General features: G+C 33.5%; 9 protein-coding genes and 1 long non-coding RNA gene across 12 annotated transcripts; 2 read left to right on the forward strand and 8 right to left on the reverse strand.

Annotated features, from left to right (window-relative positions):
• Window positions 1-10911: 10911 nt before the first annotated feature.
• On the reverse strand, window positions 10912-18145 carry LOC105326838 (uncharacterized). The gene is made up of 5 exons (XM_011427016.4): window positions 17852-18145; window positions 14334-15156; window positions 12898-13016; window positions 11593-11689; window positions 10912-11471 (listed from the first exon to the last, which is right to left on the reverse strand). Exons 1-5 carry the CDS (start codon window positions 18065-18067, stop codon window positions 11266-11268), a joined length of 1461 nt encoding a protein of 486 aa, XP_011425318.4. The 5' UTR covers window positions 18068-18145; the 3' UTR covers window positions 10912-11265.
• Window positions 18146-21131: 2986 nt separating this feature from the next.
• LOC105326839 (polyphosphoinositide phosphatase) lies at window positions 21132-47242 on the reverse strand. Of its 2 annotated transcripts, XM_034475595.2 has the most exons (24): window positions 47158-47242; window positions 45604-45702; window positions 44406-44529; window positions 43085-43241; window positions 40758-40808; window positions 40339-40409; window positions 40086-40220; window positions 39391-39491; window positions 35605-35767; window positions 35164-35261; window positions 34932-35065; window positions 34599-34715; window positions 34319-34454; window positions 33925-33983; window positions 33093-33259; window positions 31996-32137; window positions 30376-30434; window positions 29809-29947; window positions 29268-29348; window positions 28306-28359; window positions 23817-23967; window positions 23061-23167; window positions 22003-22089; window positions 21132-21516 (listed from the first exon to the last, which is right to left on the reverse strand). In XM_034475595.2, exons 1-24 carry the CDS (start codon window positions 47212-47214, stop codon window positions 21342-21344), a joined length of 2664 nt encoding a protein of 887 aa, XP_034331486.2. In that variant the 5' UTR covers window positions 47215-47242; the 3' UTR covers window positions 21132-21341. The 2 variants fall into 2 exon arrangements, with proteins under 2 accessions (XP_034331486.2, XP_034331487.2); XM_034475596.2 differs by lacking the exon at window positions 28306-28359.
• Window positions 47243-49015: 1773 nt separating this feature from the next.
• On the forward strand, window positions 49016-50292 carry LOC105326826 (dynein light chain Tctex-type 4). Its single transcript, XM_034475598.2, has 2 exons — window positions 49016-49083; window positions 49458-50292. Exons 1-2 carry the CDS (start codon window positions 49033-49035, stop codon window positions 50214-50216), a joined length of 810 nt encoding a protein of 269 aa, XP_034331489.2. The 5' UTR covers window positions 49016-49032; the 3' UTR covers window positions 50217-50292.
• A 1319-nt stretch (window positions 50293-51611) lies between these two features.
• On the reverse strand, window positions 51612-79098 carry LOC105326827 (metabotropic glutamate receptor 1). The gene is made up of 8 exons (XM_011427001.4): window positions 77896-79098; window positions 61344-61593; window positions 59989-60221; window positions 59387-59636; window positions 58873-59062; window positions 57017-57140; window positions 54317-55208; window positions 51612-53657 (listed from the first exon to the last, which is right to left on the reverse strand). The coding sequence occupies exons 1-8, from the start codon at window positions 78551-78553 to the stop codon at window positions 52418-52420; spliced, it is 3837 nt and encodes a 1278-aa protein (XP_011425303.4). The 5' UTR covers window positions 78554-79098; the 3' UTR covers window positions 51612-52417.
• An 8992-nt stretch (window positions 79099-88090) lies between these two features.
• Window positions 88091-92578, reverse strand: LOC105326829 (perlucin). Its single transcript, XM_034475599.2, has 5 exons — window positions 92420-92578; window positions 90696-90823; window positions 90499-90595; window positions 88411-88618; window positions 88091-88194 (listed from the first exon to the last, which is right to left on the reverse strand). Exons 1-5 carry the CDS (start codon window positions 92454-92456, stop codon window positions 88161-88163), a joined length of 504 nt encoding a protein of 167 aa, XP_034331490.2. The 5' UTR covers window positions 92457-92578; the 3' UTR covers window positions 88091-88160.
• A 1132-nt stretch (window positions 92579-93710) lies between these two features.
• LOC105326828 (perlucin-like protein) lies at window positions 93711-96402 on the reverse strand. Of its 2 annotated transcripts, none has more exons than XM_011427002.4 (5): window positions 96249-96402; window positions 95776-95903; window positions 95531-95627; window positions 95141-95348; window positions 93711-93817 (listed from the first exon to the last, which is right to left on the reverse strand). In XM_011427002.4, the coding sequence occupies exons 1-5, from the start codon at window positions 96283-96285 to the stop codon at window positions 93784-93786; spliced, it is 504 nt and encodes a 167-aa protein (XP_011425304.3). In that variant the 5' UTR covers window positions 96286-96402; the 3' UTR covers window positions 93711-93783. The 2 variants fall into 2 exon arrangements, with proteins under 2 accessions (XP_011425304.3, XP_011425305.3); XM_011427003.4 differs by lacking the exon at window positions 93711-93817 and adding an exon at window positions 94119-94224.
• A 2103-nt stretch (window positions 96403-98505) lies between these two features.
• LOC105326831 (perlucin) lies at window positions 98506-104744 on the reverse strand. The gene is made up of 5 exons (XM_066072413.1): window positions 104723-104744; window positions 103860-103978; window positions 99737-99833; window positions 98780-98987; window positions 98506-98599 (listed from the first exon to the last, which is right to left on the reverse strand). The coding sequence occupies exons 1-5, from the start codon at window positions 104742-104744 to the stop codon at window positions 98548-98550; spliced, it is 498 nt and encodes a 165-aa protein (XP_065928485.1). The 3' UTR covers window positions 98506-98547.
• A 2852-nt stretch (window positions 104745-107596) lies between these two features.
• On the reverse strand, window positions 107597-108733 carry LOC117690852 (uncharacterized). Its single transcript, XR_010709734.1, has 3 exons — window positions 108561-108733; window positions 108025-108263; window positions 107597-107763 (listed from the first exon to the last, which is right to left on the reverse strand). It is a non-coding gene; the product is annotated as an uncharacterized lncRNA (long non-coding RNA).
• Window positions 108734-122006: 13273 nt separating this feature from the next.
• LOC117681238 (uncharacterized) lies at window positions 122007-127493 on the forward strand. The gene has a single exon (XM_034444740.2). It carries the CDS (start codon window positions 123143-123145, stop codon window positions 124745-124747), a length of 1605 nt encoding a protein of 534 aa, XP_034300631.2. The 5' UTR covers window positions 122007-123142; the 3' UTR covers window positions 124748-127493.
• Window positions 127494-128569: 1076 nt separating this feature from the next.
• LOC105326833 (perlucin-like protein) lies at window positions 128570-130703 on the reverse strand. The gene is made up of 5 exons (XM_011427011.4): window positions 130563-130703; window positions 130032-130141; window positions 129396-129489; window positions 128918-129158; window positions 128570-128773 (listed from the first exon to the last, which is right to left on the reverse strand). The coding sequence occupies exons 1-5, from the start codon at window positions 130585-130587 to the stop codon at window positions 128740-128742; spliced, it is 504 nt and encodes a 167-aa protein (XP_011425313.3). The 5' UTR covers window positions 130588-130703; the 3' UTR covers window positions 128570-128739.
• Window positions 130704-143352: the final 12649 nt, after the last annotated feature.

Here is a 143352-nt window from a genome sequence, read left to right on the forward strand (position 1 = left end):
TAACTTTTAATTAAGGTGCCTCTCTACACCTTGAAATAGTTTTTCAAATCAGCAAAAAATTATTTGATTATGATAGAAACATGATGGATAAGAAGTAAATATGTCAAATAGGCGAAATAATGTGAATTTTAGATAAAAAAAATTATATTTTCAAAAATTTCATTCAGTAAACATAAAACAAAAGCCCCAGGTGAATTCGAACTCATGACCTGCGGTTCACAAGCCTGATATTTTAACCACTGAGCTATGACGATATACATCTGCAATTGACTGATACAAACAATTTAACAAAACATTTAAATCGCCATTTTGTGACGTATTGTCTTAAAAAGTATAAGTCTCGGTGTAGTGAAGTATATTAAAAGGATCGACATTTTTAGGAATAAAAAGAAACTTCTTAAACCTCTACGAAGTCTAAATGCTGCCTAATTTTTAGCAAAACATTCCGGGGTCGGCGTCCGGACCTGTTTACGGTTTTGTTGCAGATCCTGTATCTAAGTTATTACTTGTTCTTTCTTTACCAAACTTGCAAGGTTGATGCATCTGGACCTACTTATGAACTTAAAAGACTTGGATGCTTGGGTCAGGTTATTGGGGCAGGTTGAAGTTTTTGGTGCAGGTGCCCTTTGATAGTCATTTCTAAGTTGCTACTGGTCCTGACATCACCAAACTTGCATGGATAGTGCGGTGTGTCTAATGATACTGATGCTTTTACAGGCTTGAATGCTGAATCTGAGCCAAGAGTTTCGGATGCTGAATGAGGTTAAGGTTTTTGGAGCTGGTTAAAGTTTTTGGAGCAGGTATACTCTGATGATTATATATTAGTTATTACTGGTCCTAACATCACCAAGCTTGTATGGATAATGCGTCTAATTATACTGATGCTTTTGACAGGTTTGAATGCTGAATATGAGCCATAAGTTTTGAATGCTGGATGAGGTTTAGTTTTTTGGAACATGTCACATGTTTAATAAATAAAAGTACTATTATAAATTTGCACGGTTGATTTACCTATAATTTAAGCCTGTCTCACACAGAACACGGTTGGGCACACGGTTCCAATACGGTATACTCGGTTATACACGGGTTGACTGGTACGAGTATTGAGCTCCAACCGTGCCTGGGGATGAGTTGGTACGATTTAGACTCGAATGTAGCACGTGTATGTACGAACAAAGCACGGATATACTCGGTCAAGCAAGGTTTGTCACGGTTTGAACACGATTTGCAAGCGATTTTCATACGATTGTTGTACGGTTCCAAGTACGGTCTAATACGGTCTGTTACGGCCTAGTACAATTAAACACGACTTTAACTCGATTAACTGGACATTTACAGGGTTTACATACGGTCCCACCGACTTTTGTTCGAGTTATGCTCGAATTATCACACATTTGTGTATGTTTTGATATAAATTGACTCGTTTTGATGGCTTGGCTTCATTAATTTTCGAATTTTCAACAGACAAGTTATAAAATTGGCAGATGACAGAACAAAGGAATTAGAAATCATGATAAGACTGATAGACATTGAGATTATTTTGGCCAGAAGGCGCAAGGGGAGTGAGCTCAACCGTGTCAATATCGTATATAAATCGTATGGAATCGTGTGAAACCGTTCTCAAGTCCTACATACAACACCCGGATTAACACTTCATGTGCGGTTGTATATACGGTCTCGTACGGTCTCACACGGTCTTGTACGATCGCTAATATGATCATACACGGACATGACACCCGTGCCAGTTTTTTAAAAGTTTAAAAAATCATACACGGCTTTCACGGATACACTCAAATGGCCCGAGTGTAAGTCGGATAAGGCCACGGTTGGTTCGGTTGTATGTACGGTTTACACGGGTGGCCAACCGTATAAGCCGTGTGTTCTGTGTGAGACAGGCTTGATCTCCATTATCAAGGATGCTAAAAAAATCCTACAGTACTCAAATTTGCTTGATGGATATTTTTGTTGTTAAATGATATAACACGTTTTCTATAATACAGTATTTTATGATATGATACACTATTGTTTTGTATTACACAATATCATATCATATAATATTATATTATATTATAAAAAAAAAAAAAGCTTGATTCTATGGGATATTGTATCAAACTTTTTGTATATCATGATTTTATACCATGTTATATATCATATTGTACAGTAAAACTTGTTGATTCCGAATGTTGTGCACTCCGGCATGTTGCCAATTCCGCCGAATCTATCCAGTCCCTTGACCCTTTCTTATCATTTTATGTTTAAAAAATATTGTGCAATCCGGATCTTGTCTATTATGTGAACCGACCGCTTATAATTAGTGTGAATTATCTCTTGTAATCCGGCCACTTATCAATCGGTCTTATGCAGTATATAGTTACTGCTCAATTATAGATCAATTTTCCTGTTGTTGCTATTGTTTTGAACAACTGTGAATAAATCAAATCTAGCAATTTATACCCGTTTACACCGTTAAGTCTTGTTATACCAAAATTGGATAAAAAGTGGGAGTTACATGTACGTTTTATAGTTCACTCCATTTCTAGGACGTGTTTATAGATACTGCGGGACTGCCGATAACGTTTGTATTACGCGTTGTATGGTTACACTTACAGAGATATATTTTATTCTGTCAAAATGCTCCACTCTTTATTCAATTCTCGTGTATTTTAATATATCGAGTGTTCCATGCGCCGTAACAGTTGTCGCTATTACGTAATCAGCCACCTGTTGACTTGTCGCGTGTTCAACGTTTGTTGAACAAATTCCAGTGAATCATGCAGTTGTCTCGTGTTGGACCTCTCATTTTAATTGGGTGTTTGAAATTTTATCAATAACGATGATTTGATTAAAAAGTATTTCCATTTTACGTATCCCGTTATGCAATTATTGCTTTTCTATATAAAATATGAAAATCGGCATCGCAATCACAATCAAGTAGGGGTATTAATATATTTTAGAAGAATTAAAAATTTGGCAAAGACCCACTGCATTTAATACTAGAATTTATTTTCAACAATGTCCTCCATACCTGATGTTGTCTAATCCGGCCGAATTTTTCAGAACCACCCTTCACCGGATTAGACAAGTTTTATTTATATTATGATACAGTATTGTATGATATTATATTGTATATATAATATAGTATTGTATCGCATGATATTGTAATATAAATTGTATCATATGATACAATATTGTATTATATATTATATCATAAGATTCAATTTTGCATAATATGATATTATATTATAAAATGTATCATTACATCAAATAAAGTATATGATACGGTAAAAAAAATATTGTATCATATGATATGCTATTATATGATACTGTGTAATATAATAAATAATTTTATAACATGATATTGTATCATATGACATTGTGTTTAATGATAAGATACATTGTTGTGTCATATAACATGTATATTGTATCATATGATACAATGTCATATTATGTATCATATATGAAACAATTTTATTCAAAACATTTCAATACATAATACAATACTTTTATTAATATCATGTTATCATTTGATACAAGATAATATCATATGTTACAATAATGTGATGTATTATGTGATATGATATTATATAATTTTATATTATGATATTGTATAATATAATGAAATACAATGATATATAACTCGATATAATACCTGATTATATTTCATGATACAATATCATATCTTGATACAATTTTATACCTAACAATATCATATTGTTTCATAATATATTACACAAGTTGCTGTTCTTTAAAAAAGGACTGCAATACGTGGACCATATGCATGTGTTTCCAACGAAAAGGTGAAAGCCGTCTGATTATCAGAGATTTCTTCGACTCTAGCCTCCTCCTTTATAGCCACTAAATTTGTATCTTGTATTACGTATGTGTATAGCCCTGACTTTTATCTCAGAATTTAAAGGGTTCACACTTTTAATAAAGATTGCATGTATAATATCGGGCATTCGACGAAATCTACTATTTGAGCACACATTACGCTTCGCACTACATGCACTTTGTTAACTATGCGGTGACAGCTTTGTGTAAATTAATTCCATATTTTGATGCATTTTTCTTGAGATTTAAACAGTGACATAATTATATCAATCATCTATTATAAACAGTCACATAAATATTCAATTATACTTAAATGCGTAAAATATTTTAATCGGGAAGTACTCTAGCCTCGCCTACTATAAAAGTAAAATTAAGCTTCATGTGTATTCGGAAAACAACAAAACTTTGCAAATTATGCTATTTGATGCATGTTGTAGTTTCGGCATAACATTAACTTATTTCATAACTCTGACCGTTTATATTACATGCTGATTATTTCTTTAAAATGAATTCTTTGTTTATACATGTATACTCACTAACTGTCTACCGACAACTTTACAATTACAGCGCCTTTGAACCATATGTGCATATGGCATGGAATACCGATCCCGATTCAGATAAACGTGTGCTAGCCGGGTTCTCTGAGCTCCCCATTACCGTGATTACGCACAGGAGACAGGCTAGCTCATGCGCAGGCTGAATTTTCTCATAGCATCCGGTTAAACCTCGCTTATATATTTTCTGCGTGGACCTAGCTCAGGGTCCACGCAATGAATTAATTGTATCATATATCATATGACACAATTTTGTATAGTATCATAGGATGCAATATCGTTTTCCAATTACTATATTGATTAAAATTGTATATTACAATAAAGTATGAAATTAATGTTTAATTATCAAACAATTTTTAACATATGATATTGTCTCAAACAACACTACAGTATCTATGAATATCAAAGATCATAAACACTACAGTATCCATGAATATCAAAGATCATTAACTCTGATCTGATTTTTATAGAATAATTATGATAAAGGTGGTTTTATAAAGGTGATGACCCGTCTTGGTGAGCTTTGTAATCTGTGATTACCTATGTTTTAAACTATATAATTTCTAGCCTTATATAATATATAGACATTACAACTGGTCTTCTTGACAAACGTCCTTTACTAATTTTCAATATGTTTAAGGAGGCCGATTTGGGTTTTTTTGCGGAAAAACTACAATAGCATAACTCTTTATTTTTTAACCATATGTAATTTAATATAACTCTAGTTTAAATGCGAAGGTTCATGAAAATCGACCGTCTGGTTCTTTTTAGGGACCATCTCAAAATAGAGGTACATTTACTATAGGAATATATAGGAAACTGTCATTTTCCGCACATCAAAGCAGTTTTAAAAAATACTACAATATCTTTTTTTCTCAAATTGTTATATATGATAAGTAATATCATTTCCTACCTTATATGTAAAAAACACAAAATTCTACCGTCTGGTTTTTAGTGGGGGCCATCTCAAAATATTAACATGCACCAAATTTTGCTATATATTTGGATCATCACGAATGATGATTGGTATAATGCATTCATTCAAAAAATGAGGAAAATATCTTCGAGGATAGTATCATTCTGTAAATAAAATTTCAACAGCGTACAATTGTTACTTTTTCTTTTATGTTATTTCTTATAACGTACTCCTACAAAGCTTCATTTTATCATAACGTCATAAAAGCGCAATGGCAATGCTCCCCTACCGCACAACGTAAAAATCGTGTTAAAAATAAAAAATTCCTTTAAAAATCTAAATATCTTTATTTGTATTTTGATTATTGTGTTCAATTTTATAAATGATATCAAAAAATATTCATAAGAAGTATAAAACAACTGTATTATATTAGAATGCGCAAAAACATGCGCAATGCAAACTAAAGTGGGCCTCCTAAAATCTTGATAACTAGTAGAGGACAATTATATTAAAACACTCTATAAGCTTCATTGCTAAGTCAATCCAATGCTCGCCATGTGAGAACCGTTATAGAACAAAGAACATTACATTATCCACCCCCTTTCCCAAACAATATGTAAAAATATTCCTTAATGTCACACAATACATGTACTAAACAAAAGTCTATTCATAGACCATGTGGTTTATTTGGTAATTTCCTAAATGACTTTTAATGGTACGATCAATACCTGGGTATTAACTATTTTCGAATCGCCATTTTGACTCTAACCAATGGTCTGTAACTTCCTGTGTGCCAATTGTACCAACCGAGACCATTAAAATCGTTTAAAGTAAACTTGACTAGTCCGCAATCATTATTCCACCAAGGTGAACCATACTTGAGGGCGCAGTTTATAGCTGAAAGGTCATTGTCAACATCTTTTGTAGAAAATTTCCGTCCGTTGTGGATACTTAATGCATCATCTGTTTGATTAAAAGAAATAATGTAAAAAATTAACTTTATGATAAAAATGTTGGGCAATTTTCAGTAAAGATTGAAAGGATGTTAATAAGAAAATATCCTTTGTAATTGTTGAAAGGATAATGATATGTATAAAAGTAAATTATGTTAAAATATTATAAACTTGATCATTATATATACGCCATGTATATTGAGAAACTAAGTTTTTCAATAAAAAAAGAACAAGAAATACTTGTCGCAAAATAACTTTTAAATATCGATCTCTTACTTAAAAATCATTGCTTACATGTACCTTTTGACTATTCAAGGTAGTGTACACAGAATTGTTAATGTTAAAAAAAAACTCGAGCCCTAAATCGTTGCAATTTGCTTTCAAAAGCTTAAAAACTGTCAGATAATTATTGTATACCTTGTAGTTTCTTCATTTACACATTGACTTACATCCCGCAGTTCCAGAATATCCCGATACAGTAAGTCTATACCCTGACGATGCGTCCCCGACATGGAATGTACTGTATTGGGCATATCCATAATACCCAACAATGTCTTCCATTTCTACCCTCATAACGCTCCATCCAGCTGCACTGAATTTGTTAATATGCTTCAACCCTGTTAAAGGTATATATGCCGTTTGAAATGAAAATTTTAAAATAAAGACATGTTTGGGGGTTTTCCAATGGGTTACAAAAGTTAATATACACTTTATGCAAATTTGAAATCAAGTTGAAATCAAACACATTTAAAAGTATTGAATATAAATTCTAATTACAGAAAACGCCCAACTTTGAAATATTCATAAGAACGTGATGTGACAAGCTAATTTCAGAACGTACACAGGATGTCGACGCGAAAACGCGATCGGTCAGTGGCAGTGGATAACGCGCTCAAAGAGAAAAAAGAAGAAGAAAGAAACAGTTTGACAGAGAACGTTTTAAAATGAGAATCTATATCGGAGAACACTTTGAGCGGTGGACACGTGTTAGAAACTTCATGGGCCTACCCGGCTTCTTGCTGTAGACAAATGGGTCACACAGCGATGGGCTTTCTTTGTTCGATAAGATATCTACTCACAAAGGAAAAGAAGTTCTTGTGTATGGTACGATATACATTGTGTATTGATATATTGAACATTATACATAATTATACATTGAATATGATAAAACTTGTAAAGCTATCACTCGAATACTTAAAAACTGTAAATTGTATATGTTTTGAGTCGAGGGGCGCCAGAAGGGATGATTTTGATCTATTTCATAATTTATATATGTTGTCAAATGTAAGAAAAAAATTGTCAATTGCAACGATTGTCATCGATACGCAACCATCCTCATAAAATGCAGATGACAATATCTGATAAGTTTTTCTGTTAACAGCGCACAAACCTGTTTATATGAATTCAAACAACTATAAAGACACCTATCGTATTACTTCGTTTTGCATGCTGCTTTTCTGAATTACTATTCCCGTGCACATGCGCAAATCCACCTCAAACGTTAATCCTTTTTTAATATGCATATGCAAATCGCCGTTATTTATTTTCAAACTATGGCTAGTACCACGTCAATATTTATCAAAAAATTTCAAAATTTTCTATAAACTTCTTTTTTATACATCTTGTCATGCGGACAAAATTTGGGTCTTATGTCCAACTTTGCAACAAAAAAGGCTCACAGTATAACGTTATCTTTATATATTTCATTAGTAAAGAATGAAAAAAACTCCGAGATTTGTTACTTTTATCCCTCATATTTCATAGGAAAATAGTTGTCTAAAACATGATTTTTCACCGTGTTTACCAAACATTTAGCCCCGGTACACCCTATGAAACAAAGATATTGTTATTAAGCATCATTTAAAGAATTTATATTTTAAATATCATAAACCTGTAGGTGCCTTTCATTTACTAGACCTTGACCTTAATGCTCTTTTTGGCGATTCATGTGGGTATCAAAGGAATCCTTTATTGTTATTTATATATACATCACGGGCACTGGAAGTTATTGTAAATATATTGTAGGTGCAGGTGCATGTATGAAAAAAGGGTAGCAGGGCACTTAATCTTCTTTTAAGGCAAAATCGGGTGTGACGAATTCTTGGCGTTCCTCAAACAAAATGTCGTGATGAATCGTTCTAATGTACTTTACTTACAATAGATGTTTAGATTCGCTCTGCTGCAATGCTGTTTCGCCGGAGAAAAACGTGTTTTTATAGTACAGAATGATTTCTTTTTGACGTCATCGTGTCAATAACTGCCGTCAGGTGAGCAGACAAATTGAATAACGCGAGTTAGCCCGTTATGATAATATACATGTAATGCTTATATTTACATTTCCTAACTGATGAAATCAATTATTTACTTAAATAAATCAATACATATTGCAGATAACGGAGGGAGTAAATTTGTAACAACAAGAACAGCTGTTTACAACACCGGTTTAAACTGGTTATCACAAAGACTGTTGAGCTGAGATCGATGAGCATGAAAATATAATCCATGAAAAATAACTCTTGAAATTTTGCTTATAACAAAAAACTTTTTTGTTGAATAATTGTTCAATATTGTGTTTTGTCAACATGTATGAAATTTTTTTTAAACGATAACATGTATAGAAATCACTGTTTGGGAACTACTTATGTAAATTACATGTAAATTCATACGCAGTGATTAGTTGTTGCATTTAGAGGCATTTAAAGTTCACAGAGTTAATAGAAAAACACAGTAGAATGTAATTATACAGATTAAGATTTTTTTTCAAAACTAAAAACTCATATTAAACAAAAAAAAAACTAGCTGTACGTTGTAATTATCCATAAGATTTTGAAAACAATAAGGGCTCTTTAGTTCTCTATATAAAAAACACATCTAAACAAGAATTACTTACGCGCATACTCATTTTTTACTAGTTTCTTAGTCACGAAAAAAACCGAGCTCGCCGAATAGAGATGATTGAATTGGACGTCAATAAATGCACTTAATAAGAGTAAAGTTTTAGTCAAGCTCTGTTAGAGTTTGTTGTTCTGAGGATGAAAATGTTTTAAAAATCACTTTCTGATTGGTCCAAAAGACCAAAATTACTACCGACATAATAAATGGTATTCAATATGCATTTACATGTATAATCTAAAACGTCCACTTCATTAATTATATATACTAGTATACATTAAATTATATACCTTGCCAAAAATCACCATCAAGATTTCCAAAACCGTTTTCATAACTTGTCCAAACATTGTTGAAAAGCACATCACCTTTAATGCGGCGGAAAATGACCTCAAAATCCACACAAAAAAGATTTGTTATTTGTCGAAAGAATAAAAACAGATTTTGCTCTTGTTATTTCGATTAACATATTCATTTTAGATGTCTTTGATTTGAGGTGCATATTTAAATGCACATATAATATTATAAAAACATTGAAATTAGGAGAAAATCGTGATTAAAATTGTTTACCATCCAATTGTAACCGTCATTCATTTCACAATAGACCTGAAGTGGATTCCCGTCAGCGGTTATTTCATAAATCCCACTCTCGGTTGTCAGAGATCCAACACAATCACAATCGGAACATCCTTTGTAATATATTCTTGTGTGAATAATGATATATGCTTAACATACGGAGTATGAGAATGTTTATGGTAAATATCAAATTATCTTGTTATTAGCGTTTTGAACTTTTATAAAAAAAAATCACTTTATTTCTATGTTTATACATTTACAACATACTGATGTCGTAGTTTAGACCAGAACTTTGTTTCTGAAAAGTTATGTGCAAAACTCTGATTAGGTACTATGAAGACTGATCTGTCAGTCTAAAGTCACAAAACGAAAGCAGTCAACAATAGCTTTACTTGATATCATGAGAGTATTAAAACTTATTGATTTTCGTTAATCCCGTTTAAGGTGGTATAAGAGATCAAAAACATGAATATGAATGAAGTTACATCATATGTATACTCCATACTAACCGTTTTGAAGTATACCGGCAGATTAAAGGTATCAGGTTAGAGCTATTAGAGGTACATCCAAAAATGAAAGTGTCACATACCTTTAAAAAAAACACAAAAACATGACTTCTCAAAAACTTACCTGATGTTTCAACTATCAACGGTTTCCGGATCATCATTCTTATTTTACTGAGCTGTTTGTAACTTCCGGTATACCAGTTATACCAGCCAAGGTCATTGAAATTATTCCTTGTAAACATCATTCGTGAACAATCATTATTCCACCAGGGCTCGCCGTAGTAACTAGCGCAGTTTATTGAAGATGAGAGATCATTATCACGATCTTTTGTGGAAAATTTCATATTGTTATGGTAGATAAAAGCGTCATCTGAAACCCATAAAACAATAATACAAGTATTCACATTGAACATGGTAAAAATCAGCAGCCATCTTGAAATTGAGCTAGCCTCCAAAAACGGAGGTTGCCTAGACCTGTTGAATTCGATTACATTTAATGTGTGTAAATAATAATAATTCTCAATATGTGTAAACAATACATGTGATTGAGGGTCCCCAACACCTTTGGAAAAAGTTCTGCATATAAATTCTGCATATATTGTATACTTATAGCGATTGATACATGTACATGTATCTAGCATGTGTTCGACTTAAAAATACATGACTGTAATAAAAAAGTAATTTTTTGAGAAAAAATCAACTTTTGAAATATAATCGCTGTATATTCATGAAAAAAAGTCCTTGCAGTATTCGAACTCGGGACCTGGGGGTCAGTAGATTGAAGCTAAACCCATTGTGCTATACAGAGATGTAATCCAACTTTTGGCGATAAAAGCTCTTCCATAATGGGTTAAAATCCCCATGGTGTGACTCACTATCATAGTATGCTTAAGTCACAAAGCGTCGAGGCTCCCTAAGACAAACTTAAGTCACATCTACCGTCCGCCTAAGTTTTAGGTAAATTGTCCTAGCTAAGCACTCTTCTAGTTACGGACATAAGTACTTCCCTTTATGTTCTGAGCCCCTAGAGTCAAACGTTTTTAATCTCCCCTGGACATAAAATTGAAAAAGAACTTGCATCCAGAGTTTCCAGCGTACTGAGACACAATGAGCTTGTAGTTTGAAGACGGACTCCCGACCAGGAAGGTGCTGTACTGAGCGAAACCAGTCTGGCCGTTTATATCCTCCATCTCTACCCTCATAACGCTCTGTCCCGACGACGTAAAATGATGTATATTGTCCAAACCTAATTACATATAAATAAGGAATGCTTTTCTTTGACAGAAAATCGTACAAATTATTCATTATTATAATATTAGTATAAAAAAAACTTGATACATGTACTAGAATTTAATGGAATACATTACCTAACCAGAAGTCACCGTCCAGATTTCCAAATCCATTTGTGTAGCTCGTCCATACATTATTGAAGAGGACATTGCCAACAGTTCGTCGAAATACTACCTACATCGTAAACAGATTAAAAAAATACATATAATTTACTGTTTAAAAGAAAGATTGTTGCCGACGTCTCATTTTGTATATACACATGTACAGGTAAATATCAATATCTCGAACAGGGGATATTTCAAATACCCCGCTTATGTCGAAGTCTACCGCCGGTCCCGACCGTTTTCTCTATATAAATGATTATAACCAGATTCGATATATCAGGAGTTTTTCAAATTCCTGATATATCGAATCTGGTTATCTAGAATATCTCGTTTATGTCTAAGTATTTTGAAATACCAAAGCCCTAGTTTTACCTGGGTTTTTTTTCGAAGTCGAGCCATTTTTCAGGTCAGCTAAACATGATTTGTGTCATTACTTCACACATTTCTTCCTGCGGCAGTTTTCACACCTTTCAAAACTAGTGGTACCTCAAACTGCGCAGTGTAAGTTAATTTGGATGGAAGCTTCGGTGTTTAATTAAGTTAGTACCTCTTCATAAAATTCAGATTATAACACAGCCACAATTACCGATAATGTGTTGAATAAAACACTGTACACGGAGAATCGATCTAACTGCCATATTCATTTAAAAACGATTAATCACGGAACTAAGTTCACTTGTTTATCATGTATGCTCCAATAACAATGAAACATGATTGAGATACAAATATTTGAAAGAAAACTTAATTAAGTTTAACAGAAACAATTCATGCATTGTATTATTATTGTGTGATATGTATTATAATTATTTTTATAAATACATATTCTAGAAATGAATACAAACATGATATGACTATCGGCAGAGCTTAAAGATGGAATGACGAAATTGATCAATATAGTCAGTTCCATATCCGTACTATAAAATTCATTTCAGAAGTTGTATTATGTGAGTTCACATTCATCAGTCTGAACATTCACTGTCTGAGTGTTTGATTGCCCTGGTTTAAGACTACTTGCAGTCATATTGTGGTTATATGTAAAAAATTAATTTATAAAAGTATGCCTATTCACGAAAATAAAGTTTGATTTATTATGCCATAGTGAAATTTAACTGTTAAGAAATTAAGATTGTTATTGATTTGTTTAATAACACTTTAATTTTAACAGAAGCATACAGCGGTTAGAGATATATAATATACAATGTATTTCAGAAATGATGTAGCTATACATAAAAATTTTCTCGGTATAACCTCAAATTATCTTTAAAAAAAAAGAATTACCGTCCACTGAAAGCCATACTTCATTTCGCAATAGACACTGGTTAGCTGTCCGTCGACTGTTATCTCATAGACTCCACTCAGAGACGTTGTTATGCCGATGCATTCACAATCTGAACAAACTAAAGTAACAGAACACAATGCATATATATATAAAAATAGTTAAGCTCGGATCAAAATAAAAAGAGATAGCAAAGTTTGATGATAATGAACACTTGTTCGGTTTGTACTTGACTGTCTACGACATTTGTCGGATTTTTAACGACCAGAGAAGGCGAAGCAAATTCAAGCCTTCTATGGACGTTAACAACGATAAAAGAGTCGCCTTTGTAAAAAGAGTTATATCTCTATACATTTATCTTTGTTTCGGTAATATAAAATAGACATGTTAAATCATTTGCACGAGTTTTTCGCGAAAGTAATTTTTCAACAGCAAAAAATTACTCAAAACGGTAACGACAATTTTTACCTTCATACGTTTTATGCTAAGGGTTATTGCAAAACATTTACATTCACCAAGTACTAGTATAATTCCCTTTATTTCTAACGGAAATTGATTGTACATTCGCTCTGTAGAAACTGACAGGGCTAAAATATTGGGCAAAATTTTCATCGACCTGAGAATATTAATCACAGACTGTACAAAATAATCCTGATAATATCAGACTTAAATTCCCATAGAAGACGTGCTGGTTGTTTCTTTTCTTTTAACATACAAATGTACATTAAGAATCATTTTTTCTTACTTTTTACGACTAATTTATTAATGTGTGTGTGTGTGTGTGTGTGTGTGTGTGTGTGTGTGTATATATATATATATATATATATATATATATATATATATATATATATATATATATATATATATATATACACACACACACACACAATAAAATGTTATCTTAGATCGTTTATGCATGTTATGAAAGTAGCGATCATTGCAGAAAAAACGCAGGTTGTGTATTTTTTCTGCAATGTCGCCACCTTCCTGCATGAATCACATAGGAAAGCATTCCATTGTTCAATTATAAAGTAGAAAATAAATACTCAAATCTATGTAAAATCAACAATATGCAATCATTATTTTATAAGTTTAAGGCAGATCTAATGGTTAATTTGTTGGCCACGCAGCCTCCTAAAAATGTAATTTCTTCAATGTTATGGCGAGTTTTGAATAAATGAATCGTTCAATTTTATCATTGACATGTCAATGTATTGAGTTTAATTTAAATGCTTGTAAACATTTGCATAATATGATCATATGTTCGTGAAAGATTTGCAAATTAAATCTTTTCTTGGAGACAAACAGTTATAATTCCTACAAGCATTTCTGTTACTGTTTACAAAATGCGAGTAACTATAAAAGTTTTACGGATTTGGCATTTGAAAATAGGCAACATTTACAAAAAAATAAAATAAAAATTAAAGTGTATAATCACCACGTTCAGTGGACGTGACCAAAGCCCCTTTTGTTGACGAAAAACCCATGAGAGTTGTAGCAAATTCAGTTCCCAGAGTAGCTGTTTCTGTCACAAGATCTTGAGTTGTTTTATTGACAGCGCTTGGAAAGGTCAAAGCATCAGAATATATTGTTTCAGCCACAGTACCTAAGGATGTTGTTTCAGTCACAGTGTCTTGAGATGCTGTTTCTGTCACTGTTTCTTGAGATGCTGTTTCAGTCACTGTTTCTAGAGATAGTGTTTCAGTTGCATTACCTGGAGATGTTTCGGTCACAGTATATCTAGAAGTTGTTTCATTAAGAATATTTGGATAAGTCGTTCCAGGTTCAGTGTTTAGAGGTGTTGTTTCCGTCACAGTTTCTGGAAAGGTTGTTTCATTCAAAATATCTGAAGATGATGTTTCATTTACAGTGTCTGGAGATGTTGTTTCAATTACAGTGTTCGGAGAATTTTTTTCAGTCACATTATGTGGAGATAATGTATCAGTATCTGGAAAGGTAATTCCTTTCACGGTATCTGAAAACGTTGTTTTATTTACAGTATCTGGAGAGGTCGTTTCAGTTACAGTTTCTGTAAAGGTTGGTTCAGTGACAGTTTCTGGAGTGGTGGTTTCATTCACTATTACTGAAGGAGTTGTTCCAGTCACAGTATCTTGAGGTGCTGTTTCATTCACAGTTTCTGTAGAGGTTATTTCAGTAACAAAAGGTGTTTCATAGCCAGTAACTGGGGTGGTTTTTGACGAACTTTCTGCAATACTTGACATTTGCATAGTGCTCGTAGTAACAGTTGCTGTACCTGTTTTCTGAAAACAAATTTTAGAAAAACTATTATTATAAAACACCTACTTACTCTATATGAGGACTATACCGATTTACATGTTTCATGAACTAAAACATCTTCGATTAATCGGACTTAAAGATTTAAATTCACGATCCTGATTAAAAATTTAAAAAAAAAAATCAGACATGAAAGACAAAGGAAATTGAAATGTGTCATTAAACAGTTCTGATTATAAAACCACTAAAACAGCCCAGAAACTGTTAACTGTTGTTGGGATAGAGGAGCATATTTAATAAAAGCGGTGTATATTTAGTAGGTTTTCTTTTTATTGATAGTAAAATATATTGCGATAGTTTTGCCCGTAAAAAATGAATTAAAATTTTATCTCTAAAAAATTGATATCAGTAACAAAACCCACTAAAATGGTTACAGAAAATTCTACATTTTCTGTAATGGCCGCCATATAATTATGTTTTGGCTGCCAGATATTTAGTGGTGGCTGCCAGATATTTAGTGGTGGCGGCCAGATGTTTAGTGGTGGCTGCCAGATATTTAGTGGTGGCTGCCAGATATTTAGTGGTGGCGGCCAGATGTTTAGTGGTGGCTGCCAGATATTTAGTGGTGGCTGCCAGATATTTAGTGGTGGCGGCCAGATGTTTTAAAAAGGTGCTTAGCGTTGAACATTTTTTTTTCACGTGACACTGTAACGTTTATTTAAAAATTAAATACAGGTAATGAAAACTCATTCAATTTGTCGATTGCAATGTTTATAATTCAAGCATGATCAGAGAAATACCGCCGGACATTTAATGTGGTGTTTATGTTACATCAAAAGTTTAAAATCGAATATTTCTAAACTTATCTATAATAATCTTAGATTTAAGTTTAGAAATATAATTCGATTTTAAACTTTTAATGTAACCGGTTGTCAATTTAAAATTTACAAGCTGCTATGAGAACTTGTTTATTTTTTTCTCTCAGATTAATTACGCAATTTAGTTTGTAAAAAAAGGAAATAACCAAACAAACAAACGGAGATGCTTTCATTTGACAAAAATGTTATTTTTCTTGACACTAGTCTTTGATATCTTCTTTACTTAATCTCCAGGCAAATTAAATAATTGTTGGACAATAGAAGAATGAAATTATTGTAACAGCTAGATGTGTGAATGTTTATTTTTCTGGCATGTCATTAACATATCTTTGTCATCGAAAAAAAAACCAATGCCTGTCAAAAAATAAGTGTAAGGGAGAATGGTTTAAGATCTGGAAGAGAACGGTTGGGCTAACTGTGCTGGAATCCCGCACGTTAGCATAGAGTGTTATGTTGGACTAACTGCTGGAACCCCGAACGTTAGTGGAATGTGTGTGATATCGGGCAAACTGTGCTGGATTACCGCACGTTAGTGTCGATTTTGTGTACAGAATTACGGTATATCGGACTGTCCGTGCTAGAATCTCCGCACGTTATTAAGTTGTTATCTTGGAACTCCGAGAATCGGTTTTCATTGGAATACCATGTACCGTTATATTATCAACTGAAATACAACTTGTTGAACTTTTGTTTCGTTTTGGAGTTTTTATTCAGCGTAAACTTGAGCGAGTGTAACGAATTGAGCTTTCCTCCTGAATTCACCATATGGATTTTAAGAACTTTTACATTACGATTTACAGTTTACGATACAAATCAAGTACAAGATACGTTCGTGAAAGTTGGGTAGTATTTTTAGTAGAAAGCCGAATGGCATGCTACCGGGCTTACCACAACTTCACGTTAAACTACACGAAAAGAACTTCACGGAAAATTCGCGATTACAAATTTACCTTAAATTTCATTGGTGTTTACACAGTATTTTACATTAATGTGTTATTATTGCAGATAAATGTGTAAAATTTACAGATTCAAGTGTAAATTCTACACTTTAAAGTGTAAATTTTACAGATAAAAGGGTGAATTTTAAAAATAAGGTAAGAATTTTACATACATGTATTAAAATGTTGTAAAATTTACACTTAAAAATGTGAATTTTACAGATAAAAGTGAAAATTTTACACTTTAAAGTGCAAATGTTGCTGAATTAAGTGTAGAAAATAAAAGAAATATCAAGTGCATATATGACACTATTACGCTTCCATAGAATAAAGCTTGATATAATTTTTCAAAAATTGACAAAACCGGTAGACTGATTTGACATTGAACAAAAACTGGCTAACTTGCGCACTTTTTTGAATTAATTGTCAAAAAATAATAACACAAGAGCACCAAAGAAGTAAGAAAAGTGAGATTTTTCATTCCCTTTGAAAAGGTTTAGTATAATTTTCTTTTCAGGGTTATTATTTGTTAGTAAAAATTCATGTATACAATAATTACATGCAAGATTCAATTTTAACTACATTGTATCCATTTATAAAACGGTTTCTCTAATAAAAGTTATTACAATCATAGATGATATGCATTATTGTGACAACCTTGACAAAAGATGTTTTTTCCCCTTGTTATCATGATTTAAAATCTATCATTCTATCACTAAAATAAACACAAATGAATATAAAAATATTTCGATGACTAGGACAGAAATATACAGTTGGAACGGGGTACATGTATTACAATGGCATTATAAATGTCGGATTTGCTTATTTCCATTCTCATTTTGAATTACGAACCTTTCGGTAGACCCGAAGACGCTAGCAATTGTTTAAATCATTTCACTACGTACCATGAAGATCTGAGAGGACGACAGTGGTTGTTCTATTGCAAAGAACTGGCCTTTCAAAAGTGAACAGCTGGAAGAGTTGAAATCTATTCGAGTTCCACTGCAGTCGAGTTCCCTCAAACATTCTGAGCAGCAGTGGAGTTTAATATGTCCTCTCTTATAAACAGCAGATTTCAAAATCGTAATTTCCCCAACCAATTCACCTCCAACAAAAACCATATGGCCTTTGTTTATAAATTTGTCATTCTCTTCACACGTTGGAAAACCGAAAAAGGTTACTATCAATATCAGAGAGCTGATACGAATCATTGTGATTGCCTTACGAGCTTTACTTTCAATGCTGTTTTGACTTCACAATTTCATTTGATCTTGAATACTGTTTTATATAAATACTCGTTAGTGGAACAATGATTGACAAAAAAAAACCCAAAAAAAACCAGACGCCGAGTGTTTCGCGCCATGGCTTACAATGGAAATCATCAATTTTTTATGCTACATATTCATTATTTTTAATTTGTTGTACATTTTCAAAAGTTAAAAGAAAAGTTGAGAAATACAGCCAAGATACGCAAACAATTATGAAATTAATGAGACAAGCGGGAAAAGCAATTAAATTTTTAAACAAAAGCTTTACTGGTCAAGACAAAGTTACTAATTTTCCCTCACTATTTGAACAACCTCAATGATAAATCAGAAATTTCAATAAAATAACGCTATGTAGATCGTTAAACGCAAGATTTATTGCTAATCAATCACTTATAATGATCAGCTTAAAAAAAAATTAAGCAGAAAAATGATGGCCTTCCTAATATCCAACAGCGGGATACCAAAACACCAAGACTGCATATATAGATTTCAGTTTTAGAAAATATAACTACAAGAAATGGTAAAAGTACTTAAAGTATTTGGGTTCGATGCAATATATACTCTTGTCTACTATGTACAAGTTATTCACTGGCCACTATGCTTGTTTTTCAATTCTCTCTCTCTCTCTCTCTCTCTCTCTCTCTCTCTATTTGATAATTATTATTTGCATAATATTTCAATGATATTGAACGTATACAATTAAAAATGATGCGTTTATCAATTGACGCATAACAAATCTGTCCGTTGTTTCCAATTAATATCTACGATTTACTACCAATCTGTCATGGTGTAAAATGTATGAAATGAAAAAAAACCCTCTAGCGTAGGCAAACAAACATAATCCAAAGTATCTACCCGATGGATAACTCCCCCTGCACTTTTTTCTATGACGTTAATTAGTCAACCCGCGTTCTGGGGCACCCCGATCTGAATTTTTTTCTTAAAAACTAAAATCGCTTTAAATTACTCCATTTTATGTAATCTATTAAATTTTTTGTGTAAAAAATAGATGACCGATCCAAGGTATCTGCACGCGATACATAATAAACTCGTCCTATACTTTTCGTCGTCAATTAGTAAATCCACGTTCTTGGTTACCTCGTTCTGAAAGTTCTATCCCATTCTCTTACCAGAGATCGTGCTTTGCAAGTGTTCTTTCCCATGTATCCATCAAAACTAAAATCGCTCATTCACGAAACGAATTGGCTCATTTCATTTGTTCAAAATTTGTCAAATCTTAACTTCTATGTATACTCTAAATAAGTTACCAATAAAAATATTCGATCTTTACATAATCATTGAATATCATTTCATTGCAAGTATATATTTTGATGCAAACTACCGCGAACTTGGATCCGCCAAAGCGTGTCTACCACCTTACTCTCATTTTTGCTATTTCGGGCTTGTTTATCGAAAATGAACGTAAGTATTAGATTAATTCCAAATTAATTCCAAGATTATCAGTTAAAATTCAATTATAGCTTACAGACATCATCTCACACGTGTTGAAATACCTTAGGTGTAAGCAGTTACTCTGGTGCATGCATTTTGTAGTTATTTGCAAAATGTCTTAATTTATAAGTATGAATTAGCCAAAAAGGACTACTAGTAAGTGGAAAGTGTGTGTATTCTCTTAAAAACAGGACTTTTCTTTGATCTGATATTCTCGTGACACTTGATCTACTATATTCAAGGTCACTGCATACCCTTTGATCAAAGGCATCATGTGGGTGATGTATGAGCCAGATTGGAGCAAAGAAAGAGAAATCCAAACAAGGATTTTTCATATCACTCTGCTAAGACCTTCACAATTGACTTTGAAAATTGGTTCAAGGTCACTACACACTCGTTATTCATAAGCTCTGTTTATGTGAAGTATGAGCAAAATAGGGCTAATTGGAAAGCATATATGCTCTGAAATTTTTTTTGCTTGGTTCGATATGACCTTGATCCTTAACTTACAAACTTTATTCAAGGTCACTGAACACCCTTTGACTATAGACACTCTGTGAGTGAAGTACGAGCTAGATTGAACCAAGGGGAGAGAAGACACACGCTCCAGACAAGATTTTATTTAAAATTCTGCTATGACCTTAACCTTGGACCAACAAACAATATTTAATATCACTGCACACCCTTAACCCAAAGGCTCTCTGTGGGTGAAGTAGGAACGAGATTAGGCCAAGGGGAGAGAAGATATGCACCAGACAAACATTCTCGGATGGACAGTCTGAACACTATAGGGTGCCCGCATAGCGGAACCCTAATTATTCATATATAAAGAAAACATGTGCAACCCATAGACTTGTTTCAGTTTAAATTGTGGAAGATGAAGTGGGATGTGGGGTCCGTGCCCGGAGTGGCTGCGATTGGAAATGTTTTTGGAAAAAAGAATTCGAAGCAGGCAATGTTTTCGGTTCAAAACCCATTGGTATTTTCGTACATTCTATTTTTTAACTCTGTATTTCGTTTGTAGGCGTTATAAGTTACAATAGTAATAAAGAGCGAAAATTATTTTTATATTCACATTTTACACATTTTCGGTGCTTCTAAGGAGATTCGGGAGATGTGTTAAAATAAAATCTTCCTAAAAAATCTTCAAAATTTTTATCTGTTTTTTGTTTAATGTATTCAATTTTATAAATGATATCGAAAAAATTTCATTATAAGTACATGTATATATATACACTGCTTTTTACTAGAATGCGCAAAAACCGTGCACAATGAAAACTAAAGTCGGCCTCCTTAAATCAATACATACACCATACAGTCATAAAATCTAGATTTATTTTGTAATGTTAACTTTCCGCTGTTCCAGTGTGTCAAGCAAATGCAGCTCACGGAGACTTATATCTAATTGTTTTAAACCAATATCAGTCCTCACAAAATGACAGAAAAAGCAGATGAAATAAATATATATTGTAAAGAATTTTTTATTTCAACAGAGGTACATGTAAACATTAACATATATTAACATAATTTGCATAAATGCAAACTTTATATATTGCACTAAGTTGTATTGAAATAATAATACATAACATAACATAACAAAAACTGTCATATTCGTATTGTTTTCACTCAATTCTGGATTGTAGAGTGCAATGTCTATCTTTAAACAGAGCATGTCCTAATAAAACTTGTTAAGGTATTTATTGTAGAACTGGGCCTCCTTCTTACTTGGTTCTATGGGGCCACGGTGACCCACGGAGACATAATGGTGGTAGATATCCTGGTCCTGTTTATTGACGGGGGGAGGTTCCACTCCATAGCTACTGCCTAGCTTAAACACACTCTTTGGAAACCTATAAATCAAACATATAAGTCAATATACATGGTCATTACTTTCTGTTTTAAATGTTGGTGCAATGAGAACTTTTTTAAAAATTAAATGGTGGTTATCACTCATAGGATTATTTTTGATATTATACTGTGATTTCTTATCAAACATGACATCATGACTAACATTAGGCAGTTGATTGACGTAGAATGAAAAAGTAAGAAAAAAAATAATTCTGTTGAAGAGTGTGGAGTTGTAAATGTGAAGTTTAATGTGAAGTTTAATGCCATTTATTTTTTTCAACAAAAAACGTAGTAAAACAAGTGATAAGAAGAATCTCTCATGGTTTGCTATAATATATGATTGTTATCCGACTTGTCACGTTTTTTTTTCTATCCCCTCGCTAAGGCTCAGGGATAGAAAACACACGACAAGTTGGAAGAAAATTCATATACCATTGCAAACCATAAAAGATCCTATATTTCGTTCTCTACAACCTTGTAATACTTACACCAGATTCTCAATAATTTTGCCCCGTGTTACTGCTTTATCTTCTTTTCTTGGAGGGGTTTGACAAACATCACTTATACGCACATACCTGTTTAAAAAGAAATCAATAAGTTCAAACTTGCATTTTAGATCATAAGCAAATATTTTTTTTCAATTAATGTTTAGGTTGACAACCTAATATAACAATACGAAACCAACAGCTAATTTTTAAGTCAAGCATTTTTACTATTATTACATGATTAGGCAGTATTTGCAGTAACTGTTATATTCACAAACTAGACATCATTGAGATGGTGACCATTTCAAAGGGCCCTGCTTAAATAATGGAAATTAGGATGAAACGCAATTCAGAAGACTTGCTTAACCTATGAATCAGAAATTTTTCAATTTGCATAGACCTTTCATTCAAACTCATCGCAAACCACTTACATGAAGGCATTTGTTTGGTTTAATCTGAGCAAGATTGAGCTACAGGGAAAGAATTTATGATTTAAAACTGGATTTTAAAGATATCAGTTATGACCATATTTGACCTAAATATATGGTTCATGGTCACTACAAACCCTTTATTTAAATGCTCTGTTAATGTGAACTATGCCCCAGATAGGGCTAAATAGAGAAAATATATACGGTAATCTTGAAAGAAATTTTTTTTAATGTAACCCAAAATGACCTTGACCCTTGACCTAGAAATTTGTTCAAGGTTACTGCACACCCTTTATCCAAAGGCACTCTCTGGGTAAAGTATGAATTAAATTGGGCCAATGAGAGAGAAACAAGTGACAAGTTGTCTCGGATGGACAGATGGACAGAAGTATGGACAGTTAGAGAGACTAATCACTATACTATAGGGCAACCGCTGAGCAGGGCCCTTATTTAAATAAGAAATTTTCAATAGTATAAAAATGTGCAAACAAGCATCTGCTGTAAACAAGTTTTGGTTTAATGTTAAAATTGTTCCTTACGTTGAACTTAGTGGCAGTTGAGAAGCCTTCATAGCTCATCAGTTATTGCAAAATAGTAATCACAGTACTAGTTTTGAGTGAAATCATGATATACCTTTCATACATCCATGTGTCTTTGTGATTTGGGGAGTACTTGTGAAGCCCTGGCCCATTCATATGACTGACACCACCTTTGTGTTGACTCACACTCCAGTCTTTATCCTATGGAACACAGAGATATGGAGACAGCTAATAATATGCTTGTAAAACTATCATTTGAACATTGAACCAGCTTGTCTTTGCAAAATGACTTAAAATTAGGTTGGATATGTGAGCTATGAATTTTATCTTATGTTAAATGGTTTTAAGAAATTGATCAGCTAGACCATTACAAAAATTTTGAATTTTATATAAACAACAGCTAAAAATTAAATGTATCTAAGGACTAAAAGATGACATTTAAAAGGAAGTTGACATCCAATTTGAAATCCCACCATAAGGCATTCTAAACAAAGAGTGTTAAATTTCAAGCATCTGCTATGAATAGTTGATGAATTATTTTTGATGAAATTGATGTCTGATTAGTACACAAAAATGACCCCCCCCCCCCCCCCCCCCCTATGGCTTTCCCAAATAAAGATGCGTTATTATATCAAGCAACTCTATTTCATAATTTCCAAGAAAAATACAACAGAAAGAATCCTTTGATATGGACAGGCAGAGGAGCACACAAGAAAACAACAGTATATCCCCCTCTCCTTTGGAGCGGGGGCATAATAACAGTGATGCTTAATAACAGTGTAAGTCATGGATTTTGTATTTAAGTTTTAATTAACTCTAACATCATCACTGTCAATTTTCAAAGTTTTACCTTTGATTTGACCATGCTAGTTGAATCCTCTGATGTGTCCGATACACTTGTTCCATCCACATCTGAACTTTCACTTTCACTCTCACTAGAGCATGTAGATGTCTGAGATGATGTTGAGTCCTTTCCCGAGATATTGGGATTTGTCTCTTGGCTGAAAAAAAAATCTGACACATTTAAAGGTTGTAATTTTTAGTCTTGTTATAGAGAATTTTAATTTTTTTCACATATCATCAGTATAATTGAGAAAACTCCACATGGGTTAATGCTGCTTTGATCACTTTAACAACTTTGGTTAAAAGATGAGTGATTGTTAGTCACAGTGTGATGGAGGCAAAGGTATAGCAAACAAGAGGCCCATGGGGCCACATCGCTCACCTGAGCTACAGTGACTTTATATGGGTGTTCAAAGGATATTGTGCCATATGGTCCCTCTGTAGAATAACAAAAAATAAATACTGTTTTAGTGGTGTCGTTATTATTTATTTGTGTCTGAAAAACTATAAAAATTTATGTAGATGTTATATATATAATTCATCGTACCGGGAGGGGTGTCCAAGAAAGTAGTTGCAGCATATCATCTTTTTAAATTTTTTGTACAAGTATTGCAGCATATCATCCTTTTAAATTTTTTGTACAAGTATTGAAAGCTGAAATGGTCCAATTTTTTTACTCTTACAATATCAAATAATTTTCCATACAAATCAATTATCTTAGAAAGTTATTAATAGACTTTTGTCAATTTACACAAGCAGAATTGGTATCCTTTCAAAGCTAGATATATTCAAAGTAAAAAAAATAATTTATCTATGGGCATCCAAAAAAAAACATAACAAGCTGCTACATGTGAATGTTTAGAAAGTGAAACCATTTGGTTTCGTCCTTCCGAATAATGGGTTTATTGTAAACAAAGCAAACTTTAGAATATTAGTGAACAAAATGTACATAAGTTTATTTTTGATTTGCAAAAACATCATAACCTTTTAATGATATATAGCGATGTCAAAATCCTAAGGCCAGCATTTTTTTAAATTTCGGTTTACAAACTGGCCGACCCAATTTTTTAAAAATTGAAATAAAAATAAAAGGTCCTGTACTAGCTTATAATTTTATTTTTTCCTCCGACCTGAAATTTTCTTTCTGGTAAAAATAAAAATAAATGTTGATAGAGTCACCTAGAAGTCTAAATTATATTGTTGTTAATGTATTGATTAAACAGACCGACTTCTTTTCGATCAAGTCACGGGCACTAGAAGTTACCAAAAAAACTTATAGGACCTACTCCTGTTTGCTTTCGCCCAACCCTACAGTTGAAGACCCTATTAAATTTTGTGATCGGCAAATTCGCCAGAATTTCCTCAAGAAAGAGAAGTTGAAATCTTTTTCTGAGTTCACAATTCCGTAAATTAACCTCATTAGCAACTGGCAAGATAAGTTACTTAAATTTAAAAGACATTTTTACTGCAAAATAAAAACTAAAATAATCATAATTTAATTGTTTGGAAATAGATCCTCTACTTAACAGTTGTAAGTGGGTCATAAGGTTGGACTAATAACCCTAAACACACTGAAGTAAATAGAAGGATTTTATTTGTCATTAACCCAACATGATAAGAAAAATTTCCTTTATTAAAGGTATAATTACATTAAATAAATTAAATTTTACATTAAATTAGATCACCTTTTTAAAATTTTTAAAAATTGTTCAATTTTTTAGTGAAATTTATTGACATGCTTCTAATCCAATTTATTTTTCCGCAACAATATTTTAAAATTAATCAGAAGTTTGGAATTTGTGAATAGCATTGTAAACTTAATCAAATAAATGATTTCTCAAACTTTCCCCTATTTTTCTGCAAGGGAGAAGTGAAAACTCCCTTAAATTTCTTGGCCTTAATGTAAAATATGTGCTTGTATTAAAAAAAAAAAACCTTTTTATACATGCATATACGCTATGTTAAGTTTATGTGATAATGCAAATTTGAAACAAAACTAGCACTTAATTTTTGCAATTTATATTTTCCTTTTCATAAGGATGATTTATGCTAATTCATGTTGAATTTGACTCTTCCCATTAGGATGCTTTGTGCCAAATTGGGCTGAAATTGGCCGAGCAGTTTTAGAGTAGAAGATAAAAATGTAAAAAGTTTACAGATGGACAGACAGACCGATGGACGGGCAGATTGGATCAGAAGAGCTCACTTGAGCTTTCAGCTCAGGTGAGCAAAAAAGGTAGCAATCATCAAGGAAACTGGTTGATCTTTAAAATTTCAGTGTATCCTGATCAGTGCTATTCAACCCTTTCCACTTCCAATATGCATGTTTACAGAGTACATGTATAAGAGGAACAGTAGCAGGATTTTAGGACAATAGGGTTAAAACAAGGTGACTGCTTCATGCATCTCGAAGGCAAATGCACAGCAGAGCCTGATTGATCACACATACCCCGGGTGAATACATGGCCACCCTGAGCTCTGTCTCTTTGACATGCACTAAACCAATGACCTTGACATACATGTATAAACATGCATGCAATTTTAGAGAGCTACAAAAAATGATCTACTCTAGGTTAAGAATACAAAATTAATGGATTAACATAAAATGAAATTTAACATATTAAGTAAATACATGACCTTTATCTTCATCATAACCTTTGCTGCGTTGTTCCCATGGTTAAAATTCATTGTTCTGATTATTTGATTTTGACCTCTATTAAAGACTTTAGATGGGGTAATGTTTCTTTGAGGCATGTTATGATCAACCTTTGTACCATGTAGAGATGATGTTCTTTCACAACAAACCAATTTGCCAAAAAAATGTCAGATGGACCCATCACTCTATATTTCAGGAGTTTGTGATGGGCAAACTACATGTAATTGATAATTTTTATCTATTCAGTTCAAAATTGCTTTGGTTCTGCAAATTTTGCAAACTTAAGGTAAAAACTCAGAGAGCATGTTCTGTGGACTTTGAAGTTAGACTGAAATTTGGCTGAGGACAAATAGAACTCACAATACCACTGAGATGAACAGTCCAAGATATACAGGTACTTGTTTCATAGAATAGACAATAAAAAATGATCATATGTTTCCTGTAATTCATGTAACAAAGTTAGCAATGCTGTTGCTGGGGCACTATCATCTATGTCTTTAGTGGCTATTGATAAACATTTACAATTAATCTTTATTAATTGATCTCAACATACAGTAATAACCATGCATCAAGGTCTATTGTCTAATGATATAAACATGATAAGCACTTAAAATGAATGTATAGTAAAACTTGTTATAGCAAAGTCCTAGGGACCAAAGGATTTACTTTGTTATATCTGTAATTCGTTATATCCGTATAAAGAATTCGTAATAATAAGAAAAGCGAATTCACTATATACAGGTTTTCTTTCACTTGACTACAATTTTTGCTGATTGAGTCTTAAAATGAAAATTCATTCTTGTGATACCTATAATAATCAGATTATGAATTGAAGATTTTGTGAAAATAAATTAATCCAAACTATTATATCAAATGGTAGTGCAGACTTTTTAATCTGTTAAGAAATTCATTATAAAAGTTTTAAATTTCATTATTATTCACCTCTACGGGATTCAAAATCAGTTTGCTATATCCGTAAATTCATTATTATATCGGAATTCATTATAACCATGATACTTTACAAAGATTTGTTAAGAAGTTTTCTGGGGATTCAAAAAAACTTTGCTATATACGAGATTTCACTATATCCATGTTCGTACTAAACAAGTTTTACTGTACATGTATATATAGGACTAATATACATAATTATGCATATATGTAAAAATATAAGTTATTATGTATTACATGTATATCAAATTAGAATTAATCAAGTACATGGTGCTTTCAGACCACAAGGATTATGTTTTGCATAAATTATCTAATCAATCACATCATTGATTACATCAGTAATGGGAGTTTTGGATTATTTTAGCTGTAAAATATTATGGCATAAAGAATGAAATATTCATAATTTTATGATTAATTTTATAAACTTGTTATATAATCATCTATTGTCATTTTCCTGATTATTTCAAACCAAATTTGGTTAAACAATAAAGTCACAAAAGTGGCAGAGTGCAACATAGTACCTATTTGTTATGTGATGGTTTACTGTACAAAGATGAAGGGCTCAGGTGGTTCAATTTCGAGCAGATAGAGGTTTATTATTTCATGAATATGCGTGGAATATAATGCTATATGCAGTAATGGTCTATTTTGAAAATTATCAATTATGGATTAAGGTTATTATGTATGACATGTATATCAAAGCAACATAATATTGTGATTTGTTATGACATATCACATAAATTTTTCTCTTAGTTCTATTTGCAGCCATTCAATCTAGCTGCAAGTGCAAGTTTCTGAATTATTATTTGGTTAATTAAGCTGCATGACTGTGAACTTTACTAAGCAGGTTTTCCAGTAAATGTGCATAAAATCAAACAGTAATAACCCATACCTCTGAGTCATGAACAGCATAGTTCTACTACTAACACGACGGTACATGACTGATCTATAAATAGGTTGTAAGAAATAATCCCCGTTTTAAAATCTTATCAAGGTAAATACTTTTAGACAATCAATATTCAGTAAAAGTTTGATGACTTTATTAGCCTGATCTTTTTTCACACAAGTTTCTGATTATATAATGCATTCTACATGTTTTAATTATAATTATGGCATGTATATTCATATATTAACCCCAATTATCACAAGTCATGTTTGTATAAATCTGTATGTACATGTAATATTTGTGGATTACATGGGCTTGATATCATAAAGATTTTTTGAATCGTCTACCATAAGAAAGCTTGACCACTACAAACTAGCTATGAAAAACTGTTTTGGAAAAGTCATCATTTTAAATACAAAATTGTGGCAAATGAGCAAGTGAAAAAATATCAATGTGGCGACCATTAAAAACGTAATAGAAAAAAACTATCTTACTTTTAAACTAAAAAGAAATATTTCTGGGCTGACAAAAAAGTGGTAAATATGAGTATATCCTAGGATGGTGGGAAATACTGGTATTTCCAGGGAAATACTGTAAATTTGTATTTCCCAGTAATTTTTAGATTTTAAAATCTGCGAGGGTTGCTTCTCGCGATTTTACGCGGAAATTAATTCCTCGCCTTTAATTAGGAATATACAGTATTTCCCGGCCAGCCCTGTTTTTAACGTCTGGTGCCTGTGGTCTGATCCTTATTACATGTACACGTAGAATTGAGCATTCAACTTACTGACAGGTAACCTTGAATTTTTAGTTTCAATGGAATCATAGATATGTGACACAACATTATATCAGTCAGTGCTAATAAGTGACATTAATGGAAGCTTTCATAAATCTTTGGTCGCAAAACAACAAAGAGTGCATTTCATTCCAAAACAGAAAAGCTATACAAACTCAAAAGGAGATTGTACCTGTTAACATCCTTGTTGGACTCTGAAGGAACTCTCAGGGTGAAGGGACTGTCAATCTTGGCCGTTTTAGGTTTGTAATCCCTGGAGAAAAGTTTTAAAATGATATCAAGTTAATGAAATCTATGAAAAAATCTGTGATAAACACAAAAGTCCTAGAATTTAACCAAATCTGTAACAAGTTTGTAAACTTAAGACACGCTGTACAGTCTTGGGATTATCTTAATATATGCTCATACTATTAGTTAAAAGTTGATAGGGTTTGACTTATTTGAACGTTTTAAGAGTCAGGGAGAGTTGGGTGTTATAACAGGATCCTGACTCTGTACTTCCAGTCAGCTCTAGAATGAGGTACTTACTGAGTTTAGAGAACTTTAGGTATTTTACAAGGATTGATAACCTACTTCTACAATTCATATTACCATTTTGTATCTTGCAGGGTGAGAAACTTACTGAGATTACAAAACTTAGATTAATTCACAAGGATTGATAAACAAATCCAACTTATTAAAACATCTAGCATTGGCAAGGATGAGGTACTTACCTGACGGAGTGAGACATGGTGTAGGAGAAGAGTTCATGGATGGAGGTCATTTCACTTGATCTGTAGTACTCATCATAGCTATCCAAACACTCCTCTCTGCCCTTCATTGGAACAACGCTGCTGTCTGACTTCTTCTTTTCTGAGTAAAAATGCTAACAAGTGTTTAAGGTCTTCTTATTCAGATAGGTCAACTCGTTTTTATTCAATATTGCATTCAAGCTGTTTTACCAAACAAAAGAAACAAATATGTTTTCTGAGATAAAAGTATTTCAAAAATAGATTGCAAACAAGATGTGTAGCCCTTCACTTGTGCATTAAGGCTGTCCAAAGTTCATTCTATGTTTAACTTCAGCTGTAAAATACAAAACCTTTGAGGGAAGGTAATAAGTAGTTCTAATTAATTCAATTTTGAACAAATACTGCAAGTATTCAAGTACCATGTAGACCAGCAAAAAGTAAAATCAAACTGGAGAAAATGATATAAAAAACATATGGTTTATATTATCTCCTTAACCAACCCTCACAGGTTACATTAAACACTGAATTAAATGTAACACAAATTTCTACCTTCTTCATATGGCAGGGGCAGAGATCTGTATACAGGAACCTCCCACCACTGGCTGCAACTAAATACAGGGATAGGAATTAATGCTGAGTTCTGAGCTTTCGTCTCAAAAAGTAAATACCGTTACAGTATTATTATAAAGTCTCATGACTGTACAGTACATACTTGTGTAACATGCACCCACCAAAATGTTGAAAAAAACCCCACTGCCATATCTGTGTATATTATGCATCGTAAAAATGAAGAAATGGAATGAAAGATTAATATTTACAGTAAAACTCGGTTATAGCGAAGTCTAAGGGTCCAATGGAATTACTTTGTTATATCCGTAATTTGTTATATCCGTATTACGAATTGGTACATGTATAATATCTATAGCGAATTCACTATATACATGTTTTCATTAACCAGACAATAAATTTCGCTGAGGCTTAAAATAAAAAGTCATTACTTTGATACCTTTAATAATCAGATTGTGAATTGAAAAAATTATATGAAAAAAAATTCATTCAAACTATTTTATTAATTGGTAGTGCATACTTTTTTAAACTGGGACTCAAAATCAGTTCGCTACATACGTAAATTCGTTATATCCGAATTCGTTATAACCGTAAAAATTTGCAAAGATTTGTTAAGATTTTCACCGGGGAGTCCAAAAAAGTTCGATAAATTCGAAAATTCGCTATATCCGTGTTCGTACTAAACGAGTTTTACTGTAAATACAATCATGGTAATTTAACTCAAATCAGCTATTTTTTCTCACACATTCTGCAGACATATAATGCATATGATATTATGATATAATTTCATATTTAATATTCCAGATATAACAGAAGTGCTAATTTTCTTTTGGAGAATTGATTGAGAGATTGGGGAGAGGAGAGAAAGAAAAAAAGTGTCCAGTAAGAACTGGATTCCAAATGTTCCATGTCCAATGAGTATCAAAAATCTCATTTTCACCATTTATTATAAAAAAAAAAATAAGAAAATTCTGTCTTTCAAAGAAGAGGTTTAAAGATGACACTTCATAAGAAACACTTTACTGTGTAAATATATTATTTCAACCAAAGAAAAATTATATTTAGGATATCTTTGCTTTTATCCAGCAAATGTTAAAATTTTCTAGGAATGATTGAACCCAATCACAAACCCACAGCGTATGTTCTATGGTTTCCTGTTCTCTGTGACAAAAAATACACATTTTGGAGTTTACTTTTTTAATTCAATTTGAATAAAATGAGTTTCTTGCTCAAATTTTGTTAATAATTCTGTATTGGAACCATTGAAACTTACAGTTTTTTGTTATTGTGAAAGGTAGTTTATGGATTATTTTCCACTTCATGTCCTATATAATTATCTAATAATTCGTTCCCCCTTGTTTTTACCCGTCGTCCCAGACTCTGAGGTATTTCTGTTTAAAATAATTTATATCTGATGTAAAAGCCTTCGGGCTTGCAGTCTACCTGCAGCCGTGAAGGCTGCTAATATCAATATGTGCACAAAGGTTACAAAACAGTTACTATTGTCTATAGCAAATATCTTCTTTAACCAAGAGTGTCTTACATGCAGATGATGTATCATAACTGATGCTTCTAGCATTCAATATTAACACAACCAAGTACCTAAATCGGAGATGTTCTAACACAGCCCTGACATTTCTGTTGTGGAGGTAGAAGTCTGTGGGCAGTTCCCAGATGTTAGGTTTTCCCTCTGCCGGCAAAAACAGACCAAGGAAGATGTTTGTAGCTATTTGTTTTTCCAGATCTGGAAGTTCACATTTTAAATTTTCAAACCACATACAAATTTTCAAAGCTATACAACATACTGTAAACATAGTTCATTTGGCTGTGTCTTCTATTTAGTGTTTTTGGCGGATTGCGGCTTCCGCTAAATCAAGTACATTGCTAAATGCCATGTATATAATTATGTATAAAAATAGTCACATTCAGGAATACGCTTACTAAAATCCACGCCAAATTGTTCAAAAACTATTTTCCTCCAATTCTTCTTCACACCAAATATAATACATTTACAACATGTACAGCACTAGAAACATGTCTATATTAATCACATGAATAATTTAAACTACCACATGTAATTTTTTATTTGTAAACAGCGAGTTGAGAACTAGTGATGATTAATATCCATTAGCATTAAGTATTTTATTCAATTCGAGAAGTGCATTTTATCCACATTCAATAAATATATGCAATCAGAAGCTGTTAAGAAAAATTGAATAAATGATTTAAAGTAAGTTGAATTTAGTTGAATAAATTCAACTCAGTGGGACAATCTGTCATAAAATTACATTCTTTTTGTACTACATCACGATTATGTACATAACATGTTCTTCGTATTTTGTGCATTTGTCACCTCTCTGGTTAATTTTGCAAACCACCAGATGCATATTATACAAATAAAATAAATTACTGTGGTTTCATCAATATTCGTTGAATACCAATTTTCGTGGATTTTGTTGTTAAGTTGATCCATGAAATTAAATGTTCATTGAAGTTCAATTACAACTGACATTTTGTATTGATAGGATCATTGGCCACGAAATTACGTATCCTTGAAACTGTGGTTTTCAGAAAATCTACGAAAATTGGTACCAACGAAAATTAATGAAACCACAGTATATACTTTTTATTTTGAAATTCATAGAAAAATTACCATAGAAATATTTAACTTCCATTCATTTTTTACTTTTGTGCAATACCTGAGAAAGTGTTGCTATAGTATCGAGACAGTGTGTGCATTATGTCAATGGAATGTGCAGTCCAGGGGGCAATTTTTCTGTAGCCTTCAATTCTGTGTACGAGTTGAGAGCCTCCATATTGTAATGCAATAGTGTCTCCATGTGCCTCATACAAGTGTTCAAGCATTCTAGAAAGATTATCAGGTATGTAAGTTGCTACACTGTAACAGACTGAGTACAGTCCCTCAAAAATGCTCTCTCACTATTTTGTTTCTGCTCACTGTGGATTAATGGTTTAAAAAAAATTTGTGCTTACTGTAAGTTTCGAGTTCACATTCATGCTTTGTGTTTACTCATTGTTTAACAAATAGCATTTACAAGTTACCAAATTGTAGATTACCAATCATAATTTAATTTGAATTGTTTACTAACCACACTCAAGTTTACAATATGAACAATACTAGCTAAACACATGATAGGAACATTCGGCAAACCCATTAATGTGGCTTTTTCCGTGGCCTACCGTTACATCAAAAGACTGACAACCAGAGAGTGTTGAGTGATATGACAAGGAAACAAGCCTTGTGCCTCATGTTGATGCCCAAGTCAATCATTCATAATTATCCAATCACAGAAGATCAAACTGTATAAAAGTCTAGTTAATTTTACAACAATTAACATTCATTATGATTTCAACCAAAAATCTAACGTTCACTGATCATCTATTAATCAAAACAAATTTTTATAAACAAAATCTAATATTCACTGAATAACAGATCCTTGAAAATTTGAGCTAAGATATGCATGTATATTTTGTATGAAAAAAAAGTGTACAAAAATATCAATGTCATACTTGAGACAGTCTGTGTCAAACTCCAGGTCAGGACTGGAAATCACCCCAAGGGCAAACAGCTGTTAACAAGAAAATAAGATGCAGATTCAAATCATCTACAACAATACTTTAGATCTAGAATTGCCTTTAACAATAATATAATTAAGGATGCCAACACCAAAGGAGCAAGGAATGTTATCTTATGCTATAACAATTTACATCCACTAGGACTCCTGAACACACTTATTTTTCAATGAGAAGACACAATATAATTCATGTGAAATACATAATTCAGCTCATGTCTGGTCAATCAACTGACCATCAACTAACAAGTAGGAGGCAGTATGCCATAAAATAGAAATACAAAACTATACACATACTTGAACAAAGTCATAATGAAACCGATATTACATACCTGATGCCCCAGGGCACATCTGCCTATAGCAAACTGTGCAGTGTTGGTCCTGTCCAGACAGTCCACACAGTTTGTACGGACCACCCCTGTCTGTAAACACCCCCACTCAGTCTTATGACCCTGGAAGCCCTTATACCTACAAATTAAAGCAGTTATCTTCTTCTATTCTAATTTGCCAAAAAGACAAAATTCAAATACATGAACCATTGAAAAAAAGACTGGATTATCTTGAAGATATGTTTTTGATCATGAATTTACTTACTAGGGACTCTCTACTTACTCAGGTGCATCCCAGAATTCTTTGCTGATATGCCTTGGCATGTGGACATAGAAGCCTGTCTGTTTGACACACTTTTTAGCTATCTGAGACAACCTTACCAACACATTCTTTGTTTTGCTGAAAAAAAAGACAGTCACTGTAATCTATTGAATATTTCTTTGCTAAATTTTGCAGTGCATATCATCTCCAATAAAAAGAATTAAATCCCAAAAATTTGTTTATTAATGTTATCTTTTAAAATTACAGATAATGCATGTACCGGTACATATTTTGGACTGAAATGAAAATATTTACAAATATTAGCAGAAAAATATAGTTATATAGCTTTTGTACCTTTTACTGATATGTGCCATGTCAAAGCCCATGTATCTGATCCTGTGTTCCGGCGGTAAAAACTGATTGAGATAGGACACAGTAGCTTTATACTCATCAGTCAGTATACTCTCATGTCTCCTTCTCTCCCTCCTCTACAATTTTAAATTAATGTATGGTTGTAACAGTAAACATAAAGTAGTTGAAGTTGACTGTCAATGGTTTTTTGGTGGGATCATGTGACTGTAAATACCTTTACAAGGTTCAGTATGATGACCGGTGAGCCGTAGCGAGCCAGCACCTGGTTGAAGTGGAGACCAGCCGCCCCTGCGTAAGGATCGCTCTGGTCCACTAGATAAAATGACCAATTTGTAATTAATATGATGCTGTGTGTATTTAATATTCAGCAGTGACCATCATAATAAGGGTTACAGTATCTGTACAAAAACAGTTGTTATCTATGATATACCAAAATATTCAACCAGAGTATCCCAAATGAGAATAGCAAAGGAGCAAATTTCTTCACTAAAAAATGCTAAAAAAGAGGAACAAATTTTTATACAAACTCTATCAATTCACTTTAAATGAACCCTACCAACTTGTTAGTATCTCCATAGTTACAAGTCTGGGTTTTGAGTCTTTTAAATACAAATGTAAAATTTAATGTGAGCAATACAAAATTGTCTTTACATACACATAATGGGAGGCTTGGGGACCATCTTAGTGACATCTTGTGACCAGTACAAAGGAATGGAGCCCCTCATCTGGACGAAGGAAGTGACGCTGGTCCTCTCCAGAAAGGTGACCGAGCTGTCAATCACAATCTGCTCTGTCTCCACTTCATTGGCCACATGACCCTGTCAAAGAAAAGACAGACCATGCAATTTATCTCCAGTCCTATAGATACACATAATTATGAACCCTGTACTTACCTGGCATACATATTCGTTATCAGTTACTGGTGATTAAAAGGATGCAAAGACTATGATTTTTTCATTCAATATAATTATTCAATTTCTCATATTCAACACTTTTTTACCAATTGTCACACTCTCTTCAACACCTGTATCCAAAACAAAGGTAATCACAAATTACAAAGCTCATCGAGACAGGGCATCACCTTAATGAGACCACCTTTATCATATTACATATATATGAAAATCATAGTTACTGATCTTGGATATTCATGGATACTGTAGTGTGGTTCGACACAATGTCATATATCATGTTAAAAATTGTTTGATAATCAAACAATAAATTCATACGTTATTGTAATTAAAAATTTTACTCACTAAAGTAACATAAAATATGATATTGCATCCTATTATACTATACAATATTGTGTCTTATGATATATCATATGATACAATATAATACTGTAATATAGTTATAATGAAACAATATGATATTGTTATATATGGTATTGTATCAAGATATGACATTGTATCATAAAATATGATATGGTATTGTATCATGTTATATATTATTGTATTTCATCATATAAATAAATACAATATCATAATATAATACTATATAGTATCATATGATACAATAATATGTAAACGGTATGACCGTTGGACCGAGTGCAGATTTAACAGAGTACAGTTTGATAAGTGTACAACAATTTATTTGAAACGCACACAGTGGGATCCGCCTACTTAAATAATTAGCCAAAGTTAAACTAAACGTCGCGTGCTTAGTCTACATTATGAGGTCAGGTCATGTCTCGTACGTAAAACATACAATTTTTGTCTTCGGAAACAGCTGAAGAAAGTTACACGATTCCAACAAAAATTTATTTTCTTCTTTCATTGTTTATCAATTTAATTCATATGTCGACTACCGGTAATAAAAATTGAATACTTTATTCAGTATATAAAAGATCAGTTCCTTGATGCTAATGTTTTTATTTTCCAATTTGATAAAATATACATAGAACTAGTCGTGTTTCTTGATTGAAGCACTATTTAAACTTATGATATCATATGAGATTGATCAACCCAATATATTTCCATTGTGAGTCAGTAACTAACCTAATAAGTAATAGTAAAATATAATACCATGATTGTATTATATGATAATGTTTTGTTTGATAGTGTATCATAATAGTGCTATTATCTATTAAACATGTGACCAGTTCCAAGAAACTAAACCTCCTCCAGCATCTGAAACCTAAGGCTCTAATTCAGCATCCTTATCTGTGGAGTGAATCAGATTCATTAGAATCTATGCAAGTTTGGTGAAGTTAGGACCAGTAATAACTAAAATATAATCATCAGAGGGCACCTGCACCAAAACCTTCAACCAGCTTTAAAAACATTCACTTCAATCAGCTTCTGAAACCTATGGCTCAAATTCAACATTCAAGCCTGTCAAGTGTATCAGTATCATAAGACGCACCATCCATGCAAGTTTGGTGATGTTATTAGGACCAGTAGTAATTTAGAAATGGCTATCAAAGGGCACCTGTATCAAAAACTTTAACCTGCTCCAAAAACCTTAACCTTCTCCAGCATCTGTAATTAATCACCCAAATTCAGCATCTAACTCTTTCAAGTTCATAAGTAGGTTCAGAAGCGTCATTCATGCAAGTTTGGTGAAGATAATGCAAGTAATAACTTAGATAAAGAACCTGCAACATAAACCTCAACTAGGTCTGGATATTCCCCATTATAATTGACATTGGATAGTAGAAAGTTAGTGGCAGAAACAACAATAGCTCTGACAATATTACATCTTTCTTTTCAGATGAGCTAATTAATAAAACAATAGGCGAATTGGCCTCAACGGTCACCTGAGTACCACAGCCCATACACAAACTTGTCAAAGAGGCTCAATCAACATAATTATATGCATTTAATTTGAGTTTCATTTTGGAGTAGAAAAAGTATATTAATATTGTAATATCAACCACCTCCCTCCCTGAAATCTTTCACAAAAGACTATAAAACCTATATTTAAGCTAAAAACTTAATTAATGTCATAATAAAGTGTATGACCTAAAGTGAAGCCCTAGGGTATGAGCCCTTGACCCAGGGGCCATGAATTTCAAAATTTTAGCAAAGGGCTTCATGGACATCATAATCATGCATTCAGCGTTTTCCTCACATGTGTGGGAGTAGAGAACATGATTTTTGAAAATTTGGCTTTTTTTTCTGCATATTTTGCCCTGCCTATGGCCCCCCAGGGTGGTAGAGCCATGAATTTTAAAATTTAGATTCCACTTACAATAGAGATTCTTCACACAAAAAATGGTAACAATTGGCAATGTATTTTCAAGAAATTAAAAATGTACAAGTGAAAAGCTGTCAATGTGACAGCAAACCGGGTTTTCTTTCATGTAAACTGTATCCATAATCCATGTCAACCCTTATCCAGTGAAATGGAGTACCCTACATGTATATGCAACATTTTGCCAAAAAATGACTATGTTCAAAAGCTAGTATTTTTTTTTATAAATTATCGGAAATCAAAATCCTAGCAATATGCACACCTCTGATATATGTACAATTGATCTGCAAAAGAACAACTTCCTATCTTGAAAACTGTAGGAGGAGTTATCCGTACAATGAGGGTACCCTATATGCAATATTTTGCCAAAAAATGACTAAGTTCAAAAGCTGGTATTTTTTTCATAAATTATCGGAAATCAAAATCCTAGCAATATGCACACCTCTGATATATGTACAATTGATCTGCAAAAGAACAACTTCCTATCTTGAGAACTGTAGGAGGAGTTATCCGTACAATGAGGGTTCCCTATATGCAATATTTTGCCAAAAAATGACTAAGTTCAAAAGCTGGTATTTTTTCGATTAATTATCAGAAATCAAAATCCTAGCAATATGCACACCTCTGATATATGTACAATTGATCTGCAAAAGAACAACTTCCTATCTTGAGAACTGTAGGAGGAGTTATCCGTACAATGAGGGTACCCTATATGCAACATTTTGCCAAAAAATGACTAAGTTCAAAAGCTGGTATTTTTTCGATTAATTATCAGAAATCAAAATCCTAGCAATATGCACACTTCTGATATATGTACAATTGATCTGCAAAAGAACAACTTCCAATCTTGAGAACTGTAGGAGGAGTTATCCGTACAATGAGGGTTCCCTATATGCAATATTTTGCCAAAAAATGACTATGTTCAAAAGCTGGTATTTTTTCGATAAATTATCAGAAATCAAAATTCTAGCAATATGCACACCTCTGATATATGTACAATTGATCTGCAAAAGAACAACTTCCTATCTTGAAAACTGTAGGAGGAGTTATCCGTACAATGAGGGTACCCTTTTGGCAGCCGCCCGCCCGCCATTTTCACCATTTTTATAACCGGATTTTTCCGTTGGAAAACCCGGTTAAAAATTGTTAACGCACAACACACGAAGCACACCACATGACAACGGACGAAGACCAACTGCAATAGGTCACCTGAGCGACTTAGGTGACTTAAAAAGCAAAATATAATTACATCAGAGTTAGCTCCTCGCTTTAGAAATCGGGTCCCAGCAAATTTATTTGATCTTCTGGCAATAAGCGTCAGATATACTGACTTTCCATAGACATTTATGTCTACAATATGTTAAGAAATCAAATGTCTTTAAACAGAAAACACTTCCAAGAAAAAAAACTTTTATCAGAAAAGCTTGTTTATTTGAATATTTTTAATCCTAACTTTGTGGCATACCCGTAACTCAAATCTAGGACATTTATCATACTGAGTGAAGGTTTAATCTGATTCTAGGTACAAGTGAAACAAAAAAGTAAGTGTAGTATGTGTATGTGTAGTTCAAATGAACATAACCATGATATTTCTATGGATTCACAACTCCGCTGTTTTTTTTTTAATGGTCTAAACCATCTCTTTCTTAATTACTTAATGAACAGCTCTGAGCATTTGCCCAAACACAGTTGTGAAATTTATCACCCCATTTTAAATTCCCCCTTAAAATCTTGGAAAAAATATACATTCTGAAAAATCACAGTTCTTTAATTTTGTACTACAAATCGTCACTAATCATTATGAAATCAAATAAACTTTGTTTGTACATGTATATATATGTGTATACTTATATAATTATAACAGAACATCAATTAGACTTGTACCTCTGCACCTGTACATGTAAACACATGGGTAACCTGTTCACTGTAATGTCAAAAGGATACTCTTCTGGTCAACAAATCCATGGATAAGAAAAAGCAGCCAGTCCGGATGAACCACTTCCCGACATTTCTGAAGAAGATAGGAATTCCAGACAAATTTATCTGCCGGTTTAGTTCTCACTCCATAAAATGGCGCAGCTGTAATATTAAAGTCTACTTTATACTGTTTGTTATTGCTGTTAAATAAATGAAATCAAAACACCATTAATATCAATATTGAATGTAGTTCACATTTTCACTTAATTTCTATACTTACATGTCTGATGGCCAGTGGATAATGTAGGCATCATGTTGTATTGCAAACGATGTGTTAGGTCGTAACTGTAACTGGAACAAATAGCCAAATATCCTGTTATACAATGAACAAGGCAGATGCTAATCTAACATCAACACAGAAACATAATTATTCACCATAATTATACTGTAGAATTATTAGAATTCATGGTGACTCAATTTTCATGGTATTCCTGGGTAGCCCTCCCCTACAAATTTACATCCTCAACAAAAACAAATTTAGAAAGAGTTATCTTTCTTACTGAAACTGAAAACTGACACATCCACGAAGTTACATGTGTACATCCCCATGAATAAGCAAAAAACTCAGAATCCACGAAAATTGGTTCCAACAAATATAAATGATTCCACAGTAGTTATAAATGTGGTAGCTGCACTAACCTGAAGTAGAAATTGTCCGACATGTCCACACTTTGAAACATTTTCACATACCTGAAAAGAAGTAGGAATAATCTGAATCTCTCTTCTTAAAAGTCATTTAAGATACAGTAATAAATTACAATTATTCAATTTAAAACCATTGAAAGACACAAAAGATAGCATCTTATGTTGAAAATGGAATAATAAAACTCTAAACTTCCTTTCATGGTAACTGCAGTACTGCTATCTTGCAAGGCAAATTGATAAGTTTTGGCAAAGTTTTAGTCAGTAGAAACCGTATACGGGGAAATATTCGTCCTCGTTTTATTTTCACCCCTTTCGTCCTAGTTGTAAGTGGGCAAATTTGAGACTGGGCAAATTCCAATGACTCGAATTATCTCTCTTTAAACACAACAGTCACTGTTTCTGGGCGAATTCAAGTTGGGCGAAACTGCAAGTGTAGTAGGGCAAAATTACACAGGGCAAAAATAACCCTGTATGCAGTAATTAAATGACTTAGATGAAACAATTGACATTTACTGCTGTTTATTTTCCATAAACTATGTTAATTTGCCCTGCAATAGAGCAGTACCACAATTACCGTGAAGGGTCAATACTTACATCCAAATAAATGATCAACATGATTACTAATCGATATGAATGTGCACATTTTCATCATATACACAATCATACATGTACCACAACTGAACTATAGAGCTCCTTTCAAAATGCTGTTGATTTTCCCACTTGGTGAAGTCTTGTTTTTTGTCAGCGGATCGCCAAATCCAGATGCTCGTCGCTTCGCCAGCATAAAGACATGCTGCCGAAACTCCCACGCAGTACAACCGCATTAGAGCTGGCTGGGTTGCTTTGCCAGCATCAATGAAATGTAACTATCTTAACGATACATATAATTCTTTATGACTTTTGATAGGAGGACTGTTCAGTATTTATTCACATAGATAGATATATATTGCATGCATATATGAATGCTTTTACCAACAAATTTTTATTGATTCCCTGAACACCATAGGTCACAGAATATTGACAATTCTATCGATACATTTACTTCCTTACTTTGTTAAGTTCTTACTTATTTCATGACAATAGCTTAATCTTATTTTACTGAATTACTTAATGAAAAATTGTGTTCAAAAATAAAAAAGCGTAAGTTAATTAACAATCTGATTTCGTTGTTGCAGAAAAATCCTATTTTTTTACAAAAAATTGTCCATTTTCTGAGATAAACATGCACTTTTACCAGCCTGTTAATGACTTTTTGTTTTTATATGTAATGTTTCTTTACACAGTTTTCTCCCCCGTGTGAAATGTTAACGCCACAAACCATGCACTTGGCATAAAAAATACCCTTTTTTTTTCTATTTCGTTATACAGTCATATTTAACAATATATTCTTCTTTATATTTTTGATTCCACTGTGCCCTTTTTTTTTTTAGGGGTAGTGTGATTATTTTCATTTTCACTGGTTTCCTTTCGAAGTTCCAGACGACTTACATGTTTTGGCGTTTTCCATATTGTTTACTATAAAACATTGACATGAATGCGATTGCAAAAATTGGCCATCTAAAGGCGAAGCGAGATATGAGTAAGTGCTGTTGAGATTATGACTATATTTATTATAACAGTAAAACTGTACATGGACGGATATGAAAATTCTGGTATTCCAAAACTATTATGGAAAATAACCAAAATCGGAAGAATAAAAAGAGAAACCATAAGGCATATTTTAGATGCTAATTTCGTAAGCCTTACGTCAAATTGTAAGGGTTGGCAGCTCTGCATCACCTAAGATGTTACAGCATACCTTACACACAAGTATGTAGTTCACTGATCTGTATGGGGTTCAGGGGTCAACCCAGAAAGATGTTGATACTAAATAGTTCATTCTTATTAGCATAATCGGCTGCAACTATAAATAACAACATGAAATATAATTAAAGCACGCTTTTAAAAGAAAAAGAAACTTTTTTCCAAAATCTGGCTCCACCATTACAAAAAACCAAACACAAGAATAACAGTTTCAAATATTAGTACAATTACATTACTAGTATTTTTAACGAAAATGGCGTTGTTTCAACCACATGGATTGTTGTGGCGGGGGCATGTCTTTGATGCTGGCAAAGCAACCAGCCGACTAAGTCTAGTGAGCTGCTGACATAAACTTTGATTCTCACCAAGTGGGAAAATTGACAGTATTTTGAAACGCGCTCTTTCTTATAACTTGTTATGAATGGTATAAATGTACCATATAGTGACTTACATTACCATCTGATGAAAAATATACAGTTTATTATGTTACACCTTGTTTAAATGGTTCACCAACTTACCTGCTTTCTTCATGGTGGGCTTGTCGCACGGTATCATTTGGAATATACATCATTGTGGTGTCTTCTATCTTGTAAACAACATGGGGCCCAATGAGGGCAACTTTTCGTCTCTTTGTAATTAAAATCACATAGTAACCCTCCAAGAACCTTACAAATCCTGAAAGAGAGAAAACCATTTAAAAACCAATGAATGAACAAACCTATTTTCAATCCCTCCTGACCAAGAAATACATGTATATCCTGAAGTTTTTGATAATGATATTAACATGGAGATACACATTTCCCTTTTTTGCAATTTATCTGCACAAAAATAACCCAAATGAATTATCATAGGTACAAAGAATTCAAATGAGTATCATTTAAATGCAGTTATATTTTGAAAACATGCGATAAGTCCTTTAACTTACGATACCATGGAATGGTCAGATTTTGAGGGGCATTTAGGATCTTGCATGTACCCCAATAAATATCATGGACATCAACTTATTATCATTTATTTCACAGTTATAAATTTAAATTAACATAAGTGGACCACCTGTATTATATATGACAAATTACAGTAAACAACTCATTAAAGAGACAATGGGGCGCACCTTATAAAAAACACCAATTTGAAAAAAAATTCCGATTGAGTTTGGTATTTTTTTTACTACTCGCAAATGTATAAACTTTCAGAAAATTAAAAATTTCTCCATGAACTCAATCTAATTATTTCATTAAAATTAACAATTACTGGTATGTATAACCATGATAACCCATAAATAATGTGTTATGGAGTTTCGCCTTCAAAACTATTGTGCAAGCGTATTTACTAAAAACAAAACACATGCAGGGTTCGCGAATATTCTCCTTGACAGGTTTGTGTATAGAAATATGTCTTCATTCTTTACTTCTCGCAGGTAATAATTGTTCAAAGACTTTAAAATAACCAGAATTATCATTTTGTAAGCATGTATTTTGCTTTTTTATCACAGGAAATGCTACAACCTAAACTCATTTTGTAAGTGAGGCCCCTTAAGGGGTTATTTGACATATTTATGTCTGTTCATTTTAAAATAAACTGAAATTGGTAAACCATTTGAAAATTATCGAGAAAGTGATTATTTCTTATTTTCTAGTGTTTGAAATAATCCATCCAACCAACCGCCTGACTGGGTGTGTTAAAATCTAGCATATTGACCCCCCCCCCCCCTCCCCCGTTCCAACACCTATGTATTGTTTGGGATTATCAGTCATGCATGAAATGATGTCCGGTTAATTTCTGAAGCATTTCAAACACTGGTTAAAATTGTAGCAAGGCTTACAATAAGATCTTACAAACCTGCTATGCCAAATGCAGACACAGTCTTCATGAGAGCAGAGTCGAGTTTTTTGCTCTCTGGCGTTAGGTTCCCCGACTGAATCATGGTCAGAAGGTTTCTAACTTCTTGTTTGTTGTACTCAACCTGCACATATAAAATAATAGAACACAGTCTAATACAATTACTCAAACTGTTCACAGAGAAATAACAGAAAATATCAACTACCAACTTCTGAACACAGTCTAACAAAATCACAAATTGTTTTCTTCCCAATGAAATTTACTTGTTTTCAAGCATTTGAGCTTGTGTTTTCAAGATATCAAAATTATATACATGTAATTATTAAGTTAGTCCCCATATCTTTCCATCAAAACAGTTAGATGAATGAATTATGACAAAACCACTTTCAGTTATAAACATGGACATGTTTAATTATTATAAAATCCTTTGGCAAACAACTGAAGAAATACACGCAGTATAATGCTTAAACTGGTCATAGAATTATCATGAGTTATGTAAAACACCTGTGAGAGGGCAACTAAACAATTTTTAATTAACATTACCTAAAGCTGAGCAATTGATGAGCATAAAATGACTGATATCGTTGTAGAAGTGTTCATATAGCTATTTCAAAACTCAGAAAGAATTCAGTCAAGAAATGTTATGACAGCATTTACAGAAAAAAATGCATATAACGAAGTAACAAAGAGCACATATGGTAAGCTCACAGTCATTGACAAAGGGCTATATGCATATGAACATGGTCAAAATGATAAATGATTAAAAAAAAATTCACTGAGGGTAATTTTGAATAGTTTTTTAAGATTTTCTTTTATTTACCAAACTTTTAGTAAAAAAAAAATATTTATAACAAACAGAATCCTGATTTTCATTTGTATTTTCTGTCCTTCAATTTGTGTGCTGTTATGTTGTTATATATTTTACTACCACCTGATGAAATTATTATGGTCACTAGTATGAATAGTATACACATCCTCCATGTTTTAATGATCACTTTGTAAACAATGCATCAGTTCTGTTTAAAAGCTTGGTTGAGCTGCAAGAAGGAAGGCATCTTGTTGGAACAAAAAATTGTGTTGAACACTTCTTGACACCTCCAACATGATAAAATTTGAGAATTGGAGAACCCTGACATAGATTTCAACAAATTCCTTGCAAGTGCAGTATAAGGTTTTTTGGAGATAAAATTAATCTTACCTTTTCATCATGAATGACAAGCTCCCTTGGTTCGGTTCTATCTATCTTTAAAACTCGATACCTGCTCTCCGTAGAATTGGAGCCAACTATATAGAATCTCTACAAGTATAACAACATACACATGGATTTAGTGAGAGCTAGGATATAAGGAAATCAGAAGTTACTGCTTCTGATGAAATTTTACCAATTATACTCAGAGGTCATAATTTCATTACACTGTATAAAAAGCATCTTGAGAGTATGTATTGATAAACCTTTAACATTTGTTTTCCTTTACTAAGAGCCTGGGACAGCCACTCATCAATCAGTGTACCAATCGCGCACATCTCATTCAAAGATTTTCCTGCTGCCATGCATACTATGTAATTGTTAATTATACGAGGAGTAGGGTCATTACATTACGAGTATACTTATTAAAACAATACAAATCAATACTTTTTAAATGTTAAAAAAAAATTTAATTTGTCATTTATAATCATTTTCCCTTTCGCAAGCTTCGGCTTGCCTGCTAACGACTTACTACGTGTAACTATGATGTACGTGTAGGTATACCTGAGATCCTGGTTAGTCAGTGTATTTTTATCCTAAAAAATTGTGTTTCTGTTTAATACCCTTTCTCTGACTGGTCAAAAAAAGAGGTCACGCAAGTTCAAAAATGAGTACTCTCACTAGATGGCGCAACCATTGACCCGCATATACATTGTCTGTTCGGTCAAGGGTTTATGTAGAGCGTAGTGGATCAATATTCAATAACCCTCGACTTGGGAAGATGAAAAGAACCATGCATGTATAGTATGCCTCGATTTAGTTCACTATTTGATAGAAATATTATTTAGCAACATATATTGATCAATGGACATACAGCAAAATGCAGGCAAATCACATTAACTTATCTGCAATCATATTATTTATAAAATTTCCACAATAATTATTTTCTTCTTCATTTGTCAGTTAATTGAAATGTACACTACTTCTGGTATATTATCAAACTCGATCCGCCCCTATATATTCGATCACAAATGATAGCTCTTGGCACAGGTGCTTGAGGACAGGACCAACCATCCCCTTTTCATTCCTCCACCCCCAAGTATCTAGGCCCCTGATACTTTACTTCTTTCTTCATCATACGAAGAGAAGGTCTGATTTTTTTTTAGTGTTTCTTTTAAATAATTTCGTGCAAAGATTGTATAAATTAGTTTAAGCATCAAAATGTGAGGGCTTGCGAAGAGAAGTGGATGTAGGCTATGCCTGTCAACTTCTCAAAAGAGAAGATATTTTAACTATTTTTGCTATGAGTTGCTTTTACAAAACTACACAGTACAAATATATGTTGACATTTCTTTGCGACTTTTTGTCTGCAAAGCAAAATTGCACAAAGGTAGCAAATTAAACCTATTTCAGGTAGGTAAATAATGCTTTGTGGAGATTGTACAGGTCCTGATTAGAGTCGCCTGCACGCGACGAAACCGCATACCGATTCGTTACCGGTAAAACGACTGTAGATAACTGCAAAACCGATGATTTCAGCTTTTACAATTTCCAATCAATACTTACTGCTTTAGTTTCATATAAAATAACTTTCTGTATGCACGATATGATGGGATATTCCATGATCAGTTGGTTCCTCTTAGGGTTATTCTTTTTCAAAATCGCGAACCCGATAATTATTCAATGTACATTGTATTCTCTTTTTTTAGAATTTTTTGTTAATTTCTTCATCTTTTATATATATATTTTATAAAATCTTATGAATAGATATCAATATTTCTAATATTCCATAATATGTATTGGTTCACATGTTGCGAAAATATGTGTGGAGAGAGAGAGAGAGAGAGAGAGAGAGAGAGAGAGAGAGAGAGAGAGAGAGAGAGATTTTATAAAAAGGATGGGGGCTGAGTACCCCTCTCACCCCCTAAAATGCCACTGTTGGATGTTGGGGCTAGGGAAAAACTAAAATTTATCTTCATATACAACAGGAAAAATTGCTTTTCATAAAAAAGTGAGAGTACAATGTACTTAAAAAATACAACGTAATCATTGTTTATATCATAAAATTAAAGTGGCTTCTCCTCAAACCCAAGATGTAGAAGTGGGTGCTAGTGTGAGGACAAATACACATGTACACGCAAATATCATGAAAATGGGCTAAATTCCAAATCGAACGAATCAATATCGATCACACAAAAAAATGGAGCAGGGGAAAACCCAAACTTTCAGTACATCAAAAATCATAGCACATATATAATAATAAAACATCATTGAATTGGAACCATTTTAACAAGACCTTGGACTTTCAGGAGGGCGAAGCTAATTATTTCTTGCATCAAACCAAGTTAAAAAGCGAAATGTGCACCGATTGTGTAGTCTTTAAGCCAGTCAAAAGCCAGACAAATCTTGTTGATTTCAAATAGCCGTGATTGCTGAGTGGCCAGAAATAAAATAGACAGACCAACGTCTCAGTGCTGTTTGACAGAACTACCTTAAGTCCAAGCTATTGTTAAAATGGTTCCAATGTACTAAAATGTGTTTCTTGGGGAGGTTCTATAATCTGTTTCTTCTCCTGAAATCGTCGAGCCGGGGTGATGGCACGTGAACTTCTTGAAAGAATAATTTAACCGTGACCAGGCTGCGCTCAGGTTAATCCGGGTCCGTAGGACATCTGTCATTTCATTACGATAGAACATTCTATCTAGTGTTCCTCAGGGCTGCCTTCGTGGCCGTGAATATTCCTATCATATCTATGGCATAGATTTATCTATAGTACATGTATGTCACAAAATATACGCCTATAAAATACACCAGATCATTACAATATTCAAAATTTGGGCTATTTTGTGTTGAAATAAATAAACGGGGAATTTATGAAAAAGGAAAATGTAAATAAAATATCAAAGTCGATTTTCCTAAATTATGGAGTATTACATGTATAATTATACAGTTAAGGAGTTTCAATTCACTTCCTTCCGTTGATTATATGCACATGTAAAATCTGATCTATAATTGAACATATAATTATATTCAAATAACGAAATTATAAAAGTTCTCAAACATATGTACATGTAATATGTCCCTTTGTATATTTGGACTATGTTCACACGCAATAGATGAATTAATTAAATACTTTCTATGCCTGAACACAACTGCAGGAAACATGGCACCTAGCAGTGACCTATCTGGAACCAATTTGACACCAAATACCCGTTACTTCTATTACTCGGGTATCTTTACTATTCCAAGTTGACACCCTGATAGAATTAAGACGAGTATTTATGTTCATTCAATGTGGACGTTCATACATATTTAACGATCCCATGAATAACTAATACATGTATATCCTAGCACCTGGCTGTTTTTCTTCTTGTACAATGCATGTAACTATATATAGATAGAGAGACAGAGATAGAATGTAGTCTTACGTGAAGGCTTGGTATGTCACGTAGTTTATTACAACCCAAAGAACAGATTCATGAAATGGCACAGGTGAGTCGTATTCCACAAGATAACAAACCCAAATATTTCTGTTGTTTTGAATTTAAACTTAAAATATAAAATCTGTAAACCCATTAATTGCAGGTAATTAAGTTTTCTTGTAATTATTCGTTAATCATATATTTATCGATATAACATTTTTCTATCAAATGAACGAGTATGTGATCTACCGCAATGGTAACGCGAAGAAAAAAATATATAATTATATTGTTACATCTTATGCAATATATATACGTTCGTTATTGAAAATGCACCTGATTTTAACGATACTTTGGATAATAAAATGTGTTTTCAATCAATCAATCTAATAAATGAACTTATAAAGGAGCAACTTATGTTATTTGTGTAGTTGGTTATTTTTTTAGGGATCTACCTCGAAATCACGGCAGACCGTTTCTGAGGTTGGCACAGACACTGACGGTGACCAGGATTCCTTCTTCCAAACTGCATTGCAGATTCAAGTCGAAACGGCCAAGGGCACGCCGAACAGAGACATTGGAAAGCCAGAGGAAACTCAGGACAGGCAACAGGATGTTAAAATGTCCTCGATAATATCAACCAAAGCTGTCCAACTAATGAAGGCGGCCAACATCAGTTCCTTTACCACTCGTTCTCAAGCAGAAAACGTTCCCTCGGACTTGTTACAGACACCTGATGCCGAAAGACGGCCTAGCTTGGAGCCTGTGATTGATATAACGAAAGCATTTACCGTAAACAAAATCGCCAAAACTTTACTGACCAACCAAAAAACAAGACTACAGAACCTCGAAGAAACCGGGAACTTTACAATCAATATTCCTCTGAAGAAATTTAACCCAAATCTCGTACAGACTCATTTATACCACATACTCAGCATTGCCCTAAAACACGTGCAGTATGAGCCGAATCTTTGCCGCCATTTATCCAAAAAGCTCAGCGAAGAAGCGCGGGACGTTGTGAAGGCGCTCAAGTTTCCCAGATACAAGTTTGTGTCCGTTGTTACTATCGGACAGCTGAAGAATGCCTCTATAAAACTGTGTAGTAGATCTGTTTGGAGCTGCACGACTGATAGCTATGCTTGCGCAGAGTACAGAAATAGCTCTCTGTATGCTGTTGCCATGATTTTTGCAGGCTTTTTAGATTAACAATTCATTATAATATTACAAATATGATCAAATCTGTATAGTTCTTACACACTAATATAACCAATCCCATACTGAACTCAAATATTATTTCAGTCTATGTATTTTGAGATTTCGAGACACATTTATGTGTTTTGAGTAAATTTAATGGTTCATGTAAAATGTTATTCATACCGAATGTTGCCGAGAAATGACCCTGAAAATAAAAACTACGTTATTGAATACATGCAACCCATTTCAGCAAAGGTGAGAGAATGAAGAAAAAATCAATCGAGAAGGTCCGGTTTACATAAAAATTTTCAATTCATTTTTGCCAACTGAAGGATGTGTTTTTAAAAAATGATTAATATACGGTACAAAATAGGTGGAAAAATAATCGTTTAGCAAATACACATGTACCCCCTTCCGCGTATTATAAGCTATCCAAATCCCATAACATTGTGTTTATAAATACCCATTCACAACTTAAGGTGGTTTGGGACATTTTCATGTGGTGACGCACTTCTAATCGAAAAGTTACGAGTTCGAATTCCGCTGGAGTATTAATATATTTTACCTTTCCAAAAAACATTTGTTTTTTGTTAAATATTGTAAAATTTGATAATAATGAAGTTAATATCGACAGGTGTCCCATACCGCCTTAATTTATTCTAATGAATGTTGATTAGATACCGGGAAGTGAAAATTAGAGTATGTCTGAGATTTCAGAAATTTCTTGCTGAAAAAATAAAAATAATTTAGGCTACAGTAAATTGCAATTATTCTTCCCGGGAATGGATAGAACTTTAGTGTAGATACATAGCTAGCTAAAATAAAAGGAAGTTAAAAATATAACCTGCTCATTTGAAGAGGGGGTCGATTTGTCTTTCCTAGAATGAAAAACTATTTTCGGGAGATATTTTCAACAATGATCAAGCAGATCGATAGTTTGAGTTAAATTGATGTTTTCTAGTGAACCATAAAACAAGGCCAGAATTACTAATTACTAATATACATGTACTTCAAAAAATGCCTAGGCGAAAAATTGTATGTATGTCAGCAAATACATGTGACCTTGGGTGACGGACATTCCTCCCTCATGTAAATACAGTACGTCCTATACTCACTGAGCGGTGTTTGCGTGATGGCCAAGGTAAATTGAACATTAGTTTTACTCTTTCAGACAAGGAGTTTGCCTCATCATTTATATATTTGTTTTCCTTCGATCCATTTTGCACGACTGATAGCAGAGTGCCACATTAACCACTTTACTGAAATCGTTAACAGCATAGTTTCATCAACAATTCATAAGAACACGCATGAATGTGTCAATAGACGCAGATCAAACACAAAATGGTATCAACAAACACCACATGTTAACAAAATTAGAACTAATAGTTGATATGTATAAGTTAAGCAAAAGGTAACATTATTTATTAAAATTTGATAAAAATGTAAAATGACAATTTTCATACATAGAACAAAACACTTCTCTTTCAACGTTTCGAATTCCGAGATACATGACATATTACAATGATATTATTGCAAATATTTCATGATTCATGAATCACCAAAGTGAGCATTTTATTGTTTATATTAACATCTTTATTTTGACTAATTAATAAATTGAGCGTAAAAAGTAAGTAAAATTCACAAAATTACTGTTAATGTACATAAACTACGTTAGCTAAAAGAAACAGCCAAATCGTCTCCAGTGAGACTTTGAGTCTGACATCATCATGATTATTTCGTGCAGTCCGTGATTTTTCTTAGGTAGTTGTAGGTCTCGACCAATCGATAAACAGGGCGTGTCAAATTCAATCCTGTCACTTTCTGGTCAGTTTCAGCGTAGATTTCGACCAAGCGATAAATGGCGTGTAGATTTCAGTCTGGCTGTTTCTATAGAGCTATGAATTAACTATAAGTTTCCGTAAGAAATAGAGGGAGAAATACTTGGTGGGTGTAAATATATATATATACATTAAAATTCTTTATTACGTTAGAAAAGATATTATTTAATATGAAAAAGTTTTCTAAAAAAGTAAAAAGCAATCATGCATGCTAGTAAAACTTAGTAAATTAAGTCCTCGAAGTCTTTAAAAAAGTTTAAGTAACGTTTTAACAAATGAACGACAATTGTAAGTGTAAAAAACGTAAAATAACAGTGCAACTTATTAAAATAATTTGGCTACACTAGCAAGCACAAACTGTTTATTTGACACCAGTTAAACCTCACTCGATTGAACATCGGACATGTCCAAGTCAATCCCTCTGTTTTTCATGTAATCTCGAAAAGAAAGCATGGACACTTCCTCCTCCTCCAATTTCTGAATTCCATACGTCGCCATGTCGTCTGCTGAAGCAGGAGAGGCAGCCGACGATGTGTATGACGTCACACTAAGTCTGGGCCTTGAAAACTGCCCAGGAATGGCGTCAGTGATAACACAGTTACAGTGACCTGTTTGTTGTAAAGGAGAAACACACGTCTTGTGTTGCATTTTTGATAATGGATAACGACTTTTGTCTAAAGACTTTTCCTCCACAATTACCGGATGAGGGAACTGTCTTCTTTTATACAGATCGCTGTACCCTATCTTTAGGGTAGGTGGGGACTTGTGAATGGTACAACTGTTACTATTATTAAAAGGAATTTCGTCAATTTGAACGAGATGCCCATTTTCTATAAGTTTTTCGGATTCATCGTTATTGTCTTTCAATTTTGAATCAAATGATTCACTGGAATATTTAATAGATGTGCCGGCAGCATATGAATCATCTGTTCGTTTAATAGGAAGAGGCTCACGTTTGTTTAACGGATGCAACGACTCAGATTTAAAAGGGACTTCAGCCGATACATTCTCATGAACAAGAAGATTTGAAAAATTATTCATTGGGAAATAGAAATCTTCCCCCTTGCGGTCTCCCTCCAATGACGAGTCATACCCTCCCAATAAAGGGCTCCGATCGGAATGCCTCGGAGATAATCTATACACCCCTCTATGATCAGTAGAATCCGATACAGGTAAGGACAAGAAAATTTCATCACTGTTGATTGAGCCATTTGACTCGTGACAAACATTTCCGGCCCTTCTCCGTCGAATGGACGAGCGGTAGAGAAGGTTGTCGTACAGGTCGGTGTCCGTCTGACAGCCACAGTCCTGCTTACACTGTCTCCTTCTCTTCTCACTCCCACTTCGTGACTCCTCTTTCGAGCTAATGGTGGACAATCGATCGTTCTCGTCCCCGGAGTCCGAGTTGGAGTTATCTTTCTTGTTCCATGGAAACTTCTGATTGGTTGGGACCTGAATGTGCATCGAGTTTTCCCGATTCAGCTTTATGTTTGGTGGTAGTGAAGCGGTTTCCTTTCTATTGTTAATTGTATGCTTTTGACCAAGTTTTAATTTACCAAAAGAAAATTTCTTTCGGTGTGGAAATCCTATTCCCTTCTCAAATGGCATCTTGTCTCTGAAATAAGAAATCGATAACATAAATATGTATTTGCAGTATAAATACACTTAAATTGCAGAACTGAATGTATATATATATCATGAATTGTCATTAAACACAGTTTTTATCAGATTCATTGATAGAAATATGGTTTCAATAAGATAAGAAAATTCCACTTTGACGAATGATTATAAAAGTTGAAGGTAATTATGTTATTCATAACTGCATATCTGTAAGGGAACACCTTTATATAGGTCGAACTATTCTACACGATTTTCACGACATTGATTGGTGATTACTGCAAACCATATTGTCAAAGTATCGTGTCATTCATCAGCTGTGTGAGATACCGGTGTCGACAACCTAATTACTCGGACATCAAAATAACGACCACTTACCATAAGCTAACATTAAAGAGAAACGCGATAACGTCATTGGCATATAGATTTCTGGAGATACTGACCATAAACACCAAATCTTTTGACACGTTTATTTCCTCATTGGGATCGTATCATATCGACTCCGCGCTTGTTTATGGGATGCTGTTTAGATACAGGAGTTCTTTACATCTATTTATGGAAGTTAATGAAAAAGTACTTTTTGTTGGCAAAATAAAACTTGTTTTGTCTTAGATCTATTTGCACGGCTCTTGCTTGGACTCCTTTCTTTCAACTTACTTTCCAAAATCGTTTCCGCTCTCTGAATGATAGGAAACGGAGCCTATGTGGCAGCGCACATCTTTGGACGTGGTAAACGCACTCCTCGTGTTCTTCTCTGGGGCGCAGACGATAACATATACTTTTGGGAAAAACAACAGCACCAATGCTACAGTGGCACTAAGAAAAATGCAAATGGACATAGTCAGTATCATTGGCTCACTGCCAAAATAATAGGCAAAGAACCCTAACCAAATAACGCAGGTTGTGTACATGGTAAAACCTATAAATTTCGCTTCGTTGAAATTTTCCGGCAAGTTTCTGGTCTTAATAGCGTAAAGAGTGCACATAAATATTAGCATCAGATCGAAACCAAATGGGACCGCAATGCCCATCGTTGTAGTGTTGCAGATGAGCCTCACGCGTTTTACAGTTGGATAGTCCAGCATTGAATCAGCGGGCTCAATAATTAACATCACAGTAATAATGGCACACTCTATTCCCACGACAATACAAGTAATGATAACTTGGGCTGACGCGCTCATAAATCGAGGCTTCTTAGTGATTATCTTTTTGGTTCCTTCTAAAATTCTGGCGATTCTGTTTGTTTTTGTCACTAATGATCCATAGATTAAGGAAAAAGACAAACCAGGTAGGATTCTTGAAAAATAACAAGTGACGATTGTAGGTTTTGCCAAAAGAACGAAGTTGGATGAGTAAGCCATAATGATTCCTAACATGATGATATACATCAACTCCCTTGTTGATGCTTTCACTACAGGAGTGTCGTGGTGACGTAAAAATATGACTCCAATCCACAAGGTGGCAAAAATACCGCAACAGGAAACCGCCACCACAATCACAGCCTCGTTGTCGTACCAACTCAGGTACTCTATGTTGATCTCCTTGCAAGCTGTAGTAAAAATAACACAAGGTATTCAGTAAATGATGAAACGTAACGAAATACTACACTGACATGCATAGTTTATTGAGACTGTTTGATTCAAGAACAAATTCCATTGTTACTAAGTGTTACATGTACTCTCAATCCCTATGGTAAGTAAACTTTTAGCTGTTACTACGTACTTTTTACATGTACTTATGCTTAAATAATTACGAAGGAAATTTCAATAAAACATACACTGTAACACAGTTGATTATGTGGCATTTATCTATTTTCAAATTTCATGTTTTTCGAATCAGTACTTTAAAGTGATAATAAGAAAAAAAAATTTGAGACTCATAAGAACATTTCCTTTGATCCAAGAATTGATATATGTAGTATCATGATGCTAAGATCTTAAGTATAGTTTCTTGAGTCTCATAAACGTATAGACTATTCGCATTATGCCAAATCATCACAATTATTCATGAAATGGCGACATTAGATGACATAACATTGACACTGTTTGCCGCCAACGAACGGTCCTTAACAAGCAGAGTGACGCTTAAACATTCTCATCACAGAAAGGCGCGAATACGATTTTTATAATTTACAGTCTCAAAATATAATCATATTAGTCAGATTTTGCAATTATGTTATAATATTTCTTAAACATAATGTAACATAAGTAATCAGAGTATAAGCTCAATCGTAAATCAGTGTTGGCCGTATCATTTACATTAACAAAAGTGCAACACTTAAACAATGAAATGCTTTCTTTGGTGATTCATTCGGGATATGAAGGTAGCGACATTGCAGGAAAAATACATAACCCGCGATAGCGGGTTATGTAAATTTTTCCTGCAATGATCGCTACCTTCATAACCCGCATGAATCATCAAAGAAAGCATTTTATTGCTTATATTATCATCTTTATTTTAACTAATAAATAAATTGATTATGAAAAGTTAGTAAAATTCACTAAACAACTGTTAATGTACAAAAGTACGTTAGCTAAAAGAAACAGCCAAATCGTCTCCAGTGAGACTTTGAGTCTGGCATCGTCATGATTATTTCGTGCAGTCCGGGATTTTACTAAGGACGCTGTAGGTTCAGACCAATCGATAAACAGGGCGTGTCAATTTCAGTCCTGTCACTTTCAGCCGCTGTAGATTTCGACCAATCGATAAATAGGGCGTGTAGATTTCAGTCTGGCTGTTTCTATAGAGCTATGAATTAACTATAAGTTTCCGTAAGAAATAAAGGAAATTATGCTTGGTAGATGTAAATATATTGCGAATATAGTCATCTTATTAGACTTTTCATATTTGCAATATTTAAAGCTACATGTACATGTATGCACGCTATAATTTGCGTCAGTTTTGAATGACGGGAAAAATGCATTTTAACAGTCATACACTTGACGTTCATTAAAACACACGTATATCAGATTGGTATTGCGTGTTGTAGGCCTAGTATCATATGACCTTTTTTATCTGTGTCTTTAAATTAATTTGCTTAATATCACTGCTCCAGTATTTTTGCTATTTTTACACGAGGTACTTCAAAGAAAAATATAAGAAATAAAGATAAAAGTAGATGTCGTTGAAAAAAAAATGCAAATACTACCTAATGTCAGTGTCTCGTGTTTACCACAAATAACGAATTAGCCGGAATATTTGGTGAATCCATAGATAAACTTTACAGAAAAGCAATTTAAGTATATGTTCAGTGTGTATTAGTATATATTGTATATTTATATGGATCAAAGAAAGGCTATTTTTTTCAATTATAACAAAAGCAATGTACATGTAGGTTTCATTGACTAGGGACGGTACCTGTCAACTCCTCATTCGGCCACCAGCCAATAGCACACGCCTTACACGTGTTGGAATCCATCATGATCTCGTTCTCTTTGCAAGGAATACACGTCCAGCAGCACTTGGTCTGATCGTCCAGCTTCTAGATAACAGAGAAAACCTGGGACATTGATACTCAACACTATCTGGATATTCGATATTTATTATAAAATCATTGTTTATACATCAGCTATTATTGCAGTTCAATTTTTATATCTCGGACTTGCATTTGTAACACATGTAACAAAAAAGATTGTTCTGATTAAATAAAGGGTATAATATAGGTACAAGTAAAGACCTGGAAACAACCCAGATATACACGTCTGTCTTTAACTTTGCCTTATGCATTTTATCTATTTCTTATTTCATTTTAAAAGCAATGTTCTTTATATAATGGCTTATATATACATTTACTACATGTAGTAGCAGCTGACCGTATTAGTAATTTTATTATACAAAATTCTTCAATTCAACTTTTGTTCCAACAACGAATACGAAAGTCTCCATCAAGAGATTAATACGATGGCAATATATTTTTAACACGATTAGGATAATTCATTAACAATTAAAAAAAAGACACATCCCCGAGTAACATTCCTTCTAAATCTGAAAATAAATCCGTTTATACTAAGGTATTAATAACAAGTAAAATAAATTGATATGCGATTTGTATCACAAAAAATGATTAGTAAATCAATTAGCCAAATGACGAAGGCGTACTGAAGCAATTGAAAACCACTAATAGTACTAAATGTATTTGTTTCGGAAATGAAAATTCAAATTAATTTGTTATCAAATTATATGATGGTTAGTTTTTTTTATTCTGCATTGCAAAATGCGAAAACCCTCGGCATTTACCAGTGGACCCTTTTTTTCAGTCCTACATGTGTCGGTACTAGCTGTACCACGATGTTAAATTTGACTATACATATCAAAGAACAACATCACTGACTTATGTCGTACTCTTTGTAACTGTAAAGTTAAACATTAGATATATGACATCGCTTGTGGGTCAAGTGAATGATAAACTTTGATTATACTCTCTCTCTCTCTCTCTCTCTCTCTCTCTCTCTCTCTCTCTCTCTCTCTCTCTCTATATATATATATAATATATATATATATATATATATATATATATATATATATATATATATATATATATATATATATATACATGTTTTATACAAATGATTGCTGACAATGTATTCTAAATAGGTATCTAAATAATGCGGACTGTACAGGCTATCTTACACAGTTATTACACTGGTATACGTGTACCCGGCAGTAGTTACCCATTCAGCTTTTGCTATACAAATATACCACATATACCAAACAGTGGTTTTTTTTTTAGTCTATACATCATGGCATGGTTTTGAGTTCCATTTTCATACTTTCGAAATCTTATGCATTGTTTATGCTGTAAAGTTTATCTACAAGTTGTTCATGTAAATGATGTACACATATTGACTGGTCTATCAATAATATATGCAAATTTATTAAGTGCACATTATTTAAATAATTCTCTGAAATGCATCATGTGATCGGTCTAAACAGTCACATGACAGGGCGAACGAACATAACTTCCGATGCCTTAAATTAAGAAAATAAGGAGAACAGGCACATCCAATATCTATATTATATCAGAAAAACTAGTTGAACTACAGTAAACTTAAATTTCATTCAACACGAGTTATAAAATAAAGAAACAAGTAATTTAACATAGTTGGGTACATATTTAGATATTTGCTTTCCTAGAGTTGGCAATCTTGTAGGAACAAAATATATTTTCTATCGACGTATTTTGTATGCAAACACACAGCGAGTAACTTACGTACTTTGACTGATCCTTTTGTGCATGGATCACTACACACAGACTCCACTTCACTGCCAAATCCACTGGACGGCCAGTAGATGAGGGATTCATTCATAGAGAGCTGACCAGTCTCCCAACTCCCTACTCTGACGTATTTGTACGTCACGTTTCCCGCCTCGTCCTTTATTTTTTGAAAATTCATGATATCATACCTGAAGAACAAAAATGAAGTTAAGAGTTAATTCTTAAACTCATACATGTGTTTCTTATAGACCATTATATCATTTGGAGGATATTATTCATAAGCAGTCGCATTCGTCAGTATCGTTTAACTATGACGATGAATGAATTCTTCAATCTAAAAGATTGACAGTTCCATTGCGGCCCGAGACCCTTCATCGGCTAGCATTATGATAATTTTACTTGCAAAATAATGCTCGCTAGTCATGTTTTAAGTAACATATAAAATTATGCTGGCATAGCTTATGTAATTATATGTTTAAATTTCATCGGAAAAAAATGAATTGTGATCCTACCTTGCTGGTGGATCACCATTGGCGTCATAGTGTAGTTCATAGTTACTATAGGTGGTTAAAGAAACGTTCAGCAGATAGTCCAGGTAAAGGTCTCCTTTCACTGGAAGCATCTCAGGGCAAAGTCCTTTATTACTGCCGCAGATATTCACCTGCATATTGTGCAAAGCGTGCGCCATTGTGTATACGGCGTTTATAACGAAACCAAGTTTGGAGTCCTGTACATACTCCCGTTCCCTGCGCGTTTCTTTACCTGATGAAATAGACAACGGCTATAGATAAAACAGGTCAATTCCTGTAATGATAACTACAAGTTTTCAAGTTTAAATATATTTTAGACCAATTTTAAGTGAGTTGCGTTGCATCAAGAGACAAATAATGTAAATCAATGTTTACCACAAATAAATATTTAAATTTTAAAAATGAGAATTGCATAGAATAAAAGACTACATGTACATGTATACAATGAAAATACAACAATGGATTTCATGACAAAAACATTTATTATATAAGTATAAAAATATTAAGCCCTTTAATTAGAAATAACATTTTGAAGATTTTTTTGATAAAGATAAATAAAGATATTTAGTTAAAATCATATTAACCTGTACACTTTTTGAAGCCTTTCTCCTGTACTGAGTTATCATTAAATGTACAGTCGTACGTCTTAGCCCAGAACTCCTTGAACCAGGGATTTCGGCTGTTTGTGTACGGGTTTAAATTGTTGAAATATTCGTCAAAGTCTGCAATTTTTGGCGATGTCAGTTTTATTGACATCCCTCCAGCTACGTTTTCCTCGTTTCCTCTGACGACGTCGGGTCTGTCATTCCAACCATCACTACAACGAATAAAATGGGGTACAATACTTGCATGCACTAACAGGAATTTAAATCTGAACGTCATTGCGCGTTGCAAATTTTATTGTACGATTAATTGCATAACCATTATGTACTTTTGAAAAAAAAAACATTCAATCATAGTTCATCGATCTCAATAAAGATTTTTCCCGACAAAGTTTTTGGCGCGATATTTTTAGCCGCGGAAGCGCACTTAGTAACATCTTTTATGGCTGTTCCATCAATTATTCATACCCGACAAAGAGGGTAAATGTATACATACCTTGGCACTGGCATAATTATCCGACACAGTGTTAAAGAATCATAATGAATAACTTTATTTTTAGTAGGCGAAGTGTACCTCTGATTAAAATTCTTATATAAAAGTATATAAAAAGAAAAGCGTTATTTGAATCACTATGTAACTTTAATAAAATGTTTTAATCTCTAGAAAAAAGCATTTGAAAAATGTTTTTAGTAATATATACATGTAATTAAAGATTTACATGAAGCTATAGTCACTGCAATGCGAGTGACAATGCGTGCGCAAATAGTTAAAGCCGGGTGCCTCATACGGACACAACTACTGTGATTGGTCGAAGTAATTTTGGAAAAAAATTGTAGTCTGTAGAAAATCATTTAAGACTACAAAAAAAAAAACCCACCACAATTTAGGCCGAGAAATTACAGATGATTAATATATTGAATTGCGGGACGGTATGGATGCGACACCATCACGATGAACGACGAAAGTTTTGAAAAACTGACGGGAAAATATATACCATGAGTTAACAAAAAATAAAGAAAAAAACCCCCAAAATACCACTGTCCGAATCAATCACCCTCAACAAGGACGAACGTAGAATACACAAGTACATATACAAGTATACTGTGGTTTCATTAATATTCAAGGGTATCAATTTTTTTGGATAAAGTGAAAATCACAGTTTCAAGGATACATTAATTTGTGGCCAATGACCCTACCAATACAAAATGTTAATAGAAATAGAACTTGAGTGAACATTAAATTTCGTGGATCAACTTAACAACGAAATCCACGAAAATTGGTATTCAACGAATATTGATGAAACCACAGTATGTTAACATCATGGATAATAGAATACCTTCCAACAACCAGAAAATGGTTTTTGGCGCCCGGAACCATTGTGGTGGCGTTGTACAGAGACCGCACGGTCTCGCCATCACAGAAGCAGATGACCACCCTGGCTCGTTGTTTTTTCATCAGTGTTTTGATTATTTCTGTATGTTCTTCATCCGTGGCTCCTCTTGCTATTTTTGCAGATTTTGCGATGCACACCCCTGCATCATCAGCAAGCTTTATAAATGATTCGATGCCCCTTTGTCCATAATTTCCTGTTAATGAAGATTTTATTTTTTACATTTGCTTTTTACAAGTGATTGCAAAAACCAATGTTGGGTAAACATACAAATGTACTGCTCGCACGGTTAACAAGAGGCCCACAGGCCTTGATGGTCACCTGAGTACCATAGTCATTAGACTGACATGTCAGAGACTCTCTTGTTTGCATTTTAAGCTTTATTTTGAAGTCTAAACTCTAATCTGAGACTCCTCTGACTTTACCCCGCTTTTCTCACTTGATGTTTTAAAAAGAATCATGAATAAAAATTGGACGGGGGGGGGGGGGGGGGCTCAAGAGTCGGAGGAATCTCGATTTATCTCCCATGACTGTGATAGTACAGAAGAAAATATTACTAAATCAATACATTTTCACTATGTGGCCTAGGGCCTGAACCCGTCTCCATGTGTCATGAATTTCACAATTTAGGCAGAGGGCTTAATGGACACCATTACCATGCATTTAGTTTTCCTTAAATATATATGGGAGTAGATTAAAAGATTTTGTAAGATTTCATTCATTTTTCCTATATGGTCATACTGATCTTACCCTAGGGCCTAAAGCCCTGACCCAAGGGTTATGAATTTCAAAATTTTGGTAGAGAGCTTCATGGACATCATAGCTTTTAGTTTTTTCCCGACATGTATGGAAGAAGAAAAAGATTTAAAACCTTGGCCTTTTTATCATATGTTGGTTATGTAGTTTTAAAAAAGAAGTAAAAAATGTGAAATTGATGATAACAAACGACGCACTGCGCACCACGACGGACGAAGACCGATTGCAATAGGTCACCTGCGTGACTCCTGTGACCCAAAAATCGATCGAAACTTATGATGTGTATATGTGTTTATGGAAATATATCAGCATTCATCAACAAAGTAATATTACAACCCATTCTTTCTGAATGCGTGGTTGTGTGATTATTTATAAACGATTAAAAACTAACAAGTTTTTTTTTCACATCTGAGTACTTGGATTCAGTCTACATGTAACACCGGTCCTGTTTGTGGGCTACTATTTCCAAAACTTTCTTACATAAAACTCTCTTAATACCTTGAAACATATCTATAACATAAATGATGATTTATTACCCCCCCCCCCCCCAACAATTCAATGATTCTATAGGAAATTTCAGGATGAATGATATACTGAGGAGTAAGCACCGCTTTATTACAGTAGTGACATGTCTATCCATTAGCGAGTGCTAATGGACAACAAATTGATATAGCTTCAGCAACACCAAACACTGTCCTAGTCAGGCTATTAAAGTAGATTAAGCAGAGTGTTCAGCTACCGAGTGTTGTACAGGAAACTACACAGTGGCGCCTATATATAGGCAAGTATCCTACATCAAAATGACGCAGAAGTTGTCAAATTTTCAAAAATGTAATAGTGATTTCGTAGTCTGTGCTTTGTCTGAAAAATTGGGCGATCAAATTAATATACATCTGTAACAATTTCATATGTTTAAAATCTATAAAACTTTGGTAATCGAAAGCCTTAGAATTACAGGAATACAAAACCATCTATGGTTTCTGTATGCTGGGTACCGAGAACCAGACATAACGAGCAGATTATACACAATCCATGAAAGAATTATTGTTATGAGATGCATGCAGTGTTAAATATTTTCATTCGGTGTACATATTTGCCCTTCTGTTAGCATTAGAAATCTATGACATCAACATGTTCAAATTTCAATAAAACACACGGCATGTGAGCACAGGTATTTCATCACGATAGTTTTATATATTGGATAGTTTTATTATTGTACGATTAACGTCAAAATAATCTTAACTAAATACAAAACGGTGTCAACACCGCTAAACTAGGAACGCACGATTTCCAATAAGGCTTTCAATTTCTATTCTAATCATCAATTATACGCCATTTAAACACAGATATCAAATATTGACAAAGAGTTAAATATTTACGACCGTTTTTGATGAGTACAGAATACATGTAGTACAGAGAGCCAAACAAGATGATTCACGCATTGAATGCAGTATGTCTACATTTTGCTGAAAAAGCACGATATATTCGTTCAGTGATCTTTAGAAATTAATTCCATCTACATATTTAGCGACTCATTTGGTGTTTAGCTCTCATTAGAACTATATGTGTCGCAGGGTCTTGTATGAATAAATAACGCTGGTACTGATTTCAGCTACATGTATTCACTGCTTCTTTATTTCGAGGATTGTATATTATCAAATAAAACCTATAAGTACAAACACTCGAGTTCACACTCACAATTCATATGCAACATCGCACGGTAATTTAGAATATTTGAATAAAATGAATTATAAGTAATTTACAATTTATATATTTCAATTACAAGGTAAACGGAAGCTTACCAGGTATCCAGAACTATGAGTTAACAAAATATATGAAATATCTTGTACAGGTAAGGTAAAGATTCACTTCACTGTGTCTACCATGAAGGTAAAAGTCGTGGGGGTTGGGGAATTGGCGGGATTTTCGCTATTTATAGTGAGTTAGTAAAGTCATGCATATTAATGAATTCAGTCGTAAATTTCTATTGGTCAGCTGTAATATAGTAGTAAAGAAGAAACACGTGGTCAACATACACCTGTAAACAAAATCCTCACGTGACTAACCCAAAACTCATTCATACGTTCACTCATTCATCTCTTATACAAGCTCCATTGGCAATGCGCGCCAAATGTAAATACGCAAAATATAAAACAATATATGACAACTGCGACATATGTTAAACATAATTTTTCACGTTCAGTATCCCCGTTTCCCGCTTTGGAACCATATGAACACCTTAAAGCAAGGTACAGGCAGCTGTAAAGGCTTTACGAAAACCAGACATTTTTAAACTTTGTTCTTTATATACCAGTTCCTATTGGTATAAAAACTGTGCTTTATTAATTGTAAAAATCTATTGAACAGGGTTATATTGGGTTCGTAAAAGTAGAATATATTGACGGGTTTATTGTAATATGAACAATAAAATACATTTGTACTACTAATATGTGATAAGATTATAAAGAGAAAATGAGGCGCAGCATTATTTTTGGTTCCGGTATTGCTTATAAATAATAGAGATTCAGAGCCAGGCCGGCCATTAAGACGTATTGGGGACCGCGGACGCTGCCAGTTCTATGCCGAGACAGATTTGTCTACCAGATTCTTCCCTGTCAACTATGTATAGAAAAGACGAACTCGTAAAACAAATCAATAAAAGGATTCCCAGAAACTTTAGCTACAGTTTTTCTGCATTATAGCTCAACATATTCAAGGCAAATTACAAAACATTCATTCCAATATATAATACAGTTCTGTGTGAATAAAACAGTAACAATACAGCAGTCAGTCTGGTATTCGTGTGCGACCACATTATGGAAAAATCGTGAAAATTACTTACATCGGTATGATTACAATTAAAACCATAAATATACAATATAAACTGAAGCACTGATGGATCCAACTATTACCTTGATGAAAACAGAGCATGGTTGAATTTCTTTTTTAAGACTATTTTTAAAAACAAATGTATTCTCTTGTGAGCACACTGAGTTTCTACTGTCTTTATTAGATCTTATCCGTCATAATCAACCAATACTCACATATTCTTCTTTCTGACACTCACATTTCCGGCCGGTGTCTTTCTAGAAATGGGTTCTGTAAATACTTTACCGGTGTCGGCCGCCGCAGATGTTACATTGTACAGGGAAAGGGTTTTATACGAAAGACGAATAGGGCCACTTAAAAAAATATTTTTATCTCGTAATCACGAGATAAGATCTCGTTATTACGAGTTAATCATCTCGTTATTACGAGAAAAGATCTCGTTATTACGAGTTAATCATCTCGTTATTACGAGTTAATCATCTCGTTATTACGAGAAAAGATCTCGTAATTACGAGAAAAGATCTCGTTATTACGAGTTAATCATCTCGTTATTACGAGTTAATTATCTCGTTATTACGAGTTAATTATCTCGTTTTAACGAGAAAAGATCTCATAATTACGAGAAAAGATCTCGTTATTACGAGTTAATTATCTCGTTATTACGAGTTAATTATCTCGTTATTACGAGAAAAGGTCTCGTAATTACGAGAAAAGATCTCGTTATTACGAGTTAATTATCTCGTTATTACGAGAAAAGATCTATTTAAAATGTCGCGTTTCATTATTCTAATCTTTTTATGTAAAACTACTGCAATGTCATACTTAGCATAATCATCGTTTAAAAGCGTACGCATAATTTGATATAAAATCGGATCAAGCAGTTTTAAAGAAATTTTAGAAGAAGTAGCAAAGCAGATTGATTAATAACATCATCGAACTGTTTATCAATTATTAAGAAGGATACGTGTAATTTGTTTTCAGACTCCAAAATGTTAGTATACAAAATCAATTATTTTCAATATACATGTAGGTTGTGTATAAACATATAAAACACTAATTCGGGTAAATCGTGTATATCCATATCCATGACTAAAACTATAAAGTCATAAAAGTTATCTGTAACTTTTACGACTATAGGAATACCTGGTATATTTACTTCGTAGTGGGATTATAATATATATAAGTTAAATAGTAAAATTACATGAAGTTCTTTCCTTTCATTCATATAAGATAAAATGTGAAATCCAATTATTGATATCTAGAAATTAATGACAAATGATCGTTGTTATTTTAAAATATTAATCAAAATTGAATAAACGTTTCTTGAATGAAAAAGACTGAAAGGGTTATCCAGTCGAATTCTTTTCAGAAACGCATCATTTTATGTAGATCTTTTCTCGTAATAACGAGAAAATTATCTCGTAATAACGAGATCTTTTCTCGTAATTACGAGATCTTTTCTCGTAATAATGAGATCTTTTTTCGTAATAACGAGATAATTTACTCGTAATAACGAGATCTTTTCTCGTAATTACAAGATCTTTTCTCGTAATTAAGATAATTTACTCGTAATAACGAGATCTTTTCTCGTAATTACGAGAAAACTAACTCGTAATAACGAGATCTTTTCTCGTAATAACGAGATAATTTACTCGTAATAGAGAGATCTTTTCTCGTAATTACGATATCTTTTCTCGTAATTACGAGAAAACTAACTCGTAATAACGAGATCTTTTCTCGTAATTACGAGATAATTTACTCGTAATAGCGAGATCTTTTCTCGTAATTACGAGATAATTAACTCGCAATAACGAGATCTTTTCTCGTAATAACGAGATAATTTACTCGTAATAACGAGATCTTTTCTCGTTATTACGAGATAAAAATATTTTTTTATGTGGCCCTAATCGGCTTTCGTAGTTTTATTATTATCTAACTATCTATTAATTATCACTTTGGACACTAAAAGATGTCGGGAATTTGCTTCTGAGTCAATGTATCTCAAGATCTCCAGAATAAAATAAATAGTGTTTGATAATATTCTTGAAAATATGTGCATGTAACAGCACATTTGGTGTGCTTTTGATCGATGTAATTCAGTCCCTAAATGATATAATTAAAACGGCTTAAAACAATCATCCAATCACTTCCTGGCCCACTATTATCGAACATTAAGGATTAATCAAAACAACTCTTATTGTTCATAAAAACTGCAATGATCTTTAACAAACATGCAGTGACAATGAAGTGGAAGAAAAAACTCAGAAGGACGGACAGCATATAGCACTGTGCCAGGTTGGCATGATGGAAACTTGGACATTTTAATTTAGGATTTTCAGTATAAAGACAGTATGTGCGTATTGATTATAATATTAGGAATGCATTCATTGTAGTACTTCATTCGACATCCAGTTTCCCAGATTTACCAATTTTTCTGCAAAGTGTGACCATTTTGAAGAGAGAGAGAGAGAGAGAGAGAGAGAGAGAGAGAGAGAGAGAGAGAGAGAGAGAGAGAGAGAGAGTTTACGTGTGGATGAATTGGATTAGAATTGGTTCAGATTAATTATCTGATTACATATTGTTTAAAGTTGTTTAAATTTATCCCAGTCAACATCGGTGATATTTCACATACAAGAACATCAGGTAACAACAGCAGTGTCTGGGAAAGCCTCAGTCCTTATCTCTGCTTATGAAATACGCTGTTCTACGTACTATAAGCTTATGTGTAGCTTTATGTAAGCTTAAGAGGGGTCATCTAGTTTCTATCATCTAAGGTATGTACGTGTTTATGTTTAACGAACGTAAAGTACGCTAGGATATAATTATCTTCCACCGATAAAGTTGTCCCCCTTGGGAGCGAGTAGCGATCCAAATCAAACACTCCACTATATTGATCGTTCTACATCGGGATTAGTATCGACTTGTAATAGGCTTCAGTTTGTACAGGTAATTGTTCAACAGACATCAGATTATCTATTAACAGTAACACCTGAATGGTCAATGAGGTTATTCTATTTTTAGCCATCTTGACTTTTGTGCTTTGAATTATATTTGTTCAACCAAAGATTTCTGAGTTATCTATGGATTAAAGACATCAAAGTACACATTGATTTATTTGAAAGGCCGCTTGATTCATCAATGAATAAAAACATACAGAAAACAAACTTGTGAAGATATACTGGTGTGTGTACCTTCCTGTGGTTATCATTTTCATACGATAAGTTTTCCAACAGTCAACTTTTTTCTCAACTAAAGAATGCTATTTTTTTTCCTCAAAATTATTCATTTGATAGTTTTCGTCTTAACAATCTTGATTGTGTATTAAGTAGTGGCATAGTCTATTTCTGGAGAGACAACCAATTGTAAATTTTAAGTAAATAGGATTGTTCATGATTGTATCTGAAAAAGTCCGAGTCCCGTATTTACGCCATCATACAGCTTTTGATCTTATCCCAGGAGGCTATATTTCACCCACATTGCATGTTTCAGACTCTTTGGTCTCTCTAGAGGGGATTAAGAATCAACTCCAGTTACATTCAGCTTTAATCATATCTAGATGAATTCCTTTTCCGTATATGATAACTTTATTGCAATATTGCCAAAATAGTACTTTGCTTTTTTTTGGAATTTGTTTAAAAAAGCAATGAAATAGTTATACTGACGGTCATGTGAGCATGAATAGTTGAAATCAGGGTTCCTGGGAAAAAGCAGGAATAATTAAACCTAAATTGGTGGTTACATGTATTAGTATACTGTTAGTTGTAGTCGAGTCGGTAGAGAGTCGCTATATGGTCCACTTTTTGTACATGTAGTATGGTACATTGTATAATTGTGAAACATGAAACTCAACACGATTAATCAATAGAATATAAGCACATATAGTTCAAAATTGTCACTTATTTTACAAGAAAAAATCATCAACGCTGATGTTTTGGGATTCTAAGGTTTTCGGGTTTCTTTCTTACCAATAAACATTAAAGAAAATGGAGGATTAAGGTTATATAACGATGGATGAGATACTAAGTAAGACTAGTATTTCTTTTAAGAGAATGATGCGCATGAAATGTTTTTATGCATCAAATAAGATAAATCGCACTATTTTGTAACTTTCCGAAATGGGAAGGAACGAATTAGCTTTACGTTTATTAGGCGGCAATCGGTTTTTGGAGCGCAGTTCCCTATTCGCAATTCAAAATTTATAATTCATATTTGGGGCCTGAAATTTTCAGGGTTATCAACTAGTGTTTACCACTACCACCATGAAAATATGGTGAAGTGGTCAAAAACTGATTGCCTTATTAAGCGAAGTGTCATTTATGTAACTGTGTTAATGTTCAAATCTAAAGTCAAATTCATCAAAATAATTTTCCTTAAGTATTAATTATATATTTACACGAAGCTGTCCTGCATAGTTAATTAAGTAGCACAAATATATGCGTAATATATGCGCAAATAGTGAGTTTTACCGAATGCCTCACACGGACACAACTGTCACTGACCAAAGCCGATCACAAAAAAATATCAACTTATCTAATCATTCTTTTATGAATTCGTTCCAGGCGATGTATATTCGACAAAACATCGATTTGTAACACTTCCATGGGTTCAATACTTGTAATATATTAATTCGAACCGTGGTATAAGTACACAATCTTCAAATTGTGCCATCTTTTAAAACTCCAATCCTTTTTATTTCATAGTGTATACTCCATTTTTGCCATACTAGTCTAATTCAGGACTATTGAAAAACTCACCAATTTCAATCATCGAACACTTTGAATAAAGAGCCACTAATTATTAGAAATATAACTTTGTGTTTTAATAATTGTACGTTTCAGGGATAGATGTCTGTAAACCGCAATAGCATATTAATAAACCACTCAATTGTGAATTACATTGCTCAGTGGTTGGAGTACTAAACCTTGGATAACATTATAAAACAGGGCTTTCTATGATGAGAGATCGATATCACAAATTCTAAGAACTTAAGGGTATTTTTTTAAAAAAATTCTTCGTATTTGTTAAAATATTCAAACTCTGACTATAATTAAAAACTTTGCTTTTGCAAGATATTATTTTATAATAAAAAAACAAATCTAAATTGAGAAAATATCATTTGAAATTGTAATTTACGATTATAAAGAAATGGATATTTGCGCAATCATCTAATACGGTTAATCCTCTTGTAAGCATTTAGAAACAACAATATTAAAAAGACGTCCACTGTCAGTATTGAACAAATTTGTATTTCTCAAATGACCATCAAATAGACCTCAATAATTTTATTGATATGATCAGCAAGGGATTTTACTTGTCTAAGAAACTAAGTCCTTTATTTGACGTAACTTAGAGATGCCTATCAATATATTGTCCAAGGATGGAAAAGACACGCATTGACTTTAGTTTTTTTGCAATGCTAAGACGTTTTAAAAGATAAGGTTGGTTGCCTAGTCAGTGTAATATAAGTTGCCATAAATACATACATTCCAAAAACAGCTAAGACAAGTGGAGTCTTTGCCGTCGCAATTATTCATGCGACATTCGCATTGAAATCAATGCGTGTTTCTTGAAAACCAAACACTTCATTGCTCTTTTTTTTAATAGTGAAAATAGTGTTTCGATTAATTTCAAATGGTTGATTATAATGGGCCCGGAAAGGACTGGACCCCCCCCCCCCCCCCCACAAAAAAAAATGGAAGTTTTTTTTGGCTGTTTTTAAATAACAAATACGGACTGGATTTTATTTACCGAGAGCACATCAAATATGCTGTTAAATATTTTAAGAAAATTATTAAACCAAAACTAAACCAAACACTATTGGTTTGGAGATACATTAAACATGACTAAGTAATATTTTCGCGGCATCCTTCAGTATCTACCACTGTAGGTAGGTGATAAGTATAATAACAAAAACCTTTCCCTGTAGGCTGTACATTGTACAAAGTAACATCTGCGGCGGCCGACACCGGTAAAGTATTTACAGAACCCAGTTCTAGAAAGACACCGGCCGGAAATGTGAGTGTCAGAAAGAGGAATATGTGAGTATTGGTTGATTATGACGGACAAGATCTAATAAAGACAGTGGAAACTCAGCGTGTTCACAAGAGAATACATTTGATATTAGTTTTAGGCGTTCACTAGTGCTTGGTGTTCTCGTGTATCTGCTATAAAAAAGTTATAAACTAAGATTCCTATTTGACATTTTAGCGAACTTATTTCTAATATTTTGACAAGTCAAAAACCTGTGTACATACATATAAATCTAGCAGTTTATTGAAATTAAAACTAGATCAGCTATTGGGTGTTTCTTTATTTACAACCTGCTCTAGCATAGCCATACGAAATAAACGAATATCTCTTTGGTCGACTAAAAACACAATTGATATATGCATGGTAATTATCTTATTTTCGTTTCAATTTCTTACAATGCGAAGGCTGTAAATCTCTGCGTGCACAAAAGAAAAAGAGGAAATTAGCTTTCTGCTTCATCATAAAACACCCTTGCCGTGAGAACAAGGAATTGTTCAAACCAATCAGTCGTGATTTCGCGGTTCCCAAAACAAGTGGGCCAAGCCAAGGAGGAACGAGATAGCGGCACGCCCCAGGGCCAACCAACCAGCGTTACATGGAGTGCTGTCCATTGTGCGCAAATATTCTAATGACGTAGTACTCAGACCCATAATCAATTTTTGCACATCATCAAATTAAAGTCTTTTTTAATATTCGCAACAGTTCCTATTTTATCTAACACATATCGTAATGTAATATACCGGTATTACATTACAATTCAAAGAGGCTTATGAGAGTTTGATTTAAAGGGATGCATGTATGTGAATTATTCCTATTTAATTCTTAATGTATCTTCAATGATTCAGACAAATTTTGACTGACCACAGCGGGCCAACTGATTCGCTAAGACTTACAATAATAACATAACTAAAGGATTTCTTTTACACAATATCGCAGTTATCATTGCCATTAAAGATATTTGTGCGCAAATGAAGGGTATAGTGTTTTTCATTGTTATAAACTTTCGGCACTAAAAGTTTACAACTTAACTCAATCAAAGAGCAATGAAGACAATTTTTCACTGTATTATTCTAAGCGTTTTACAATATAAGTCCTTTTTGTTTCAACATATGAACGCACAAGCTTGTTGTAGAAAGTAAACAACGCGAAAGCGTATTGTTTGGGTCGACCACGATATTCACAGTTTGGTTTGGGTCGATGTCGATTGTTTCACATGCTTTAATGAATCGCCGTTTCATTAATACCGATTAATAATTCGTAGCATTTGTCAAAAGGTTTTATTATTTCCATGAAGCTTATCATAATGACAAATCTTTAATTTGGTTTCCGACATCAGAAAAATAACCTTAAACTAAGGAAAATGATACCATTTTTCGAGTCATTCCAAATGGGTAAATCCAATAAAGCCCGGAGGGCTTTATGATAGATTTGATCACGCCCGGTCGTATTTGAACACCTCATTATATCCAGAAAAGGATTCCTTATTACTTATATTTATATTAATATTTTCACCAATGGTTCAGTCATTTAATTCATAATATTTTTACATTTTTTTTTTCATTTCGTATAACTATGCAAACCCCGCTTGCGCCCTACAATACGTCATTTTCGGTTTTGGTGAAACGTATCAGACTATACGTTAACTATTTGATTCGCGTTGTTATCATCGACAAAGTAAATATAACTGCATGAAACCTTACATGTACTTATGCATGCTTAAGACAGCTTGAATATTATTATATTGTGAAGTAAAACGGTGAAAATTTATTATATTAATTCCTAGCGGATTTTCTAAACTTGTGAAATATTTGTTTTTGGCTTTTTTAAACTTCCTTGATGAAAAATAGTTTTCTCCATAGTTTTCCTGTTCGACCAAATTGCCTTTTTGTTTTGCAACAGTGTCTTGTCTCCAGACAAATCAAGTTTCGTGGAAATATGATTACTGTGGGAATGAAAGTCATTAAAGTGCGGATTATTGCTCGTCCGCAGGTGCTGCGAGTGCATATAATTATGTAATTTAGTTAGGAGAGAGAGAGAGAGAGAGAGAGAGAGAGAGAGAGAGAGAGAGAGAGAGAGAGAGAGAGAGAGAGAGAGAGAGATCACTCTGCTATATTCAAAGAATGTTCAATTCATTGTTTTACATGTACAAAATTGAGGAAACCACGGGGTTCTCGATTATTTTGGTTCTATGCCCTCAATATGGTATCTTCTTTTCTAAACGAGTTCTGTTATATCTTTAATAATAAAAATATAACTGATATTTATTTTAATTTCAAATCTATAATGTTATTATAAATTAACATGTTATATGTAAAATCGAGGGAAATTGAAGATTTTGGGCTAAATTCGATGAAAATAACCACTAAAAAAATACGAAAGACAACAAAGAATTAAAAGTTGTCTCTGCTGGGATCGAATTTCAATCTTTAAACTCTCTTACACTCTTACCGCTGTGCATGAGACCAAAATACATAGAATATAGAATACTACCCATTCAGTACAAAACACGGCACTGTGACACTTGTAAGAAAGAGATTGGTGCGCATACAGCATACACCGTTTTTTAATCACTACAAACAAGTAGCTGGATATTGATCAGGTTTCCGAGTTGATAAAATATTCAAAGATATAATTTCTCATAAAATATCTGTAGTAACTGAATGTTAAGAATATCAAAAAATGCCATCACAATTTGCAGTATAAGCATAGCTAGCTTTAAGTAAACATGTAGGGTAAAGTTTTAATTGGCCAACATATATGAATCAGTCTAAAATCTAACTAACGCGCGTTATTCAATTTTTCTACACAGTCTTGTTGTGTTAAAGGACCGACGACATCCAAAACTAAGCATTCAATACTACATGTAAGTGTACATGTACGATAACAATATAAATGTAAACAATAACAAGAATCACAAGACTCAAGATTAAATTTGTTAACAACACAATGAATTTCAAACTCTGTATCTTGCTTGTAACCCGATATTGGAGTTTCGAATTTTAACGAGGCACTAAAATACCTATATTAATAATTCTACATGTTAATCATATGTCTTACGGTGCTACCGTTGTGGCGAGTGCAGCAAGAATTACACATACCTTGCATCATTGTTAACTTAGTTTTATATAGCTATCAACTAACATTAAAGACTATGTGTGTGTGTGTGTGTGAGAGAGAGAGAGAGAGAGAGAGAGAGAGAGAGAGAGAGAGAGTTATAAGATTTCTAAGTTTAAAAAAAATCTTACAAAATACATTTACTTGCTTCCACCTAAAGCCGTTCTTTACTTTTGGAGAGAATTGATACAGTATTACTTTTTTTGTACCTTGTTGTTATCTGAATTTTATTTTTTTTCCCCTGGTAATTCACATTTTTGGGGGTTTATTTTTACATTCTAACTACTATATATATATATATATATATATATATATATATATATATATATATATATATATATATATATATATATATATATATATATAATCTCTCTATAAAAAAAAATCAAAAAGATCTTCTAAGGCAGTTATCACAGTCTATACTGAAATAGCTAGTACACGCATTAAAGGGTGTTTGACCACCTCTAAATGTATCACGGGAAATGTAACGCGAGATTGCTGTGACGCCATACGTTAAAATCTAGAATCATTTGGGAATGGAAAAAAATTTCTTGGGTCTCAACAAATCTTGTGCAGTACTCAAAACGTGTATTCAAACCTCAAAGCACCGTAAATTACAAGTTAAATGTTAGCCATTTTTGGCATAGCACCACGGGAGAAAACAGCATTATGGGACGTAGACAAAAATCTGTAGGTTTAGCTCGTTCTTTTTCCCGCACGCATTGGTTCTTAGAGCTCGCTTCGGTCACCGGCGCTGGGCGCCGGCGAGCTGCGCTCGCTATTAAAAATCAAAAATAAATTGATATGAGCGCAAATCGTGTCTAGGTCCCTTTAATTCTCTTTTGATTCAAAACATGCCTATTTCAAAGAAGTAAAAGAAGAAACTGACGGAGCAGTGATGTGTTCAATCAAAGTATCTCTCTCACCCTATGCCTGGCAGAAATTCATTGTATTGTAATACTTATGTCCTTCTTTCTTTGTAACAAATCAGTAAATATGTCGGTTAAGTAATTATACTGTATGTATAATGTCTCTATGATTAGTAAAATCAGTGCATATAGACAAAACAATACATGTCTTCATTCTTTATTGACCAAAGGAGCCATGTGGCTTATAGGTATATAATACACACAATTAACAGGAGAATGGCGGAGGGTTATACATGGTATATACATGTACTTAATGAATGACATAGCATAAAAAAACAAATAGGTTATTCAAACCGTTTGCCTCTCTGTTAACGCCCATTAAGCGATGCACATATAATACCAATAATCATACCGTACGCACGACATTGTGAAGTCAACATGAGTTACCGTTAGATATACGTAAGGAAACTCCTTAACATTGAACTAATGAGTATTTTATTCTACATGTTAGTTAGTAAAAAAAAAAAACAGGCTTCATCAGAGGCAGCGCAGAATTATGAATTCAAAGCGTAACGTATTTCAATTAATTTTGTGGGAAATGTTATGATGAAGTTTTGATACGACTGGCTATATATTTGATACACATTCATCCAAACCAAATACCGTATTCATCCCCTCAATCCCCGCTTTGGTGTGTTCACAGTCCAAAGTAAGATTTGGTTTTACTTTGTCTATTACTTTCTGATGGTTTTATGTTCAGAAATTTATTTATTAAACTCTCTACGCTTCAACTATTGGACCATTGGTTAATTACAGCAATTGTTTTCTTCTGGGAAATTAGTTTTAATGGTTTGATTATCACAATAAACCGGGTAACTATAGCCTCCTTTGTTAAAATAGATCGATGAACACGTTATTTTTATCTATGTAGTGACAGCTGATGAAAATAAATAAAGAAATCAATATAGAAAGCACGAATTCTCCTAATTAATTTAATATTTAATCAGTTTTAGCGGAAAATATTGATTTCTATTTAAATTGCTATCACAATCGACATGTACGGCGTCGGTCATTTATAAGCAGAGAGCGCCGAGCTGTGTTCTGGGCTGATAGCTCGCGCCATTTATCACTTACTGCTTGTTCTGACCCATATTAATCAAGATTTTAATTGCAAATATAAACAGTTCATGCCCGAGATCATAATTATCAATAAAGAAAGAGGAATAAAAAATACATCTCTGACGATCGCAATTGGAATCAGGCTTAATTTTGGGTTTGTAAATAAATCATGGTCCACAAAATATATATTAATTTAAATTTCAACACCGATATGAATCTAGTTGACATCATAACTTCATGAAAAATGATTGGTTTTCATATATTAGGGCTGGAATAGTTAGATCCATTTCCTTGAAACTCGCTTTGCCATCAATGATCGTTAATACATGTATTTCAATAAATTTTGACTCTAGTGTATCTCTATCTTGTCTTATTGAGTGGAGCTTGTGCTGTCGTCGACAGAGGAGTTTGAATGACCTACTCAGGTCCAAACCCCTGCACATCAGAAGGAACTTAACCGCACACGGGAAGCTAGAGACACTGGCTGTGGTGCTTCACGAGTACTGTGTCATTGTCGGAGATATATTGTGTCATATTGTCAGTTTTATATTTAAACCCAACCAGATAGTTAATGCAAATTTACATTATGATTTGTGTTTCAAAACAGTTTGATATTACAGGTCATCATTGGTCATAGTTAAAGTACAACATTTATTTTGAAACAATTGAATCTCGTCTTTTAACTTTTTACGCCCGTTTGACACCGCATTTATACGTATAAAAATGCCTCGAGAGAACTCTAGTGTCTCGGTCTAGTTACATCAGATCTTTATTTTACATTTTTAAATTCATTTAAAATATCTTTAGAGCTTGTTAGAGAAAATGCATATTTCATATTTTGGGAAGGGGGGTACCAAGAGAAAAAACATAATATATAGGTTGTAACATTATGAAATTTCTTAATAATATTTAATGAAATGTAAATATAAAACAGGACCTGCATTTTTAAAGGAGTGCGATAATTTCTCTTCTTGTTTTTGCGGTTTTAAAGGCGCTCCTGTTTAACTCCCACTGTCGTGAAATTTGACACACAATAATGTCGATCGAATCTCAAGATCCGTTTTTCGGATTGTAGGAGCACATAAACATGTACCATTTAAGTAATATATTGAAGAAAAATGCAGTTTTTCCTGACAAGGAACCATCTACAGAATCGAGATGTTGTTTCGTGAATTTACAAACTATAATATTTTGTACAAAATTTGTCATATATTTTGTCAAAATTGCCGAGTTTTTTGTTTTTGTTTGTTTTTTTTTAAATCAATAATTGAAAAATCTGCTTGAAAAGTGAGGCTTGTTCTTCCAATAAAACGATCTGAGCTATGATTCTCTCTATTATCACAATATAAGAATTTTGAGAGCAGACATGTCCATTTTTTTTCATTTTCAAGAATAAATGTAGAGTTTGTTTGCAAACTCAATCCCATATCTGATAAAGATCTGTTTAAAAAAATCGATCGAGAAGTTCCGAGAAACTACAGAGCACGTCTAATACATCAAGCTAGCCCTCCCAAAACGCCTCCTCAGCTTTAGATACTACGGTATTCCCTTTTGTTTGCATTTTGTATTCAAGTGTCAACTCTATTTAAATTGTAAAATTCACGGAAGTAACATGCATAAAGATAAGCAGTAAAAAAGAGATATACAACCGCTAACCGCTTTATCAAATTATCAAAAACTGTAATGGAAAAAAAACACCCTGAGAGAGAGAGAGAGAGAGAGAGAGAGAGAGAGAGAGAGAGAGAGAGAGAGAGAGAGAGAGAGAGAGATATTAAGCTTACCATCTGTGTGTACTGTTGAGATATACGTCCAGTTGAATTGGAGCACTATGTCTAACAAGGCTTGCGCCTGAAACATGTCTGAAGGAACCACTCTCATAAAATACTTGTACAAGTTTTTATCACTTAGCTCCATGCTGGTAGCAGAGTAACCTATCTGGGGTAGCTTGAAGATCTGCAGTAGGTTTTGGACCTGGATGGTGTTCTGACTGGTGCCCGGTCCAATCAGACCAACTATCGGCTTACGATTCTCCGTTTTACATCCGTCGGTTGTATTCTTAGATTCCGATTCATCCAGACTTGCAATAGAGTCTTTAATGAAATCTATGCTTTGTTCCAAACAGATTGGAGAATACCAGCAAGAGTCTCGAATGTCATACCCTAGAGTAATGTTAGGTAGAAGAGAACTATCGTTATTAATTTCTTCTAGTGTGCGGAGAAAAATTTCTACCCGATGTATTCCGTACTGTTCCCAAACCTCGCCACAAGTACGGGTATATCCGGTCAAGTCTTTCGGACCTTTGTGCACCGGAAATAACGCCCCTATCACTAGATCTCCCTCTGGATCAGACCGCGCAATTCTTCGTTTTTCAGCAAAAACCGACATAACGAACAAAAGCAGAGAACACCGAAAAATGTCCATTTTTATCAAGCATGGCATAATGCCGTGTAGAGTTTTCAATAACCTTCTCAATCTGTCAGTTTAATGCCGAAAAAGTTGATTCATTATCAATAAACTTCCAATTTATCTCACATTTTGTCCGCAAACTATCGAATCATTCACTTTTCCTCTTTATGTTTGAAGAAGTCTAGTGCAATAAAATAAAAACAACTCCGGGAAGACTCGTTTGTTTTTCTTGCCCCGTGCATAAGCTGCTATGTCCGTAAAGGCGATATTAGACAAGTAAGACATCAAGCGCTCCCGATTTCAGAAGTCGATATCCACTGACACTTGCTTCTCGGAATAATCAGAAGTCACATTATCGACAACATTTTGTGATCTCACGAGACAGAAGAGTTCCAATGTCAATCGAAAACACAATCTAAACTGTCTATAATGAATTACAGTTGCTGAGAGTGTCTCACTTTCTCCAAGTCATGCTTAGCACTTTAAGTTCTTACACATTTAAAACCACTGCAGCACATACACTACAAATGTTTGCACATACTTATTCATATTAAGCAGTCACGCCGTGAGAAGTGGTTAAAATTTTGTCGTGTGACGTATAGGAAACATGAATTAGAAATTGTACGTGGAAAGACCGAGTGGTGCGTGACGTGACAAAGTGCATCGAGTCTTCACGCTGAAATTCTGTAAAATTTATGAACCTACTCCATCAGACTATGAAAGTATATATCACGCTCGATTTCATAGTATGAAATCCTTGTTGCAAGCACAGTCTACACAATTTACAAACACTTACTTTGTCTTCATTCATTGTCTTCTTATAAAGTGTTTATTTGTATCAGATGATTAAATTTGGATTCATTATAAATCATCTTACTAGTATTTACATATTTATAAATCACATCGTACGCACATCTATCTTGTAATTCATTTTTAGTTCAGCATTATTTATAGATTGTTTTGTGACATTTTCTCTTATATTATCATTTACAAAGAGGTCTGATTGGTACTGTAGTTTAACGTTAAAAAAAAAAAAACTACCAGTACTTATTGTTCAAAAACATCGCAATCAAAACATGCCAGAGTTACAACTAGTTTTATTTTTTAAGGAAGTAATATCATGTTATATTTGAAAAAAAGGAACCTTGCTTTTATCGAAAAATAAAATAGCTCTGTAGAATATTTATCCCCTATCAACAAATGAGTAAAAAGTGAGTAAATTAATTTTTAAAAATTTTTAATTTTAATAATTGTTTTAATTATTTATGAACGATGAATTTAAAATTTTATTTATATTATGAATGTATTTTGATAGCCGGAAGAACCTGGAGGTTGCAATAAATCTTTTTTATCTGTGGAATTGCTATGATACTGAGACAGTGAGTGTACCAAAACAAAGCCAGTGTGTGGTTCGCTGACAAAAATAATTCTTGAAAGACGCCAAAAGTGGGGTCCATGCATATATAAGAAGACACCTTGTTCTTGTATTGGTCGTATTAATATCTACACGTATAATGAAATCTTCAATACGGGGTATCGATCAGACATATAATGATGATGCACTTTTTAAATGTACAGAGCATATTCACCCAGTCAATACCTATCGATATCTTAGGTAATACTGCAAATCTACACACGTGTAAATGTGCACACCTGTATATATGTTCCAATAAAACTCTAACAAGAGGCCCATGGGGCCACATTGCTCACCTGAGCAACAATGGTTTTATATGGGTGTTCAAAGGATATTGAGCCATATGGCCCCACGGTAGAAAAACCATAATACCATAAAATAAACTGTATCCAAATTTTACACTTATTTTCCTACACTTAATCTTTGACATTGTAATCCTATGAAATATCATTTTTACCAAAAATAAGATCCTATGCGAGAAATAAAACTAAATTTTTGGTAGAGGTACACTCTTAACTTTCAATTTTTTTTTTTTACATGTATTTTAGTTCTGCCCCCTCACTTTATAAACGATCAAATTATATATGAGAATGTGCATAAAGATACATATTCATCTTCAACTACATTGTACTAGCTAGTTATTGTATTTTATTTTTAAAAAAATCCCTATAAGTGAAAGAGGAAAATTGTACCTTAAAGCAATCAAATTAAAAACATTCAAAAATTTAATTGGTCTTCCCCATTATAAACGATTGTTGTTACTAGGCGTGAACTCGTGCTTTGTTTTATAACCTTACTCACTTGATCGATGAATGCACTCGAATAAAAAATGTTGTCATGTGATATGTTAAAGAGCTTTTACATATATAATCAATGCATAGGCGTCGGAACTGGGTGAAGGGGGTAGGGGGTCTCCTCCCCCCCCCCTCAACTTTTTTTTGCAAAGCTAGACATAGCCGTACTCAAAATCTTTTTTTGCTTGTCAAGATTTCTGATAAGGTCTACCCCCCCCCCCCCACCCACCCCTCTCAATGAGCCTCAGACTGCAATGTATTGACAGGCATATCGCTCTATTTTACTAAGAACCACCCTTTATTCAAAATCAACGTTAACAAATGGCTACAAATCAAGATGATTTTTCGCTGTAATTTTTTCTTAAGAATAGTGATAATACATTTATCCCCGTAACAGTAATGTTTTTAACTGTTTTAAAGAGGTCGTTTTTATTTAATTATGTCTGAAAAACCAACCAAGGTGGTGTAGATTCATCGTATAAGGAGGGGGCCCCAAAACGTTGTTACTGCATATCATCCTTTTAATTTTTCTGTACAAGTATTTAACGTTTAGTGAGACATTTCTAGTGATAAATCAAAATATCAGCGTCAATTCTAGAATTATAAGCAAGATATAGAACTCACAATTCTGTTTGGTTTGAGTAAATTTTTTCTTCACAAGAGTTAATTAAGACCAGAATAGCTCACTTGAGCTTTCAGCTCAGGTGAGCTAAAAACCTTTATCATATATTGAAAGACACCATCATTGGAATCGCATTCATTGATTTAGAAGTTTATTCACTCACTTGCTATCTGACTACATATTTTTAGCGGTGTGGAAAGAACGATAACTGTTTGCAAACATTTCGCCCTTTTCTTAAGGTTCATAACTTTGAGATAACTTTCTTTGTAGAACATAAAAAGTTCTCGTTAGTAAGTTTGGATTCTGAACATTACAAATACTACACATGATGCATTTGAAGAATGCTAAGTGTTGCAGCAGCTGACAGAATTGCCAGTTCATGAAATACACACATCTACATGCCCTTTAAAAGTTCTTTCAATATCATATGTCAAGTGTGACATGAAATGATGTTTGATACTTTGCTAACCTTTGTTTCAAACAGTGTCATTCCGAAAATACAACAAATACAATTACATTATAAGGTTTCTCTTTTCATCTACTAGGTACAGCATTCAGAAGAATTGGCCAAGATGATCTATTTACTGGGAAAAGGTCATGCATGAGTACCTAAATGAAAATTCATATTATCTGCTGTATCTTTGTTTTTTGTTATTAAGTGCGAAAAGCTTTCGCCGATCATTTCTTCACATCGTCTTTGGCAGGTTTTTGAACGATTGTAATATTTTCTTAGGTGCTAATTTAAGAAAAATGTAAACTTGAAATTATAAATTGGTATTCTTAAGTATTTTTTCGAGTACCACGAGATTTGGTGCAGAGCAAAGCGAGGGTCCAAATCGAATGGCGAGGGAAACGTGCAACATCCTTAATAAAAGGTTTACACAAGGTTAGCTTTTTAAAAAGCTAAGAAAGTCAGCCAGCGGAATATAAAAAATTGTGGTCAAAGTCAAAATAATATATTAAGCTATTACAATATATAAATAGTGCCTGTTTGGGAGGGTAACAGTTGAAATTGACACCCCGAGAAAACCATTGTCAACCGACGCGAAGCGGAGGTTGACAATGGTTTTCGAGGGGTGTCAATTTCAACTGTTATCCTCCCAAACAGGCACTATTTATTTTGTTATACTGAATGTCTTTTTTAAAATTTTTAAGAAAATTTTACTGCTTTTATATAGGAATAACGTGAATTCTACAGCGAACCGTACGCGCATAATTTTCGCGCATGTAACATTTTTTAATGTTACCCGTTGCCAAGTGCGTTGCTAACGCTGAGGGTAATAGTAAATATTATTAACTGCGTCTTAACCAATCAGATTTCAGTATTTAACATGAAAGTATAACAATACAATATAATCAGAATTTTCGGGTGCTCAATAACGTAGTTTGTACAGTTTTATGACCGTAGGCGAGAAAACAAGCGTGTAATAACGGTGTAGCTTATTTTCTACAGGAAATGTGCGGTACTATCTTATTTAATTGTACAAAGTATATCCTCTCCAATCTCACTAAGAGTGGGCGATATTATTACTTATTAGGTTAGTTACTGACGTAGTGAGTCAGTAACTAATCATATAAGTGTTTTGTTTTCCTGAGGACTATCAAGCGACATATTTATTCACAAATAGCGATGATCTACGCAAAGCCATGTACAAGATGCCTAACACCTCGTCCAATTTAACTCATTTAAACTCTTCAAAATTTTCAATCTCACCTTTCAAATACTCTTTAAAAATCTTTGCTTCACCTATGTTCACTTACAATGTTTTGTTGATATTCAATTTTAAAAGTTTTCTCCCTTTCCTCTGCAGAGATTTGAGCAAATTTCGACGCTGTCATTTTGTTCTGCTCCAGACATAAAATAATGTGACGTCAATATTCTAAGGGCAACTACTCTAATTTTAAAGAATTTCAAAGGACGACTACTCCAAATACTTTAAGAACTTACAGCATGCGGTTTATGTATTCAATACTATGAAATGTCGAAATGAGTAAGGGAAGCCAATGACGGCCATATTGCCTCATATTATTTCTTACCGAAGAAATATAGAGATATAAGAGGCAATCACGTGCTATGTCTAAACCAATGAAAGTGTGACATTTCAGTCCAAGGGAAAACAAATATATAAATTATGCTGACTGTGGACCGTCGTCATGGTGGTTGCGAACGATATCCATGGACAGTATTCCAATACAGAAGTGCGCAGTTTGACACAGAAACTGATCAGTTTCATAACTTATTCGACTGTCAAATTCCTTCCCACAATTCCAATTTACGCAAGCGCATTTGAAGTAATTAGTCATCCCGCGGGCTGACTAATGAGAAATTAAACTATTTGTGATGTTATGTGTATTTCTCAATGACTTTGCGTAAGTTATCATGAGTTCAAGATTGTCTTTAAGTAATTTAAGAAGTACAATTTTCTCCAAGCTTAGTCTAGTAATGATGTTTGTCGCATGGTTTTACACTAATGACCGACAATCTCCCTATTGTATATCACTGATGCTTGCACCGGTCTTTCGGAATGTAAAGTGTTGATTGGTTAATCATTGGACCAATCAATAAGCATTTTAACTAAGGTCAACTGAGCCATTTACTAAGAATATATCACACGAAACATGCAAAATCTTTGCTCTGTTAGGTTGGTCTCTTATCTAAGTATTGATGAATGAATGAATGAATCTATCTCAGAACAGTGTAACTTTAAGACAGAAAATATAATATGAAAATAAAAATCTTTGCAATGCCATTTTGTGTACTGCTTGAAGTTTAATATAGTGTAACGGTTTATCTAATTAGTCTCTACGTATCAACTCCCGATAAGTTTATTTAATCATTCAACCAAAAAAAAATTGGTTGTTACACGGTTGCTTCGGTGTGCATGTCTTCGAGTAACACCCCTTACTTGTAATATTATTTCCCCAGACAAATTTATTTGTTACCAAATTTGTTGACCAAGTGAGTAGTATTCAAATTCCATGTACACTTTCTCTATAAGTTTAGTCATTTTCAAGTTGACATGTCCTTTTCCACAGAGGATAAGAAAATAAATAAATCGTTCATATTTTTCCATGATGATCGAGAAAAGGATGGAACAATAAATATCATTCTCTTTTACAAATTATGTATCGTCGGTTTAAGGGCTGCTAATTTTCTTTGATATTTTTTGTTATAATGCCCATTTATAGCTTTCTCCATTCGTCTATACACTGGAATATAATTAATTGTTTTTTATTGAAAAAGTGAGGCGGGGTGGGAAAAATAATGACAGACCAGACCAGGATTCGAACTCAGGCCCCCTGAATCTCCAGTAAGGTGCTCTACCGGAATTCGATACGTCTGACCGTCACGTTCCTCTTCCCCCTTTAAAGATCTTCGCCTTCGAAGATCACTCCAGTCTTTTCCCTGAATGATAACTTTATTAAAAACTACATTAAATACCGTAATTCGTAGAAAACATCGATAACAATTTAAACTATCAGGAAAAACCATTCACGGAACAAGGCGCTATGACAGTTGAGGAAATAAAGCATCATATTGAAAAACTCTCAAAAGGCAAAGCCCCTGGACCAGACTTTCTTACCACCGAGCACCTGATATACAGTGGTCATATTCTTATTGAAAAACTATGTCTACTTTTTAATGCTATAATGAGTGAAAAGTATTTACCCTAAATGATTAAAGTTGGAAAAAATATATCTATCTATAAAGGTAAAAATGAGGATAAATGTGATCCTACTAATTACAGAGGTATTACATTGACATCTGTAGTGAGCAAACTGTTTGAAAAAAAAATTCTATCAAGAATTGAAAATGACTTCGCTAACAAAAATGTATCATTCCCACATAATTTGCAATTTGGGTTCAGAAGTGAATATGGTGCCATACCAGCTTGTTACATGTACGTCTTAAAAGAAGCAATAAGTTATTATGTAGATAAAGGTTCATCAGTATTTTGTGCATTTCTAGATAATGAAAAAGCGTTTGACATAATTTGGCATAATGGTCTCCTATATAAACTATATAATCTTAATATTGACTCAAGGTTATGGCAAATTATAAAATACTGGTATAATGGCAGCAAATGTTTTGTTTCATTTTGTGGTGCAAACTCCAACTTGTTTAAAGTTTTACAAGGTGTAGGACAAGGAAGGGTCCTCAGTGCTTTTATGTTTCTTGTTTACATTAATGATTTGTTATCTGAAATTTGCCAAAATGGTAATGGTCTTGTTTTGGGTGATATACACATACCAGGTATTTTATTAGCGGATGATACTGTTTTAATGACCAACTCGCCAAGGTCTTTACAATGTTTACTTAATGAAGTAGAAAAATATGCATATACTTGGAGACTTCATTACAATCCAAGTAAAAGTGTCTTTATTGTTTTTTCCAAGACACAAAAATGTTCTGTTTCCTATAGTACAGTGGAGCCTCACTTATCCGGACACTTTTGTCCCCAGGCCAAATCGTCCGGATAGGTGAAGCGTCCGGATATCTGAATTGTGATATTTACCTTTAATATTTATGGAAACATAACTCATAAATTAATAATACAATTAAATTTGATAGCCATAAGCACTCCAAAAAAAGTTTAGTTTTTTTTTTAAATTAACAAAACAAAATATTGTTAAAAACATTATTTAAGGTATGTTTTTTCCACAGGAAACCAAGCACTACATTCTACAAGGCAACACATGTACATGTACATAACAATCACTGTATTAAACCGATAATTTTATTACATTCGCATAACAAAGCGAAGAGAAGAATGTCGGTGTTCCACTTTACGCTGACAAATCTTTTTCTTCAAGCTAGCGGTGATCGCAAATCTCGCTCTCTTGGCCGGTGGTGTTGACATGTTTGAAGCTGCTCAACATTTGATGTTTGAAAATGGGTGAAAATCTGTATATATTCCCTTATTGATAATTGTCCAAGCTATTTTTTCATTGACAGAACTTACCCAAGCTAATTTTACGTATCCATCTTTATATAGAGTTAATTGCACCCAAGCGATATTTACAAGTAGCGTGAACACTCATCCACGCCATGTTTGGCATAAATTATTATTACACTGTTAATTGAACACACGCTATAAAATTAATGTCGATACCCTGAACATCCCAAGCGGTCTATCGTAAACAGAACTCAAATTATCAAATATTTCATTTCAATTACGTTTTAAAATGAATAGGCGTACGAACGATCTAATCACACTACGATTAATAGAATTTTAATTCAATCAATAGATGACTTTTTTAAACACAAATTATACAATTTTCATGACATTTTTAATCCAACAATAACAGTTCATATGTTAAATGGCGACAATTAAACATGTCGCATCCATGGTTATCGTAATATCCTCGGGCGAGTACATAGCGTGACACAGGTGACCCCGATTACCGGACGGAGGCATTGTTTAAAACCAACAACCAGTGTCATATGTTTTTACACCAATTTGCACTTGCGAAAAAAAAACTTTTGTGCCCCCGAACACTTAAATGTGACCGTCCGGTTAAATGAGGTAAAATTTAAAGGAAAACTGTATTATGTGGTAAAATTTGACCGTCCGGATCCGGAACGCGGAATTCCGGATAAACGAGACAAATTATTGTGTAAAAATTCCGTTCCCAATAAAAATCGACCGGAAAGTGAAGCGTCCGGATATCTGGCGTCCGGATATCTGAGGCTCCACTGTATTAGATTACTTGGTAGTGAAATTCCTCAGTCTGATAACACTGTTTATGCTGGCTGCCTTCTACAAGCAAATATGAAAACTGACAAGCTAACAACGAGTGTGCAAAATGCAAGATCAAAAATCCACTCATTATACTCTATTGGTGTTAATAACTCCGACATTCATCCAGTTGTGTCTGCCAAAATATGGAAACGTGTTGTGCTACCCTCTGCCCTCTACTCCTGTGAAATCTGACACTCACCGACATGCAACTCCTAGAATATGTACAAAGACACTTCTCCAGAATCATTCAAGGATTTTCCAAATTTTCTCCGTCGCTCTCCAGCATCTCAAATATTGGACTGTGGACCATGCAAGGCTACATTGATAAATGCCGCTTATTGTTTTTAGGCAGACTACACCGATCAGACCAAAATTCATTACAAAATCGGATTTATAGGTTCATTTCTGATGTTCATGAAACTGAAAAACTATTTGCAACTAATAACTTGTTACAAACAGCTAAGAAATATAAGCTTTTTGATGTGATTTTTAACGACTGTAATATTATTTTTAACAAAAAAGAATATTCAAAATTGGTTATCAAAACAATTTGGGCAGAGGAAGAAATACAATGGCATAGCTCTCTCTGTGTGAACCCTGATTTTTTAGGTAGAATACATACGAATTTGTGCCCTAATAAGCTTTGGCAAATTGCTAAAGAGGAACCCTCAAAACGACTGTTGATATATATATATATATATATATATATATATATATATATATATATATATATATATATATATATATATATATATATATATATTTTCAAAACGGAAACACCTTGTTATAAACTTAGACACAAATATCTATTCTTGCTCTATGCTATGAAAATAGCATATTGACAATAGTGTAGATCTAAAATAAGATGATGGGGGTTTTATTTAGTCTAAAGTATAATTACATGTAGTGATTATCAGTCAGTTATAATTTACAGTTTGAAGAAATTGTTGTCAACGATTTTACCAAAGCAATTTTTTGTTTAATAAAAATAGAAAAGAAGTTTAAAATTTTTAATCTGTTATTCCCCATAACTACAGTATTTTGAAGTACATTCAATCCAGCAAGCTCAACCAATAATTATAGGTCCTCCATTTTCTGCCCTAGATATGCAACAAAAAAATGAATGCAATAATTATTTAAACCCACCTCCATTATTTTATATTATAATTGGATTCATCTCGTTATAATAAGACATTTTACACAATTTGTTACTAACAATACAATCATTAATTTTGCGAAGGATCTTAAAACCATCGATTCGAGATTCTGGTTTAAACGTACTAGAAAACACTAATTAAAAATTAATCTGTACTCACTCTTTCTTACAAATAAATCCCCACTTATGGTTACAGTTTTCGTCATTCCAACGGAAACCTTGACGAGCGGTCAAGGTCATACATTCAAAGCCAACACCTTGGTACGGTTCGTTTGGTGCCCAGTCAGTAAACTTTACAGGTTGTTGACTACTAATCCAAAGCCAATGTCCTTCTTCGAAAGCGTCAGTAGCCCCAACCCAAAAATCAGCTGCAAAGAAAAATCTATATTATTAAATTATGTCCACGTGCACTTGAAAGTTCTTAATTCAAATTCACTATCTACCATTAATACATAAATGCCGTGTGCAACAGAAATGATCAACGGCATGAACTATGAAAATCAACAAAAACAAATTGTGAGGAAGTGATGCCAGTAAAGGGTTCTACAGTAAAATTAAGGACTGTGCAATTCATTTACAAGTTCGTGCAGAGAATCACTGCATTTTGGGTGTTATTTTTCTAAATAAATTCCACTGTTTTGTTTAAGTCAGAACTGTAAATGTGGTTTTTCAAGAAATACACATATAAGGAAGAGACTATCTTTTGGAAGACTGTTAAAGAGCTGTCCCTTTCAGACTATATAAAACCCCTATAGAAGAAGGGCGCTAAAACATTTAAGTGTTAAAGAAAAGTTAAAGTTAAAAAAATATAAATACTAGACTAGTATTAAAAGAATTGAAATTTGTCTTCATTAAATGATGGTTAACAGCAAATACAAATCATGTTCAAACACTAAAGGTGGACCTGATGGGTTTTAATTTGTTGACAACTTTTTAAAAGTTTTGCTAAAATGTAAACACAGAAGGATCAAGATAGTGAGATTCAATTAGTGTTTTGCCCTATCGCCGTGCTAGACATCTCTATACGTAAGGATATAACAAACACAATGTGACACCAATCACATGCGCAAAAGAGTTCCGTATGTGTGATGGGATGTGGTTGAAATTAAGCATTTAAAGATATTCTAAAGTTGAAAAAAACCATCCTCGCCTGACACCTTGTTGGACGGGAAACTAGCTTGATTTGATTAACAACAACACTTTTGGCGTTATGATGAAAGTAATCAATAAATTTCCGTTTTTTCCTTTTAAACCAAACTTATGCAATTTAAAAAAGAAATATATTGTATCCTTTACATACACAATTTACATACAGAATCTAGCTATAAGCTTGTTTCTATAAACTTATGTAAATGTTACTGCCTATTATAATTATATGACATGAAAGTAAAAAGTAGAATAGCGTTCCTGCGGAGCTATAATGGACGTCCAATGACCTCACCGAGCCGTGCCAACGAGAGATATTAATATAAGTTGTAGAACTTGCTTGTCAATCGTTGTAAAAAAGATAAGGTTAAGGTTCAGGTTGTGGATGTCTAATTCAAAAATTATGAAAACATGTTTTGTAAACAAGTAAAATGTATAATTAGTGATATAAATGTTATTGCGTTTCTTTGCATTTTAATAATTTAAAAAAATAATAAGACTCTGTCCATATGTACATGTATGTGAGAAGAGTTTTTTGTACTGGAAAAATTTGATCGTTTTTAAATTTACAATACTTTGGTTCAGAAAAACAACTGGTTTGCGGCCGTTATTTTGACCTGGCATCAATGGTTTTCTTGTTCAATATATCATGGAAATCAATTAGATATCTATCTGGAAACCTGGTATTTTTTGTAAATGTTAAATTAAATCTAGAGATATATAATTATATAGAAAAGATACTATTATTTTAACGTCTTCGACTTTTCTCAAGGAAACACGTTTGATACCATGCCGGAGAATTGTATAACCTAGTGAAGACGATGAGGATGTAGATATATGTTTTAACATGCAATGCCAGTTTTTGGCGATGTTATATTATTTTTACAATACTTCTATGATTTTATCTGTAATGTCAGTCAATGTATCTGACGATCATTATCAGTGTAAAAACTAATATAGGACGTTTAAAAACGGGTCAGAAAAAAAAATTATTTACAGATTACAGAAAAATACAGTTAGAGATTATATTGTTTAGAATGTATCGTTTATCCCTTTCATATTTTTTTTTAAAAACCCATTAAATATAAAGTTTTTTACATACCATTTTTATGATTATGAAGAAGATAGTTTTTCAAGAAATTGTTTTCTTCGTTCGTCTGGATCTCAACAATTTGTGCATCAACGTCGCGACAAAAGGTCTGAAATAGATGAGAATTAAATGCTTTGAACACATACATTCATTTCTTATGGACGATCTTCTTTATGACTATTCTTGAGTGTATATATTAAATAACATACCACTGCTTCCATCCAGTCCGACAAAAGTCCGGTAATGAATGAGTAGCAGCTCAGACCATGATGAATCCAATATGGAGGACAAGCATTTGAAGCTTGTGCTTGTACATGAATTAGCCCACTGAAGAGAACTTCATCGACAAAGTGATAGATTTTATGTTAATTGTACATGTAAGATTCCTCCATAAATACTCTAGTCTACCATACTCATATCACGATGACATATCTATTTGACCTATGAGTGCCGCTAAATACTTGTTGGACTATCACAAACTTAGCGACGCAAACTCCGAGTATTCAAGCTTGGTAACGAAATTCATTTGATTTTACAACATTGCTACGTTCTTTAATGAAAGGAAACAAAGATAAAATAATTCAAAAATAATTTAAAGTAAAATATTTGTGAGAAAAAACAAAGCAAAAGAAAATTATTAAATAAAGATCTAGGCAGAAATAGTGTGGAATCATTAAAATTCGTGTTGGCCAATTTTTATGGATTGCTTAAAATTTATAGGTTCGAGGGAACGTAATTTCGTGTTTTTCTTATGTACCTACAGAAGGATATATGACTTTAAATTCAAATTTATGAATTCGCGGCGGATGTTAATTCGTGGGTGTGGGATACCCACGAATTCCACGAAAATTGAGCCAGCACGAAATCTAATGATTTTGCAGTATTTAGGCTACATTCCACACATTTTTTGCTAGTAAAGTGTGTCGAAAGCTACAGCAGTTTTTTAAACACTGTAACACACACGCGGTACGAAGAGTTTGACGTCATAAACGTTGAACGCTATAAACTGCAACGTCACAAGCGAAAATCAAATTTAAACCTACCCATAGGATGAAATATGAATTTTAAGGGATAAATCACATTTGCAGACAAGACTAAGTTTTAAAAATGAAAAATAATTATTTATTTTTCGAAAGATACAGTCTCATAACTCCAGCGATGTGTGCATACAAATTTTCATAACGCGCTAAAGCTCAATTTGTATACATTTGTATGCCGCTGCAGTTATGAGACTGTATATTTTAAACAATAATGATTCAATGCTTAAGTATATGCAAATGATTATTTATAAAACTGCTATATATTCCAAAATCACTTTTTCAAAAATAACTAAACCTTCAAAATTGTGTGCTAAATTATTTCTGCTTATTGAAATATATTAATGATTATCAAGTAATCTATAATATTTCATAACTTTCATTTTTTTATTATTATTTTTAAATGTCTGTTCCACGGTATCTTAACTGAACTGTCCGTGGGATAAGTTTGGTCTCGGACATTCTGTACACAGATAAGATTAAGAGTTGAATAATAGTCAGAGATAAGGTCGTGTACCATCCCCTGTTCACTTTGTCAAACGATTCAAATAAATACGTGAAACATATTAAACTACGAAAAGTGTACATTCCTAATCAAATGCAATGAATCAATTTCCGCATAAAACCGCGGGAGTGTCCCAAGCGGATTTGTAAAATATCGTTACTATTTCTATGACAATTGAAAACTATAAGATTATTGATAAAAAATGAGTTACGCATAAAATAAGAAAACAGTATATATACAACCAGTTTATGCAAAGCGTTACTGCAGAACTTAAGGTAGTGTGATGACCGGGTCTGCCATTTATTAGCTATAGCGGCAAATTAAGAAATGTTTTAATAGAGAACACATGATATAAGCAAAAAATGGAAACATAAATTGACCGAATGCTTACCACAAACTACAAAACCCGTCCAATTGTTTTTGCTCATGATTTGAGTGGAGATGATACCTGATCAGCCTAATATCTATCAAAAGTCCTTGTAGAATGACGTGAATGTAAACAAGATATGAATCTTCCTGGTCAATGTCTCTAAGATAACAGACATATTTAGAATTTAATCAGTGTTGGAGTGATTTTTTTAAACAAAAAATCGCTTCAGATTCAAGAAACTTTACGTAACACAAGACCAATAATATTATTACTGATAAAAAATCGCTGAAAAGGTCAAGCTGCATGTACGGAATAAGTGAATTATTTTAACACCCCTAACTAATAAATTAATACACAGTGTTTCAATAAATTATTTTAAATTTTAAACTGATGGGGAATGGAATATACCATTGTAAAGAATAGTCATGAGTTTTCCTGTGCACTACATATAACATACGTAATGGTACATTGTTGAATAATTCAGAAAATTTGTATTGTCAGTTTGTCAGCGATTTCAAATCTTAAAAAAATACTTTAATTATGTTTAATTATCTGACCCACTCATTTTTCAAACAAATTCACTACCCAATTTAGCTGTAGCTTTTCTCCCTCCTTCCATTTATTGCCCAAGGAAAAGAAAGGGTTTACTAATTAAAACGTACCCAGATATCTTCTTTGCTGCATTCTTTTAATGGAATAATGATTAATTGTCACACCGTCACGTACTCATTTTTAATAAAAGAAAAAAGAAAAAGAACCCCTGAAATATTAATTAAGAGGTCATTTAGCTTTAAAACTCAATAAAAGGGACACAGTACATGAGTTTATATGTCACCTAGAAATGCTTTTTAATATTATTATGGGCCGCCAGAAGGCGGTCCGTTATTTGATACACATTTAGATATTGCAACTGCGTTTCTGCGGGATAGTTTTTTTTTTAAAGAATTAATATTATGCTTATTCTAATGAATTAAAAGTAAATTTGCATATAGAAATATGTTTTATGCCTTTAAAGAACATCACATATTATTTGTCTTACTCGTAAATGTAAGTAGGTCATAGGCTGTCGTGTTAAGCGCGTTTTTATCGATGATCAATGATTTCTTGTGTTTTTTGTTTCATCAAAATTTTTCCTGCCTCTGTTGGCAAACATTTTCAAAAAGTCTGTTAATAAGGGTCATGGTTAAAGAAAGGTGAATCTGGAAATTATACAGTGTAAAAAAAAAACCTATGGTAAATGTATTTAAATTATTTCGCTCTCCAGCAATAGAAAAGAAAATGTTCAAATTTATATAAAAGACAAACACCGCTTGAAAATATTGTAATTCTTTATTAACCATTATTGATTGAGAAAAGTTTTGTTTGAAGACGAAAGTGTAGCACATTTATCCAATGATTATGGTTCCTTCATTTAGAGCCCTGTAACGAAAATGAAGGTTCGTAATTAATTTTTTGATCCTGTTGGTAAAAATGATATGTTATATAGACATCTGTTCCAAAATGTGAAGTGGCTAGTTATAGCCCTTGATTTTCACACCAAATAATCCGAATTATCAATACCTCTCGTATTATTTTTTCTTGGACATGCCTGTTTCTGTTGACTTGTTTGTATTCAATGACCTTGATATATTTTTGGTTGGAAGGACTTGTGATATGAATAGATAGAGTTTGTTCTTGCAGCAATATGTTCAAATTAAAACACAAGAAAAAGACCGCTTGAAAAATATTGTAATTCTTTATTCACAACAATTGATTGAGAAAAGTTTTGTTTGAAGACGAAAATTTAGCACATTTATCCAATGATTATGATTTCTTCATTTAGAGCCCTGTAACAAAAATCAAGGTTTGTAATCAATTCTTTTATCTTATTGGTAAAATTGATATGTTATATAGGCATCCGTTCCAAAATGTTAAGTGGCTACATAAGCGGTAAAGGAAAAGTAAAGTATGTTCTTATATACTAGTAGCCGTTGAGTTTTCACACCAAATAATCCGAATTATAAATACCTCTCGTTTTATATTTTCAAAAACATGCCTGTGTCTTGTGACTTGTTTTTATTACATACTTAGTAATAAATACAGGTTTTTGGCATATGTGATACAGATGGCATCACAAAATCCGTATCGGCCTCCGGGGCTGATATAGGTTATCAGCCCTCCAGGGCTAATACAGATCCGTATCACACCCCTTTCGGAACTCCTCTGCCTTTTTTCGCTTCGGCATTTTTGCATGTTTACAGACGAAAAATAAAATATTTTCAGTTACAGTCGACATTTTTAAGTGCAGTTGAAAACTTCAAATGCTAGCAAATGTTTTAAAGCAGTCAACTTTTAAAATCTGATGAAATTCCGTTCTGTAGCTTCATGTTAAAACAAGAACTCATATTTTTATTAAATACATGTACACGTGCAGACTTTTTTCAAATAATATGAAAAATCAATTCAAAAAAAAATTGATGGTTTTTTTTTTAAATTTATTACTAAGTATGTAATAAATATAATAATAGATACCCTTTTCCATATCACAGCTTGTATCAGCCCTCGACCAAATCATCCCTCGACCAAATCATCCCTCGGGCTGATATTGGAATCTCGGGCTGATACAAGCTGTGATATGGAAAAGGGTATGTATTATTCTCTCTGTATTTAATGACCTTTATATATATATATATATATATATATATATATATATATATATATATATATATATTGAAAACAATATGATGCTACTATACTACTCACTCTTTCTTACAAATATATCCCCACTTATGGTTACAATCTTCGTCATTCCAACGGAAACCTTGACGAGCGGTCAAGGTCAAACATTCAAAGCCAACACCTTGGTACGGTTCGTTTGGTGCCCAGTCAGTAAACTTTACAGGTTGTTGACTGTTTGTCCAGAGCCAATGGCCTTCTTGACGTTTATCAGTGGCCCCAACCCAGATGTCGACTACAAGATTATATAAGGTTGAACTGGATTGTACACAGTTTACCGATACAAATATTCTTTTAGATTTTCAAATACTTTATACATGTATTTTATTTTTAAAATTTGCCAAATGTTAATATAATTGTTTTATAATGAATACTTTTATTGTAAACACAACAGATTAAAAATGCCATTTTTCAAACCAGTTGTATGATTGTGAAGAAGACTATTTTTCAAGTATGTGTTTTCTTCCACCGTCTCAATCTCAATTATTTCCGCACTGACAGTTTGACAATAGTTCTAAAACGAACATGAAATTGTTATAGTAACTGTTACATATTAATGAGAATCACACGTGATTTGCATTATATTAAATTTAATTAAATCAATCATAACAAAACGGATTAAAGGGTTAAGTGTCTTGTCTGTTACTTGGATAGTTACATACAACTGCATCTCTCCAGTTCAACATCGGTCCAGTAACAATCAAATAGCAGTTGGAACCATGGTGTTTCCAATGAGACGGACAGATACCCGCCTGTTTAACTTGTGCTTGGATAACCCCAATACAAAGGACTGAAACAATGAGGGTGAATTAGAATTCCTTTGTTCGATGTCAATTCAAGTCATTTTACTACGCAACTACGCAGAATTATTTTTCCTGATGTACATTGTTTGTAAACATGGAATGAGCTCCATTTACATATTGACCAAAAATTTTGACCCTTTATATAGCTTGTAAAATTGACATTCTAAAAGTAAATTATTCAAAATGAAAAAAATCCAAATATGGACATTCAAACTGGAGACATAATCTTTTTTATATTTTGAGATAAAATCATATATAATTTTCCTTAAAATAAAGAACATTTTTCATTCATTGATGAAATAAAATACAAATGTAATCAAAACAATGCTTACCACAAACTACAAAACCCAGACAGCTACTTCTAATCATAGTGTATGTGAATGTGAATGCCTGCTACGTCTGATATCGCTTTAGATACCATAGATAGTCCTTACAGAATGACGAATACGTAAACAATACACACTTCCGGCTGGTCTGTACAAGATTTTAATCTCGATATAAAATACCTACTTTTTAAATGAAACTTATTTTACAGTATATCTTTCAATCAATATTTATCGTAAAATCAACTGTAATTATCTGTCGGTGATGTCCATAACCTACATTGCTCACCTGAGAAACAATGATCGGTTTTATTCAGTGAGATATAGAGATCATGCAAATATAGGCAAATAAATATTAATGAAATTATTAAAAGGTAGAAGGAAAGATAATTTGTACCATATTATACTAGATAGATGAAATTCTAATTTGGTGTCTGTTTATCGCAAAATTTTAATATAATCCTCAAGTTTCTTAGGAACTTTAAACTTTTGTTGACCACTCAGTCACCTTTTAGTTGATTCAAATTGTTCATATTTTATGCAAGCTAGTTGGCTTCCCCTTCCCACCCGCCTAACGTTATACGTACAAAATGCAATGTAGAATTAAATTAGGAAACTTCATTCTTACTTTTATGTAAGGAACGAATTTGATTTTGACGTATGTTATACGATGTAACATAACTTGGGACAGTTTATGCTTAATAAACCGCGAAGTTCCATGTATAATTTTTAATTTATTGTTTAAATCTATTTTAAAATTAAAAAGAAATAAATTATCTGATACAAATTTATATTATTCAAATGAAAAGAGATATCTCAATCATATTATATTTATTCACATTGATATACACATGCATGTGTTCATGTACGGTTTACATGTGAAAAAAAAGTAGTTCTGGTTAGATGTTGTCAAGTGAGTGTGTCCGCATACCAAGTAATGTTATACAATATAATACATTTGGTGAATGACCATTTCGTTTAAGTTGGAACTCTGAAATGGTTGGTATTTTTATATAATTTTGTTTCCATTGCTGAAGGCGTAATGTCCTAGTGCTGTTTATATTACCTATATTTTAAAGAATTCTTTATATTAACTTTCTTCACAGTGAAATTATTTTCACAGAGGTTATCTCTCTTCTCAGAGGGACCTTCCACCTTAGATAAGTAATTATATTGGTACAGTGTATATCATATTTGAAAATCATTAATGTGGGATAAGTTTTTCAAGTATATATCGTCGCAGAGTACCAACTGACGAACCGTTCATGTACTGTTTTAAACAGAATAAAGAATATTTTTTATATACTAGCGTATTTATTCAATTTTATTTTTTTAATTATTCAAATAGTATATCAATTTAATACTTAACCAAATTAGAAATAAGAAATAATTCTTTGTCTCAATAATAATTTTTAAACACCCATGGTAGACTCCATTTACATCTATTTTGGAGTTTTCCAAATAAAATTGGACATCGGACGGTTGCCTTTACTTCAGGTTGCAGTTTTCCTTAGCATGTTTTGATTTTTTTTTTAACCCAAAACATGTTTTGATGTTTTTATAGAATACCACTCGAGTCCATTGTAAGGTAAACATTCCATATGACATGTGAACTGCATCATTTTAAAAACTCATCATATGGCATGCAATTATTTGATTAACTATACCTTACACGAATGCTAAATGCCATAACAGCACTTGCAAAGTTAATATGCTCTACATTTTTAAACGATTAAATGATACGGCTACTTTATTCGTTAATAATATCTCATCATAATGATAAAAAAATACCTAAGTTCAACATTTCTGACATGTATACAATTAATCTGCAAAACATCAATTTCCTATCTTGAAAACTGTAGGAGGAGTTATCCGTAACTTAGGGGTACCCTATATGAAATATTATGCAAGAAAATGACTTGGTTAAACACATTTTTTCATAAATTGTAAAAACAAAATCAAAATTCAAAATATTATGCACATTTCTGATAAAGGTACATCTGATCTGCGAAATATCAACTTCGTATCTTAAAAACTGTAGGTGGAGTTGTCCATACAATAAGGGGACCTTTTTGGCAGCCGCGCGCGCCCGTTCACCCACCCGTCATTTTCACCATTACAATAACCGGATTTTTCCTTCAAATTGGAAAACCCGGTTTACTTAGTAAAACATAAAAGTTGACTTTATAATGTATCTTTTTCTCCCTATATAACCAAATGTCAGCAGACAACGAACATTCTGTGAATGAATGAACAAACTAATTTACAAGCTGAACAAAACCAGTAAACTTTAATTAACATTTATTTATTATTTGTTTGTCAGTTTTGAATTCGACCTTCCTAAAATGATTGACTCGTGTCTGAAACGAAATTAGATATGAAATTATATATAGGAAAATAAAGTTATTAACTCACTCACTCTCTCTCTCTCTCTCTCTCTCTCTCTCTCTCTCTCTCTCTCTCTCTCTCTCTCTCTCTCTCTCTCTCTCTCTCTCTCTCTCTCTCTCTCTCTCTCTCTCAAGTCTTTAGGGTGTACCTACTCTTTCTCGCAAATGAAGTCATAACTCTTGGTGCAGAAATCGTCGTTCCAATGGTAATGCTCGTGGTTTGCCATCGCCATGCAGGCAGCCCCGACCCCGTTGTTGGGTTCCCCGGGATTCCACCCATTGTAATCTAACGGGTCCTGTGTTGACATCCAAACCCAGTTACCCTCTTTCATTGCATCTGTTCCTCCGATCCAAAAATGTTCTTAAACAAGTTATTTATATGCAAAATAAAATAAATCCGCAAAAGTATACGTAGCTAGAATTACCAATGCCACTGAACTTTATTCTCAATGAACTGTATTTACAGTGTAGGGAAAATATATATACATATTATATTGTGAAGAAGGATTAACACATTAACCAAGAGAGCTAACTCTCTCAATAATTGACGTATGAATTTATAAATTTGCAATTCTTGGTAGGTAAGGTTTTGTTAGATATATTAAACAAAACTTCAAATAAAAAAAAAAATTGGGTTTGAATATTTTAGTAAATACATGTTTCTAACGTCTGTTATACAAATATCAGAACAGTTGAACAAATAATGGGATTCATCTCCAATTTCATTACAAATACATAATTTACAAATTCCATTCTATGTTGAAATATTGAATCATCCTCCTGTCAATAGGTAGAATGTTTCTTACATAGTTTTGTTTACAAATTCAAAAAAGTTTCATCAAAAGCCAATGATTTGTTTAAAGAGTCTGTAATTTATACTTTTTGTGAATTTTGTACATCACTGTCCATGATTGTTTGAACTGATCTACTAAAAAAAAATGTTGCGAAATTTCATTTTTAACCAAGGAATATTTATAGAATGTTCATGCCATAAATAGGACGATCCACAATCATCTATAAAAGTTCATTACAGACTAAGAACGTATATATTTGGATCAATATTGACAATATAGACCCATTCATAAAATAATTACACATCATTAACCAAACCTGATGTATGGCTTGCTAACAAATGGGCTCTCAAAAAATTGTCTTCATCGGCACTTTCAATTTCCACAAGCTTTGCATTTGCATTTCGACAAAATGCCTGCAATAGAAAACACAATCTTATACTAGTCTACAATGAATGTAAACAAGTTCCTTCTGTAAGTGTAAAGTATCAGAGGGTTAACACGCCACTGATTAATATGAGGTTCTATGGTACTGTAAAATCAGTGTAACATATATAATTCAAGAAACATGACACGTAAAATTGTTTTATTATATTTTTCATGAACATGTATTTATACTTGTTTATGCAATGCATCCCACAGAGAGATACTGTATACAGGGTTATTTTCGCCCCGTGTTATTTTCGCCCCGTGTTATTTTCGCCCTTATTCACTTGCAAACGGTATCGCCCGTCTTGAATTCGCCTAAACACGTTGTGTTTAAAGAGAGATAATTTGAATCATTGAAATTCGTCTAATCTTAAATTTGCCGGCGGACAAGAAGGACGAAAAGGGCGAAAATAAAACGGGGTTGAATATTTCTCTGTATACAGTACTATGATTATAATAAAATATAATCGATTAATATACAATTTCACATGTAATCCGTGTAACCTAACCTACCAAATAAAGCATTCTTGACTTTCATATATGATATATCTTTAAGATATATTATGAAAGCTATAATTTATTGATAGGCTGCAGTTTTCATAATTTTATTAAGCTGTTATGTTGTAAATTTTGAAATCCCCGGTTGGCAATAAACACAAAATTTACAAGATGACAACTTTTTTTGTATTTACTGCCACCCGATAAATTTAAGATTTACACCAAGACATTGCTGCAAATAATGCCGTTTGATAAGTATTCATTCATCCCAAAATATAATGATGCATCGGATGAAAAAAATATCAAGTTGTTTCATCAGACAGAATATGTTGGTACGTTCAATTTTTACTTGAAGACAGTAATGTTATTTTTTTCAAGGCCTCTAAATAGCAATTTGCACCAAAAAAAAAAAATTACAAAAGTTTATAAAATTTTTAAGCAGATAAATTAATTACATGTATCATGGTTTCTAAAGTGAAGATGCCAAAATTGCCTCGTTTTTAAAAAATCTCGTCTCGACTCACACACGTTTGGGAAAAATAATCACATGAATCATGACATGACATGATGTCCCTGATACCCTTTAACAAAATTGAGAAATTCATGGTCCGGGGTCAGACCCTAAGGTGACACCAAAGTAGCCACATAGTGAAAGTGATAAAAATTCTTGATTTTTTTTCTCTTGTGAAGATGATCAGTGAGTGGAAATCTAAGACTAAAAATATCGTTATCTTTATTTTATAAAATGAAAAAATGGTGATAGTTATTAGACCTAAAACACAACAAAATATCTATATTCTCGTAAAGGTGCTGATAAAACACAGGTAAAAATCCAGGTAAAATCTTTGACTGAAAGGAGACTATAATTGCTATCACAACACAATTCACACCTATTGTTCTATACCCAATTATCAAATGTGTGCAAAACGGGAACACACCTTCATGACCCACAACAAGGGAAGATAAAGTGAATGCACGGTTATAATATCCAAGCCTTCTACCGAATTTGTGAGATCCGTGATCCATGAACCAGGTGTTCAGGCCCTTTGGTAGGGCAAATATGGTCACTGAGTGAAATGTAAAAAAAAAATTATCTTATTTTCTGTATTCTAACAGTCATGGGAGATAAACGAAATTAATCATCATAATATTGCTCATCTTTCTTAATTATGAAATTAACTGCCATTGACATGACGACATATATGGCCATGTATTACACATGTTTTTTGTTAGGTAACTTTAAGTCACTCATGTACAACATATTTGTCGTTTGTTAAAAATTTTACATTTTCATTTTTACCTTAAAAACAACCAGGTGAATTGTCTCTTGGCCTAATTAAATGAAATATGTGTTCTATTTTCGGCAATGTACTTTAATTTTCTTGTACAATGTATCTTGGAGCAATAAACCATATGCATGATGTGTACATTTTATTAATGAAACTTTAATATTATAAACGATTGGCCATTAAAGGTCTGCAAGCCTCTATGTACCAAAAGTATACAATTTGGAGCCTTGAGCTAGGATATATTAAATAATCCGAGATTCATCCGATACTTCAAACCCCGCCTGGTGGTGCAAACATCAAATGACAAAAACGAGTGTAACAGTTAGAGGAGTCTCGATTAGGTTTTAAACTTAAAATTGAAGCTTCAAATGCAAACGTGAGACTCCATGACAGGTTCATGTTTAGAAAGGCTTTGGTACTGAGGTGACCGCCAAGACCTCTTAGCCTCTTGTATTATTTAGAATCGGTTTCAAGAAGAAATTCTACATTTTAAAATTTAATATTACTATTATTTTGACATCATATTAATATTTACTAATTTTTAAACAATTTTTTTTTGGCTTGACTCTTTCTCCCCATTGTTTCTCTTGATTACTTTATAGAATTTGAAAGTATATATATATATATATATAATATATGTGTGTGTGTGTGTGTGTGTGTGTGTGTGTGTGTGTGTGTGTGTATCTCTTTAAGTCAAATAGGCTATAAAATCGTTAATATCGTTTTTACAAGAACATTTAATACAGCTAATTATGTGCTGACAAAATCTAGTCCAGTTTGAACAATTCAAATATGACGTTTATTACGGCAAAATCAATACTACTATATTAAAGGGGCATGGTCACGATTTTGGTCAAATTTTACTTTTCTGTTTTTATTATTTACAATGTTTTAGGAATGTATTTCTAATGATCATGTGAAATTTAGGTGCCAGTCGATGGTTTTTAAGCAAAATACAGGGCTCACAGTTCTTCGTCATGTAAACAAGGCTCGTGTCCTGCTTTTGTTTACATAGGTTCAATATACCATTAAAAAATCTTTTTCAACCTAATTTGTCTATCTTTTTATTCATTTTAAGCATAAATAAACAGTTCCTAACGATTAACACATTCATTTGAGGTCTAAAACTGGAATTTTCACTTCAACATTCAAAATGTAAACAAAAGATTTGTTTACATAGCGAAGAATTGTAAGCTCTGTAACTCGCTTATAACTCAACAAATGACACTCACATTTTGGTTACTTATTAAAAATGCTTTACTAAAGCATTGTAAACATTAAAACCGAAAAAATACTTTTGACCAAAATCGTGACCATGCCCCTTTAAAATAATAGACTCGAGTTTTTGAGCTTTAATATCGATAAATCGGAAGAGTATTGTCTTTTGTTTTATATATTTTAAACATCATTGGTACTTGAAGATTACCAATTTGTTTTTATTTTTTCTCAATCAAGCTTCGTTAATTAATAATCAACGAAAATTTCTCAAAATATTCCGGAAATCATCTGATTTTTTTGGATTTTACAATCTTGTGCATGCGCATTACATTCACACTAAACCACGGGAAGCTCTATTTGCATGGATAAATTTGGAAAAGATAAAACAAATGAGTGTTAATTTTCATTGGAATTTTTTTCTGTTCATCAAAGAAAATACAGGAGATAACTCTAACACAGTGCATTTATTAAAAAAATCCCGAGAGTTTCGAGACATGGTGTGTAAAGAACGTTGTTGAAATATGTTGAAATCTGCAATTATAGAATTAAACTTTTCGAAGAAAGGTATTTCCAGCTTCAACATGGTTTGTTGAGAACAATTTGACTGTTATTTTCAATGCAACTTTATTAATTTTCTCCATAGACATAAATAAAATGTTATATATGTCTCTATTTTCTCCAAAATTGTTTAGGAGCGATTCTGCAATTTTCTGCTACATTACGGGAATATGGGAGGCATTTTAACTGTGGCGAAGGCTCTTCCCGGCCGAGACACATTTAGATTATTCCAACTCAGCAGAGTGTAGTGAAATTAATAGCTTGAGCATTATTGTAGGCTTGAAGTTTGGTTATGCAAATGTCAACAATATACGGTGTTTCGATGTATCTTTTTTGTAAATGCCAGATATCATATGCAATATCAACCCGTGCGTGCACGGGTTTATGTCTAGTAGCATTTAATTGAATACAAGCATGTGTTTTTTCCATTGTTGTTTAACTTTATCTTACCCCGGCGTCAATCCAGGGGGATTTAATGGTGGTGATGAAGGCATAGCACGAGTTTCCATGTGACACCCAGTTACCAGCGCAGTGTGTCTGTGCCTCGGAATTTACACACAAAAACACCACTGTAAATAAACCAAAAATAACTTTTCGTTATTGAGGTGATAAACGTAGAATGTATAGATAGATACTGGCTGAAAATCTGTGAAAATCTGTATTAACTGAAGCCATATTGCCATAAACACAAATGCTTAATGTGTACATGTACCGGTGTTGTGTATAGCACCAGTTCCCCGATAACAATAGCTTTTCGTGCCGAAAAACTGCTATATATTTACTGTAGACTCCCCTAGAAGGATTTCTCCTTATTTTGTAGTTTTTAGAAGTATATTTATGGAATGCCAATTGGATTTAAAATCTATATCAACGTTTAGTACATCCAAAGGTTGCAGAAACCTGCATACATTTGTCGACTTAATTATACCGGTATTTTCTAAATCTGGATCATTTGGAAAACAGAGAACTGACCTGACGTAATCTTGTGATAAATTGATAAATGCATAAGGTACCTGCATGTTATGCATTTAAACGAAAAGAGTTTGTAAATTAAAAATGCCTGTAGAATTCTAACATCAACAAATCCCGCCGTCCATTTTCCCGCCTATCAGATCGTGCAATCTTGTTCAGACCGTATGCTTTCTTTGCTCTGGAGAATCATTGAAAATATTCATGTCATAACAAAGATCGCTTGCGACTTGATTTGTTTTTCTCTGATCATATGTGTGTACAATAATCAAGCAGTACATTCTGCTTTTCAATCAAATTAAGTATCCTGAGCTTGTGATCGGTACATAGTATAATTGTCTTACCATTTACATTGTACACGTACATATAAGTATAATGCACGTTGCCTAGGTCAGAAAAGAACGTCCTTTTATCCGTAATAATTTACCTGATATTAGATGTAAATTTTGTGCAGTTTAATGTTTTGCAGGTTTGCGTTTTTTTTTAAAAGAACAAAAATATCTTTAAGTTTTCGTCTTTAGAAAATTATGATAAAATTGGTGTTATATTTGAAGAAGAGAAATTTGCAAAATTTTAATGCAGACACGCATACAGCTATACAACAAGAGACACAAAAGCGCACTTGAAACAGGAAATTTCAAAAATACATTATTTATCATCCCTCTCATCTCTAATAAAATTGTGTGTTTTTATTTCATGACAATGAAATCAATATCATTAAGACATGTATTAAATCAATAAAAGCCAAGGGACTAACAATATTTTAGAATGCCCTACAACTTGCCAATTAAATCCAGACACAAGTTAGTATTTTTAAAAAAGTTAGTAGGTTAGCACAGCTTGATTCAAATCATTACCAAAAAAAAAGGATAAGTAATGGCGTGTTTTGTTTTCACTGTTTCAAGGACATACGACATTCTGACCACGCATCGCAAAAACAAAAAATTGTATACTAATCTTTGATCAAAATGTTCTAAAATGCTTATTTTTTTTTTAAAGAATGGTTTTTTTTCCTGTTTGCTAAGGCATAATATTCAAAATTCTGTATTTCAAAATCACGTTGCAAATTAAGCAGAATTAATAAGACAAACAAGATATCCGTGGGATAACCTGACTATAAAAGAGGGGAACGCTACTGCATAGCCAGCTTTCCGTGAGGGAAGATCTACTATATATAGTCAGTTTTCATGGATGGGGCTGTTATATAGTAATTTTTCCACGGGGAAGGGCACCATACAACACCGGCATCTCTCTCTCTCATTCATAACCTTCTAAGTACATATATGTACACAAAATTTAACCGATATCTGACGTTACAATGTACCTACACGCATCTTCATAAAGTTAAAGTTAAACTGCATGATCTGTGAACTGATCTCTGTGAATCACAGTATTTAAAAAAAATATTCGTTGTTAGAATTCTATGTAGGTATGTGCAATAACGAGTAGTTCTTTTTGGAGAGTTCATGATAAATGGTTTACTTTTGAAGATAAATATCAATTTTAATATAAAAGAAACGTTTGAAATATCTAAAAGAAAAATGCACTGAACGATTTACCTACTTATCCAATTCGAAACATCACCATCTTCGTCAAATGTCCTATCATTCTATCTATGTCATCACACAGCTGTCGTTATCAGGAATCCACCAAGATTATATCGGGCGATAATTGTGTATGGTTTATATTAAATTCTTATCTAAACTAGATATTATTCAAGTAATTATATATATAATATGTATATAAAAATCACGCCTAATATATATTTTATCTCTTAATTGTTTGCAAGATTTTTATATTCGAAATTAATTTTCTTAGTCTATATAAAAATGTATCCAAGTGACAATGATTAAAGATAGGTAGTTTTTGACTATTTCTTTTTAAAAGTTGAAATAACTAAACGAGAAACATACAGGTACATGTACATTTACATGGAAGCAAAAAAAATCGCAATAATATGTAACAGATATCTTACATTATAAAAAAACCCAAAATATCAGAGACTTAAGAAAACTTTATTTGCTGTAAAAACTTCATGTTTCAATAAAGCAAATTTGTATAATTTGCAATTGAAAAATGGACATAGGGAGCTGACTTATGAATATAAACTGAACCAAAGTTCTAAATGTTCATCCAGTTTAATGCATTTCCTGTACGAAATGGGTATAGTCCACTAATACATTTTCCATAACCGGTAATGTTAACATAATGTCACACAGAATTCTCCCTAATTTTCGTTCAGCAACGAGTGATCCCTCAAACTGAAGCTACACAAGTTGTCCATCTTCGGTCCGAGTTTCGTGGTTTGATGTCAGATTCGTTTTCCCGCAAAATCCGTCTGTTTACGTCAACCACTGAAAAAGAAAGTGAAAGTAGTAAACTCCTGCCTATCAGTGAAGCATCAAATAACACAAAATAGTTCCATACACTTTCAGGTTAAATCACATTTTGCTTAATATACTTACAGGAAAAATGATCCTCACTTACAAGTATGATGTTCATAATAATACATAGCTTCATTATTTTTTTATGTAGTCTGCTAATAAAGGAACTTTCAATTCTAATGGCACTTCTTTGTTGTCCTACCGATTCTAAAAATAGTTGAAGGGATAAACCCAAATCATCGTCGGACACCCACAGGTGACCGCGTCTTTTACTTATCACCGGGTAATAAGTAAAAGACGCGATCCCCCGTTGGTATCCGACGATGGTATGAAATAAGCACATTTTTTGTACCGTATGTCACTGATTTTCACTTAACTTTCAAATAGTTAAGAACGATGCATTGACCTTGACCTTTGGTTACAACCCGAGACCTTGACTTTTGCTAAAAATAACAAACACTTCCAGTTTGGTTGAATTTCGCTCAGCTTTTGTATTGCTTTTAGTTGCCGATGGAGATGGCTTTACAATAATTAAAGAGAAATATCAGATCAAAATAACGTTTCCTTTGGATTGCTCTATATAATTTTAAACAATATCGAGGACAAAATAAACAACTTTAAAGTGAGTACAATCTGTCGTAGAAACAATGCAGACACCAACATTCCTACGGTTCTGGTTGGTTTTCAATGATCAGTTGGCCATGTTATAATAAGTATTTTTCTTTTTAAACTATAACCAAAGAGTGACATTTATCAAAAAATATGCCAATCATATTAAGCACGTGTAGAAAAATACCTATTTAATGTTATGACGTTTCTTCACAGGTAATTGATTTCAATCGCAGTTGTCTTATTTTATCTGTCCTATTGATGAAATGTAAAATTTCACATTATTTTATTTCGTAATTTTCAAATTAGTCTATTCATCACGGGTAACACATTTCACTTATTTTCCTCATATTTCAGATTATCCAACAATATCAGATCCGCCAAGAAGTGCTCTGTAAAATAAGATAAAAATAATAAAATATATCACTGGTACAGCAAAAGCATGAACAAAAAAATATAATATTTGGAAAATACAAAAAACGGTAACTCTGGGAATGAAGCATCAAAGTGGTCTCCTGTATTGCAGAAACTTTAGCAGCGATTAGCAAAATTAACAAGCACCGTGTAAATTGATTTTTTCTTAAATCAGTGCATAAATTATATTATAGGTTCAAGAGTATGTCATCTAATTTTGAATGATACACAATTCTTACTCTGTTTCGCAGATATAATTGTACAGTAGGTGACAGTCGGCATCATATATTCCATTGCAGATTTTCATGGGCTCCCAGTTGTGCACAGTTTTCTGAAATGTTGCCGTAAGGTTCATCGTGAGCTCAATCAGGGTAAGTCAGGTTTTTCTGGGTTGAAATCCAGACCCACTGTCCTTCCACAATGAAGTCTGTGCCTCCTATCCAGAAGCTGGATTTAATCTGACGGTTGTCGATTTGTACTGTTATTAACATCAACATATTTTCATAAGCCTTTATGAAAGCTAAATGAATAATTAAAAATTCCGAGACAAATCAATCACAGGGGACCTTCGTTGAAAAATACAAAAATAAGCATTTACAACGAAGCATTTTCAAAATACTAAGATAAATTGTCTTATAAATTTTAAAGCACGGATAAACATGTACAAGAATATAATTTGATACAAAGAAATAGTAGGTAAAACCAAGCTGAGATTTACTAATTCTCTAAAAACAGAAGACGATGTATATATACTAAGAGTTGACAGAATACTCACTATGTAGAATGTTACGTATATGACTCTTTAGGAAGTTGTTTTCCTCCGCGGACTCTATTTCAACTAAGGAGCTCCCACCTAATCGATTACACATCGTCTAAACATATTAATTCACGAGACATGCATCAAAAATGTACTCATATATCATACATTATTTAGCCGTGTTTAAAGCGAATCAATCATTCAATAAACGTTACTCTTAATTATTGTTACAATAAAACATAATGCTTTGAGATGTTTGAAATATGACCAAATACAAGATAACAAGGAAAAACTGGCTGGAAAACTCCTTCGATACGTCGATTGAAAAAAATTATTAAATCCCATTACAAACAAATAACAACAACTAAATACAATAATTCTTGTACTGCTTTCAATGGATTAGATACATTGTGAATTTGCAATTGTTAATTACATGCATAAACACTGAGATAGAATTGCAAGGAAAGTACTGACATCGACTTGAAATATGATGGTCTGTTTAACAAAAGTCCTAAAACATTAATCAGCGTGTTAAACGGTGTAAACGGTGTAAAACGTATTGTTATACCTATATATTTACATCCAACAAGTATTATTCCCTCTTTTTCTTAAGGAAACTTATAGTTAATTCATAGCTCTATAGAAACAGCCAGACTGAAATCTACACGCCCCGTTTAGCGATTGGTCGAAATCTACAGCGGCTGAAACTGACAAAAAATGGTAGGACAGATATCGACACGCCCTGTTGATCGATTGGTCCAAACCTACAACGACCTAGGAAAAATCACGGACTGCACGAAATAATCATGACGATGTCAGAATCAAAGTCTCACAAGTGACGATTTGGCTGTTTCTTTTAGCTAACGTACTTACGTACATTAACAGTAATTAAGTAAATTTTACTTGCTTTTCATAATCAATTAGCTAAAAGAAAGATGTTAATATAAACAATAAAATGCTTTCTTTGATGATTCATTCGGGTAATGAAGGTAGCGATAATTGCAGAAAAAAATAACATAACCCGCTAACGCGGGTTATGTATTTTTTCTGCAATGTCGCTACCTTCATATCTCGAATGAAACACCAAAGAAAGCATTTTATTGTTTAAATAACTTTCTCGGTTATACGAGATAATTTACTACATGAACGTATTCACTCAATATCATTATTATCAATTTTAACAATGTAATTTAATAACTACATGTATATAGAGATTTTAAATGAACTATTCTGGAATATCTTCCTGCTTTTCTTTATATCTCGGTCCACTTTTGTCTTTCGGTCTGTCCGTCTGTCTGTCTGTCTCTTTCTTTCATTATAGACTTACCGCGGCCTCTGACCGTCTGTCTGTCTGTCTGTCTCTTTCTTTCAATATGGACTTACCGCGGCCTCTGACCGTCTGTCTGTTTGTCTCTTTCTTTTATTATAGACTTACCGCGGCCTCTGACCGTCAGTATGTCTGTCTGTTTGTCTCTTTCTTTCATTATGGACTTACCGCGGCCTCTGACCGTCTGTATGTCTGTCTGTTTGTCTCTTTCTTTCATTATGGACTTACCGCGGCCTCTGACCGTCTGACTGTCTCTTTCTTTCATTATGGACTTACCGCAGCCTCTGACCGTCTGTATGTCTGTCTGTTTGTCTCTTTCTTTCATTATGGACTTACCGCGGCCTCTGACCGTCTGTCTGTTTGTCTCTTTCTTTCATTATAGACTTACCGCGGCCTCTGACCGTCTGTATGTCTGTCTGTTTGTCTCTTTCTTTCATTATGGACTTACCGCGGCCTCTGACCGTCTGTCTGTCTTTCTTTCGGGATTATGGGTAGAAAATAGAACCAGGCTAACACACATTTATCTTAATCGGGATCAGGATCCCATGCCCTGAGCCCTTGTAAAAGTTCAAAAGCTCTGAAATTGTAAAGGTGTCAATTAAAAGAACCGAAACAAAGTATTCCATTAAAGAAATGATCGACATGTGATATCAGCTGTCAGCATCATAAATTTAAATAAAATAAATTCATGTTATTGCTAGCGCTCTCGGGCGGTAGCAACTACGTTAGTCATTTTTACTGGTTTACGCTTCGACCCATGTTTCGACTCAAGTTTCCCTGAATTTTCGTAGCAGACCTACTATTTCTACATTTTAAACATTATTGCATCCATATATCATAAAAAAATCAACATTAACCCGCTGTCATATCATTTTCTCAACTTCTACATTCCGGGTTTCACCTCTAAATTAAAATTTCAGTAGAGAGTAAGCACAATGAATGAGCTATGCCATTGCCGATGTGAAGCCCACTCTAGATTTGCAATTCGAATTTGAGACCCCACCCCAACGAAATTCCAATACACCACTGTGCCCTCCTATTAACAAGCAATCGATTAAGAAAATTAAACCAATGGTTTAGAAATCTATTTTGTGTTTTATGATGGCTACAGCACTAGCTCACCAATCTTTTTAAAAGATAAGCTTGTGTCAAAACTACAGTATGCTTCAAATAGCATAAATTGCGATATTTTGTTTTTTCCGAAATAGTTTAATTAAGCTCTTCGAAGGCGATGCCAGTGTTCTTCCGAATAAAATGTTTTACGTATTTAAAGCAAAACATATGGTGTCCGGATAGGGCCATTTGTATGGTGTCCGGATAGGGCCATTTGCGTTAGCGCGACATCGCATTCAGATAAACGAGACATCGCGCTAACACACAACACGCCGTCGCGCTAACGCAACTTTGCACAACACGCCGTCGCGCTAACACACAACACGCCGTCGCGCTAACGCAACTTTGCACAACACGCCGTCGCGCTAACACAAATTTGCACAACACTTTGCAAGTTTCACAGTCTAGTAGGAAGTCGTGTCCGGAAATATCAGACTGCGCATGCTGAAATATGTAGGCCTGCATGCAAGCATGGATGAAAAATAAATAAAATGTACTTTGAAATATTTTTCATTTATTATCAATGCATATGAATAAAAATATAGTTACTTGTGTGTCACTGTATAAGGATATAAATTATTATGAAATCTACCAATTGATACATTTACCATAAGTATTTGATATAATTAATTAATTCAGCAATGATATATTTATAACATGTAAATGTCACAAATTCATATTAGGTGCTCTGTATATTACATGTACCAAAGCAAAGTAATTTTAAAATGTAAAATTACAGGTATATAACATGTCACCCTGGCGTCGGAAGCAAATTGAAAGGGGGGGAGGGCTAGACTGATCCTCAGAAATATTGAGAAAAAAACCCATAATTCCCAAAATCATGAAAATCCTAATCCGTGGTGGGGGGGGGGGGGGGGGGGGGGGGTAATCCTATACTTCAAAAACAAAAATCTTTCCGGCCATACATCTTTTTTCCCCAAATCATGAAAATCCTAATCCGTGGGGGGTTGGGAGGGGTGGGGGTGGGTGGGGGGGGGGGGTTATGCCTTTTACTCCAACTTCTAAATCTTTCAAACGTACATTACTGAACAATTATGTTTCCTGCGAAAAAAGTGTGTGTGGGGGGGGGGGGGGCTGAACCCTCTATTCTGCTATGTTCCTAATGGTTAGGTATACATGTAACTTAGCAAAAAAAGAGCCCCCAACCCGATTCGACGCCTAGGTGTCATGAATATATTATTCATGATTTAATGAATTTTATTAAATATTTAAGGTAAATGTATCAATTGGTAGATTTTATAATAATTCATATCCTTATACACAATCGCAACCTCTCGGGTCTTTCCGACAGGCTCGGAAAAACACCTCGAATGTATTAACATTACCAGATGTTAGAATTTTATACAAAATGGAGTCGCTTCCCATTAAAATAAGTATCTACTAGACAGCCGTATAAGTCGCTTCTGTGTTATATTTTAGGGGATATCATTTACTTTAATGAAGTCTAGCGTATATCTCGACAAATCGTAAAATGTGTTGTATTTGTATCAGGTTTTTTTAAAAAAAAAAAGGGGTTGTCATGGACGCCTAGGTAATACATTCGAGGTGTTTTTCCGAGCCTGCCGATAAGGCCCGAGAAGTTGCGATTGCCTTATACAGTGACACACTAGTAACTATATTTTTATTCATATGCATTGATAATAAATGAAAATAATAATATATATTTCAAAGTACATTTTATTTATTTTTCATCCATGCTTGCATGCAGGCCTGCATATTTTAGCATGACTTCCTACTAGACTGTGAAACTTGCAAAGTTGCGTTAGCGCGACGGCGTGTTGTGCAAAGTTGTGTTAGCGCGACAGCGTGCTGTGCAAAGTTGTGTTAGCGCGACGGCGTGTTGTGCAAAGTTGGGTTAGCGGTACGGCGTGTTGTGCAAAGTTGGGTTAGCGCGACGGCGTGTTGTGCAAAAATGCGTTAGCGCAACGGCGTGTTGTGTGTTAGCGCGACGGCGTGTTGTGCAAAGTTGTGTTAGCGCGACGGCGTTTTGTGCCAAAATGCGTTAGCGCAACGGCGTGTTCTGTGTTAGCGCGACGGCGTGTTGTGCAAAGTTGCGTTAGCGCGACGGCGTGTTGTGCAAAGTTGCGTTAGCGCGACGGCGTGTTGTGTGTTAGCGCGATGTCTCGTTTATCTGAACGCGGTGTCGCGCTAACGCAAGTGGCCCTATCCGGACACCATAAAAACATGATTGACCAATCATGTAACTGTATACATGATGGAATAGTTGTGTGACTGTATATAAACAATGTAAAAATGAAGCGGGCAGCCTGTTAATGTATTTTTGGTTACAGTTATTCCCCTTTAATTTATTGATTTTTGATAATTTAATTAATGTTTCCAATAATTACCAATAGTGTGATGATTATTATTTTTATACAATAATAAATATTCAGTGCATATAAGTTGTTATGCATAAGTGGTTTTGGGTTAGGCCTGATAAGTTTGTTTATTTTTTATTTCCCGTTTTAAGAGACCACAAATTAATTTAGGCCGGCACGTATATAGGTCTATTACTAATCGGAGAACGACTGTTTGGGGATAAACTCTGAACAGGTACAGCTTGATTGAGTGTGGGTGTGAGTTCCTGCTCTTTCCTATCTTTGTGTGATATTACATACGATACAAAGAGTGCGATCATTCCTTCTCTATATCGCATTGATATAAGTCTGCGGTCATCCCCGTTAGTTTTGGTGGTGGTTGCGGCGGAGCACTAGTGTGTAGTTAACCCTGCTGGTGTTCTGGCCTTTTTAGCCCAAGTGTGTGGCACTCCCTGCTTGCGTTAGGTTGCGTTGTTGGCGTAGGTGTGCGATCATCCCTGCCTGCGTAACGCTGAGTCCCTAGATATGTGCAGGAGCGGTGATTAAAGTCTGCACTTGTAAATAGCAATCAGGGCTATCCGATTCTATCTTGGGTACGGGCCCGCGGGGATCCCAGGCAGTGACCCCCTTGCACGTTACAAAAAGACTTAGTAAAAAAAAACTTAGTGCCGAATTCCGAATACCATATATGTTATCTACACTATCATAAATTACCACTATGTTTGAAGTTTGAATTCCTTGAATTCTGAGGTGAATAGTCAGAGCTATGCGTGACATAATATACAAATTTAGAGGCTGTAGGCAATATCAAGACTTAATTCTATTATTCATCAATATGATAACAAATGGTTTCCCTTATACATGTTATCATCTATACTTATAAATTAAGGCATTTTGCAAATAAGCTACGAAATGCATGCACCAGAGTAACTGCTTACACCTCTGGTATTTCAACACGAGTGAGATGATGTCCGTAGGCTATAATAGAATTTTAAATGAGAAGTAATTATTGTAAAATTAATTAAAAACCTACTTTCATTTTCGATAAACAAGCCCAAAATAGCAAAAATGAGAGTAAGGTGGTGGACACGCTTTGGCGGATCTAAGTCACTCGGAGTTTTTAACAAAATAGATACTTGCAATGATATGATAATAAATAATCGTGTGAAGAGTGAATACATTTAACGGAAATTTATTTTGAGCAAATATAAAAATAAGGATTCGACAAATGTTGAAAAAATAAAATGCGCCGATTCGTTTCTTGAATCCGCAATTTTAGTTTTTATTGAAAAAACGTTCCAGACGATGGTCAAAACGAGATTATAAAATGGCGGAACACCACCATGACCATGTGCGTCGAGCATCTCAGTCATCTGCTGCATTATCTGCATCTGCTGCTGAAACCCAACAAGTGTGTGTAAGTATTCAAAGATATAGTTTTAATATTTGTAAGAATATTATTGTATTTATAAATAACGCCTGTTTATCGTATTATGTATAAAGCTATAGCCGAGAATATTTTGACGATTTATCCACTGAAGAAATTTCCGAATATCCTATGCTTACACCAGATCCAGTACAATCTATTTAACTACACATAGCTTTAACATGTTAAAAATCAGACACGTAGCATCAGCATAGTTTTGAAAAAGTGGGGGAAGAAATCATCCATAGAATCTTTACAAAGAAAAAGAAAAAAAAAACCTAAAACAAGCGTAGTATTTAGCATCAGCATCGTTTTGTAGCGTGGTATGCCTTCAACTTCACTTTTAATTACCTTATTTTCATTTCAATTTTTTCCATGCTCCCAAAAATGTGGGGGGTGGAGGTCAACTCCATGTTAATTCAATTTTTTATATGTAGATTTAAGAAAAAATGTTTGCTACAAGAAAGTGTGTGGGGGGGGGGGGGGGGGCTCCCCATGATGCTACATGCCTGGAAGCCAGCCTTCAGTGAGTCCAGCGTTAGTTTCAATTAAATTTGAAGTGCTTGGTAAACAATGCATGCGCGGATCTAGAGGGGGGGGGGGGGTCGGGGGGGGGGGGGGGTCCCGACCCCCCCTGGAAAATGAAAATTTATTAAATTTACATAGTAAAATTATCGCGAAAATATGCCTCGGACCCCCCCCCCCCGGCAAACACAATTATCCTTCGGACCCCCCCTGGAAAAATTTTCTGGATCCGCGCATGCAATGCATGTAGAGATAACAAAGTTTAAAAGGTTTAGGGCAATTCTGTTCATGACCACACAGTTGCTTATGAAAGGAGGCAAATAATGGTAAACAAGAAATGTATAGCATAATTGATTGGTAATTATAATTGCCTTTTGAACAATCCCTGTTGCAAATATGAGTGTTTTGCCAATTTTTAAAAATTATTCTCATGAATTTTTTTGTAAAAGATGCATTAATATACAAACCTTTATTTATAAGTATTCTGTACTGGTGTGTGACCAGTTCTTGCCAAGTACCATTTCTTCCCAGTGCATTGTTACATCATTTTTTGTAAACAATTTTATATGTTCTTAAAATGACATAAAAAAGAACTGGCAAGAAATTGTCCTTGGTGAGAATATCGATCATTTGCCAGTATACCTTAATAAAGTAAAATAACTTATTCAAGAGCTAATATAAATTTTAATGCAGAGATCGCACTGAACCTGTACAATGCTACAATGACTGTAACTGATAGTACCTATACACAATGACATTGACTTGAATTGTCAAGATGACATATATACACACCGCCATTTACAGTGATGCATTACATGCATACATTTTACAACTGTATGCTATACAATGGTATGCAATTCATTGATATACGCTATGAGATTTTAATGCAATGATATGAGATTTAAATGCTATGCTATGAGAAAATGAAATAAAAGGCCAAATGATATACAATGTACTATGAATTCCTAATTAAACGTGAGGAATTAATATCTGCGTAAATTCGTGAGAAACCTGTCTCGCGAATTTTAAAATCTCACTTTTAATTTTCAAACATGTAAACTACATGAAACTATGATAATATTTCAGCATTTGCGATTTTATGTTCTCGCAATTTGATGGAAAACCGTTGAATCACAGAATTAAGTACTCCCGTAAAAAAAGGAATCTACAGTAGTACGTATGCTATGCTTTGCTATGACATAATTAAACAAACCCACTTCCACAATCCACACCTACAGGAGAGTTGCAAACATATAAAATATTAAAAAACCAAAGTTGACCAACAATCTGAATTTAAACATTTTGTTCTTAAAATATCAGTAAAAAAAAGGGAGATGAAATGTTGTATGCTATGTTATGGTAATAATGGTATGCTATGAGCCTCTGACGAATGAGAATCTAATGATATATGCTGTAAGATTCCGATCCTATGGTATCATATTTCAATGCTTTCCAATGCTTTCGTACGAGACTTAAATTCTATGCTTAGCTATGCTGTATATTGTCAAAAATATGGTTGAACTGACTGTACATGTATAGTTGTCATTTTTATTGTTATGCCTATATCGCTACCAGTGATTTATCTACAGCCAATTTATAGCTCTGAATTTTGTCCCTTGAAGTTTCCCCTTGCAAGATATCACTTTATTATTTTTTCCCAAATTAACCTAAACTTCTTATAATTTTTTTGTCCACTTCCCCCAGAATTGCCTGTTTATTATTTTGAAAGGTAAAAGAAAAGAACACTAAGATACAATTTGCATTTGTAACAAATCATTTAATTTACTTCACATTTTAATTTCTGATTCAATTTCCCATTTGACCGGCACTTCGATTATTTTTTTTTCCAATTTGAAATTAAGCCACGTTCCTCTATTAGAAAATCACTGGCTACACATCAAGAAACACTATTTATTCTTCATTGCATTGAGATATTCTATTTCACCTGAACACGTTAAACTGGATGGAAGATTTGTAGTTAAGCGTATGTGTTAAAGAAAATATGACAACCACTACACTGGTACGGAATATCTAATAAAATGCTAAATAAAACAGTCTGAAATCCAAGCACAAATGTTTCAAAAATCAATGATCATTGTAGAAAGTTTCTCTGTGTCCTACTGTTATATATATTACTGCACATGCGCAAACCATAAATATACCCAGGAGTTGATCATGTGGTGATAGCTCTGTTAAGAAAACAGACTGTTTATTTGTAGAATTGAAAGTGATTAAAATGACAACACATGGTTAACTTTCTTGCAATACTTGCTTATTTACTTCTGGATGTAATGTTGGAGGCTACAACTTGATGCATACCTTAATTCATGCACTCAATACGAGTTGAATTTACATTTTAAGGTTACTTTTCAGTACAACTACCAAGGATTCAACATCTCAGAAAAAATTTCTTTGTTTGATAAAATATTATATATGTTTTTACTGGCTATGAGGCATTCAGAGTTTAAAAACAAGGGAAATCGAATGCCGCTGATGAATAATCTCGATGACTATACACCATGGGCAGATAGCAATTGGAAACCATTTCATGGTTAGATAGAATAGCATGTTAATTCACTGCAATTTTGCATAGAAAATATTCACAGATATATATATATATATATATATATATATATATATATATATATATATATATATATATATATATATATATAGAATATCAATTATGCAAACCCAGCTTCCTTCCCCAACAATTAGTCTTTTGAATTTATTGGACTGTACATTACAAAATCGATTTTTAGTGTTATCGCAAACAAAGAGATGACGCAGTACGCAAAAAAGTAAATCTGGAAGCATGTAATTCCGATACTGGCTGATTTAAACTGAGGCGAATTGTATGGGGACCGCTCTTTTGAAAAATTTGTTAAATGAATAGATTTAATTTGATAATTGGAAAATTCATTATTTACATGTAAGGTGGCATGGGACATCTTCATGTTGTGTCATATTATTTATCGAAATAAATAATAAAATCAAGTATAATTTCAGAAATAGTTTCTTTCCCATAACTGTCATCTTACAGCGTAGCACAGTGGGTTAGAGGGTTCACTATGGACCTGTACCAAATAATTATTAGATTTTTATGTGTTTATTTGCAATGATTTTAATTCAATTTTTGTCACATTTATAAAAATACATTTTCTTATAACATCAAGCAGCTTTTTCTGATGATTTGTCGACAGAGTAATAATTAAGAAGATATGAAAAATTATGTTTTGGGGAAATACTAAAAAGAGGTATAGCACCTTTTCGCATTATTTCGCCAACACCTGTGTTTGGACAGAAAGTACCTATTACTAAAAATAGCTTCAGGTACATGTACCTATCGAAATATGATTTTCGAATCTTAGATACTGATTTTATAATGGGGTCTGTAACTAGGCTTCAGTATCGCCAGCTACCTCACGATACGATACGTATCAAGATATATTAATGTGATACATCATGTATCACGATATAGTTGTCAACTATAGATAAACTGGTATCTATGGTTGCCTACCTCTATAAGAAATATAGTATTGCATGAAGAAAATATGTCAACTGTTTACAAAATCAACAAATGACAAGAGATATAAAATTCAATTGATTAAAACAAAATGAACAAATTTTTCTCACTTTAATTGAAATTTCTTAATGTCTTCATGTTATGTAAACTATGTAACTATTCTGCAAGTCAATAACAATTAACTCATACAGTGTATCACGATACACATGTGACGATACGATATGCGTATCGTGGGCCCTCGCAATCATTACGATCGATATATCACCGTATCGTTACACCTCTATCTGTAACAATCGATTTGTCATAAATTAGGAAAACTCTGTGTACATATATAATGTCAGTTGATATTCTGAACCGTAATAAGTTCAAGGAAAACACAATGAATCTAAGTGTAAATAGAGTACATGTATAGTGTTACTAAAGAGATCTGTTTATACTGAGTGTGCTCATACTCAGATTGAATTAAACAATATAATTTGAAAAAAAATCCAGAAGATTAGGCCATCATTAAAAAAATTTCTGTTTGATGTACTCCGACCCACATTTTCAAAAGTTGGTCGGTAGGTAGGTTGTTTTTTTTAATCTGACATATTATTTTCTATTGCGTGATTTAATTGCCGAATATAAAACACAGTTGTGTATACACACCTCCCACTTTGGGCCTGAAAATTCGAGAGAGAGAAAAACATAGTTCGGGTGTATAATAGGCACCAAGACTTTTGACCAAAATGTCATGGTTATTCAGGGAAAAGTGTACGAGGAAATGTTTTGTACTGGAAATTTTACATTCACGGTGTAATGTTTCTGCCGCAGATTTTTTAAAAGTCTTGACTTCCTGCATAGCGGTAATCTTCAAAGAACTTGAAGGGGTGACTGATCACAGACAACAGGGTATTCACTAAAGATGATACATTTCTTTGCCCCATGGGTACATTCTATGTCCGAGATAATCAGCATGAATTAGTGGCAAGCGCACGTTTGTACAACAATGGCTTCAATAGGACCGCAGAGGTATTAATAATAAAGGTGAAATGAATCTTCAAGATGAGTTGTTTTAATTTAAATAATAGTAATTATATAATCAGGTCCTTAAGATTGCGTCTTAATTTAAAAAACAAAAACAAGGGTAGACTTACTCAATCAGGCCCGCAATCGGGGTCTATTGCACAGATCTATTAATAACAACTTTAATGGCGGCGTACACGGAGATGGCAAATGTACAGCTCAGGTTGCTAAATAAACAGTTTATAGTAATTTTAAACGGCCATTTTAATACAATTTTTTTGTCAATGGACTATGAGCAATACATTTTCTACTAAATTCACCCAAACACTTTTTTTTTTTATTGTTTTATAAAAGCGGTAAACAAACAGAAAACAGGCTATATACTGACTTAACGATAGCCAATGTTCTACCCGTTTAAAAAAAACATAAAAATTCCATTAAGGTGTATAGTACGCAACCCTTTCTCACAAAGAAAATTTCTAGAAAAAAGTGCATATTAAATTCTGCGAACTATAGTAAACTAGGGACGTATATACAAGTTAGAATATATACATGCATCCCTGGGGAAAAAACATGCGTCAGAAAAACAAATTTCAAGATGATTTACAAACAAAGCTTAGAATTGAGTATGCTTTAATGATCTTATTCTTAAAATGCTATTTAATATCTAAAATGTTAGACAGCCAGTTTTCTACAAATATCCAGTGCACGGCACGCGGTTGAAACTGTATTGTCAATGAGCAAAGCATGGCTTCATCTATGATCTTTTTTCATCGATGTTATATAGATGTTTGCAAGTTACAAGCGATATTTTTATGGATTAAAGCATCTTCGGGATATAACAAACGAAACCTAAACGATCGATATATTTTTTTTTCCAAAAAAAAATATTGAACTTCGATTAGTGATTAAAAAACGATTGAGTCGGGCCAATATTAATGGGTCGGTCAGAGTACATCAAACAAATCAATTTTTAATTTAGGCCTTAAGATACATGTAATTTAGACTCTCTATCCTTTTTATACTTCCATAAGTGAAAAAATATTTACTACTTGGTAGAATCAATCCAGTGACGTCAAAATCAAAAGACCTCTGCGTCACCACTAGGCCACGCATCTAATACTTTCATAGGATGTCTTCAATATATATATATGGTTATATACATGATTGTATAAGAAAAGTCACTAATTGAAATATTTGTATAATTTCAGTATAAAGACCACGTTAAACCAAAATGAATTCAATGTAAACGTGTACAATACCTGTAAAACATAATTTTAATCAGATTTCTTTGGTCAAGCATTAGAGTTGTTCAAAATAGTCAATTATCCAAATTTTTTATCACTAACAAAACCTGAATATTTTAATGATGTCGTGTAAGATAACTAAGACTCTTTTAGTATGGTAATTGTGTAATTTACGTTTCTTTGAATATATTTTGACTAAATATTGTACAATACTGAAAATGTCCGATGTTTGCAAAAGTGCCATATTTAGGCGAAATCTATTAAGTGATCTTTCCAATAATAAATGCGAACTTCGTTTTTGCAAAATAAATTTTGGAATAAAATAAAAACCGCAAACCTTACCTTAAAGAGAAAATGTGTAAATATGCATAATGCAGGATTTACTGAGAGTTCTCTCCTTCTAAATTTGAATTATTTAATTTGTATACAATGTCATGCATGTATTCAATGCATATACACTGCCATTCATCATGTCTTTGCTAACACTGTCAAGAAATGTGGGGGCATGTGGCTTATGAGAGCTTGCTCAATTTTTTCTTTCATCTAATTATTCATTAAATTTAATTTAGTCAAATTGAAACTGGCACTGTGTTTCTATATCAGAGAATTGTGCAAATATGGAGTTACCCTAATCTTGCCACACAATAATATTATTTCTTACCATTAATCCAATGAAGATTGCAAATCAATTGTGATACATGTACTGAAACATGAGTGAAATCTCACTGTTATCATTAGCCTAAAGATAAAGAAACCTACCTATCTACCTAACATTAATTTTTCTAAGAATTTTAAAGGAAACATCCCAGATTTTTGGGTTTTTTGGCTTAATCTATTTATTTGGTACATCTTTTGTTTTAAAAACATAAATATCAATATGATATTTACATAAGAAACAGCAAAATAATGTTGTATTTATTTAAAGTTTGCTTTCTTTTTTCTTTTTTCAGATTATTCCAAATCACTGCCTAATCCAAAAGGTGATTTTAAAACTTCAGAAACTTCAACATGATCTTATAAAAAGGACTATGAGAATCCAATTCTGGATAGAGCACTCTTCATTTTCGGATGTGGTTACTGAAGTTAAAGAAATGCAAAGTAGAATTGAAGTTGAATTCAAACAACATTTGAGTGAACTGGAAAAGACCAAAGGAGATGTTGGTACAAATGAAAGTGAATTAAAGAAACTCAGAAGTGATTACCAGAAACTTCTTCAAGATCGCAATGAAAAGGAGAAGAGAATAACAGATTTGTCATTTGCTTACCTGGATTTTCCTGATGAAAAAATGGAAAAAGGAGAAGAGAACCAATAAGATACAACTCATGTGGTTAAAGTTCCTCTCTAAAGAGACATTCTAATTTTCCAATGTTTCACAGCAAGGACTGCTCATTATACTTTCATTTTTTAATTAAGGTATAAATAATGCCAAAAAGAAAAACAGGTTGTGGATTCAATAGAAATAAACATGTCGCAACTCCGAAAAATTTCACTTTTAAAGCCATTGGTTCCCTTGACAATTATGTATTATTACAAACTTTACCTACAAAACATGATTTGGGACAAATGAATAATCCATGTTTCAATTGTGGCTCTTTCATGTGGAAAGAAGAAAATCATATTGGTACGCTTGGACATTCTGCAGTTTTCTCAACATGTTGCTCAGAAGGAAAAATTTTGTTACCAACAATCAGTGACCCACCTTTAATACTGCAAAATTTGTTAACAAATGAAAATGATGAGGGAAAAGAATTTCGTCATAACATAAGAGCTTACAATTCAAGTTTAGCTTTCGCATCCCTAGGAGTTAATGAAGATGTTTTGCCATCAAAAGGTCCATATACATTTCGAATCCATGGCTCACTTTACCATAGAATAGGACATGTTTTTCCAGAAGTAGGAGAACAACCAAAATTTTCACAAATATACATATATAATACAGAAAATGAAACAAACAACAGAATACGCTGGAACTCTGATTTAAACAGAAATATTCTTGAACTGTTACAGAATATGTTGCATCACAACAATCCATTTGCAAAATGTTTCAAACATACAACTGAACTATTTTAAAACCAGAATAGAACTGTGAATATGAAGCTCATTTTGAAGGCAGACACTTCTAAAGACCCAAGACGTTACAATTTGCCTACTGTATCGGAACTATCGGTTATTATTCCAGGTTCATCTGAATATCAACCAACTAACAGAGACATTGTGTTATACAAGCGTGCATCATATCACCATAATGGTCAAAAACTCCTTCATATCAATGAGACAAATCAACATTATGATCCATTACACTATGTTCTTTTATTTCCTTATGGTGATTCAGGGTGGGCAATTGGAATTCAACACAAAAACAGTAATAAGCAAACTTCAATAATGAATTTTTATGCTTATCACATGATGCAAAGAAATAATTTCAACACAATTTTGAGAGCTGGAAGACTCTTTCATCAGTATGTTGTAGATCAGTATGCAAAACTGGAGCAACAGCGTTTAAACTATTGTTTATTTCATCAAAATGAACTACGTTCTGAACTTTACCAAGGACTTGCTGATGCTGTACAAGCAGGTGATACAGACGGTAAACATACTGGGAAAAAAATTATCTTACCATCATCATTTATTGGCAGTCCAAGACACATGCATCAAATGTATCAAGACGCAATGGCTATTGTAAGAAGATTCGGAAAGCCAGACCTGTTTATAACCTTTACATTTAATCCAAAATGGCCAGACATTGAAAGAAACCTGTTGTCAGGCCAAACAAGTACTGATCGTCCGGACTTAGTCGCACGTGTATTTCATTTGAAGTTAAAGGAACTTTTAAAAGACATAACAGTAAAAAACGTATTTGGCAAAGTTATTGCATTTGTATATACCATTGAATTTCAAAAAAGAGGACTACCCCATGCACATATACTTTTGATATTGCATCCTACATGTAAACCCAAGTCGTCTGATGATTATGATATGTATGTCACAGCAGAAATTCCGTCTCAAACCACCACACCAGAATTGTACAAAATTATTACTCAACATATGATTCACGGTCCCTGTGGACCTCCAAACCCAAAATCTCCATGCATGGAAGATGGAAAGTGTTCTAAACAATATCCAAAAGAATTTTGTGAAAAAACTGTGCAGTTAGCAGATGGATATCCAAAATACAGAAGACCAGAAAATGGTTTATCAGTTCAGAAGAATGGTGTTCTACTTGATAACCGTTGGATTGTTCCGTATAATCCTTACCTTTGTTCCAAGTACTCTGCTCATATAAATGTAGAGATATGTTCAAGTGTAACTGCTGTAAAATATCTGTACAAATATGTTTATAAAGGACATGATAGAGTTATGGCTAGCATTCAGTGTGATGAAAACAATGAAATACAGCGTTATGTTGATGCAAGATATGTGTCTGCTTCAGAGGCATGCTGGCGAATTTTTCATTACGATCTTCATGACAGATCACCAGCTGTTCAAAGACTCGCAGTACACCTACCTGGACAACATAATGTGGTCTACAAAGAAGGAAAAGCAGAAGAAGCCCTTCAAAATTTTAAAGACACAACTTTGACTTCATGGTTTAAAGCAAACATTGAAATCCAAGAAGCAAGAAATATTCCTTATCACCTATTCCCAGAGCACTTCACATGGAATGCTTCAACATGTTCTTGGAAAAAGAGAAATTAGGAAACACTATTGGACGATTGTATCTTGCCAATCCTGCTGAAGGAGAAAGATTTTTTCTTCGACTTATACTCCATCACAGTCCCGGCTGCAAATCTTTTCAAGATTTACTTACTTTAGAAGATGGTACAGTTTGTAACACATTTAAAAAAAAAGCCATGAAAAGAGGATTTCTTCAAAATGATGAGGAATGGATTGAATGTATGAGTGAAGCAGCAGCATCTGGATCTCCCAGTCAGTTGCGTTTACTTTTTGCAACGATATTACTGTTTTGTGAACCAGCTGAACCCGTGAAATTATGGAGCCAGTTCTACTCCCAACTTTCTTAAGACTTACGAACAAGTAAAGAAAATATCAACCACTCTGATGAAGGTACACTGTACAAAACATTGCTTCTGATTGATGATCAGTTACAGGCGCACGGAAAGACATTACAAAGTTTTCCTGAGATGGCAGAATTGTTTGCTACAGTCACTACCAACATACATATACCAGTACCAAATATTATAGAAGAAGAATTATCTTACTGTGCACAGGACTTATGCAACATATTTTTGGAACATGAAAAAAAATGAATAAGGATCAGTTTAAAGTTTACAATACAGTAATTGAAGCTGTTTTTTTCACCCACACCCAAAGCCACGCTTTTCTTTCTGGATGGTCCAGGAGGTACTGGAAAGACATTTGTTTACAACACAATTTTAGCAAAAATACGATCTATTGGTAATATTGCTTTAGCAGTAGCATCATCGGGAATTGCAGCAGAGCTATTGGAAGGTGGTAGAACAGCACATTCACGATTTAAAATACCAATACCAATACTTGAAACAAGTACATGCAATATATCAATACAGAGTTCTTTAGCAGAATTAATTCGGAATGCTTCAATTATAATTTGGGATGAGGCCCCAATGATGCACAGATACGTGTTCGAATGTATTCATAGAACATTCTCTGACATAATGAAAAATGAAAATCCATTTGGAGGAAAAATTGTTCTACTTGGAGGTGACTTCAGACAAGTTTTACCGGTTATCCGCCATGGTTCACAAGCAGATGTGATGTTCAGCAGCCTTCAACATTCATTTCTATGGAGCCATGTGTGTAAATTACATTTGACAATAAATATGCGAGTACACACATTAAATACCGCTGAAGGTGTATCAAATGCCGATACTCTTTTCGAAAATTTCCTCCTTAACATTGGAAATGGCACAGAGGAATATCACACAAAGCTTGGGATTTCAAAAATCAAACTCCCTACTGAGATTTGTATCACACCTGATGAAACCGGTTTAGAGAATTTGATAAAGCATGTTTACCCACATTTGTGTAAAAAATCCTTTGATCAACAAATATGCAACAGAGCTATTTTGGCAGCAACCAATGAAAGAGTAGACTTTATCAACCAAAAAATTATGGAGGACTTTAAATCAGACAGCTGTGAAATTTATTTAAGTGCAGACAGTGTTCAAGACCCTTCACAAACATTCATATATCCAACAGAATTTCTGAATTCCTTGACTCCCTCTGGTTTGCCCCCCCCCCCCCCATTCTTTGTTCTTAAAAAAGTATTCACCTATAATACTCATACGGAATTTAAATCCAAAAGAAGGACTTCTAAATGGAACCAAACTAGCTGTTATTAATCTTGGCCGTCGTATCATAGAGGCAAAAATTATGACTGGAAAACATTCAGGAAAACTGGTGTTCTTGCCACGAATTACCTTAACACCATCAGATTCAGGTCTTCCCTTTCAACTTCAAGGTAGACAGTTTCCAGTTAGACCAGCATTTGCAATGACAATCAATAAGTGTCAGGGCCAGACTTTAGAATACGTGGGAATAGACTTGACGCAACCAATTTTTACTCATGGACAACTTTACGTAGCTTTATCTTGAGTGAAATCTTTTGACTCAGTTTCTGTACTGCCTGGTCTACAATATCTCAATAGTTATTACACAGACAATGTTGTATACAAAGATGTTCTTATTTAGGTCTTTATTATGTTCCCCATGCAACAAATTGGTGTAATCTTTTTGTGTTTTTGACCCGTCCGTCCGTTAGTCTGTCGGTCAATCAATCTGTCAGTACTGTTTTTATTTAAGGTCAACTTCTTTAAAATTGCTGCATGGTATTTAGAAACTTTGTAGGTACATATATTTAGTACACAATGTCTAGATATGAATACTACCAGAAAATTCAAATTCCTTTATTTTCATGAAAGTTTACACCCTTTTTAGCTTAAAAGTTTAGCTATATATTGAATATTGTAATAAACATTTCATAAGTGTAACGCCTCACTACTGTATGGAATTTTGTTAAACTTTGTAGGTATTTAAGACACATTGTGTAGATGTGCGTATAACCAGAAAATTCCAAATCGGTTATTTTTCTGGGAATTCTGGTTCTTTCTAGCTTAGAATTATTACCATATAAACAATACAATAATAAACAGTCAGTTCAACTCCTCTTAAATTGCTGAATGAAATTCGATAAATCTTTGCACATTTTTAGAACGTAATCTGTAAATATTCATATTAAAAGAAAATTTTGAATCTTTTATTTCTATCATAATTTTGGCACTTTTTCACTATTTTGTTGAAGACAAAAGTATAGATGTGCAGGAATTTCTGATGTTATTAATAGGAAGTTATGCCCCTTATAAAATACAATTGTTGTCAGTGGATCTAATGCATTAATTCAGTGTAGCATAATCAGGTAATGCGGGAGTCTTGGATATTTAAGTGTGCTCTTCATTTTATTTATTTGTAAAATAAATGTTTTCATTCGTTTATTGAAATGAGATGTTGCAATTATTTCTTTAAAGTTGTTTTCAGCAGACTGGATGGTCAACAAACTAACCATCAGATCAACCTTAAAATTTCATATATGATATTTTTGGCCAAAAACAGTAATTTAGTAAGGAAGAATTGAAATATTTTTACTTCCAATTTTTAGATTTTTCTATATATCTTTATACTGACCTCTTCATTTTAAGAAGGTTAATATAGTCTTTAAATGGCCATGACCATCCAGCCCTTTTAATGTTAAAGATATTGATCAGCCAAATTATTACATTGTTGATATCACCTATTCAAACTGAATGTAAAATAATAACTGTTCCCACAAATAATGCAATTTTCACACTTTTATGTATGTCCCATGAGGAGCTGTGTTTGTTATTTGCTGTAACTAAGACTAAAGTTATAAAGTGAACTCATCTTTTCAAAAAAGTGATATCACTTATTCAGCTTTTGATCTAGATATACATAAATTCCCAAATCAAATCAAAATGTAACTTCATACATTTGAACAGGTGATATCCCCTATTAATTTTTTTAAAGAGTAAATTATAATAATACACTTCAGAAAAAGTTATGGGGATGATAGAAATCGGTAGATTATTATTAAATTGGAAAAGGGCCCCATATCTAATTTTCATAATTTTAAATATTTCATTATTTCAAGAAGGAAATTATTCCTAAAATTTCTTTCTGATAATTATTCAATTGAATAACGATATATTTGGTTTAATTAATGTTCAGTAAAATTTACATCTATTTAACAACAATATAAAGTGAAAATTCCCGCGCTTTCGCGGGTTATCATCTAGTATAATAATATAAAAGCACGCCCGGGACAAGAGTCGATGGAATCTCAGATAACCATAAGACATAAGACGGAAATCTATGCCCCGTTTATCGATTGGTCCAAATCTACAGCGACTGAAACTGACAAGAAACTGACATGGCTGAAATTGACATGCCTTGTTTATCGATTGGTCGAAACCTATAGCGACCCAAGAAAAATCACGGACTGCACGAAATAATCAAGTTCTTTATTTTGTGCTAACCATATCACTTTTGAATGAAAATTCATTTTTTGAATAATGATTAATTTGTTTTTTATCTGTTTATTTTTTGACGTGTGTACCAACATGAGTATAAATTATCAGCAGGAGAATCAATCATTCAAAATAATTGTGTTTACATTATCCAACAACGTCAATTGCGCCACCGATTGATCTGTAAAAGAAAGATAAATAAGTAAATGGATTGATGGAAGGAAGGAAGAAAGGATATATATATATATATATATATATATATATATATATATATATATATATATATATATATATATATATATATATATATAAATTTTTATATTACTCTGATTCGCAGATGAAATTATACAACAGGTGGCATTCTGCGTCATTCCAATGGAATTGTACGTGAGATCCGAGGTGGGCGCAGTTTTCATTGATTCCGCCATTCGGTTCCTTGGTGTCGGCGTACCAGTCGGTGTAGAGGAAGTTCTGTTTTGTTGAAAGCCAGAACCAGTTTCCTTCCACTAACATGTCCGTTCCTCCAATCCAAAAGCTGCCGTTACCATACCTACCGCCTTGTGGAACTGTTAAACATAATTATGTAGTGTAATGCCTAGGAATTTGGATTTTATATCATTGATTGGATAATTAATTATTCATTGATAAATACTGAAATTTAATTAATCATTCTCAATCTTATATGTTGCTGTTTAAAATGGCCTTTACTTTGTGTTGATTTTATTTATGTGTAATTCTTTATGTCATAAGCGTAGTAATTTGATTTTTATATATTTTGGTCTAACGAAATGCATTGGACTCACTATGTAGTTGGTGTGTGGCGTAGTTCATCAGGAACTGTTGCTCTTGTGCAGACTCGATCTCAACCAGATAACCGCCTAACTCAGTACACATCGACTTCAAGTCAAAATAGAGCAACAATGAAGCACAACTGATTTGTAGCCAACTTTCGCTTTAAAAATAGCATTTTTATACATCATGTTCAATCTTGATAAAATAGTTTTGAAAACCTGTTGTCATTTTTAAATATTTTTATGGAAAATTTAGTTACATTAGTTATTACTACATGTACACAGATTTTAGGTGAAATTATAAAAACGATAAGGAGTTACTGTAGCGGTTGTAAAACTACATGTAACATATACATTGTATTAGTTTATTCATCTCTCTTGTTCAGTATGAAATATGCTTTCAAAATTTAATTTAAAATACTTTTTGATTGGTTGAAAATCGTTGACATTCATAAGACTGAGAAAATGCCAAATAGATCGTAATCTGTTGTTAGTTACATGTTATGTATTGTAGATCTGTAGAAAGTTCCATGATGTTTGAATCGATCGATACTTGTGACTATCATTATTTAAGCTATCTTCATTATTATAACAGTATTTTTAAAACATGCAAGTTTAACAAATTAAACTAAGTTATGGAATCCTTACCACTGCCTCACTCCAGTTTTCTTTGAGGTGGGTGACAAAGAGGTAACAAGAATCAGCATGGTTCACCCAGGGAGTGTTACACGTACCGCCCAATCCAGTAGCGATAACGCCTGCAAGGGGACAATATTTAATTGTTTATACATGTACTAAATAATTTTTGAAAAAAAAAATTGCTTCGTCTTAGGACCAACATTAATTAAAAAAATTAAGAGTTCTTTAAAATTTAAAATAATGATTAAAAGATAATAATAACATTGAAACACTAGTTTCAGTATTTCACAAAACATCTATGAAATATTTTATTTAAATGTATATCATGACATATTCAACGATTGTGAAACATTCTTTTTATTCTTTTTACTTTGATTAAAGACATTGTATGTTGGTTCTATGTTTGACTATACAACGATGATATATTTAAAAAAGATAGATTCAAATTGAACTTAATATATGACAAACAGTTAGTAGTCGTGTACTCATTACATGTAAGTATGATGTACATTTAAAAAATAAAACGATTTGTTTACTTGCCACAGAATGCCAACAGACGAAGCATGTTACAGTCACAATCGCTGTCCTTAATGAGATCACACTGCCCGATAGGAGATAAGATACATGCACGGTCTTTATATATATGTCACGATAAATGTGTGTGTATTAACTGAGCATTCTGGCCGGTTCGAACTGCGTGCACTTACCCATCTAAATCATTGTTTGCACGTCTATTTTGGCTTCTAAACAAGGATTTTAAAAGATGATACGATTTTTTGATTGCCAATATACACCCTAATGAATGCGTTATGGTGGTAAAGTACTTATCTTAGACGTGAAATCGTGGTACACATGTAGTCTTTGCTTCTTATTGGGGTAACGCACTTTTTTCAAGCCATAAATAATACTAACTACAAATAAACAGGCGAATGCATTATTTACTAACAGTATATGCACATAAAATAAGGAAAAAATGCATGAAATCCAAAGACCACGAAAGGAATACAACATGTCGGGCACGAGTTTCAGGTGTAAAGAAATCGAAGAGTTTATATAACAGGTACTTAATTGTGTGACAGTGCCTATTTACGAGTGGTCAAGTTCTTACGTATTGTTGCGGTATTAGATAATAGTCCTTACGAGTGATTGAAGTGTAGTCTTCGCATATTATTGGGGGAAAGTTTCAACTTTTTTTTTTTTTTTTTTTTTTTTGGGGGGGGGGGGGTATATTCCTTACGTTTTATAGTGCCAATAGATTATATTCTTTCGAGTGACTGTAGTATTAAAATAGTTCTTGCTTTTATTGTGGTATAGTCCTTATGTGTTCTTGTGATTTAGTCCTTACGTGTTATTGTGTTGAAGTCTTTACCTGTTGGTATGGTATAATTCCTCCGGTTTTTTTTGTGGTATAGCACTGTCGTTATATTGTCGTATAGTTTTGTGGCATAGTACTTACGCATAATTGTAGTATTAATAGCTTTACATGATATAATATTTAGTTTTTACGTTTTTTTGGTAAATTCCTTAAGTTTTATAATGGTATAATATTTTACGTGTTGTTTTCGTGTAGTCCTTATGTGTTATTGTAATATAGTCTTTACGTGTTATTGTGGTAAAACCTTTACGCATTATTGTGGTAAAGTCTTTACGTGATATTGTGGCATAGTCTGATCGTGTTATTGTGGTATAGTCTTTACGTGTTATTGTGGTAAAGTCTTTTACACGATATTGTGATATAGTCTATTACGCCATTGTGGTATTTTTTTATTTCGTTATTTTGTGGTATTGTCTTTATGTGTTAATGTGGTTGGTCTTTACGTGTTATTGTAATAAAGTCTTAACATGTAATTGTGGTATAGTCTTTACGTGTTATTGTGGTAAAGTCTTTATGTGTTATTGTGGTATAGTCTTTATAAGTTACTGTTGTGTAGTCTTTACGTGTTATTGTGGTAAAGTCGTTACGTGTTATTGAAATAAAGTTTTTACGTGTTATTGTAATAAAGTTTTTACGTATAATGGTGGTATAGTCTTTACATGTTATTGTGGTAAGTTTTTATGTGTTATTGTGGTAAAGTCTTTACGTGTTATTGTAGTGTAGTCTTTATGTGTTATTGTGGTATAGTCTTTATGTGTTATTGTGGTATAGTATTTAGGTGTTGTTGTTGTTGTATAGTCTTTACGTGTTACTATGGTAAAGTCTTTATGTGTTATTGTGGTATAGTCTTTACGTCTTATTGTAACAAAGTCTTTACGTGTAATTGTGGTATAGTCTTTACGTGTTATTGTGGTAGAGTCTTTATGTGTTATTGTGGTATAGTCTTTACATGTTATTGTGGTATAGTCTTTATGTGTTATTGTGGTATAGTCTTTACGTGTAATTGTGGTAAAGTCTTTACGTTTATTTTGGTATAGTCTTTATGTGTTATTGTGGTAGTGTCTTTACGTGTTAATGTGGTATAGTCTTTATGTGTTATTGTGGTATAGTCTTTACGTGTTATTGTGGTATAGTCTTTACGTGTTATTGTAATACAGTCTTTACGTGTTAATGTGGTAAAGTCTTTATGTGTTATTGTGGTATAGTCTTTATGTGTTATTATGGTATAGTCTTTACATGTTATTGTAGTGTAGTCTTTGTGATATTGTGGTATAGTCTTTATGTGTTATTGTGGTATAGTCTTTATGTGTTATTGTGGTATAGTCTTTAAGTGTTACTGTGGTAAAGTCTTTATGTGTTATTGTTGTATAATCTTTACTTGTTATTGTGGTATAGTCTTTACGTGCTACTGTGGTATACTGTGGAATCATTGAATTTCGTGGGGGCCAATTTTCGTGGATGGCTTAAATTTTACAGATTCGTGGGGACGTAATTTCGGGTATTCTTATATATCTACAAAGGGAAATATAACTTTATTGCCCCAATTTATCAGTTCGTGAAGGATGTTATTTCGTGGATGAGAGGTACCCACGAATTCCACGAAAATTGAGCCACCACGAAATCTAATGATTCCACAGTAGTCTTTACGTGTTATTGTGGTATGGTCTTTACGTGTTATTATGGTATAGTCTTTACGTGTTAATGTGGTAAAGTCTTTATTTGTTATTGTGGTATAGTCTTTACGTGTTATTGTGGTATAGTCTTTACGTGTTAATGTGGTAAAGTCTTTATATGTTATTGTGGTATAGTTTTTACGTGTTACTGTGGTAAAGTCTTTATGTGTTATTGTTGTATAATCTTTACTTGTTATTGTGGTATAGTCTTTACGTGCTACTGTGGTATACTGTGGAATCATTGAATTTCGAGGGGGCCAATTTTCGTGGATGGCTTATATTTTACAGATTCGTGGGGACGTAATTTCGGGTATTCTTATATATCTACAAAGGGAAATATAGCTTTATTGCCCCAATTTATCAGTTCGTGAAGGATGTTATTTCGTGGATGAGAGGTACCCACGAATTCCACGAAAATTGAGCCACCACGAAATCTAATGATTCCACAGTAGTCTTTATGTGTTATTGTGGTATGGTCTTTACGTGTTATTATGGTATAGTCTTTACGTGTTAATGTGGTAAAGTCTTTATTTGTTATTGTGGTATAGTCTTTACGTGTTATTGTGGTATAGTCTTTACGTTTTAATGTGGTAAAGTCTTTATATGTTATTGTGGTATAGTTTTTACGTGTTATTGTGGTATAGTCTTTACGTGTTACTGTGGTATAGACTTATTCCCGTAATTCTTGTATTTTTTGCTTTATTGTGGTAACGTCTTTTACGCGTTATTATGGTATGCATTATTGTGGTAAAGTCTTTTACGTGTTATTGTGGTATAGTCTTTACGCGTTATTGTGGTATAGTCTTTACGTGTTATTGTGGTTAAGTCTTGATGTGTTATTGTGGTAGAGTATTTACGTGTTATTGTGGTATAGTCTTTATGTGTTATTGTGGTAGAGTCTTTACGCGTTATTGTGGTATAGGCTTTACGTGTAATTGTGGTAAAGTCTTTACATGTTTTGTGGTATAGTCTTGTTGACCTGCAAGGATGAATTATTTACTGGTTTTGCTAGATAATATTTTTTTAGGTTTGTTAACATGTTTTTAACATTTATATAAATTCAATAGGATGAACATGTTTTATGTTGGTATTACTAATTGTTGAAGGGGCAGATTTGTAGCTAACTGGTATGAAAAAAGTGCCATTGTAACAATTGTGTGTTTATTGCACAATAAAACGTGCGCTGTTTCTTTGTTTATTTCTCCCTACCTATACTACTATATTAAAATAATAGACTCGAGATAACTCTAAATTCAGTGCATTTCATATGAAAAATCACGATACATGTAGTTCCGAATGTCAACTCGAATCGAGTGAAAAACGTTGCTGGAGAAAGTGTTGAATTCTTCATTAATATGAATTAAATTTTTAGATGAAAGGTATTTACAGCCTCAAAATTGTTTATTATGGTTAATTTGACTGTTATTTTTAATGCGTTTCGGAGCGATTATGCAATTTTTTTGCTATATTATTGGTATATGGGAGGCATTGGCCTGTCCCGAGACACAGATTATTTTAACTAAGCAGAGTGTAGTGAAATTAATAGCATTATTGTCGGCTTAAAGCTTTATTATGTAAATGGCAATAATACAGTGTGTCGATGAATCTATTTCGAAAATGTCCAATATCGTATACAATCTCAACCCGTGCACGCACGGGTCAAAGTCTAGTATTTCAAAATATTACATATTATAATATAGTATTTGTTTTACTACTTTCACCACTACTTCCAAAACAAAATGCATGCAGAATTGATGCAAGAAGCGAATTGGACCGGACTGTCTTGCCATCCAAAATGGCGGTGTAAATAAGTGAAATTTTTGTTGTTCTCAATGTTAGGCCCATTTAGGCTTTTAGCAAGTAGTAAATGAATATATGTTAGAAACAAACGGTTAGAGATATGTTGCTATGGCAGCTTAGAAAAGCTTAGAAATAGCGCACGTTTTTGTGCGCAATAAATACACATTTTTTTCGATGGGTAACACTGTACATGTAGCTCTCTGGTCGTCCATCCAATCTTTTTTTCAGACCAGTGAGCTGCAGTTCTGCAACTATTTAATTTGGTGAGAGCTGCAAAACCAAAGCAGGTTTTTGGCCGCTTTTAAATATCACCAGCTTGCCAACGTCGCGATAAAAATGCTGGAAATGCTTGTCGAGAATTATGTTAGTCTAGATTCAAACTTACATTGTAAAGTCAGTCTTCATTCTTGAGGTAGTTACTTTATATGGATAAACAGATTTGCATGTGTTTGTATTGATAACGTTAAATGCTGTAAAGATGGGCATGGATGTGCGCCAATAAGGTAATGAGAATGGTTTTTTCAGTTGTGTTAATTTACAATTGCTTTCTTTTTTTCTTAGAGAAACGGTAGCTTTTAGAAACCTTTTACTCAGAAAGTACGGCAAAGAATCAAATCAATAAATTGAAAGGGCAACTACTATCCCCCTTCCAAAAAAATGCTAGGAATCCAAATTGCTCTTTATAAACTTTTTTTTTTTATAATATTGATTATCGTTGTGTTAAAGAGCGTTTCATCCAATTACTGAAGGACTGCCTCCTAAGTCCAACCTACAACATGATAGAGTATACAGATAAATGCTGACGGCTATGTTTGAGCTGATTGACACAATGAAGGCAACATCTTTAAATGCTATAAAATAACGGTTCTATTTTGAGTACATATGCATTTTTATTCATAAACTATACAGGATTTTTCCGGTTTTTAAGCAAATACATTATATCAAATATCAATAGGCTATGAAATATCCCAAAAGAGAAATCTATGAGTTAAAAAAAACAGCCGATGATGTGTCCCAAAACTGAAGCAGTATATCCTATAAAAAGGTTTTGACTGCCCCCAAATATCAAGTAAGGTTTCGGAACTGTTTTGTTTAATAATATATATATATATATATATATATATATATATATATATATATATATATATATATATATATATTCTCGGAGAGTTTTTTTTAATGAATAACACATCTGATGCTAAACCGGATCAGACAGCTTTAATACATGAAGTCATAAGTATGCTTTATTTTCTCATTTGAAAAAGCAAGATATAGCTGTTTGTTCTCTCTATTTTCAATCCTCATACATCAAACACTTTATTTTTCCTAATATTCAGCGCCTGGTTAAAAATACATGTATGACTGTGTCTGTACTAATCTCTAGTCTTAACATATTAGAAAAAATTATTACTTATTTTGTGTGACTGGTAATTGTTTGGAAATTACTTATTTTGGCCTGTAGTCACTAAATAAAACTCGCAAAAGATTAAACTTGTGTATAGAGGAACACTGATATTGATAATTTAAAAACATCAATGTTAAGAATGTCAAAACAGTTCGTGTTATATAATCTCATAAAATCGTCAAAGTTTTCACCCGTTTTATAACCATTTATTACTGTAACTTACTGTTTTTCACAAATGAAAGACTGAAGCGAATGACAGTTGGCATCGTTCCAGTGAAAATGATATTTCCCGCCATTCAACATGAGACAGCCTTCCCGTGTAGCCCCATTCGGTTCGCCTGGTCCCCAGTCTGTGTACTCGATCCTCTCCTGACTGCTTATCCATATCCACTGACCATCCACCAGTACATCAGTACCACCGACCCAAAAGTGACCTGATATTTAAATGATATCGATTGCGTAATAGATGAATTGCGAGAATGATTTTAAATAATGCTCAAGGAAAATGTTCTCTCTAATTACTTTTTACTGGCACAGTATGTTGTGTTCGTTTGTTTTTGGATTCGATCTTGCTTTTGTTTGTTCGTTCGAATGTCTGTTTGGTTTGTTTCTTGTGTGATATTTTTTTAGCATTTTTAACCACAGGTGAAATATTCCATTTAACATTTATAAGGTTAAAAAGATACATGTCGTATGCTACCTTCTGGATTTATTTCAAGAGCATGCATATATATCTTAGTACTTGTACGTGGTTAATGATAGGGTCGAGCTATGCTTCTTGTTATAACAAAACAGATCTAGCATGACCTGTTGCAAAACGAGAATCTGTAATATGTGATATTTTTTTCACGTATTTCGCACAGTTTTCAAATCTTTGAAAACATTAACCGTTGATTGGATAATCATTGACTTCCGATTTTTTATTCACAAGAATTTATGAGAGGTGATAATGATAAACATGGTAAAATTCAATGCAGGGGATTTCCATAATTTATAAAGTTGGGACAGAAAGGAATAAGAAAAACTTAATATAGTTGTATCATAACAACTAGAGCAGTCTCCAATGCAATTTGTTACTAAAACTCAGGAGACTTCAAATGCACAAAATGCTGGAGAGTGGGTAAATTGTAAAAGCATATTGCTTCATTAGTCAAATATGTAAAAACAGCGAAGATTTATAGAGACACTAGCCAAGATTATCTACACAAGTTTTGACAGTTGTCAATCAAGAATTCTTGTGTACTACATACTTGTATTCTTTCATAGTTTTCATTAATTTTGAGGTTAATTGATCATTTAGTTATATCATAACACCTCCAGTACTATTTTATAAAAGTCCACCAAGGGTTATATGGAGTGTTATGATATTTAATTTATATAGATCCCCGAGATCTTTGTTCCAACTGGTCCCAGCCTGGCGGCTGCCCTAGCCAAGGTTTTCCGGAATGTCTCCTCCTCAACCTGGGGAGTAGCCTGCGTCCCAGTCTGTATAAAAAGAGGAGACAGAAAGACAGCTTCCAGAAGACTACTTTTTTTAATTAGATACAACACATTGATATGACATTTCAATAATAAATATCAATAGTATTTACAATAACATTTATCAACATTAATATTTATTGCAAAAATCTCTGAAAATAAAATATTATTTGAACCCTCTGGATATATTAACTTTACTTTTGAGAATGCGCGCAAGCGTTATAATTTATCTTACCTGTATAAAAAGAGGAGGCAGAAAGATAGCTTCCAGATGACTACTGGAGAGCTGTGTTTCCCGCACCCCCATTTTATACGCAAGGACACTGCGCTACAACATTCTCCTCCTAATAAGTAAATGCGATCAAGTGCATGCTAATGATCTGACGCACCGTGGTCAGTAGTAGTATTTTATTTAGATTTCTGACCCGGCGTCGACAGACTCATCACTGGACTTAGTAATAACACATTTCTCCATGAACATAAATAAACATACGTAAACAGACGTCGAAAGCAAATTGAAAGTGGGGGGGGGGGGGGGGGGGGGTTAGACTAATCCTCAGAAATCTTGCCAAGCAAAAAAAAATACCCAAACTTGGCAATGTTTTCATCTTTTAAAGGTAAATTTAGGAACATTTATCTTTCCTGCGAGAAAAAGTGGAAGGGGGAGGGGATGCTGAACCCTCTATGATGCTATGTGTCTAATGGTTAGGTCTAACTTTGCAAAAAAATTAAGCCCCCTCCCCCAGGTTCCGACGCTTATGTACGCTATCTATTTATCGCATGTACTTTAAACGCAATTTCTATAGAATTTCCGCTATGATAACTGCCTGAGAGTGTGCAAGACCCTAACCTAGGTCGTTAGGGTCGCAATGATGCAATGATGAAAGATTTTGTTCCCATGAATCTTGAAAGCATCGTTGACAATCACACCACAAACATTTCTAAACAGCTCTTTACAGATCCGATTTCTGACACCGTTATTCTGGTTTTAGATGGAACATATATTTACATACAAAAAAGTTCGTCTTACAAGTTCCAACGCCTTACATACTCAATGCATAAAAACCGACCTTTAGTCAAGCCTTTCATCATTACAGCAACAGATGGATACATCGTCGATGTGGTAGGTCCATTCTTTGCCAACGGTCGCAATAATGACGCCTCCATTCTATCTCATATTGTGAAAACAAACGCCGGCAATTTCATGGGTTTTTAAAAGAATAAGACGTATTGATCGTTGACAGAGGATTAGGGATTCGGTGCGATTTCTTCAAGAATGTGGCTTTCAAATAGAAATACCGTCATTTCTACCTAAAACTAGAAAATAACATACAACAAAAGAGGCTAATTCGTCAAGGTTGGTGACCAAAATTCGGTGGGATGTCGAGGCAGCTAACGGAAGGATAAAAAAGTGGCTATATCTTAACAATGTGGTCCATAACAGTCAAATTCCGTACATAGAAGATTTTGTGCGAATAGTGTGCAGTATGATTAATAAATACAGACCGGCACTTAAAACCTGCGACAATGGTGATCTTAGTCTTGGTTATAAGATGTTAATAAAATCTCGAGAAAACGCAAATGCTCTGAAACAATTGAGTACAACAGACACGCATGCATTTAGAGCTAATTCCAAGTCATGGAAAAGAATTGATGCTAATGATGTTGTTGTTGATTGTCCTGTTCTTAGTGAGGATGAAGTGAGAGAGTTAACATTTGGTGTATATCAAGTCCGGCAAGCAAATTCCTACGTCATAGAGCACACTGAAAACGGCCAGTACCACATAGACGTGTCTGAAATTGAATCTGGATTAATTCATAAAGAATTCAATCCAGACATCGAAACAGTACTCTTTACAACCTGTGGGTAAAGTACACTACCAAAAGTGTGTGAGGTTGGTACTGTCAGTGTAAATATGGCGCCCGCACTGTCGGATGTTGCGCCCACATCTGTAGTGTCATTTGGTATCTTGGGTACTCTCCCCATCAGTGCAATTACGCTGTTAGTGCTAATAAACAATTCATTTCAAACATTAATGATGCATACGAATGCCAAACAGATTCTGATGATTTTTCTGACTAATCATAATATTAAAATAAACCGACTACTTGTAAATTGAAAATTGTGTTTAGTTTTCTATATTCTTGAGCGAGACATGACGTAACTTTTGTACCAATCCTTACGAAATCTAAAGCACAGGTAAGTCGGAGTGGAATTTAAATACCCGTTTAACTCAGCAAGCGAGCATTTATGAATGGGCATTCACACGGCTTCCACCCCCATCTTCTTTTATTTTTTGTAATACTGTTAACACATGTATTCGTAACAACACCTCATAACACATTAATGTCAACGTCGAATAACGTCAATTTCAGCACGCTCGAAAGTCACTGTTATTTGAAATTGAATTCACAAAATTAATAACGCGTGTGACTACCATTTGCGTTCACGCATTCTTGACAGTGACGCCTCATTGATGCCACTAAAGTGTTCAGAAAGGCTTGAGGGATGTTGTTCCAGATGTTGGTTAAAGCCTGGCCTAAATCAACCAATGTCACTGGCTGATTTGGTAAACGGCGTAAACGTCTTTCCATTTCATCCCAGACGTGCTCGATCGGCGACAAATCGGGGGAAACAGCTGGCCAAGGCAAGACATCATAACGCTACCTCCACCAAATTGTCGACGTTGCACAACACAAGCGTCCTGGTAACGCTCCCCAACGCGACGATACACCCTACAACGGTCGTCACTGCTATCCAAATGAAATCTGGATTCATCAGAGAACAGAATATTGGCCCAGTCCTGTATTCTGAATCGCAGATGTCGTGTGCACCACGCTAGTCTGGCGATACGATGACATTGAAGCAGTACTGGGCGCACCGCTGGACGTCTTGGTCTGATGTTTTGCTCGCGCAGACGATTACGCACAGTTCTTGGACTACTTGTAATTGGTCGAAGCCCTGGAATGCTACGGGTAGTCAAACTTGCTGTCTGGAAACGATTTCTTAGATGCACAAGTCTAATGTCTTTGTCCTGTTGACGTGACGTCACACGAGGTCGCCCAGAGCGCGGTCGATCCTGAGTGTTGCCAGATTGTTGAAAACGTCTCCATAATGACTGGATGGTGTTCCGATGAACTCCAAAGTGTCTTGCTACAGTATTTTGTGCCATTCCAGCTTGCAGCATCCCAACAGCACGATTACGTTGGTTTTGGTTGAGTCGTGGCATGACATAGGGTTAAATTTTGTTGAAACTTAAGTGATTTCCTTAACAAAAAAAGTTTAAACAAATTCTTTACAGTTCTTATTCCAAACAGTATTGGCCCGTACAATTCGTGCGTACAAATTCTTCAATAAACAACAGGTGCTCACTAATTATGAAAAAGTCCGTGCACCAGGACGGTTACCATCCGATATTGTCAAAAACATTACCATTATATAAATTTTTTAATAGTGTCTGTTTGGGAGGGTAACAGTTGAAATTGACACCCCGAGGAAACCATTGTCAACCGACGCGAAAAGGAGGTTGACAATGGTTTACGAGAGGTGTCAATTTTCCACTGTTATCCTCCCAAACAGGCACTATTTATTTTATTATACTGAATGTCTTCATTTTAGAGAATTTTTTACTGCTTTAAGTGAATTCTACAGCGAACCGTACGCGCATAATTTACGCGCATGTAACAATTCGTTGTGTTACCCGTTGCGAACGCTGAGGGTAATAGAACGGATTATCAACTGCGTCTAAACCAATCAGATTTCAGTATTTAACATGAAAGTATAATAATATTGATTGTTTAAATTTTATAAATACAAACAATAGATATAGAAAAATTATACTAAATTTTATAATGCACAGATTCTTTTTTCCACTAGTATATATATCTATTATGAAGAAAACTGTGTCTAACACCTGGGACTAATTTAACAAAAAGCTATAAAAAAAAGTCTTTAAGTTTGCTTAGCTTTCTTGCACCATTACCTTTGAGTTATTAGAGGGACAAAACTGCTTTGTGCGTGTGCGTGGGGGGTGGGGGTCAAGAGGTGGGTCAAATCCAATCTCTTGAAAAACACCGGTAGCGGACACATAATTGTTGTAGACTTGATCATCAGGAAATAGTTACCTTCTATCTTCTACAACCTATTCAATAATTGAAAATATATATCTAACTTGTTACACTGGTCTATACACAAGATGCTATGGAACAGTAAAATTGAAAATGCATACACATGCATGTTTTTCATATGCAAGGATAAAAGAAAACCACTGGTGACAAAGCTCGTCGTTCCATGTCATTGTTTTTATGGCAAAGAAGAAGTTTAAAAAACCTGACGTAAATTGAATGATTGCGACTCTTATCTTTACTGAGACTACATTGTTCCCTTCAATTTTAACTAATTGAGTTAAATCGAAGATTTTATTTTATCAAACTGCACCAATTATAATGTTTGATTTGATATAAGCTTAATATCTCTAAGATAAGATATTTTTTATTCATCTGTTGTCAGTGTTTAAAATTAGTAAGAGTTGTGGCAATGTATGGGTTATCGACCCAACAAAAAATGAGTTCTCTCTGCACTTCAATTTTGACTGCTTTAAGAAAAATTGTCAACTTTTTATGAGTCTAATTACCCCCCTCCACCTCCTTTGTACAGTATAAGGGGGTCTTTTAATAGTTTAATTTCATCCACAACTAAACATGGAAAACGTTTTCTACTTGAGTGGAGTATTCTCGATCAGGCGTACCAAAAGTTGTTTTTTATAATTTGATTTGATGAATAAATCTCAATGTTTGGAGCGAAGGGTTAACAGGTAGGATCTACGTGTTTGATTTTTTGATATTATGCTTTTTATAGATTTACCAGAATAATCACTTTACTGATATTAGATTTTAAAATATGTTTTATTTGTTTCAAAGTGTAGTCTCAAATTATGCATTCTTGGTATTATTTAAGCATATATATTTATTCCAGCAGTTAAAACACAATTTAAAAGGCCACAAGTTGGGTATATACATGTATGGGCACGCTCGGCGCCAAGATTCACGGACTAGGACTCGGCAAAGCCTCGTCCCAGACCATGAATCTTGTCCCCTCTGTGGAATTTCACTATCCCACACGAGTATATAATGAATGATTCTATTAATATTAATGATTCTGAACGGTTTGCCATTCTCAAACGTAAATATAAGTAAAAGACAGCAATGTAAAAATGTTCACCGGAATGAACTTGGTTGGTACGTGATCAAATCTTCTAAGAAGCCCTTTGGGCTTCACAGGATTTGATCACGTGACCAACCAAGTTCATATCCCAGTTAACTTTTTGAATTGCTGTTTATTTCTTAATTGTGTGTCTATGGAAGGGAAAAGAAACTCAATATTCATGTGTTGGCCAAACGATTTTATGATATTTAAAAATAAAATATGTGGAAATTGTGTATATTAAATTCGATATTTGGTAAATCATTGGTTTGTGCAACACCATCATGATGTCTCTGTAAGATACATTTTTTATCTGTCATGCATATGTAAATCAATTTAATATATATCTGATACTGTTTTTCGTCTTACGCAAAAGAAAATGTACTGTCTTTCCA

The sequence above is a fragment of the Magallana gigas genome, chromosome 9 (assembly GCF_963853765.1).
Source record: "Magallana gigas chromosome 9, xbMagGiga1.1, whole genome shotgun sequence".
Taxonomy (NCBI): Eukaryota; Metazoa; Mollusca; class Bivalvia; order Ostreida; family Ostreidae; genus Magallana; species Magallana gigas.

Excerpts from the sequence above, each read along its gene's own strand:
- LOC105326838 (XM_011427016.4), bottom strand. The coding sequence starts at position 18,067 with ATGGTTTTTGTTGGAGGTGAATTGGTTGGGGAAATTACGATTTTGAAA. Across the intron at positions 15,157-17,851 it reads CGTCCTCTCAGATCTTCATG|AAAACAGGTACAGCAACTGT; the intron begins GTACGTAGTGAA and ends ATTTGTTTTCAG. Across the intron at positions 11,472-11,592 it reads GGACGGTGACTTCTGGTTAG|GTTTGGACAATATACATCAT; the intron begins GTAATGTATTCC and ends ATATGTAATTAG.
- LOC105326839 (XM_034475595.2), bottom strand. The coding sequence starts at position 47,214 with ATGGAATATCCCATCATATCGTGCATACAGAAAGTTATTTTATATGAA. Across the intron at positions 43,242-44,405 it reads GTCTGCATTTGGCATAGCAG|GATTTGTAAGGTTCTTGGAG; the intron begins GTTTGTAAGATC and ends TCTCTCTTTCAG. Across the intron at positions 22,090-23,060 it reads GACACATGGATGTATGAAAG|GTATGTGCGTATAAGTGATG; the intron begins GTATATCATGAT and ends CTTTTTAAACAG.
- LOC105326826 (XM_034475598.2), top strand. The coding sequence starts at position 49,033 with ATGTCACGTAGTTTATTACAACCCAAAGAACAGATTCATGAAATGGCA. Across the intron at positions 49,084-49,457 it reads AGATTCATGAAATGGCACAG|GGATCTACCTCGAAATCACG; the intron begins GTGAGTCGTATT and ends TTATTTTTTTAG.
- LOC105326827 (XM_011427001.4), bottom strand. The coding sequence starts at position 78,553 with ATGCCATGCTTGATAAAAATGGACATTTTTCGGTGTTCTCTGCTTTTG. Across the intron at positions 60,222-61,343 it reads CATTTTCTGGTTGTTGGAAG|TGATGGTTGGAATGACAGAC; the intron begins GTATTCTATTAT and ends TATTCGTTGTAG. Across the intron at positions 59,063-59,386 it reads AATGGTGATCCACCAGCAAG|GTATGATATCATGAATTTTC; the intron begins GTAGGATCACAA and ends TTTGTTCTTCAG.
- LOC105326829 (XM_034475599.2), bottom strand. The coding sequence starts at position 92,456 with ATGAGCAAAAACAATTGGACGGGTTTTGTAGTTTGTG. Across the intron at positions 90,596-90,695 it reads CGGACTGGATGGAAGCAGTG|ACCTTTTGTCGCGACGTTGA; the intron begins GTATGTTATTTA and ends CATCTATTTCAG. Across the intron at positions 88,619-90,498 it reads TCTTCATAATCATAAAAATG|CTGATTTTTGGGTTGGGGCT; the intron begins GTATGTAAAAAA and ends TTTTCTTTGCAG.
- LOC105326828 (XM_011427002.4), bottom strand. The coding sequence starts at position 96,285 with ATGATTAGAAGTAGCTGTCTGGGTTTTGTAGTTTGTG. Across the intron at positions 95,628-95,775 it reads TGAACTGGAGAGATGCAGTT|AACTATTGTCAAACTGTCAG; the intron begins GTATGTAACTAT and ends TGTTCGTTTTAG. Across the intron at positions 93,818-95,140 it reads GGATATATTTGTAAGAAAGA|GGCTCTAAATGAAGGAACCA; the intron begins GTGAGTAGTATA and ends TTTTCGTTACAG.
- LOC105326831 (XM_066072413.1), bottom strand. The coding sequence starts at position 104,744 with ATGTACGTGTACAATGTAAATG. Across the intron at positions 103,979-104,722 it reads GTACGTGTACAATGTAAATG|TGGTGTTTTTGTGTGTAAAT; the intron begins GTAAGACAATTA and ends GTTTATTTACAG. Across the intron at positions 98,600-98,779 it reads GACTTCATTTGCGAGAAAGA|ACACGAGTCAATCATTTTAG; the intron begins GTAGGTACACCC and ends ATTTCGTTTCAG.
- LOC117681238 (XM_034444740.2), top strand. The coding sequence starts at position 123,143 with ATGAAGCTCATTTTGAAGGCAGACACTTCTAAAGACCCAAGACGTTAC.
- LOC105326833 (XM_011427011.4), bottom strand. The coding sequence starts at position 130,587 with ATGCTTCGTCTGTTGGCATTCTGTG. Across the intron at positions 129,490-130,031 it reads AAAACTGGAGTGAGGCAGTG|TCGATGTGTACTGAGTTAGG; the intron begins GTAAGGATTCCA and ends TTTGACTTGAAG. Across the intron at positions 128,774-128,917 it reads AATTTCATCTGCGAATCAGA|ATCAATCGGTGGCGCAATTG; the intron begins GTAATATAAAAA and ends TTTCTTTTACAG.